The following is a 144,179-nucleotide window of genomic DNA, read 5'->3' on the forward strand; positions in this document are numbered from 1 at the left end:
AGTTGTATGGTGTTGATTCAAGAGTTGATTAAACACGGCCTCAGATACCTATGTCCCACTCCAGTGTTAAAAATCGACTATTTACCAAGTGTTACATGTCCAGAGTTGAGTTCATTCCCATTAACTCTCTCAGAGTAAAAAAGACATGGGAGGGGACTCAATATCACATTTCTCAGCATGCTCTGTTGCAGGTTGATTTTTTTGGAATTGTTTGTTTCCAATATCTATGTTTTTGCCTTGATTGACTAATCTTATACAACACAAAGATGAATAACATACATTTTTCTAAACTAATCTGATCTTTAAGTGGTAGGACTTATTGCATCTGTGTGGACTTATATACACTGAAGACTCTGGAAAAGTGTTACATTTAACAATCTCAGAATTTATTTTAGCACTGGAGAATTTGCTGTGTAGACATTGCCCTTAAATAGGATTAATAGAAAATATATATTTTTAACAAACTTCCTCTATAGTTGTCAATTCTTGCTTTAATTTAAGGGAGAAAGTGGCTTGAGATTCATGCATAATGTTTCTATCATACTTTTAAGCTCTCGGGTTACTTTTAAGAACTTTCCTTTATTTGGACTCAAGGGACGTTTGAGTGCTTTACTGATGTGGACGAAACAGCAGGTCATCCAGAGGTCACTATTTCAAGATGAAGATGCAGCGGGGAGTGACTAGAGCCAGCAAATACCTGCGCTCCAAACATACTGTTTCCATCTATGACCCAAATTGAGTCACTCACATAATTTGTATCCTGGAAATCTTCCTCTGAGATGGGGATCATCATTAGCTCACCTGCATACTGTAGGCCTGCCTACCTGTGGGCAGAATGCAACACATCATTACAGGGTTAGTTCCATACTCATCCTGACTCATGGAAAAATTTACCCAAGCCCAAAACCCTTTCAACACACACCGTACCTTATGGTACCTCAGGCTCACAGAAGGCTGGTGGGAGGAGCTATAGGAGGGCAGGCTCATTGTAATGGCTGGAATGGTATAAATGGAATGGTCTCAAACATCAAACACACAGAAACAACGTGTTTAACTCCGTTCCATTGATTCATTCCAGACATTACAATGAGCCCTCCTATAGCTCCTCCCACCAAGGTCCACTGCTCAGGCTAGATCTTCCTTTGTTTAGAGTGATATCAAGGAGCCATGTCATGTTAGATTAATCAAATCAATCAAATCAAATGTTATTTGTCACATGCGCCGAATACAACAGTTGTAGACTTTACAGTGAAATATTTACTTACAAGCACTTAACCAACAATGTATTTTTAAGAAAAATAAGTGTTAAGAAAGTAGTTTGATAGTAACAAATAACTAAAGAGCAGCAGTAAAATAGCAATAGTGAGGCTATATACAGGGGGTACCGGTACAGAGTCAGTGTGCGGAGCAATAGTTAGTTGAGGTAATATGTACATGTAGGTAGAGTTAAAATGACTACGCATAGATAATAAACAGAGTAGCAGCAACGTAAAAGCGGGTGGTGGCTATGCAAATAATCTGGGTAGCCATTTGATTAGCTGTTCAGGAATCTCAAGGCTTGGGGGAAGAAGCTGTTAAGAAGACTTTTGGACCTAGACTTAGCGCTCCGGTACCACTTGCTGTGCGGTAGCAGAGAGAACAGTCTATAACTAGGGTGGCTGGAGTCTTTGAAGATTTTTAGGGCCTTCCTCTGACACTTCCTGGTATAGAGGTCCTGGATGGCAGGAAGCTTGGCCCCAGTGATGTACTGGGCCATACGCACTACTCTCTGTAGTGCCTTGCAGTCGGAGGCCGAGCAGTTGCCATACCAGGCAGTGATGCAACCCGTCAGGATGCTCCCGATGGAGCAGCTGTTTAACTTTTAGAGGATCTGAGGACCCATGACAAATATTTTCTGTCTCCTGAGGGGGAATAGGCTTTGTTGTGCCCTCTTCACGACTGTCTTGGTGTGTTTGTACCATGATAGTTTGTTGGTGATGTGGACACCAAGGAACTTGAAGCTCTCAACATGCTCCACCACAGCCTCATCAATGAGAATGGGGCATGCTCGGTCTTCCTTTTCTTGTAGTCCACAATCATCTCCTTTGTCTTGATCACATTGAGGGAGAGGTTGTCGTCCTGGCACCACACGGCCAGGTCACTGACCTCTTCCCTATAGACTGTCTCATCGCTGTTGGTGATCAGGCCTACCACTGTTGTCATCGGCAGTCATGAGTAAACAGGTTGTACAGGAGGGGACTGAGAATGCATCCCTGAGGGGGCCCCGTGTTGAGGATCAGTGTAGTAGATGTGTAGTTACCTACCCTTACTATCTGGGGGCGACCCGTCTTATTCACATCGGCCACAAGGTCTTACTCACATCGGCTACAGAGAGCGTGATCACACAGTCGTCCAGAACAGCTGGTGTTCTCATGCATGTTTCAATGTTACTTGCCTCTGTCACGCCCTGGTCTTAGTATTTTGTGTTTTCTTTATTATTTTGGTCAGGCCAGGGTGTGACATGGGTTATTTATGTGGTGTGTTTTGTCTTGGGGTTTTTGTAGGTTATGGGATTGTGGTATAGTAGAGTTGTCTAGGTAAGTCTATGGTTGCCTGGAGTGGTTCTCAATCAGAGGCAGGTGTTTATCGTTGTCTCTGATTGGGAACCATATTTAGGCAGCCAGTGTTTCGTGGGTGATTGTTCCTGTCTCTGTTTGTGCCAAATATGGATGTTTCGGGTTTTCACATTTATTGTTTTTGTATACTGTTTGTATTTTTCATCTTTATTAAAGATGTTTACAAATAACCACGCTGCATTTTGGTCCTCTCTTACGACGGAAGAAAACCTTAACAGCCTCGAAGCGAGCAAAGAAGTAATTTAGCTTGTCTGGTAGGCTCATGTCACTGGGCAGCTCGCGGCTGTCCTTCCTTTTGTAGTCTGTAATAGTTTGCAAGCCCTGCATCATCTGACGGGCATCGGAGCCAGTGTAGTACGATTCGATCTTAGTCCTGTATTGTTGTTTTTGCCTGTTTGATGGCATAACGGGATTTCATATTAGCTTCCAAATTAGAGTCCCACTCCTTGAAAGCGGCAGCTCTAGCCTTTAGCTCAGTGCGGATGTTGCCTGTAATCCATGGCTTATGGTTGGGGTATGTACATACAGTCACTGTGGGGACGACGTCATCAATGCACTTATTGATGAAGCCAGTGACTGATGTGGTGTACTCCTGAATGCCATCGGAAGAATCTCGGAACATATTCCAGTCTGTGATAGCAAAACAGTCCTGTAGCTAAGCATCGGATTAATCTGACCACTTTTTTATTGACTGAGTCACTGGTGCTTTCTGCTTTAGTTTTTGCTTGTAATCAGAAATCAGGAGGATAGAATTATGGTCAGATTTGCCTAATGGAGGGCGAGGGAGAGCTTTGTACGCGTCTCTGTGTGTCGAGTAAAGGTGGTCTAGAGTTTTTTTCCTCCTGGTGCACACGTAACATGCTGGTAGAAATGAGGTCAAATGGATTTAAGTTTCCCTCCATTAAAGTCCCCGGACACTAGGAGCGCCACCTCTGGATGAGCATTTTCTTGTTGGCTTATGGACTAATACAGCTCGTTGAGTGCGGTCTTTGTGCCATTATCAGTGGTGGTAAATAGACAGCTACGAAGAATATAGATAAACTCTCTTAGTAAATAGTGTGGTCTACAGCTTATCATGAGATACTCTACCTCAGGAGAGCAAAACCTAGAGACTTCCTTAGATTTCGTCCACCAGCTGTTGTATCCTGCTGAAAAAGTGAAAAACCCGCCAGCTGTATGTTATTCATGTCGTTGTTCAGCCACGACTCGGTGAAACATAAGCTGTTACAATTTTTTATGTCCCGTTGGTAAGATATACGTGCTTGTTGTTCGTCTATTTTATTATCCAGTGATTTTAAATTGGCAGATTAGATTACCCACTCACCGTCGGATCCTTTCAAGGCACCCAGACCTACGTCCCCGATATCTCCATTTCTTTCTCCTGCGAATGATGAGGATGAGGGCCTTGTCTGGTGTCTGGAGTAAATCCTTTGCGTCTGACTCGTTAAATTAATAAACTATTCTTGCAGTACGGGATGAGTAATCGCTGTCCTGATATCTCAAAGCTCTTTTCGGTCATAAGAGACGGTGGCAGAAACATTATGTACAAAATAAGTTACAAATAACTTGAAAAAACACGCAATAGCACAATTGGTCAGGGGACTGTAAAACGGCAGCCATCTCCTCCGGTGCCATTATACCATGATCTCACCACTCCTGTGTCTGATTGGTTTAGCCCCTTACAAGGATAAGTGTTCTGATTGGACATGGAGCTGTTATTTATTTAAATTAAACATACAAAATGGATGTTCCCAATCACCCAAAACTCGTGATCTGCTCCTATTTTATCTTCCATCATCACATTCAGGCTCTGCACACGTTGATTCCATCCTCATTTCCATCGGAAGGAAGTAGTTTACACTGTTATTATGTGCATTTCAAAATAACTAGGAAACATTTTCAACATATATTTGCAACAAATAGGCCTTTACACAATACATCTATCTACTGGTACTTCGGTTTACTCTATAATGTGACACATAGACACAGGTGTGATTGTCCTCCTCCAGAATCGTTGTAAAGATAGAGGGCTTCTTTGTTTGACCTTCTGCTCGGTCATGCTGACAACAAAGGTTCTTTTGGGGACCTTCTAGGGGTTGGAGGTCCTGTTCCCATCCGCTAGGTGAGATAAGGAGCAGTCAGGCTATCAGCCTCACTACGGGTAATAACCATCTGTTGTCAGGCCTTATCAGGGTCCTTGGGGCCTGTCCGGGACTCTGAGCCATGAAAGAGCACCCCATGAGACACCCCCTCCCTATTCCTCTTGAACTCTCTCTCTCTTTCTCATATCTATATTTGCTGTGTAGTATAGTGTTGAGGTACCAAGGACATGCCTCATTTTATCATTCAGCCTCCATCTGAAAAGAAGAGCCTGTGTCAATGGGGCTGTTATTCACTATTTTATACAGGCGTTCATGTCATGATGTCAGAGCTTTCTCTCAGTTAGTTCAGATAGGCTAGAAGAAGTAGGCTACTTTGTCAGTAGTGATGTTGTATATTGAGCCATACTGTACCTGTAGCACCCTGGTAACTAAATCCAGTTGATCCCAATTATGTAATGTCATAAGCCTTGTCGTCACTCCCAGAAGGAGAATTCTTTGCAGACTTTTCCCACTCAGTGCAGTGTAAGGATACATGGAATACTACCCCATGCATGGATCGTCACTCCTCCATCATCACAAATAATATGCACCATTGTGCATCATTACTGTACATATGTAGTTGTCACGGACCAGCTCTTTCCAGCTATTGTTGGGAGGTATGTGTCCAGGGACTGACCACAGAGAAATATAAGCTCCCAGTAATCATGCCTGACAACTAATGTACACTGCTTTCACTATATTGTGTGTGTGTTTACTATTTGACTGGGGCCTGCCGCTTAGTGTTTGTGGGTTGTTATACTATATGTGTCTCACAGTCTATTGGTAGTACAGTAGTGACAGTTGGGTAAGTAGCTTGTAATACTGTGGCCTCGTCCAAATACCCATACTTGCGTCCTAAATAGTAGGATGTTTCAGTATGTGAAAAAAAAAAAGTTTGATAGTTTGTGACATTTCGAAAATCGAGTATACTTTAAATGCCCGGATGTCATACTCGTTTTGTTTTTGAGAAAAGCTGATAATTATACTGAACAAAAATATAAACGCAACACACAACAATTTCTAAGATTATCCTGAGTTACAGTTCATATGAGGAAATCAGTCAACTGAAATAAATTCATTAGGCCCTAATCTATGGATTTCACATGAGTGGGAATACAGATATTCATCTATTGGGCACAGATACCTTAAAAACAATGGGTCTCACAATGGGCTTCGGGATCTCGTCCCAGTATTTCTGTGCATTCAAATTGCCATTGATTAAAACGCAATTGTGTTTGTTGTCCATAGCTTATGCCTGCTCATACCATAGCCCCACTGCCACCATAAGGCACTCTGTTCACCACGTTGACATCAGCAAACCGCTCGCCGACACAACAGCATACGTGTGGTTTGAGGTTGTGAGGCCTGTTAGACGTGCTGCCAAATACTCTAAAACAACATTGTAGATGGCTTACGGTAGAAAAATGAACATACAATTATCTGACAACAGCTCTGGTGGACATTCCTGCAGTCAGCATGCCAATTGCACGCTCCATCAAAACTTGTGACATCTGTGGTATTGTGTTGTGTTAAGAAACGGCACATTTCAGAGTGGGCTTTTCTTGTCCCCACCACAAGGTGCACCTGTGTAATGATCATGCTCTTTAATCAGCTTCTTGATATGCTAAACCTGTCAGGTCTATGGATTATTTTGGCAAAGGGGAAACACTCACTAACAGGGATGTAAACAAATTTGTGAGAAACATTTGAGACAAATAAGCTTTTTGTGCTTATGGAACATTTCTGGGATCTTTTATTTCAGCTCATGAAACATTGGACCGACACTTTACATGTAGGGGTTTATAATTTTGTCCAGTGTATTTTACATGTATTTTATTTGTAGCTATTCATTTATCCATTTTCTACTGTCTCGTGCCCTTCATCTACCCTGATTTACATTTTTTTTGTCATTTAGCAGAAGCACTTGTCCAGAGCAACTTACAGTAGGTGAGTGCATACATTTTCATACTGGTTCCCTGTGGGAATCAAAACTACAACTCTGGCATTGCAAGTGACATGCTCTACCAACTGAGCCACACGGGACCATGGTGGTGGACACTTTCGACACCTTCTAGTCCAGGCCCTGACAAATTGAGGCTGTTCTGAGGGAAAAAGGGAATATTACAAGGTGTTCCTAATGTTTTGTACACTCAGTATATGTTTCAAATGTATGCATAGATAGGCAAAAATACTTGATCGATATAGTTAGCCAAGTGTACTGTATTTGTATTGATGGCAACAAACTCTTCCCACAATCTCTGATTCATAGCCTGTTGCTACTACAGAGGTGGCTCTGTAAGTCTGAAATTCAATTTGTCATGTCATACAGGATCAACTTCCTCAATGCAATTCATAGTTCCGCTTCCCTTCGTCGTAGTGGAGTAGCAGTGTTCTCTTGGGAAAAATACATGTCTCCGTTTGGGCCAAAAAGTGTAGGGACTGAAGGGCAACATACACTGAGAGGAACTCAGCTTTATTGAACTGCAGATCAGCAGTTCCGAACACTGCCAGAGACTAGGAATTCCAAATGGGTTGTGCGCGCAGGTTACACTAAATTAGAAGGGTTGACTCCAATGCTTCCCACAGTCGTGTCAAGTTGGCTGGTAGTGGATCTCTACTCCGAATAGTTTGTTCTATCTCATCCCACAGATCCTCAATTGGATTGAGATCTGGTGTAAGCTGACTTCACTGTTGTTTGTGGAACCATTCCTGGACAATCCTTGTGGCATGGGGCATTATCCTCCTGAAGAAATACATTTGCAGATGGATACACTGCTGCCCTGAAGGGATGCGACCGATTGGTAATGATGTTCAGATATCCTGTGGCATTCAAACATTGCTCCACTTTTATCAAGAGGCCCAATGTGTGCCATGAAAACACACCCCACACCATCACACCACCACCACCACCAGCCTGCAATGTTGACATGCGACATGATGGATACATGTACTTGTGTTTTTGTTCCTTTGCCCACTGCAATCGCACCTTCTTGTTTTTTGTTGAAAGAAGTGGAACTCTATAAGGTATTTGGCTACCATACCCCATTCGTGTCAAGGGACGACAAGTTATTTTATGGGTCGTTGGGCACCGATGTTATGCTGGACTGTCAGTTGATTAACTGTAGCCCATCTGTTGCTCTGCACAATTTGTGTCAGCCTCCTTTGTCCTTTGTGTGGTGGACCAGTCTTGAAACACACGGGAAACTGCTGAACGTGAAAAACAAAGCAATGTTGGAGTTCTTGACACACTCAAACCGATGCGCCTGCTACCTACTACCATACCCCGGTCAAAGGCACTGAAATCTTTTGTCTTGCCCGTTCACCCTCTGAATGGCACACATACACAATCCATGTCTCAAGGCTTAAAAATCTACACGGATTGAAGTGAATTTAACAGGTGGCATCAATAAGGAATCATAGCTTTCACCTGGATTCACCTGGTAAGTCTGTGTCAAGGAAGAGAATGTTTTGTACACTCATTGTATAGCGGGTGTTTGAGCGCATTTTGTATTTAATTCGGCAACAGCCGCCTAGATCCTGATTACAAGGAATTAAGTACAGCTTACAAAATTGCAGCCTTTAACTCTAAGTCATATGTCAGAGGTACACACTTAGAAAAAAGTTGCCATCTGGAACATAAAAGGGTTCTTCGGCTGTACCCATAGGAGAACCCTTTGAAGAACCCTTTTTGGTTCCAGGTAGAACCGTTTAGGTTGCAGGTGGAACCCTATTGGGTTCCATGTAGAAACCTTTCCACAGAGGGTTCTACATGGAACCCAAAAGGGTTCTACCTTCAACCAAAAAGGGTTCTCCTATGGGGATAGCTGAATAACCCTTAAGAGTGTAAGAATTGAGCGACATCATAGTGGAGCCTCAGCTCTGACCATGACTAGAGGAGTGACACACAGCATCCACATGGCATCACATCTGCTACACGTCAACATGAAGACCATTCATCTAGAGAACTCCTAAAACCACCACACTTGGCATTGGGCATGTCTCGAAACAGTCCTTTCCTACTCTACTGAAGGAAAAAAATATTGGATTGTAAAAGTGATTGAACCACTGCACACGTAAAGCAGCCGTTCCATTTGCCCATTCATCCTCCACTCCCATATCCCAAGTATTTCTGCATTGAAGCGACTCGTACACATCTTGGTCCAATCATAGAGTGTAAGCAATAGGGACTTTACTTGGTTTGTTTTCCAATCCTTGAGAGGAGTACCATTGTGAAAAAGAAGTCTATTGTAAAACGTATTCAACCCTTGACGGGGTACATCAGTGGGGAGACTTATTTACACTCGGACAGAGAGAATGGAATGGTTCAAGATGGATGTATCTATGCTCTTGATAAACCAGGGGACCACACTCCCTTTTGCCCAGAAGTTGCAGTGTATGGTGTTACCAGTCTACCACTAGTCCTTAAACTTTTGGATTGCTTTGAAATCAAACAAAACAATGCAACAGTAGACATGGATGTGTTTGGGTGTGTTTGGGTTTGGATTTGTTTGGGTTTGAATGCTTTGTGGTGTTAGCGTGTCAATGAAGAGCATCAAAGGCTCTGAGACACACACCTCTTCCAGTCACCTGCCTGAGCCTGTCCAAACATTGGCCAGTCAGCTTGAAAATTGGCCCCTTGGGGTGCTGTGGTTTGATCCAGCTCCTCTGGTGGTGTGATTGTCATCAAATTCAGGGCCAAGAAGTAGTTCAATCTCAGGTGGTCAGAAGTAGATTAAGGCCTGGATTCAATGCATATTGTTAAAATATCCAAGATTTAAATGTAAAGCCAATGTTTCTAGGTTCGTGGAGACTGCATTCACGGTAAATGCTGCATGTCGGCCCAATCTGAAATGATCTTTACATTTAAATTGCTCTATAATGCAGAGCTTCTGCTACAGGTTGAATCTAGCCCTTACTTTAGGAAACGCATACCTCTTCTGTTAGTCAGTTCGGTGCTATTGAAACATTCTGCTTCTATGAGTTTACAGAAGCTATTTACTGGTGAGTTGTGTTATTTGCCCAACACAAACTGCCTTAGGAATGTCCTCTTACTCAGGCAGTTTGGTACAGCTGAGACAGTACACAACGCTTACAGTTGAAGTCGGAAGTTCACATGCACCTTAGTCAAATACATTTAAACTCATTTTTTCACAATTCGTGAAATTTAATCCCAGTAAAAAGTCCCTGTCTTAGGTCAGTTAAGATCACCACTTTATTTTAAGAATGTGAAATGTTATAATAATAGTAGAGGATGATTTTTTCCAGCTTTTTTTTCTTTCATCACATTCCCAGTGGGTCAGAAGTTTACATACACTCAATTAGTATTTGGTAGCACTGCCTTTAAATTGTTTACTTGGGTCAAACGTTTCGGGTAGCCTTCCACAAGCTTCCCACAATAAATTGGGTGAATTTTGTCCCATTCCTCCTGACAGAGCTGGTGTAACTGAGTCAGGTTTGTAGGCCTCCTTGCTCACACACGCTTTTTCAGATCTGCCCACAAATGTTCTATTGGATTGAGGTCAGGGCTTTGTGAGGATCACTCCAATACCTTGACTTTGTGGTCCTTAAGCCATTTTGCCACAACTTTGAAAGTATGCTTGGGGTCATTGTCCATTTGGAAGACCCATTTGCAACCAAGCTTTAACTTCCTGACTGATGTCTTTAGATGTTGCTTCAATATATCCACATAATTTTCCATCCACATAATTTCCCTTCCTCATGCTGCCATCTATTTTGTGACGTGCACCAGTCCCTCCTGCAGCAGAGCACCCCCACAACATGATGCGGCCACCCCTGTGCTTTGCGGTTGGGATGGTGTTCTTCGGCTTGCAAGCCTCCCCCTTTTTCCTCCAAACATAACGATGGTCATTATTGCCAAACAGTTCTATTTTTATTTCATCAGACTGGAAGACATTTCTTCAAAAAGTACGATCTTTGTCCCAATGTGCAGTTGCAAACCATAGTCTGGCTTTTTTATGGCAGTTTTGGAGCTTGCAGAGCAGCCTTTCAGGTTATGTCGGTATAGGACACGTTTTACAGTGGATATAGATACTTTTGTACCTGTTTCCTCCAACATCTTCACAAGGTCCTTTGCTGTTGTTCTGGGATTGATTTGCACTTTTCGCACCAAACTACGTTCATCTCTACAAGACATAACGTGACTCCTTCCTGAGCGGTATGACGGCTACGTGGTCTCATGGTGTTTATACTTCTATAATAATCTGTCTGTAAACAATTGTTGGAAAAGTTACTTGTGTCATGAACAAAGTAGATGTCCTAACCGACTTGCTGGTGGAATGAGTACCCAATTGTCATACTTGAGTAAAAGTATAGATACCTTAATAGAAAGTTACTCAAGTGAAAGTGAAAGTCATCTAGTAAAATACTACTTTAGTAAAAGTCTAAAAGCATTTGGTTTTAAATATACTTAAGTATCAAAAGTAAAATTATAAATCATTTAAAAAATCCTTATAAAAAGCAAAGCAGGCAGCACCATTTTCTTGTTTTTAAAATGTATGGATAGCCAGGGACACACTCCAACACTCAGATATTATTTACAAATTATGCATTTGTGTTTAGTGAGTCACTCAGATCAGAGGCAGTAGGGATGACCACGTATTCTGTTGATAAGAGAGTGAATTTGACCATTTTCCTGTCCTGCTAACCATTCGAAATGTAACGAGTACCTTTGGTTGACAGGGAAAATGTATGGAGTAAAAAGTAAAAAAAAAAAATATTTAGGAATGTAGTGAAGTAAAAGTTGTCAAAAATATATATAGTAAATTAAAGTACAGATACCCCAAAAAACGACTTAAGTAGTACTTAAACATTGAGACATTTTTAAGCATTGAGAAATGGATTGTATATGTGTGCCATTCAGAGGATGAATGGGCAAAACAAAAAATGCAAGTACCTTTGAATGGTAGTAAGTGCAGGCACACCGATTTTTGTCAATAATGGTAACACTGCTAGGTTTTTCTAGCTCAACAGTTTCCCGTGTGTATCAGGAATGGTCCACCACCCAAAGGACATCCAGCCAACTTGACACAACTGTGGGAAGCAGTTGTGTCATCATTACATGTAGTGCAACAAGACCATTCATGGTCTGTAAAGATATGTTTTTATTGGGGATTTTCAAATAAATAATTTTCCATATTTTACTTCAGTTTTTATTGAACTTTTCTTTTTTGAGGTAAAAATGTGTTTGTTTTGAATATCTGTTGTCAGCTCCGTCAGAGCCTTAAACACCTTTCTTAAGAGTTTGAAATTGGGATCATTTGCTCCAAGCATAGACCGGACATGGAAATTAATAATATTGAAAGTATTTGGAAAATTCGAATAACAAATATTTTCCTTATATAATTCCACTAAATGTATATTTTAAACTCAAATAATGCAACAAAATCCATCCAAGTTTCCCTGCCGGAACATCCCGACTTTCAAGAATCTTTGAGCTTAAGACATATGGCTTATGACACGTTCATATGCTATCTGGGGTGCTTCGCCAGTTACCTTTTCTCTATCAGTGATCTGAGTCTGGAAAAAGAGAGACAGATGTCCAGGTTTTATCTAAATATTCTGGATAAGATGTGGTGTGTTACAGATGGAGTAGCATTATCAGTTTGGGAGAGGGGAGTACCCAGCAGAGAGAAGAGATGGTGTGTGACTGTGCAGCCATAACCACCCACAGAGATAAAAGGGGAATGATGGTGTCTGTCTGCAAGCAGAGTAGATAAAGAAAACAGGCTCCGTGACTCCTTTAGATGCCTGTAGTTTCTTAGAACTCATGATGAAGTATTGGGAGAATTTTTTTTTTTTATTAGCGGGGAAATTCCGTTTCATATTCATACATTCTTTATGTATCCACTGTTTATATTCCTCTTACTTCTATAGACTTAACGATAACAGCTTGGAGTTAATTTGGTAGTCTGTCATTTATACAACCATATTCCTCCTTCGCATGCAACCTGCAGGCATTGTTTGTACTTCTAGATGAAGGTAGGGTAGTATTTCACACACCATTCCCTGATGTAAAGTTTATATTACTTTGTGTTTTAGCCCAAGGTAATTGACATAAGTGGAATTGTTACACAGAGCCAAACATGTGAGCTATGATTTCTGATTGGGTTAGGTAAGGGAAGAGTATGCATCGCATTTTTGCGTGTGAACCTTTGGCACCTGTCCAGGTGTGAGAGCACGCAAAGCAAATAGGAACTGGTTACATAATGTGTAGGAATTTAATTGTGTTGTGCGTGTGCGTGCGTGTGTGTAAAAGAGGGAGGGGGGGGGGGGGGGTGTTTACAATGCCATAACATTACACTCCTGCATCTAGTCAGCCAGAGTGCTGGCACTGTGGAGAGTAAATGTTCTACAGTATATTCATTTTCCTCCTCTCTGGAGAAGATAAAGCCTGTGATAAGTAGTGTGAGTGTCCGGCGCAAATCTGATGCACCTCCATATTTTACCAGCAGAGAATGTCGATAGCTTGAGCCCAGCTCCGATAAAACGATCAACCCGGCCCAAACAATTACCACATATGAATGCTATAAATCCAATGCTATACATCCATCTAAATACCATAGCTATAAACCATAGCTTTTATTATCATTCACCCTCCAGGAAAATGGTGCAATGCTGCAATACATGTATTGTTTAGACTGGAAACTTGCTACTGCCATACTGCAGGTAGGCTCTAGGACAGGGTTTCCATAACTCGGTCCTTGGAACCCCAAGTGGTGCACTTTTTGTCCTTTCCCCCTAGCGCTACACAGCTCATTTAAAAAAGTAAACGCAAAAAAGTAAACGTGCACCCCTTGGGATCCCGAGGACCAAGTTTGGGAAATGCTGCTCTAGGAGGAGAGGAATGTAGCTACAGTATCAGCCCGATAACTGATGCCAAAACTACGGGAAACAACACATATTTTGTGGGAGTCCTTGGTCTATATGAGATGATGACTGCTGGCAATCTTTCTGTCACAGTTTCCCGAGGGGATGGGATTACATGTTGATAAAAACATGAAAGCTGTCATCTGGTGAACATAATATAGACAAGTGGAAAAGTCCATCTGGGAAACCAACAAAATAAAATCCTTGGAATCACCTTAAAAGCTCAATTTAACATGTATTTTTTACCTGTGATTTTAATAAAGCATTCTCTTTCTCAGGGTATCCCCCAAGGACAACCACCTTAATTCACCCTCCGATCGTGGCTGGAAAAATTGGCCAGTCAACCGCTGGCTGGAAACTGTTATATGAGGCTTCCCTTTTTTTATTGAGTGTTCTGTTTCACCATTGTTTCCCCTCCACTTGATGTGGTCCATTAGGGCAGCAGGACTCTCCCTCCCAAGGCCCTGGTCTGCAGCCTGTGCAGCTTACCAGTATTATGACACACTCGCTCGCTAAAATGTTTCAGTCACTTTCACCACTTCTTTCTTTATCTCATGCCACATAAATTGTAGCAATTAGTAAAGGAAGAACCATGATGTCAAGTGTGATTATCTGGGTTAAAATGGATTGCATTTAGATCTATGTGTCTGTAATGTATACATTGTGTTAAGTGATGTATTGCCACCCTCTAGTGGACAAAACGAAGAATGTGTTTCTCTGAAAACCTACAGTTCCCATAATGCATTTATTTATTGACAACATTTCTGCATTGAAGGCATGCATTTACAGTAGCTAGCTAGTAGCCCGCTTCAACTAGTCAAAGCTTTACTAACATTTACTTTCTGTGTAACCTGTTGATATAAGTAGCTGCAATGGACTGTAATGTCAAGTACTCCAAGATGGCGTAGCAGTCAGATGACTTTGTCTTGTCGTGTATATATATTTTTTCTTCACATATATTTCGTATATATTTCTCATACATTTTTAACCTCAACTCCAACATACTCTCCTGCAACCTGCCTCACCCAATGTGGTATGGATCTGCTATTTTCTTTACTTTAGAACCATAACCCCCAACAGAAGCTAGCCAGCTAACTAGCAGTCATCAGCTAACCTTTAGCCTGGAGTACTCCTGCCAGTCTGCACAGCGCGATTCAACTCAAAGCATACTGGACTCTTTTCCCCACATCTTCGGATTCCTACCGCAAGCTCTGAACCTATTCACCTGGATCATCGCAGCTTGCTAGCTGCTATCCGAGTGGCTACTCCTGCTAACGTCTCTGTCCCGAAGCAAGCACCAATTAGCCTGGAGCTAGCCTATGCTAGGCCCATCTCCCGGCTAGCCGAAGAGGCCCATCAGCCACTCCTTGGGCTACAATACCTATTTTGCCAATTGGCCTGGACCCCTGTTACTGCCGATACAGAGCCCCACCGATCCTTCACGACTGGTCTACCGACGTAATCCGCCTGAGGGGGTTTTCAACAGGCTCCTCCGTTGCGACGCCCACTGAATGCCCATCTGCTAGCCTACTAGCCATGGCCCAATAGCTGTCTAGAGCATATCAGACTGTTAGCTGAAGAGGTCCATCAGCCAATTTTCTTGGGCTACAATACCTATTTTGCTAATTGGCCTGGATCCTTTTACTACACGGAGCCCTGCCGATTCATCACGACTAGTCTGCTGACGTAAAAGCCCGAGGAGGCTCCTGGTTTAAATGGTGTCTCTAGAGACAAAACCTCTCTCATTGTCACTCAATGCCTAGGTTTACATCCACTGTATTCACATCCTACCATACCCTTGTCTGTACATTATGCCTTGAATCTATTCTTCGGTGCCCAGAAACCTTCTCCTTTTACTCTCTGTTCCGAACGCACTAGATGACCAGTTCTTATAGCCTTTAGCCTTACCCTTATCCTACTCCTCCTTTGTTCCTCTGGTGATGTAGAGGTTAATCCAGGCCCTGCAGTGCCTAGCTCCACTCCCATTCCCCAGGCGCTCTCATTTGTTGACTTCTGTAACCATAAAAGCCTTGGTTTCATGCATGTTAACATTAGAAGCCTCCACCCTAAGTTTGTTTTTTTCACTGCTTTAGCACATTCTGCCAACCTGGATGTCCTAGCCGTGTCTGAATCCTGGCTTAGGAAGACCACCAAATACCTTGAAATTTCCATCAATAACTATAACATTTTCCGACAAGTTAGAACTGCCAAAGGGGGCGAAGTTGCAATATACTGCAGAGATAGCCTGCAGAGTTCTGTCTTACTATCCAGGTCTGTGCCCAAAAAATGTGAGCTTCTACTTTTAAAAATCCAACTTTTCAGAAACAAGTCTCTCACCGTTGCCGCCTGCTATAGACCACCTTTTGCCCCCAGCTGTGCCATGGACACAATATGTGAATTGATTGCCCCCCATCTATCGTCAGAGCTCATACTGTTAGGTGACCTAAACTGGGACATGCTTAACCTCTTGCTTCTACTTGGGACGCTTGCGTCCCAACTAGAGCTCTGGAAATGCAAATGCGCTATGCTAAATGCTAATAGTATTAGTTAAAACTCAAAAGTTCATTAAAATACACATGCAGGGTATCAAATTAAAGCTACACTCGTTGTGAATCCAGGCAACAAGTCCGATTTTTAAAATGCTTTTCGGCGACAGCATGAGAAGCTATTATCTGATAGCATGCACCAATACACTACAACAGAAAAGCACAGCAGGGGACGTAAACAAAATAATTAGCATTTCGGCGTTACACAAACCGCACAATAAAATAGAAAACAGTCATTACCTTTCACCATCTTCTTTGTTGGCACTCCTAGATGTCCCATAAACACTATTGGGTCTTTATTTCGATTAAATCGGGCCATATAAAGCCAAGATATCGTTATATGTAGACTGTGAGATAAACGAAAAAAACAGCGATTTCACAACGTAACGTCATTTTTTAAAATTCAAAAAGTAGACGATAAACTTTCACAAAACACTTCGAAATACGTTTGTAATGCTACTTTAGGTATTAGTAAACGTTAATAAGCGATAAAAATCATCCGTAGGCGATGTAAATATCATTAGCTGTCGTCTTGGAAAAAATTTCAGGAGAGAGCTCTTCCGGAATGATCTGGGCGGAGACCAGAGGTAAGCGGTGCCCCTCTTTCGGTTCAACCAAGAATCAAAGATGATTAAATTCACAAGATACTCGACAACATGGGGATGCTGTGGGAGTTGAATGCTCGGTCTTATCTAATTCGGCTCACTGTTAACAATTGCTGGAAGTGGCGCAAGGATATTTATTTCCATTTTCTGTGATCAGGTTTTCCTGCGCTTTCCGATGTAACGCACGTTATGTAATAGCCACAGTCGTGATTTAACCAGTTTTAAAAACGTCAGAGGGTTCCCTATCCACACATTCTAACCATATGAACGTACTATATTCCTGGCATGAGTAGCAGGGCGCTGAAATGTTGCGCGATTTTTAACAAAATGTTCAAAAAAGTAGAGGGTCGACTGAAGAGGTTAACACCCCGGCCGTCCTACAATCTAAGCTAGATGCCCTCAATCTCACACAAATTATCAATGAACCTACCAGGTACAACCCCAGATCCGTAAACACGGGCACCCTCATAGATATCATCCAAACCAACCTGCCCTCCAAACACACCTCTGCTGTCTTCAACCAGGATCTCAGCAATCACTGCCTCATTGCCCGAGTCCGTAATGGGTCCGTGGTCAAACGACCACCCCTCATCACTGTCAAACGCTCCCTAAAGCACTTCAGCAAGCAGGCCTTTCTAATCGACCTAGCCCGGGTTAACCTGATTCTGTCAGTAGAGGATGCCTGGTTATTCTTTAAAAGAGCTTTCCTCGCCATCTTAAATAAGCATGCCCCATTTATTTATTTTTTAACCAGGAACAGATATAGCCCTGGGTTCACTCCAAATCTGACTGCCCTTGACCAGCACCAAAACATCCTGTGGCGTAATGCATTAGCATCGAATTGCCCACGCGATATGCAACTTTTCAGGGAAGTTAGGAACCAATATACACAGGCAGTTAGGAAAGCAACGTCTAGCTTTTTCAAACAGAAATTTGCATCCTGTAACACAAACTCCAAAAAGTCAACAGCCCTGCACCCCCCATAGCAACTTGCCCAAGCCTCCCCCTTTCTCCTTCACCCAAATCCAGATAGCAGATGTTCTGAAAGAGCTGCAAAATCTGGACCCCTACAAATCAGCCGGGCTAGACAATCTGGACCCTCTCTTTATAAAATGATCCGCCGTAATTGTTGCAACCCCTATGACTAGCCTGTTCAACCTTTCTTTTGTATCGTCTGAGATCCCCAAAGATTGGAAAGCTGCCGCGGTCATCCCCCTCTTCAAAGGGCGAGACACTCTAGACCCAAACTGTTACAGACTTATATCTATCCTACCCTGCCTTTCTAAGGTCTTCGAAAGCCAAGTTAACAAACAGATTACCAACCATTTCGAATCCCACTGTATCTTCTCCGCTATGCAATCTGGTTTCCGAGCTGGTTATGGGTGCACCTCAGCCACACTCAAGGTCCTAAAAGATATCATAACCGCCATCGACAAGAGACAATACTGTGCAGCTGTATTCATCGACCTTGTCAAGGCTTTCGACTCTGTCAATCACCATTCTTATCGGCAGACTCAACAGCCTTGGTTTCTGAAATGACTGCCTCGCCTGGTTCACCATCTTCTTCTCAGACAGAGTTCAGTGTGTCAAATTGGAGGGCCTATTGTCCGGACCTATGGGGGTGCCACAGGGTTCAATTCTCGGGCTGACTCTTTTCTCTGTATACATCAACGATGTCACTCTTGCTGCTGGTGATTCTCTGATCCACCTCTACGCAGACGACACCATTCTGTATACTTCTGGCCTTTCATTGGACACTGTGTTAATTAACCTCCAGATGAGCTTCAATGCCATACAACTCTCCTTCTGTGGCTTCCAACTGCTCTTAAATGCAAGTAAAGCTCTTCAACCGATCGCTGCCTGCACCTGCCCGCCCGTCCAGCATCACTACTCTGGACGGTTCTGACTTAGAATATGTGGACAACTACAAATACAGTGCCTTGTGAAAGTATTCGGCCCCCTTGAACTTTGCGACCTTTTGCCACATTTCACATTTTGCACGCCCAATTTTTCAGTTTATGATTTGTTAAAAAAGTTTGAAATATCCAATAAATGTCGTTCCACTTCATGATTGTGTCCCACTTGTTGATTCTTCACAAAAAAATACAGTTTTATATCTTTATGTTTGAAGCCTGAAATGTTGCAAAAGGTCGCAAAGTTCAAGGGGGCTGAATACTTTCGCAAGGCACTGTACCTAGGTGTCTGGTTAGATTGTATACTCTCCTTCCAGACTCACATTAAGCATCTCCAATCCCAAATTAAATCTAGAATCGGCTTCCTATATCACAACAAAGCATCCTTCACTCATGCTGCCAAACATACCCTCGTAAAACGGACTATCCTACCGATCCTTGACTTTGGCGATGTCATTTACAAAATAGCCTCCAAAACTCTACTCAGCAAATTGGATGCAGTCTATCACAGTGCCATCCATTTTGTCACCAAAGCCCCATATACTACCCACCACTGCGACCTGTATGCTCTCATTGGTTGGCCCTCGCTTCATATTCGTCGCCAAACCCACTGGCTCCAGGTCATCTATAAGTCTTTGCTAGGTAAAGCCCCGCCTTATCTCAGCTCACTGGTCACCATAGCAGCACGCGATCCAGCAGGTATTTTTCACTGGTCACCCCCAAAGCCAATTCCTCCTTTGGCCACCTTTCCTTCCAGTTCTCTGCTGCCAATGATTGGAACGAACTACAAAAAAATCACTGAAGCTGGAGACTCATATCTCCCTCTCTAACTTCAAGCACCAGTTGTCAGAGCAGCTCACTGATCACTGCACCTGTAAATAGTCCATCTTTGAATAGCCCATCCAACTACCTCATCCCCATACTGTTTTTTTTTGCTCATTTGCACCCCAGTATCTGTACTTGCACATCAATCGCTCCAGTGTATAATTGCTAAATTGTAATTATTTCACCACTATGGCCTATTTATTGCCTTACTTCCCTAATCTTACCTCATTTGCACACACTGTATATATACTTTTCTATTGTGTTATTTACTGTATGTTTGTTTATTCCATGTATAACTAACTGTTGTTGTTTGTGTCGCACTGCTTTGCTTTATCTTGGCCAGGTCGCAGTTGTAAATGAGAACTTGTTCTCAACTGACCTACCTGGTTAAATAAAGGTTAAATAAAAAAAAATAAAAAAATGGACTATAAAGGTATTAAGGTGATATTGCTTGACTCGTTGACACAGCGGGTGCCTAGCCCAATATTGGACTAAAGGAGCCTAACGTTACTCCTTAGTACAAGGACTTTACATAATCTGTTTAAATCGTCGAATTGGCTCTGGAAGCCAAAACAGCCAAATAGTCCATCTAAACAATTGCGGTACGGTTCTAGGAACATAAATTCCTTTACCTTCATATCAAATCAAAATAATTTAACAAATACAAAATACACACTTACTGTCTGGTGTGAAAGTAGGTTTAATTTCTTACATTTCCTTAAATGTATTTTCTTAACCCCAATTTGTTTTATATAATTTAGGTGTAGAATTACATATAGAATCCCTATTTATTTCATATTTCCGGTAAGAAGGTAAGACACAGATGCAGACAATGTCGAATTAACAATGGTTTAATAATCCACCCGGGGCATCCAAAAGACAGGTCAAAGCAGGCAGGGGTCAGTAAACTAGAGGTGGGGCAACGGTACCGGACGGCAGGCAGGCTCAGGGTAGGCAGAGGTCAATAATCCAGAGGTGGGGCAAAGGTACAGGTCGGCAGGCATGGTCAGGGCCAGGCAGAGTGGTCAGGCAGGCGGACTCAGAGTCAGGACAGGTAAGGGTCAAAACCAGGAGGGCGAGAAAAAGTGAGACTGGAAAAAGCAGGAGCTGAGAAACAAAAACGCTGGTTGACGTGACAAACAAGACGAACTAGCAACAGACAAACAGAGAACACAGGTATATTGACCGGGGTGCCGGCGGTCGAAGTCGGCGATGAGGGCTGGGCACAGAATGTATCGAGTGGGTTTCCTCATGGCCTTAATCCTCCCAGGTACTGGAAACTCCTGCCCCGTGGCCGAACACTCAAAATCAAATCAAATCCAATTTTATTTGTCACATACACATGGTTAGCAGATGTTAATGCGAGTGTAGCGAAATGCTTGTGCTTCTAGTTCCGACAATGCAGAAATAACCAACGAGTAATCTAACCTAACAATTTCACACCAACTACCTTATACACACAAGTGTAAAGGAATGAAGAATATGTACATAAAAATATATGAATATATATATGAATGAGTGATGGTACAGGACAGCATAGGCAAGATGCAGTAGATGGTATCGGGTACAGTATATACATATGAGATGAGTAATGTAGGCTATGTAAACATATAAAAGTGGCATTGTTTAAAGTGGCTAGTGATACATGTATTACATCAAGATGGCAAGATGCAGTAGATGGTATAGAGTACTGTATATACATATGAGATGAGTAATGTAGGGAATGTAAACATATGAAGTGGCAGGAAGCATCTCACCGTGTATGCCGAATGGCCATCGATGACATGGGGAGGAGGAGTGGGCCTGGAAACAGAAGACAAAGGGCTGTGAGACACGGGCTTAATCCTAGACACATGGAAAGTAAGGTGAATACGGAGGGTACGGGGTAATAAAAGATGAACAGCAGTGGGGCTAATGACTCTAGAGATGGGGAACGGGCCGATGAAATGGGGGGAAAGTTTACAGGACTCCACCCGGAGGGGCAGGTCCCGGGTGGAGAGCCATACCCTCTGCCCGAGCCGATAGCGTGGAGCAGGGGTCCTGTGGCGATCCGCTTGTCGCCTATAACTGGAAGTGGTCTTCAACAGAGCGGCCCAGGCTCCTTTCCAGGTACGGCGGTGGCTGAACATCTGGGCAGAGGGATTGCTGACTTCCTCCTCTTGCTCGGGGAAGAAAGGAGGCTGATATCCCAAGGAACACTCAAAGGGCGAGAGACCCGGATAGGTCCAGAACAACTTCCGAACCTCCCGGAAGACGTCCCGAGGCAGGTTTTACCGAATTCAGACAATGGGCATGGCAGAACGGACTCCAGCCCATGATAGCACCCATAGACCAGTTGATGAGAGGATTGTGTTGCTGGAGCCAGGAGAATCCCAAAACCACGGAAATCTGGGGGGACTTGATGAGCAGCAATTGAATGGTCTCGCTGTGATTCCCTGACACATGTAGGTTGATGGGAGTGGTGTTATAGGTGACCCTACCTATAGAGCGCCCTTACAGTTCTCTAACATCTATGGGAATAGAGAGGAGATGAGTGGGGATGTTCAGCTCGGAAGTCAGTGTGGCGTCCAAAAAGATCTCATCAGTCCTAGAGTCAATGAGGGGAGACCCAGGGAGATTTGGGCTGGTTTCCCCGCAGCAGAATGACATGAAAAGGGGTGCGAGTAAGGGAAGCAGAAAAGTTCTCCATATGGCCCACCAGAGTACTCGCTCCTAGCGGGGAGCCTGGTCTTTTACCGGGCAAGAGGATACAAAATGACCAAAAGTCTCGCAATACAGACAGCTCCTGGTGTTGATCCTGTGTTGCCGTTGCGTTGGCAACAGCCCAGCTCTGCCTAGTTGCATAGGCTCGGGAAACAGTGCCTCGGCAGTCTTCGGTGACTCTCGAGGAAGGTCAGGAAACCTTGGGTGCTCTGAGCAACTAGACCGTAGGGGACTTCCGGGATGACTCAGAGGCGAGGTGGAATACCTGGACATGCGAGCGAAATCGAATTTCCTGTCATCCATCATTCTCGCAATCGTCCATCAATGTGGATGGTCAAATAGATGAGGGATTCAAGATTGGTGGGTAACTCCAGAGCAGCAAGCTCGTTCTTAACCTCCTCCGAGATGCCGTGCAGGAACATGTTGAACAGTGTTTCCTGGTTCCACGCACTCTTCGCTGCTAACATGCGGAAATCCACCGCATAGTTGGCCACTCTGCGGACGTCCTGCCGGAGCTGGATTAGCTTCCGGGCAGCTTCTCGCCCGGAGAATCAAAAACCTTCCTCACCTCTCCCATGAACCCCTCCAGACTCACGCACATGGCCGGCTGTTGTTCCCATACAGCGGTAGCCCAGGTGAGAGCACTCCCAGCCATCAATCTGATGAGGTAGGCTCTCTTGGAGCGATCCGAGGGGAAGGAGGAGGGCTGAAACTCGAAAGTGAGGGCACACTGAGCTAAGAACGCCCGACAGGTGCTCGGCTTTCCAATAAAGCATTTCTGGGGAAGTAAACGGGGCACCTGGAAAGGTGGAGTGGCCAGTGGGGCGGCGCTGCTTACTACCTAGTTCCTGAGGAGTGGTGGGGTTACCACCGTGGCAGGCTGCCCCCCAGATAACCTGCGGAATTGCTCCGGCAGCATGTCCAACGCCCGGTCATGGCGCTCAGCCAACGTTTGGACCCCCTCCATAAGACCACGAAGCAATTCCTTGTGCCTACCAACGGAGGGTCCTTGGGAGGAGATGGCATTGCGCAGCTGGCCCGAGTCTGCTGGGTCAGTCATGGCCAGTTCGTACTATCAGGTATGAAGGTAAGACCCAGATGCAGACAGCGTCGAATTAACAATGGTTTAATAATCCAACAGGGGCAGGCAAAAGACAGGTCAAGGCAGGCAAGGGTCAGTAAACTAGAGGTGGGGCAATGGTACCGGACAAACAAGACCTGCGGAACGCCTACCATCTGGAGCGGATACGGGAGTGGGACGAGTGGTAGACTGCCTTCAACACGGCCAGCGGTCACTACGAATATCGGGTCATGCCATTTGGCTTTACCAACACCCCAGCAGTGTTCCAGGCCCTGGTCAATTACGTTCTCCGCGACATGTGTGGATGGCTCAGCGATGAGGAGCTACAAAAACACGACTGCAAGGTGTTCTTCTGTTGCAGGGCAGGTCGAAGTCTTGCGGTCATGCAGCTGCAATACTATGGAAAGTGGCTAACTTATGGGATTTTTCTTTATCATAACTTGCCCTTTCTATGACTGACATGTTTGATGTTAGCCAGTTACTTAGCTAGCTTGCTAATTTTGATGATACCATATCATTGACCAGAACTGATTATTACAACACGCACACATGGTTATTGGTTTCAATGGCTCATTGTGTAAGTATATCAGTCTTGAATGACAATGAGGTATGTACAGAATCAAGTTTTACGATCAAATAGGAAATTACCAACATAATCTAAACCTACAAGTTAAAAGGGACCTGCGTAGACTATTGTAATGGGAATTTTAATGTTTGTGTTTTTCTTATAACTCATTTCTGTGTTATATTCAAGTACTGTTCTAATAACCAATTGATGTGTTCATGAAAGTGACTGATTTAACGAATACTCACTTATCAGTATCTGCAATTTGGCGGTACGCCCAGACTTTGTTTTGAGAACGAACTAAAGATATCTCAGTTTCAAGGTCTTCTGAGGTATTGGTCAGTCACATGAATGAAACAAGATGGTAATGATGAATTAATTATGCTAAATCATGCAAATATAACTTGTCTGTGTATAGCCGTATATAAAACAACTTCTGGGACTGCCCAGGGAGAGCTCCTGATTGACATGTGTACTATGGTGCATTGAGTTGGTTGGAACCCCTCCAGCTTGCTGACAATTAACAATGATTCATTTAAGATTCACTTTGAGTGTCCCTGAATGAGAATTTCTACTAGAATTTGGTGTCAATGAACACTTACTTACCCCTAACCAATATAACTAATGAACGCTTAAAAGATTTTCTCCACCCTGGTAATGCATTTTGAAATAAGCCCATACCCTGTTAAATAGAACCAATGAATGTTGAACATGATTTTCTGTTAACTAAACTTAAAAGGAAACAATTTATTGTACTCCCGATGGAGTTTTCGTTGATATCCCAAATTATAACATTCTAAACCAATTCGTGAGTAGGCAAAATGGAGACTGCATCTGTTTCCCTGTTGTCTCAGGTGCCAGACTTATTATGGACAGAGCATGACATCTACTAGGGACTGAGACCGTCCCAACCCAGTTAATACATATTGATCCCTCCAAAAGCATTACATATCAATCTTAAAATAATAGACATTTAATAAATATTGAAGCAGAAAGTGAATATCCAACAGAGATTGGTAATAAAAATATAGAGTATATTTTTGAAGGTATACTCAGATTAAAATAATGCCTTCCAATATGGATAAAGTTATCATGTTTGTTACATTTTAAATCTTGCATTAGGGGAAAAGGCAGAACATTGTTTGAGAGTGATCGGTGTGTACTAGGAGTAGTAATTGAGAATGTTTTTTTTCTACTGGAAAGAGTAGAGGGGTTTTAGTTGAAGGAAACATATTATGGAGACAAGGGAAAGTAACAAAGTGAATGGTAATTGGCTTTCAGGTAGCAATCCAATAATGCAATACTTTTAGTAATTTGAAGGAGTAAAACAGAGGGATTGAGCATTGGGATTGATATTAAATTAGATGTTTCTCACTCTTCAAAGCCTGGTCCACTGCTCTCGTGTTTAAGTCATCTGTTGTTTGGGTTAGAGATAACCTTTCTGCGGAACAATAGATAGCCGCCAGTCCACACTGAACTCAAACAGGCTGTGAGAGACACAACGCGAAAGTTAGGGACAGTTTGTACTCAATTGTACGTCAATGCAACAGGTGTTACGGATACCAGTATCCTGTGTGTGTATCCTGTGTTCTTTTCTCCCCTTCTCCCCTCACAGGTGAAAATCATCACTCCCCAATCAGTCACCAATCCAATCATCAATCAGAAGACACACCTCCTCCTGTTTCCTACCCTATCACAGTTCCTTTCCCTTGGTTTAAAAACCCTGTCAGTTGTTTGCTCTAGAGCTCAATCTCTCTGTAAATGCCATGTCTGTAGGTCTCTGTGTTTCACGCTCTCTCTGTGTATTGACCTCTCTTTTGTTTGAACACCTCCATAGCACTTTGTCATCACATGTGAGTATTGTTTTGGTTATGGTGTTTGTTTGCTGGTGGGAAAAGGGGAAACCAAGACAAGTCGCCCATGGGCATACACTACCCGTAGGTAGACTTTGTTAAATACACTAGTTAGAACTGGGCGGACCACCCACTGTATTTTTGGTTAGTTAGCTGTTGTTAAAGTAGTCTAGCTTGGGGGTGTTTTTGAATACTTATTGTTTCTTTCCTTGGGTCCAGCTCAGCCCCTTTTCCTGCTCCCCCCATTACCGTGTGTTTATTAATAAACCCTGAGTTTGACGGTAGATTTCAGTAGTCGTGGTTATTTCGTTCTCACTTTGTCACAATTATAATTTGCATGAGTTATGTTACGGGTCTCATTACCATCCCCCCTAGACTGTCGGGCCAAAAGGGATTCGTAACACCGGTCAAAGAGATTACGATTACAAGAGTTGTTTAATTTAGAAGGGGCCCAATTCAGCTTTACAGGACACCGTATCATCTGATATGTCTGAAGTATAATTCTGTATACGCATGGGCTTATTGAGACTTCCTGCCCAAGATGCAGTAAACTCGATCAATGATTTTTAAAGGGACTGATTAAAATGTAGCATAGTGAACTAAGTACATGTTTATTTTCTTCCAGGACTGATGAAATGTTCGCTACCAAGTTTTATTTTTTCATGTTTATCAATGATTCTGTATCTCTCACACACATGCCATCACCCACACTCAACTCACCTGTTAATTAATATTTGTTAGTGGTTCATACTCTGTTTGATTTAGATGTGTGGGATCTTTTTATTTTGTTTTAGTGGGTTTTTCATGGTTTAGAAAGGATGCTGTACACCAATGAAAGATTCTATTGTCAAGAGTGTTGGCTGCACACATGTAAATTCTCTTGATTAGAATAAATGTACTGAAAAACACAATGTAAATCTGATACACAAAATGTTTGAAATATCTTTAAATGTCTGTGGTACAGGAAAACAAAAACTCACTTAATAGTGCGGACTGATCTCTGACCTCTGTTCTGACTTCCTGGTGAGGCCTGATCACGCTCACTAGAAAGACGGCAGACTTTTTTTATGGACTATGTAAAAACAAATTATGAAGAAGTTTATCATTTATCAATAGTCCTATGAGTGAGAGAGAGCTGTCTAGTCTATTTTCCCATTACCTTATGGGATTCAATTATTTCCTTTTGGAGTTTATCAAGAGCTCAAAATGAACAACATAGAATAAATTGAATTAACAGGCAGTTCTTTTGGAATGCGTGAATCACGATGTGAGTCATGTGTCCAAACGGGGAATTACCAGTCCCCTGGGGCCCTTTGGTAAATATGTTTTCTTCTCATGCATGCCTGTAAAAGAGAAATAAATGTTCGTAATGGATGACAGTTACTCCAAAATAATTTGACGTTTTCCCCACCCGAGTGATGTGTATTGTTGTTTTCTTCTCTTCTCTTTCCTTTGTTTTGTCCTGCTTCAATAACAAATCTCCCCAGATTGGGTCTGCTGGATGGTTGGGATTTCTCTCTAAGGATTAGCCCTCTGACTCCCTGGCCTGTAACTCTGCAGTGAGATCGCCTCGATGATCGGGAAGTATAGGCCAATTTTTTTGGGGGGGGGGGGTGGAATGGTTTCAACTTGGTGTTATTCTCTAAGACATTTGTCTTAGAAGTCTGGATTTCCTGAATTACAAATGCCCTAAACTGTTATGGTGTCTCCTCTCTAGGTTATGGCGAAGGTGACTGATGGTATCTAGATGCATGGAAGATAATTTGGCTGAGAACAGAACACTGAACCTCAACACCCCATCCAAACCGTCTGAAAATGGTGAAAATGGCGTTCAGACCTGAGTCCGAGCCAGCAACCTGTACACAGCACCCAGAAGCTAACAACTGCATTTTGTCTCATGCTTTTTCTCTCAGGAGTGTGACATGAGTCCTTGTAGAGTGAGCGAGAGAGATCCAGTCCAAACTTCTCTCATGCTGCTGGTGTACCGGTAGGAAAATGGACTAAGACATAATGGACTGTAAGGTGAGAGGGCCATTATCAAGGGCCATCCACTTTGAATATGTGCCATTTAAAAGGACAAACTGAAACTACCTGAAGAAGAACACAAAGAAATGCCAGGAAAGGAAGGATGAGTGCAGGGGAGTATGGGTGAGTGGGCATGTCGAAAGGAGTGGGTGTATGGAAAGCGAATCATTTAATTGGGCAGATTTGTTGCCATTCCGATTGGGCTGCACGACGAGTCGACCAGTGCACTCACCTGTGTTGTATCAATGTGCCTGCTGACTTGAAGTGCTTCCTACTGAGCAGAACAAAGCTGCAGCAGAGCCAGGAGCTGTGCGTGCCCAATTTTGACTGGAGTGTGGAGCGAGATTTTGGCCTTCCAATTTAGCTACTGTCATGGAGTTTGCTAAATATTATCATAAAGAAGCTGATAAAACACACAGTGCAAAATCAAGGTGACTTACAAAGATGAGGACCAAGAGACGGAGTGCGGTGATGCAGTGTCCACAACTAAAGAATCAATGTGGAATCTGAAAAGACACTTATCCAAAAAGCATGATGGTGTACTTACCATGTGCACATGCTAAAAGAAAGGAACGAGGTGGGTAGATAAAGAAGTGTATCATTGTAGCAAAGTATTTATAGACAAACATCTGATCTCTTCAAAGATGTTGTTCTATTATCTACAATAGGGCATAATCAAGGTGCCTTTCATTTTGACGGGGTTATTTTGTCTTAAAACCTTCAGGCCTACCTATTGACAAAAAAACGAAACAACTCTGCATCTCTGCCCAACCTGGCAAGAGTGGCCAAAAGGGTGCTTCACATTCCCAGTGGCTCTGAAAGTGTGGAGAGAATATTGTCTGCTGCTGGCCGACTCCCCAGGCACCATCGCATTTGCCTGAAGCAATAGACTGGCCAAACTCCTGTTTCTAAAAAATGAATTCAAAAGGCGCTAATAAGTCATTTTTGTTGAATTTGTATTTAATTCTAAGTAAGTCACAGCCTATATACACAATTTATAGACTATAATGATTTAATACAACAAAATGTTTTAATGCTGAGTGCTTTATGTCCCTACCAGCCTAATGTGTCGCACTTGCAAATGCTTCACAATGTATTTCTTTGTAGGGTATAGCCTTGAAATAACATAGCCTAAATAATAAATGTGCCTTCCTTCTTAGGCTCCCTGACTGGTTCCTGACCTATATAGAGTGTTTATATGCTGTTTAATATGACATGTAGCCTATTTGAAATTATGTTCGCATCTTACATTCACATTTTCATGTTTATTAAAATACTTTTCATTCAAATCCATATGGTTTAGTTTTAATATTTTAAAACCAATTGGTACATCCCGGTAGTCACAAAAATAGATGTGTGTTGGTTAAATTGTGATTTTAATGAATGGAGCGAATTTGGGGTGCCATTTTTATTTTCTGTGACCCGCAGAGCGCTTTTTAGTGGAGTGGTAGGAAAAGACATGGAGGGTAGGAGCCTGACGAGCTGGATTTCCAACCACTCAATCGCCCCAATGCTCTGACTCCGACCCTCCCATGCTCCAATTTGCGTGCTCTGTAGTATTCATTTTTGAGAAACACCCACAGTACACTACTCAATGGGAAGGACGTGAACTGCAACAACAACGTGACATAGTGACCTTTGCTCCAGCTTGACAAGAACTAGAGTCCAACAACAAAGTGGGGCTACCTAGTAGCCAATGTCAGAGAGACAGTCACAGTAAGCACACCAGAGGAGTCTGGTGGGAGGAGCTATAGGAGGACAGGCTCATTGTAAAGGCTGGAATAGAATTAATGGAACGGTATCAAACATGGAAACCAAGTTTGACTCGGTTCCATTAATTCCATTCCAGCCATTACAATGAGCCTGTCCTCTTATAGCTCTTCCCACCAGCCTCTACTGAATCACACACATGCATACAATGCATGAAGCAACAATACACCCACCATCAATACTTTTAATCCAAAATAAACAATTGTCAGTAATACTCAGACCAAACTCTCGAGGTATGGTAACTCAGAGTACGATAGTAAGAAACGGAAGAAAAGAAACTGTGAAATCAAAACCATCTAACCTTTCGACTGACAGTGGAGGCTGCTGAGGGAAGGACGGCTCACATTAATGGCTGGAAGGGAGCAAATGGAATGGCATCAAACACAATGAAACAATCTGTTTCTTGTATTTGATACCATTCCACTCCAGCCATTACCACGAGCCCATCCTCCCCAATTAATGAGCCACCAACCTCCTGTGATATACCCACTCCTTTCCATACACCCACTACTTTCCTTTCAAAACACCCACTCCTTTCCACAAACCCACTGCTTTCCTTTCGACACACCCACTCGCCCATACTCCGGTTGCCATATTGAGTACTACAGTATGAGTCATAATACCCATAAAACCTAGCGGTAAAACCTATGAATGGGTCCAATCGGTTTTTTTCACCATTCATTTTTCCATCTGTGATTTTAGAGCGACTTCATAAAAAGGTCTGTTTCATGTAGGGTTACCCTGGCCTGATGTTTTGATAACAATGCAGATCTCTCGGACAAGGTCACTTTTAGCAATCTATTCACCTGTAATCCCCCCATTGAAATGCTAATTAGCCGCTAATGTGGCTATCATACAGAACTACACATCCTGACTCAAGCTGAAGTCATCTCTCAAGGGATATTTCAAGGGATATTTCTCCAACTCATTGAGAGGTAGCAAGTAACCTAGCAAGTAGATATTATAGCCTTTTTAGTTTCTCCTGTAAATAATTGATATTGTGTATTAGTCATGTGTATTCTTGTTTACCATTTTTCTAAATACCTAGCTAGCTACCTTAGCATTTTCTAATTACTATAATTTTTTTGAATTACCCTCTGGCCTTTGTAGAAAACTAGCTAACGTTCGGTCTCTCCGTCGATCAGAAGCAAGGATGGCTCTGTGCTATGAACTGGATTGTAACCAATACCCTAATTTGTCATTTTCCGACCTCTGTAATCGAGAGGCACCACTGGAGTCGTGTGTGATAAGGTAAGCCCTGTTTGCTATCTGCTAACAAGCTATTTTGATTAGGTCAAAGATCTGTGGTTAGCTATGTGCTTATGAAAATTAGCTAGATACCCACTGACTGTAGTTAAGCGTACAACGCACATTACTTTCCTTAAAAGTTAAGTTCCTCGAAGTATACATCACGGACAAACTGAAACGGTCCACCCACATAGACAGTGTGGTGAAGAAGGCGCAACAACGCCTCTTCAAACTCAGGAGGCTGAAGAAATTTGGCTTGTCACCTAAAACCCTCACAAACTTTTACAGATGCACAATTGAGAGCATCCTGTCATGCTGCATCACCGCATGGTACAGCAATTGCACCGCCCACAACCGCAAGGATCTCCAGAGGGTGGTGCAGTCTGCACAACGCATCACCAGGGGCATACTACCTGCCCTCCAGGACACCTACAGCACCCGACGTCACAGGAAGGCCAAAAAGATCATCAAGGAGAACAACTACCCGAGCCACTGCCTGTTCACCCCGCTACCATCCAGAAGGAGAGGTCAGTACAGGTGCATCAAAGTTGGGACAGAGAAGCTGTTTTACGGTCTCTATCTCAAGGCCATCACTGTTACACAGCCATCACTAACACAGAGAGGCTGCAGCCTACATAAAGACTTGAAATCATTGGCAACTTTAATAAATGGATCACTAGTCACTTTAATAATGCCACTTGAATAATGTTTACATATCTTGCATTACTCATCTCATATGTATTTTATACCATCTATTGCATCTTGCTTATGCCGCTCTGTCATTGCATATTTATATGTATATATTCTTATTCCATTCCTTTACTTAGATTTGTGTGTATTAGGTAGTTTTTGTGGAATTGTTAGATATTGCTGCACTGTCGGAACTAGAAGCACAAGCATTTCGCTACACTCGCAATAACATCTGCTAACCATGTGTATGTAACCAATAAAATTTGATAAAATTTGATTCGAAGTAAAAAGAAAACCAGCATAGGCTAACATAATGACTGTTGTGATCTTTTTATTGTCAAGTCTTCAGTGAGTTAGCACTTACTTTTTTCACGTGGTGACATGTTAGCTCACGTTAGCCCATCAGGGAAGGGATATTTGTCTAGCTAGTTAACTTGTTATGGCTGCAATCCCGTCAACGGGGTAATTGTCATCAACAACCGCTGAATTGTATAGCGCCACATTCTATGAATATTACTAAAAATATGTATATTCATGAAATCACAAGTGCAATATAGGAAAACACAGCTTAGCCTTTTGTTAATCCACCTGTCGTATACTTTACAGTGAAAGCAATCCAAGCGTTTGTGTAAGGTTATCGATCGCTCGACAAAACATTATGTACACTTAGCATCAAGTAGCTTGGTCACGAATATCAGAAAAGCAATCAAATTAATTGTTTACCTTTGATGAGCTTCGGATGTTTTCACTCATAAGACTCCCAGTTACACAATAAATGTTCCTTTTGTTCCATAAAGATTATTTTTTATATCCAAAATGCCTCCGTTTGTTTGGCGCGTTATGTTCAGAAATCCACAGGAAAGAGCGGTCACGACAACGCAGACAAATTCCTTTTTTCAATTGACTAGCAAGCTCACAAGAACTTGTGGGCTAAAATATTTCCCCAAACAAAACACAGAAACAGTTTTGTTCCACGAGTGCATCTGTTGTACAGGACTAATCAAATGGCCTGTGAAGTCAGTTAGAAAGGTCAGCAGGGATAGAAATTAAGCTAGCCCAAGGCTAGTACTTTTCAGACTAGGCTAGTAGACAATGTGCCAAACTAGCCTTTAAAAACATCGCATGCCACAGATTTAGAACCACAGTGTAGAAATTGTGGTCTGCTGGCCAGTGCCCAAAATCCTGATGTTACATCCCTGCATGTCAGTCTCTTTTAAGGCTATCCCCCTATCACTGTTGGTCCTCCTCAGTGATCTCACAGCTGTCAGAAGTACAGTCATATAGCTCCTCGTCATACTTCACCTCTTTGGGCAAATAGTATTCCAGACAATTCTTCCATCCCAGCAGAAATGTCCCATCAACATAGTAGGATTTTTGATGAACAGATAGACCAAAGTCCAGTCTATTTTACCATTACTATAGTCAAGTCTGTGGGTTATGGTATTTTAATATAGATGTTACTATTTTAGTAATAATTTTAGCTGGCAAAAATGTTTGTTTTTTTGTCTTTCAGATGGGTGGACCGGAAATCCAGTGACAACACTCAAGTCTGTAGCTGCCATGGCAGAAGAAGAATATTGGGAAACAAGAATATTGACAGTTGATTGGGAAACAAGAACAAACAATGAGGCATGAGGATTGGGTGTTGAGGGACCACTTGTCACATTGTCCAAGGTGACAAAGCATTTTTATGATAAACAATGCATTTTCTATCCAGATAAAGATGTTTATACAGCATTGAAAAATACCCAGCACTGACCAAATGTCTCTTTGTTTTCCAGTCCAACAAGAGAACATCCCTCAGACCATCAGGTGCATGGATATCCTGTGGCAGTGTGATCCGAGCGCAAGCGTCCCATTGTAGAGACTACAGCAGATCAAGCCTGTGGACTGACAGGTCAGTTACTCAAATGTGATGCATCAATTAATTTGTAGATACTGTATATCTGTGCAGTGTTTGTATGGTTCTCATGACTTAAGATTGGGTGTCGACATCCTGTGTCAGTGTAAAGGACGTCACATTGCATGCTTAGCAAGTACCACTACCTCCCGATTCGGCCCATACCTGGCGTAAACTCGGGACCTCTGCTTCACCAACACACTTGCATCCTAGGCAATCGCGAAACCTCAAAAGCTAGCTTGTGAGCAATGTTCCCTCTAAACTGTGCATGCGTGGCCACACACCTCCTCCAGGACTGCCACACGCAGCGGTCTAAGGCACTGCATCTCAGTGCAAGAGGCATCACTACAGTCCCTGGTTTGAATCCAGGCTGTACCTCATCCGGCCGTGATTGGGAGTCCCATAGGGCGTCGCACAATTTGCCCAGCGCCGTTGTAAATAAGAATTTGTTCTTAAGTGACTTTCCTAGTTAAATAAATGTAAAAACCTTCACTGAGGTCAGAGGGCAGAGCTGTGCATATGTACATTTGTTGATAGTGTTTGCTAGTTAGCAAGTTATTAGCCCAGTTATAGATAAGCATAGGTAAGCAATGGGGAGTTATTGCTCTCTACAAGAGCACAAAATGTGTAGGCTACATTTCAAGCTTTTCTTTGAAAAGACAGTCAGGTAAAAAGCTTATGTCTTAATTAAAGAGGCAGTGTTATATTTTGAGACAGGCTTGAAAATGCAATATATGCAAATAAGCCAATCGGCAGAGGGCTAGCCTACATTGTCTAATTACCTGTATGGTAATAATAATAATCAGTGGCAGGTAGCCTAGTGGTTAGAGTTGGATTTGTAACCAAAAGGTTGCAAGATATAATCCCCAAACTGACAAGGTACAAATCTGTCATTCTGCCCCTGAACAAGGCAGTTAACCCACTGTTCCTAGGCCGTCATTGTAAATAAGAATTTGTTCTTAACTGACTTGCCTAGTTAAATAAAGGAAAAAAATATGTACCTTTTTGGTTTTTGTAAAGTGGTTTCTTGCATCATAAAACACAATGCAATTTACAGTCACCTATTTGGCCCGTGGTGTTACAGACCAAGTGAAAAAATAATTAATTAATGTCAAGCCCTTCATAATGTAAAAAAGTCTCATGCAATGTAGGCTTGCATTGAACACCACATATAGGCTACTGTAGGCTACATCATAGAAATCAAAAGCTATTTCTATGTGAAAATGTTACGGGATTTGCTCCTTGTTTTTTGTTGTTGGTATGCCTATATTGTGCTCAAATAGCCACAATAGCCTATTGGCTACTGTCTAAAAATGTAAGGGTACAGCCTCAGTGTTCACTGTAAACGAGCGCCGGAGGTGGCACAAGAATCTCACAGCATTCAAGTTTCTGATCACGAGACTTAAAATTTGCTCAGTGCTCCAAAAAAATTGGAGGGAACATTGCTAATGAGGTGACAGCAAGCAGAACACTTAAGGCTGCGGAATAAATTTCACACATCCCCATGTGCTACATTCACCCCTCAAACTCACTCAACAGCAACATTGAGCTGAGTGCAACTGTAGATCCAAGTAACTAGGCATCACTGTAAAGGACCACTTCCTCCCGATTCGGCACCATACCTGGTGCGAACTTGGGACCTCTGCCGTGAGCGCCCTCCTTAAGGGTCTTACCAGTCAGCACCACGTGAAAAGCTAGCTAATGAGACAACGCAAGCGCGGGACACTTAAGGCTGAGGAGTAAGTTTCATACATCACCATGTGCTACACCAGTGTGATTCGAGAGCGAGCGTCCAGTTGTGGAGACTACAGCACATTGAGCCTGTGGATGGACAGGTCAGTAACTCATCTATGAAACAATATTGACATGCGGAACATCAGGCTCACCCCACGAGAAGCAGTGCATGATCAATGCCACCCTCGGCAAGGAGATCTGCAGGAAGTGACGTACTCTCTCACTCTGGGGATAAGAAGTCATTTAAACATCAAAGATATACATTCCCACTGATGAAATGCAATGTGAATTGTGTTGTAATACTGAATGAAACTGAGCAGATGCACTCCGACCAGCCTTTGTAATTGAACTTAGGTTAACAACATTACTGTAGTTGGCTGCTTGGAGTAAAACTTGAATGTAATATAACCTATTCTAGGAGCCTATTGTTTGTGTATGATCTTTAATCATTGTTAACTTGTTTTTCAACCATGTCTGGGATGACTGGTGCCTTCAGAAAGTAAGACACACGGGGTAAGAAATAATTCGAACATCACATATATAAATTCCCACTGTGCCCATGATAAAGTTAATTACATTACTTGTGTTGGCTGCTTTGAGCAAAGACTCTATGTAATATAACCTATTCTGAGAGCCTAGTGTGTGTGTATGAACTATGTGGAATATTTTTGGACCACTGGCTTCCCTGAAAACAGGTACTGACAGGAAGAGCAATATGAGTCTGCCTCACTGCCTCTTCAATGGTAAGGTCCCTTGCACCATAGGGACACTTGACCTCTATCACTACTGTGGTGCCCAGCAGATGATCCGGAAAGGCACCCAGGATCCCAGACCCCGTGAACCAAAAGCCCTGACTCCTGCACATCCATCTCTGTAGCCATTTTGAATGCCTTGATGCCCTCCTCTTCGTTATCTGTGCCCCACTTTACAGATCTGAGGACCTTTTTTAGCAGCAACGGAGTAACGAACTTGGCCCTAACCACTGCTCCAAAATTGCTGGCCGTCAACCTCCCTCTCCTCATGGTGTGCCAGTTGGTGTTGGTGAGCTGTCCAACTGTTGCCTGCCGTATAGCCTCCTGCTGTTCCACCGACAGCGCCATGCCAGCCAGAAATGCCTGCATGCCCCAGGTGCCCGGGTACGGGTCCTCCACTGACTGCAACTGGTTGGGCACGGCTGGCTCCCTCCACTCGCATTCTATATCCGTACCGCTGATATTGTGAACCGCCAAATTAAGCTGCATGGCTGCACTTATGAGCTCCACGGAGGCCTTCGCATGTGGTAGAGAGAATCCCCTGGTCACCTATAGAGACCTGGCCAGAGGAATGATGTTAAGTGCTACATGCCTTTCAATGCATGACTTTAAACACCTAGAAATACATTTGTTGTAAGAAATGTGCTACATATATTAAGTTTGATTTGATTGAAGCCATTACAGATGTAGGATATTTAATAAACTGTCATTTTCATGAGGACAAGTGCAGTTTTTCCATAACCTTAATGAACCTAAATGACAACTTGTGATTTCAACACTTGATATATCATATGGGAAGGATCATATAAATCAAGACTGTGTGAATGCATGTACACCTCCGAATAAATAAATACTTTGCCTTTGAATATTTGTTTCTGGTCATGAAACTACTATACAGGCTGGATGTCTAAACAAAGTCAATTGTGGATGTCAATAGATTTTTAGATGAATTCTCATCAATGACAACATTCTAGAACTGAGTTATCACTCATTATAAACTGGGTAGTTCGAGCCCTGATTGGCTGACAGCCGTGGTATATCAGACCGTTTATTTTTACTGCTCGAATTACATTGGCAACCAGTTTATAATAGCAATAAGGCACCTCAGGGGTTTGTGGTATATTGCCAATATCCCACTTAGCAGTGGTGTATTGGCCATACCACACCACCTTGGGCCCTATTGCTTAATCGAAGTCTGGTATCCGGGGTAATCTGCTTGATGGTTATATCATTGATTAAGTGGCTCTTTCCTTGTAGAATGTGGACAGCTGTATAGAACACATTGTATTGCTAAGATGCTGAAACTTAACTTAATAGCTACACTCACCGACACAGTATAAACTTTAACCCTCATGCTGGTCCTGACCAAACCAGTAAAAATTCCTCACCATAGCTGCTCCTCTCCAGTGGCCAGACTTATAGTGGTCTTCTCCACATGACCAGACTTCTAGTGGTCTTCTCCCCCTTTTAATGATCTCATGCTCATCCCTGAAATAGACACCAAAGTCGACATACAGTACAATTATCTAGGCTAAGTAATACATAAATATTTGTTGATCTAGTCCTCTAACTAGCTAGCTAAAGTGTAGTCAGTGGCTAGCGAAGACCGAGAACGGGTACGGAAGAAGTTCAACACTTTATTCAATTCATTTCGATACAGGGCATGGATTCGTCACCGGTTGGGCACATTTCTGCTTGCGCAGGTGAACGGTTCTGTCGCTGACCTTGTCAACAAGAGATGACGTGCAGGAGCCTCGTAGTCTTCTCTGTTCCCAATTAACATTTTGGAGAGTAGAACTAGGGAAATATATTGATAAAACCACGTTGACCAAGAGAGAATTACACGTTTATCAAAACGTCACGCCAAGGTAATCCTGTTGCGGTGACCTTATTACCGCAACACCGGCGGTCATGAGTCATGAAGAGTCAACTTTCTCCGGGTAATTAGGCTTCTCCAAGCTCTGATGCAGTTTATGGTCATTAGTAGCCTACCAAACGTGCTAACTGCCTGGCACTCAGCACTCTATTGTCCCTCTAATCACATCAATGCAAATAGTTTCAAACAGTTCACGAGAGCCCATGAGGTCATGTTGCGCAACATTTCTATAGGCTATGCAATTGTGTGAGAAAACAGTGATGGCCTCTACTACATAGGAGGATTCCATCAGCTTTCTTTAGATTAGGCCTACTATATTTATTTCTCAACGTTCCTCATTTTAAGCACATTGCTTATCTTTACAACAGGAGTATAGCCAACCTGGCTGGCATGAAAAACCACTGGAAAAGCGTTCTCCATCTGCTATTTAAGTGCATAGATGACATGTATTTCCCCCTTGCCCCTGTTTCGAGACAGGTGCATGATAATGGTCCATTCTAAATCAAAACAAATTTCAGACATATATTATTTAGTATATGTAAAGACGAGATTAAATCAAGAATAGTCTGATGGGTGACAATATTAGCCTATCATTTGTGAAGGGGCAGCAGGTAGCCTAGTGGTTTGAGCATTGGGCCAGTAACCAAAAAGCTGCTAGATCGAATCCCCGAACTGATAAAGGTACAAATCTGTCATTCTGCCCTTGAACAAGGCAGTTCCTAGGTCATCATTGTAAATTAGAATTTGGTTTTAATTGACTAGCCTGGTTAAATAAAAAAATTAAATAAAAATATCACATACTTTTTCAAATCATAGTCACACACCTCATGTAGCCGAGCCCATAGGCCTATACGTTTTTATAAGGTTTGTATCACCTATTAAAATTGAGCACATTAACCTGCTTTACAAGGGGTTTAGAGCCTAACTGGCATACATAAGCAGCTTGTGTTTCAAGTTTGGGGAAAATAACTTTCCCCATAAAAAATTTGCGGTCACTTTTGATAATGGTGTTTTCCCACTAATGGAATATTCCCGCTTATAGCCTACTGCCATGTGCACATTGCTGTACTTATGTGAAGTGTCCCAGACTATGTTTTGAATATTTATTTCTCGCACAGAATAGGTTGACTTTTGTACTATGGGTGATAGTAGATTGATATAGGCTAGTGCTTTTGCTGTTCGTTATGCCTACTCATCTTGTTGGCTGATGAAAAGTAAATGTGGACAGTTCTTCCAATATCTTCAATATGCACCTTGGAGTTGGATAAGGACTAGAGGTCGACCGATTATGATTTTTCAATGCTGATACCGATACCGATTATTGGAGGACAAATTTTTTCCCCAATTTATTTGTAATAATGACAATTACAACAATACTGAATGAACACTTATTTTAACTTAATATAATACATCAATAAAATCAATTTAGCCTCAAATAAATAATGAAACATGTTCAATTTGGTTTAAATAATGCAAAAAAAAGTGTTGGAGAAGAAAGTAAAAGTGCAATATGTGCCATGTAAGAAAGCTAACGTTTAAGTTCCTTGCTCAGAACATGAGAACATATGAAAGCTGGTGGTTCCTTTTAAAATGAGTCTTCAATATTCCCAGGTAAGAAGTTTTAGGTTGTAGTTATTATAGGACTACTTCCCTCTATACCATTTGTATTTCATTAACCTTTGACTATTGGATGTTCTTATAGGCACTTTAGTATTGCCAGTGTAACAGTATAACTTCCGTTCCTCTCCTCGCTCCTCCCTGGGCTCGAACCAGCAACACAACGACAACAGCCACCTTCGAAGCAGCGTTACCCATGCAGAGCAAGGGGAACAACTACTCCAAGTCTCAGCGCGAGTGATGTTTGAAACACTATTAGCGCGCACCCCGCTAACTAGCTAGCCATTTCACATCGTTACACCAGCCTAATCTTGGGAGTTGATAGGCTTGAATTCATAAACAGCAGAGCTGCTGGCAAAACGCACAAAAGTGCTGTTTGAATGAATGCTTATGAGCCTGCTGGTGCCCACCATCGCTCAGTCAGACTGCTCTATCAAATCATAGACTTAATTATAACATAAATAACACACAGATATACGAGCCTTCGGTCATTAATATGGTCGAATCCGGAAACTATCATCTCGAAAACAAAACGTTTATTCTTTCAGTGAAATACGGAACCGTTCCATATTTTATCTAACAGGTGGCATCCATAAGTCTAAATATTCGTGTTACATTGCACAACCTTCAATGCTATGTCATAATTACGTAAAATTCTGGCAAATTAGTTCGCAATGAGCCAGGCGGCCAAAACTGTTGCATATACCCTGACTCTGCGTGCAATGAACGCAAGAGAAGTAACAATTTCACCTAGTTAATATTGCCGGCTAACCTGGATTTCTTTTAGCGAAATATGCAGGTTTAAAAATATATACTTCTGTGTATTGATTTTAAGAAAGGCATTGATATTTATGGTTAGGTACACGTTGGAGCAACTAGTCCTTTTTCGCGAATGCGCACTGCATCGATAATATGCAACGCAGGACACGCTAGATAAACTAGTAATATCATCAACCATGTGTAGTTATAACTAGTGATTATGATTGATTAAGTTTAAGGCTAACTAGCAACTCACCTTGGCTTCTTACTGCATTCGCGTAACAGGCGGGCTCTTCGTGTGGCAGGTGGTTTGAGCGTTGGACTAGTTAACCGCAAGGTTGCAAGATTGAATCCCTGAGCTGACAAGGTAAAAATCTGTCGTCCTGCCACTGAAAAAGGCAGTTAACCCACCATTCCTAGGCGGTCATTGAAAATAAGAAGAATGTGTTCTTAACCAACTTGCCTAGTTAAATAAAGATCAAATAAAGGTGTAAAAAATAAAATCTGCAAAATCGATCAATTGTTATGAAAACTTGAAATCGGCCCTAATTAATCAGCCATTCTGATTAATCGGTCGACCTCTAATAAGGACATGCGCAGTTGTGTCCCGATATGTCTATCTTCACTTGTAGCCTGTGAGAAAGACCCGATCATGATGGAGAGCATGCAGCACTCAGGGAGAAGAGCACAACAAACGAATGGATTTTTTTAGGGTGCATTACAACCTCAAAGGGGATGCCGTGGTGAAATTCGAGGCATTATCAAGTGCTTGTCAAATTGTGAATGCGAGACTAATGACGTGTGTTCAGCCTGCACAAAAAACAAAGCAGGGGGCCTCCCGATTGAGCAGTGGTCTAAAGCACTGCATTGCAGTGCTAGCTGTGCCACCAGAGATTCTAGGTTTGAGCCCAGGCTCTGTCGCAGCCGGCCGCGACCGGGAGGTCCATGGGGCGACGCACGATTGGCCCAGCGTCGTCCGGGTTACGGAGGGCTTGGCCGGCAGGGATATCCTTGTCTCATCGCACACTAGTGACTCCTGTGGCGGGCCGGGTGCAGCGCATGCTGACCAGGTCGCCAGGTGTACGGTGTTTCCTCCGACACATTGGTGCGGCTGGCTTCCGGGTTGGATGTGCAGTGTGGCTAGGTTGGGTTGTGTTTCGGAGAACTCATGGCTCTCAACCTTCACCTCTCCAGAGTCCGTACGGGAGTTGCAGCGATGAGACAAGACTGTAACTACTACCAATTGGATACCATGAAATTGGGGATAAAAAAGGGGTATAAAAAACAAAGCACAGCCTTGCAAGCGACCTTTTGCATCCTTAAAATGTATATAAAAAAACATATAGCCCAATGTTTGTAGACCAACTAAAGTTACATTAGTAACTCTAATTGAATCATCTAGATATAGGATGACCTATTTCTTTAACCGCTCAACACAGAATAGCCGCATGTGCGCACTCCCTCAAATAGTTTGTAGAATTTATTTTATTCAGCTTTGTTCAATTGTATTCTTAAAACTATAAAGTAATATAAATAATGCCATGGAATTCTGAATGAACTAGTGTAGCCCACAGCCGTTTGGCATAGCCACATTAGGACAACTCAGAGTACACTACTCTGTTCTTCTGAAACAGACTACATTTTCTTCATATCATGCTTCTTTAGACCTGTCCAAAATAAATCATGGATTTATTGTAAAGATGTGGGCTATATTACATGGATTTATTATACTGTAGATGTTCCAAAGGTCTGCTTCAGTGGCTTGTAGGCTGTGTGGAAGCCAGATGCTAAATGTGTATGTTAACAGTCACGGGTAGACAATTTTGTGACCGCCACAGCCCAAGTCTGATGAAGTTTGAACTCTTTGGCCTGAATGCCAAGCGTCACGTCTGGAGGAAACTAGGCACCACTCATCATCTGGCCAATACCATCCCTACGGTGAAGCATGGTGGTGGTAGCATCCTGCTGTGGGGATGTTTTTCAGGGGCTGGGAGACTTGTCAGGATCGAGGGAATGATGAATGGAGCAAAGTACAGAGATTCTTGAAAACCTGCTCCAGGTGCAGCGACGCTCCCCATCCAACCTGACAGAGCTTGCGAGGATCGGCAGAAAATAATGGGAGAAACTCCCCAAATACAGGTGTGCCAAGCTTGTACCGTTGTACCCAAGACTCAAGGCTGTAATCTCTGCCAAAAGGTGCTTCAACAAAGTACTGACTACATAGTTTTTATACTTATGTAAATGTGATTACGTTTTTATTTTTAACACATTTGCAAATTTAAAAATAAAATAAAAACTGTTTTTGCTTTGTTATTATGGGATATTGTGTGTAGATTGAGGGGGAAAACAAATTTTAATCAATGTTAGAATAAGGCTTTAATGTAACAAAATGTGGAAATAGTCAAGGGGTCTGAATACTTTCCAAATGTACTGTAAATGAAGATTGTTTCCAAAGGCCTGCATTAATGACATGGGTTTCTTGTAAAAAGGGAATTGTGAAAATCAAATCAGCTGCTTTTCGTTCATCTTCAATGTGGGTGAAAGGGTGTAATAATTGTGTTTACATACCAAATGACATGGCCTATTGCATTGTTCATTGTCTACTCTTAAAAAAAGGTATTATACATTTGACTACTTTATCTGTTGGGGAAAGTAGGTAGCAGTGGGCTGGTGGGAGGAGCGGCTCATTGTAAATGGCTGGAACGGAATCAAACCAATGGAAACACTTCATTCCATTGATTCCATTCCAGCCATTATAATGAGCCGTTCCTCCAACAGCTCCTCCCACCAGCATCTTCTGGTAGGTATAAGAAACAGGACACAAGAAGCTAAAGCCCTGTGAACAACATTGTCTCCTTCAAAGTGCTGGTTATGACAGGAACAACTTGAATGTGTATCGATTGTCATTCTGAAGAGTAATGTGTAGTTAGTCATTGACAAACCTTTTATTACCTTAGTCACAATCGACTGTCTCAGGCGCAATGTACACCATCACAATGTATTTTCTTAGAGGATTTCACTCTAAATATACTGATTTACAAAACAATATTGTGTATGTTAGACAGTTACTGCACAATATCTTTGTAACTTCTGAACATTTTTGGAAAGTTCTATCCATCCTTGACCCAAGTCTCAATTTAGCCATAACTTATGATTGGTCTCTACCTTTCTGGACAACAAGAGGGTAAACCTCAAGCACTTGGCCATTCTGGTGAGCAGTATGGCTTTGTAGTTCAGGTAATTGTGTAAGTTCTTTGCAATCATATTTTTTACTTTTACATGTGACAGATTATATTTGGAGATAAAGCGTTTAATACAAAATATAAGGCCTAATATCTGAACACTGCCAGTCACACGGGAGAAGACAAACTTCCTGTGCACAATATAGCACTGTCTGTGGCTGGTAGGTAGACTGAACAAACTTCACATTGAATTCACTTCACGTCCAATTTGATTTTGATGTTCATCGCCGCCAGCTCGGCAACAAAGTAGCGGAAGACGTATGGCACAGACACCGTATCGATGGAGTCACTCTTGCCGCAGAGGAGGCAGACAGTCTTGCGGTGGCGTGTGGCCGACCAGTAGGGTGGTGGTTTCTCCAGTAGAGGGGACAGTAGGCTACCACAGTCCACACACACCTGTGCCACAGAGCGATCAGAGCAGTTGAAGAGGCGGTCGTGGAGCAGGAAGGAGGTCCCGTGGGCCAGCAGGGCGTCGCGCTCCATCTCCCCGAAGCGGATGCCCCCCTGGATGTTCCTTCCGCCCACCGGCTGGTTGGTCACCTTGTCCCGCGCGCCAGTGGTCCTCACCTGGAACTTGTCGGAGACCATGTGACGCAGCCTCTGGTAGTAGACCACGCCGATGAAGATGTCCGCCTCTAGCTCCAGGCCGCTGAGGCCGCTGTAGAGGCGCTCGGTGCCATAGTGGTTGTAGCCGGCAGCGCGCAACATATCCCCAAAATGCTCCAGTGCCGAGTTCTCCTCGGAGAAAGTGAAGGGAGTGGCGTCGTGGCACAGGCCGTGGAGGGCGCCCGACTTGCCGGCCATGCTCTCGATGAGCATGCCGATGGTCATGCGGGAGGGGAAGCCGTGAGGGTTGAACAGAATGTCGGGGGTCATCCCGCTCTCTGTGAAGGGCATGTCCTCGGCAGGCCACAGGCGGCTCAGGATACCCTTCTGCCCGTGGCGGCTGGCGAACTTGTCCCCGATGGTGGGGTTACGGGGCACTCGCACAGTGATGCAGACGCGCTTGAAGCGGCCCGAGCCCACGTCATTGCTGCACACCTTGATGTTGTCTACTACACAGCTTTCTTGACTCCTACAAAAGCGAGGGAAAGACAGAAGGTTATAAAATTGCATTAGCCGCTGCATCTGGCCAACTCATCATCATAGAGTAGAGAAATAGTCAACACTATGGTATGACAATGGAAAGAACATTAGGCCAAACTGGATAACTCACTTGTAAAAGTTGACAAAGGTCTGTCCGGTGTTGAGGTTGATGTAGCTGTAGAAGGGGTCTCCATGTTGTAGCACTGCGCCGATGGAGGGCAGCCCATCAGCGTCCAGTTTGTCCATTACCTTGGTGTCACCGGGTTTGACCCCAAACACCAGGTTGTCCTCGCCCTTCATCTTCTGTGCCAGGTCCACCAGCTCAGTCTTGTAAACACAGCCATGACCAAAGCCCCTCTCCCATGACGACTTGTTCAGGATCTAGGCGCAAACGGAATTAAAATAGAACTCGTACAAATATATATACACACACACACACACACACACGTATTCTACACACACCTGGTACAGTGAAATCAGCCAATGGGTAAATAAAAAGTGAATTTATGTAGAGCTAGCTGTCTCACCATGGCGTCCTCCATATCGTAGCCAGTGTAGGAGATCACAGCGACAATGGCGTTGGTGCCGATGGGGTAGTTGTCCATGTTGTAGTGGTCGTACATGACAGGCCTGACCAGAGGGCTCTGAGGGGTCTGAAGGCGGTACAGCTTGTTGTCCGAGCGGTCCTGGAACGAGTGGAGGGGGAAGCCCATGGTCTGTTTACCTGTGGAGGAGAAAATGAGTTACACCAACATCTACAAGATCATTTTTAAAAAGTCAGGCATTCTAGAAGAATAAAGCACATTTTTTCACATGTAGTGTTCTCTATATAGGAATTAGCTGTAAAAAACTCACAAAAAGGTATCTAAGGGTATCTGAACTCAGAAAACACCAGAGATGCCTGCTTCTGAAAACTTGGTGCACCCTTACCCATCTGGCACTGGTACATGTTCCTGGGACTCTGGTTGTGGTCCGAGTAAGGGATGAAGTTAGCCACCACGCTCAGCATGCTGTGGAGGAAGAGCTCCTGGTGGGTGGTCACACCCGGCTCGATCTCATCCTCACTGATGCCCACGTTGATGTAGAGCTGCCAAACAGGAGAGAGAAGCTTAATTCACAAATGTTTCCGTGTACTCGAACAGAATAAGGTACTGTCTCGAACTGTCCACACAAGAAGCAATCACAGCATACTGTAGATTTGGGTGCATAAATGAGATTATAAACTGGGTAGTTCCAGCCCTGGATGCTGGTTGGCTAAACACCGAGGTACATCAGACCGTATACCACAGTTATGCCAAAACATTTCTTAAATGCTCTAATTAAATTTGTAACCAGCTTATAATAGCAATAAGGCACCTCAAGGTTTGTGGTATATTGCCAATATCCCAGGGTTAAGGGCTGTATCCAGGCTCTCCACGTTGCGTCCTGCATAAGGACAGCCCTTAGCTGTGGTATATTGGCCATACCACACCACCTTGGGCCTTATTGCTTAAAATAATTAAGTTAAGTCGGAAGGAGCGGCCACACCATACCACAAGCCTCTAAGGAATTTAAGGACTAAAACATATACAGTCCTTCAGAAAGTAGTCACAACCCTTTAAATTTTGGCACATTTTGTTGTGTTACAACCTGCATTTAAAATGGATTACATTTAGGTGTCAATAGCCTACAGAAATTTTTACAAATTAATTAAAAATGAAATAGCTGAAATGTCTTGAGTCAATAAGTATTCAACCCCTTTGTTATGACAAGCCTAAATAAGTTCAGGAGTAAAAATCTGCGTAACAAGTCACATAATAAGTTGCGTGGACTGCATGGCTTTTTGAATGACTACCTCAGCGCTGTACCCCACACATAAAATTATTTGTAAGGACCATCCGTCGAGCAGTGAATTTCAAATATTCAACAACAAAGACCAGGAAAGTTTTGCAACGCCTAGCAAAGGGCTCCTATTGGTAAATATATACAGTTCCTTCTGAAAAGTACAGACCCATTGACTTTTTCAAAATGGTAACTTAGCCTTATTTTAAAATGGATTAAAAAAAAGATATCATCCTCAGCAATCTACACACCATAATGACAAAGTGAAAACAGGTTTAGACATTTTACCAAATGTATTAAACATAGAAAACAGAAATACCGTTTTTACATATTGTACCAGTCAAAGGTTGACACCTACTTATTCAAGGGTTTTTATTTTTTACTCTTTTCTAAATTGTAGAATACAGGTGAAAATATCAAAACTATGAAATAACATGAAATCATGTAGTAACCAAAAAATACATTTTAGATTCTTCAAAGTAGCCACCCTTTGCACAATCCTGGCATTCTCTCAACCAGCTGCATGAGGAATGCTTTTCCAACAGTCTTGAAGGAGTTCTCACATATGCGGAGCACTTGTTGGCTGCTTTTACTTCACTCTGCGGTCCAACTCATCCCAAACCATCTCAGTTTGGTTGAGGTTGGGTGATTGTGGAGGCCAGGTCATCTGATGCAGCTGGAGATTCCCATCTCCCTCACTAGCTTTAAGAACCAGCTGTCAGAGCGGCTCACAGATCACTGCACCTGTTCATAGCCCATCTGTATACAGCCCATCTACCTCATTCCCATATTGTATTCATTTATTTTGCTCCTTTTGCACCACAGTATCTCTATTTGCACATCTACCATTCCAATGTTTAATTGCCATATTGTAATTACTTTGCCACCGTGGCCTATTTATTGCCTTAACTCCCTTATTTGACCTAATTTGCACTCACTGTATATAGACTGTTTTTCTACTGTATTATTGACTATGTTTTGTTCATTCTATGTGTAACTGTGTGTTGTTGTATGTGTCGAACTGCTATGCTTTATCTTGGCCAGGCCGCAGTTGCAAATGAGAACTTGTTCACAACTAGCCTACCTGGTTAAATAAAGGTGAATCATTTTTTTTTTTTAAATGCAGCACTTCATCACTCTCCTCGGTCAAATAGCCATTACACAGCATGGAGGTGGGGTTTGGGTCATTGTCCATTAAAAAAAAACAAATGAAAGTGGGACTAAGTGCAACTCAGATTGGATGTCGCGGCAGAATGCTGTGGTAGCCATGCTGGTGAAATGGTCCTTGAATTCTAAATAAAATAAGACAGTGTGGGCTGTATCTCAAATTTGTACTAATCAGACCAAAAGGACAGATTTCCACTGGTCTAATGTCTATTGCACGTGTTTCTTAGCCCAAGCAAGTCACTTCATATTGGTGTCCTTTAGTAGTGGTTTCTCTGCAGCAATTCGACCATGAAGACCTGATTCACGCAGTCTTCTCTGAACAGTTGAATTTGAGATGTGTAAGTTACTTGAATTCTGTGAAGCAGTTAACTCCAATGAACTTATCCTCTGCAGCAGAGGTAACTCTGGGTCTTCCTTTCCTGTGGTGGTCCTCATGAAAGCCAATTTATTCCAATTTCATCATAGCGCCTGATGGTTTTTGTGACTGCACTTATAGAAACTTTCAAAGGTCTTCACATTTTTGGGGATTGACTGACCTTCATGTCTTAAAGTAATGGACTGTCATTTCTCTTTGCTTATTTGTGCTGTTCTTGCCATAATACAGACGTGGGCTTTTATCAAATAGGGCTATCTTCTGTACACCATCCCTACCTTGTCACAACACAATTGATTGGCTCAAAACGCATTAAGGAAAGAACTTCCACAAATGACCTTTGAACAAGGCACACCTGTTAATTGAAATAAATTCCAGGTGACTACCTCATGAAGCAGGTTGAGAGAATGCCAAGAGTGTGCAAAGTGTGGCTACTTTGAAGAAACTCAAAATATATTTGGATTTGTTTAACACTTTTTTTGGTTACTACATAATGCTATACGAGTTATTTCATAGTTTTGATTTCTTCACTATTATTCTACAATGTAAAAAATAGTAAAAATAAAGAAAAACCCTTGAATGAGTAGGTGTGTACAAACTTGACAGGTACTGTAAGTATTCAGACACATTTGCTATGAGAATCGAAATTACAGAAAACGTTTGACCTCTGTCATTGCCAACAAAGGGTATATAACAAAGTATTGACCAAATACTTATTTTCCACCATAATTTGCAAATTAATTAAAAATCCTACAATGTGATTTTCTGGATTTTTTTTTCTCATTTTGTCTGTCATAGTTGAAGTGCTATGATGAAAATTACAGACCTCTCTCATATTTTTAAGTGGGAGAACTTGCACAATTGGTGGCTGACTAAATACTTTTTTGCCCACTGTAGCTGTGCAGCAATGCTCCCCATTCAACCTGATAGGGCTTCCCAACCCTCTTCCTGGAGATCTACAGTCCTGTGGGTTTTCAGTCCAACCCTAATTTAACACATCTGATTCTACTTATTAGCTGCTCAACAACACCCAAACACTGGGAGACAAATGCACCTTTCAGCAGGACAATAACCTAAAACACAAGGCCAAATATACACTGGACTTGCTTACCAAGACAACATTAATGTTCCTGAGTGGACTAGTTACAGTTTTGCCTTAAATCCATTTGAAAATCTATGGCAAGATTTGAAAATGTCTGTCTAAAATTGATCTACCACCAACTTCATAGAGATTGAAGAACTTAAAAAAAGAACAAATGTGCAAATATTGTACAATCCAGGTGTGCAAAGCTCTAAGACAGACTTACCCAGAAAGCTGATTCAATACATGTTAGGTGATTCTAACATGTATTGACTCAGGGGTGTGAATACTTAAGTAAATGTGATTTCTGTATTTCATTTAATACATTTATAACAACATATTTTCACTTTGTCATTGTGGGGTATTGTGTGTAGTAGATGGGTGAAATATATTTTTTTTTATTACAACAAAATGTGTAATAAGTCAAGTGGTATGAATACTTTCTGAAGCCACGGTCAGACTAACCATCTACAAGTAACTAGGTACTGACATGACACTACCAACCAAACTCAAGAAACAACTTCCAACAATTACTGTAATGACTGTCCTAGAGTTGACAAAACAAAGAATCACTGACAAGACCCTCAGCTTGAAAACTAGTTTGATCTAGCATCCCTCCTTGATCCAGAGGCTATGATTAGTAACTAGGGGGTTTACTAAGGATGCCCAGGAGGAATGGAGATATTTTAAGCAGCTTGCGACTGTAGTACCTGTTCAAAGGTGCCGATCAGTTCCTGCTGGCCCAGGGCCAGGTTGTGGACAGGCCGCACCATGCGGCAGGGGGTGGTGAAGAGGTACAGGCCTGGGTACATGCTGGCCTTGCTGGTCTGGGGAACCAGAACTATCTCAGTCCAGGGAGGGATCTTCTTCTCCTTCAACACCTGCAAGAGAATGGCATGAACTAGAATGAGTAAGAGGCAGAAAAACCTAACTAGCTGCCACTATTCATGTGTGATGAATTATCTATTACATAAGTGAGTGATGATCAAACCCATGTTATAACTGCAGATGGTTGGGAGATGCCCTGCCTTACCTTGAACCTGCGGAGGGAGTCTGCGAGGAAGGGGGCCAGATCAGTCTCTACCCAACCCACCATGGCACCATCCAGGAGCACAGGATAGCAGTCAGTGTAGGCCCTGCCAGGAGAACCATCCACAGGAGTCACACCTGGAGGAGAACGATGGGACAACACAACCACATATAAATGACGGAGCATTTTCACGTCGACACACAGTATGTACGAATAAACCTTGTGAACCAATAGGTTCCAGCTGCATGCTAATCGCAGTGAGTGACGTAACCTTGGATATCCTGTCACGTTGAATCCCAGCCCTTTGTGTTTCACTTTGGACACATGTTCAGTGTTTGTCATGTACAACTACCCCATTGGAACCAACAGCATCGTCTCTGATCTCCAACACGGGCTACGTCATCATGGAGGACGCCATAGTGAGGCAGCTAGCTACACATTCACAATTCCCAGGTTTGTCTGTACTCACCGAGGGAGCAGAGCAGGGCAGGGAGGGTGGTGGTGGGCAGGGCCGGGGCTATGATTTCACAGTGGGCCGTCATGTGGTTCATGAGGCCGCAGGGCTCTCCGTCGGGGGTGTGCACGGGGCACAGGAAGCCCCAGGACTCGGGCAGCAGACGACGTACGGAGGTGGTCCTCATCTTGGCAAAGGCTGCCCCTCTGTGCACGCAGCGGAAGTGGGACAGGTAGCGGATGAAGTTGAGCTTGTCGGCCACCACACACAGTCCCGTGTTCTGGAGCATGCCCAGACCTGACGGCAGGAGGGAAGAGGAACAGAATCTCAGGACCAGCATGTGTTTCTAGGTAACTTACACACGTCATGTATATCTGCATAACTCCAAGTAAAATAGAGAAAAATTGAGAAAAATAGAACAGTGGATACGTTGTAATGACAAATAAGTAGAATGTTTTGTATCACAGCATACCCGTCTTTGAAGTGAGATTCCCAGTGGCTAGCAGATACTCAAAGGGATGGGTAACATCAGAGCCCATGTTGAACATCTTCACCAGATTATCAGAGCTCACCCCACCAGTCAGCCTATGGGCCCTCTTGTCCATAGACAGTTTCACAGACACCATCCAGGCAGCCATCTTCTCCTATTATCACATTGCAAATGGTTAAAACACATCCGACAGAGGAATTATATGACCTGGAGGACAACTAGAGTGTGATTTTAATACCAAGGCCTTACAGTCAGGTTTCACCGCTAGCATTCTGGCCTGACATTGTTGTGGTGTTTTTACATTACCCATGCCAAACACGACAACTTCTGTTGCCCACAATGTTGTAGTATCTTGACAATAAATTGCTTTTGATTCACCAATACGTCAGATCCAGAACTGTTCATCATTTGTCAGTAGTCCAGCGCAGGGCTGTCCTGATGTCTGAACTGACCTTGAGAAACATTAGGTAGAGCCGTCCTGGCGTGAGCACCTCCTGACACATCAGACTGTCCGGGTTCTCCTCCATGCACTCCTGCTTGGCAAACGAGAATAGCTTCCGCGTCATCAGACACAGCAGGTAGAACTTCTCCACGTCCGACCTCAGGTGGATACAGATGCACTGGCTGAACAGAGAGAGATACGACACATTCCATAAAGAGTGTGTGTGTGTGTGTGTGTGTGTGTGTTGGTAGAGCATGGTGCTTGCAACGTCAGGATAGTTGGTTAGATTCCAAGGATTACCCATACACCAAAAAATTAAAATATACCCACTCATGACTAAGTCATCATAATAAGTATCTGCTATAGGCATTCACTACATGGCAAAAAGTATGTCGACACCCCTTAAAATGTGTGTATTCGGCTATTTCAGCTACACCAGTGGCGGACAGGTGTATAAAAATCGAGCACACCGCCATGCAATCTCCATAGACCAACATTGGAGGTAGAATGGCCTGTACTGAAGAGCTCAGTGACTTTCAACGTGGCACCGTCACAGGATGGCACCTTTCCAACAATTCAGTTCACCAAATTTCTGCCCTGCTAGAGCTGACCCGGTCAATGTCTTTAGAATGCAATTAAAAATGAAAAGCTGAAATATCTTGAGTCAATAAGAATTCAACCCCTTTGTTATGGCAAGCCTAAATAAGTTAAATAGTAAACATTTGCTTAACAAGTCACATAAGTTGCATGGACTGCATTACTTTTTGAATGACTACCTCATCTCTGTACCCCACACATACAGATAATTGTAAGGTCCCTCAGTCGAGCCGTGAATTTCAAACACAGATTCAACTGTAAAGACCAGGGAGGTTTTCCAATGCCTCGCAAAGAAGTGCACCTATTGGTAGATGGGAAAAAAAAAAAAAAAAAAAGCAGACATTGAATATCACTTTGAGCATGGTGAAGTTTTTAATAACACACAGAAACACTTACTCTAGCAGGTAGTTGGCACACTGTTCATGGGTGTACCACTCTGGCAGGTTCATCTTGACCCGGAAGCGCTCGCCCAGGTAGTTGAGCACCTTGCTGCGGGTGATGCAGCCCTCCTCCATGACGAGTCGCAGCATCTCAGACACACAGCTCTTGTAGAAGGAGTTCGCCTCACGACCTTTGATCAGCTCCTGGTAAATCTGGAAGTCTGTGAAGTCCACTAGAGCCTGGCCAAAACAGAAAGGCAATGTGGTTAAAATGTTAAATATATACTGTAATTTCATACAGCATAGGCCATATGTCCCAATTCTCATAACATTCTTATGTGTTGCGTGCATAAAAACCTAGTGGACAGACTAATGTCACATGCAAGGTCCTATTCCAAATATCACTGCTCCATCTCACCTTTAGTGCAAAGCCCAGGGGGAGGAAGAAGAGCTCTTTCTGGTATATGAAGTTGAGCATCACAGTCCCATTGTCCAGGTAATGCAGGTTCATATTGATAGCGGTGTGCTCCTCCTTCACACAGTGCATTGAGACACCTGGGGAGACAAGCTAAAGCTATTCTTTGTCTATGTCTGCATCAAGGCGATAGGACTGCGATAATCAAATGTTAGGCTACTTATAGTAGGCCATGGGACTCAACTGCTCCAACAATGCAATGTTCGGCTTGTACATTAACACCCTCTACATTCTGTACATTAACTGCCTTGCGTACCATACTGAGTGTATCCCTGGCCTCTGTTCTTCCACTTCGGCCTTGACATAGCGATAGGGTAGTTCCTCCTTGGCATGATCAGCATGCGAATAACCTTCTCGTTCCCATTCACAATAAAATAACCACCCATTTCCTGTTTCAATGAGGATGGAGAGAAAGAGAGATTGAATCTAAAGAAATGTAAAGACTCATTGCAAACTGTAAAATGTAAGTGTAAAAGCAGAAAAATGTGCCTTGATTTTTGCATCAAAGCATAAATGATCAGATTGACTGGTTCCCACAGATCAGGGTTTTCTGTTGTGAAAATGTAGCGCAGGACATTTGACAGGCAGCATTTTAATTTACCGGACATGTATGCATTGGGTACATAACCTGATTTGGGTGGCCACCCAGGGAGCGTGAGACGTTAAAGTTTGGGGAATGAATTTCACCATAAAAATGCACCATTTAATAAAGCATTCCATGTATCATCGCATTTGCAGGCCTACTATTCATAATGTGATAAGTAGACGGAATAGTCATAATTTAGGCTAATAATAACTCAGCTTTCTTTGGATGGAAAAAAACAGCAACCTATGAGCCTACTATCCCCATAGAAGAAAAACGTTTACATATTCTATTGGTCAGCTTGCCTAGAAGGAAATATCCCAAACAGACTCAGGGGCGATATATATCAAATTCACACAACCAGTAGGCAACGCTACATGAAAAAAATACAATGTTAAAAAGCAATATATCTGATGCATCAGATCAGAACGTTTAGTTTAAAAATGTTGATAAACTATTACTTCTTAACATCAGCAGCGCAGTAATGCATTTGGCTACTGGACAATGAAAGATAGTTGAAAACCAATAGAAAATGAGAATTAGGCTACTGGTTTCAATGGCATATGGAAGTCTATGAAATAACTGCCTTCACGTATTTGGTCAGATTTTTCCTAGGCTACTTTAAAGCAAGGTAAAACATGCCTCATAATATGTACTAAAACGTTAACGTTTCAAACAATTAAGTAGCTATAGGTTTTCAAAATGCATACTGCCTCCAGCTCATTGCGAAGTGGTGTGTGACACACTGATGAAGCCTGCCTTCTGTTGACTATGCATTTGAATGGCGAATGGAGAGGCCGCTTCAATTACCAGTTGAGAAATAAAAATATTAGCTATTTTTAACACACGAGTGCATTTAGAATCGTTGCACAATGACTGGGCGTGTAAAAGTGCTGCCTGACAGATTTTCCGCTCAAAGGCTCTGTATCTGTATGCCGTGCCCATGTGATAAGATAACTAATATGCACACATGGCAATTTAATTCCACGGATTTATGCAAATTAACTCATAGACCGACAAGCATGACCGGTCAAATGTATTTACATAAACTGGTATTTCTATCAATGAATAGGCTAAAAAGCCTTATTTCGCAATGGGATTTTTTTCTTTCTTCTCCCAGACAATTGGCCGATGGCAATTTTATTTAACTGCTTTATTTTTTTACGCCCAAAAGCCAGCTATTACCGGCTAAAGGAAACCCTGCCACAGCACGGGTAGGAAGCGTGCCATTCTCCTACCTCAGCCTCCTCATGGTGCTCAATGAGCTCTTTGGGAGGGAGCCCATGTAGGTTACACAGCCTAGACTTCACCATGATGGGCAACTGGCCCAGAGACTGCTTGATGATGCCTTTGGGAACCCCATTCACGGACCAGCTGACATCTGCCTGTGAAGAATCACAGCACAAAACTTAAATTCATCACAATGGGCAAGTCTTGTGATAGATTGTAGAAAGACCTAGTCTTGACCGTCATATACAGTACAATCCATATGGTACAGGTGTTAGGTTTGCAGGTAAAGCTTACCACAAGCTTCCCCCGGTAGGAGCAGCGTCTCCCTCTGCACTCTGCTGGGAACACCCTCAGGTCCCGGCAGATGCTTCCTTTGCCCACCACTGGTTTAAAGATGGTGGCCTCCACAAATGCCAGGCTGATCCGGTCATTTTTAAACATAAACTCCAAGGGACGGATGGCCTGAAAAGGAGAAAAGGAACAAACATTTTTACATGAACTCTCCAAACCCATGGTTTTGCATGACAGATATCAACTACAACCAGGATGCTGCATAGTTACAGATGAACTCACATTATCTGGTGTAACAACCCAAAAATGTTGGTATCCATTACTGTGAATTACAGGTTAGGTACGGTTGTGTAGCACATCATTTTCAACCAACCTTGACCGTGTCAATTTCAAATCTCTCATTGATTGAAACAGGTGGGTCTTCCCCAAAGTGCCGCATGTCATGACACCCCTGTCTTAATTAATGACAAGATTTGAAATAGACAAGATGGCGGTGTACAAGTTGTTGGATTAACAAAATGGCGCCAGAAGAAATGGCAGTTTTACGGTCTCCTAACCAATTGTCCTATTATGTGGGGGTTTTTCGCGTTATTTTCAACTTATTTTGTACGTAATGTTTCTGCAACCGTATCTTACGGCAAAAAATAGCTTCTGGATATCAGGACAGCGATCACTCACCTAGGATTAGACAAAGATTTTTCTACAACAAAGACGACGCACAAGACATTCTCCAAACACCCCAAAGGACCGACAACCCCGTTATTTGCAAGAGGAAGCGACGCAGGTACAGAGGACAAAGAGCCGGATGCCGGGTCAGGACCCGGAAAAGGCGACTGGGAAAGCTGCCGTTACCATCAATACTACTCGCCAACGTGCAATCATTGGACAATAAATTAGACGAGGTACAATCACGAATATCCTACCAACGGGACATGAAAAACTGTAATATCCTATGTTTCACGGAATCGTGGCTGGATGACGACATGGATATTCAGCTAGCGGGATATACTCTCCACTGGCAAGATAGAACAGCAAACATTTACATTACATTTACATTTAAGTCATTTAGCAGACGCTCTTATCCAGAGCGACTTGGTGCGTTCACCTTAAGACATCCAGTGGAACAGCCACTTTACAATAGTGCATCTAAATCTTTTAAGGGGGTGAGAAGGATTACTTTATCCTATCCTAGGTATTCCTGAAAGAGGTGGGGTTTCAGGTGTCTCCGGAAGGTGGTGATTGACTCCGCTGTCCTGGCGTCGTGAGGGAGTTTGTTCCACCATTGGGGGGCCAGAGCAGCGAACAGTTTTGACTGGGCTGCGCGGGAACTGTACTTCCTCAGTGGTAGGGAGGCGAGCAGGCCAGAGGTGGATGAACGCAGTGCCCTTGTTTGGGTGTAGGGCCTGATCAGAGCCTGGAGGTACTGAGGTGCCGTTCCCCTCACAGCTCCGTAGGCAAGCACCATGGTCTTGTAGCGGATGCGAGCTTCAACTGGAAGCCAGTGGAGAGAGCGGAGGAGCGGGGTGACGTGAGAGAACTTGGGAAGGTTGAACACCAGATGGGCTGCGGCGTTCTGGATGAGTTGTAGGGGTTTAATGGCACAGGCAGGGAGCCCAGCCAACAGCGAGTTGCAGTAATCCAGACGGGAGATGACAAGTGCCTGGATTAGGACCTGCGCTGCTTCCTGTGTGAGGCAGGGTCGTACTCTGCGGATGTTGTAGAGCATGAACCTACAAGAACGGGCCACCGCCTTGATGTTAGTTGAGAACGACAGGGTGTTGTCCAGGATCACGCCAAGGTTCTTAGCGCTCTGGGAGGAGGACACAATGGAGTTGTCAACCGTGATGGCGAGATCATGGAACGGGCAGTCCTTCCCGGGAGGAAGAGCAGCTCCGTCTTGCCGAGGTTCAGCTTGAGGTGGTGATCCGTCATCCACACTGATATGTCTGCCAGACATGCAGAGATGCGATTTGCCACCTGGTCATCAGAAGGGGGAAAGGAGAAGATTAATTGTGTGTCGTCTGCATAGCAATGATAGGAGAGACCATGTGAGGTTATGACAGAGCCAAGTGACTTGGTGTATAGCGAGAATAGGAGAGGGCCTAGAACAGAGCCCTGGGGGACGCCAGTGGTGAGAGCGCGTGGTGAGGAGACAGATTCTCGCCACGCCACCTGGTAGGAGCAACCTGTCAGGTAGGACGCAATCCAAGCGTGGGCCGCGCCGGAGATGCCCAACTCGGAGAGGGTGGAGAGGAGGATCTGATGATCAAACTCAGGTAAGATGAGGGGTGTCTAGAGAGTTTTCAGCTATACTTTTCGTGGCTGTTTATTTACCACCAGGCAGATGCTGGCACTAAGACCGCACTCAGTGAGCTGTATAAGGAAATAAACAAACAGGAAACCACTCACCCAGAGGCGCTCCTAGTGGCCAGAGACTTTAATACAGGGAAACTTAAATCAGTTCTACCAACATGTTAAATGTGCAACCAGAGGTGTAAAAAAATTCTAGATCACCTGTACTCCACACACAGAGACGCGTACAAAGCATTTCCTCGCCCTCCATTTGGTAAATCCAACCACAACTCTATCCTCCTGATTCCTGCTTACAAGCTAAAATTAAAGCAGGAAGCACCAGTGACTCGGTCTATAAGAAAACAAAAGTGGTCAGGTGAAGCAGATGCTAAACTACAGGACTGTTTTGCTATCACAGACTGGAACATGTTCCGGGATTCCTCCGATGGCATTGAGGAGTACACCACATCAATCACTGGCTTAATCAATAAGTGCATCGAGGACGTCGTACCCAAAGTGACTGTGCGTACATACCCAAACCAGAAGCCATGGATTACAGGCAACATTCGCACTGAGCTAAAGGGTAGAGCTGCCGCTTTCAATGTGTGGGACTCTAACCCAGAAGCTTACAAGAAATCCAGCTATGCCCTTCGACAAACCATCAAACAGGCAAAGCGTCAATACAGGGCTAAGATTGAATCATCAGGGCTAAGATTGAATCATCATACTACACCGGCACCAACGCTCGTCGGATGTGGCAGGGCTTGCAAACTATTACAGACTACAAAGGGAAGCACAGCTGCAAGCTGCCCAGTGACACGAGCCTACCAGATGAGCTCAATCACTTCTTTGCTGGCTTCGAGGCAAGCAAGACTGAGGCATGCATGAGAGCATTTAGCTGTTCTGGACGACTGTGTGATCACGCTCTCCGTAGCCGACGTGAATAATATCTTTAAACAGGTCAACATACACAAGGCTGCGGGGCCAGAGGGATTACCAGGACCTGTGCTCCGGGCATGTGCTGACCAACTGTCAGGTGTCTTCACTGACATTTTCAGCATGTCCCTGATTGAGTCTGTAATACCAACATGTTTCAAGCAGACCACCATAGTCCCTGTGCCCAGGAACACAAAGGCAACCTGCCTAAATGACTACAGACCCGTAGCACTCATGTCCGAAGCCATAAAGTGCTTTGAAAGGTTGGTAATGGCTCACATCAACACCATTATCCCAGAAACCCTAGACCCATTCCAATTTACATACCGCCTAAACAGATCCACAGGTGATGCAAGCTCTATTGCACTCCACACTGCCCTTTCCCACCTGGACAAAAGGAACAATTATGTGAGAATGCTATTCCTTGACTCAGCATTCAACACCATAGTACCCTCAAAGTGCATCACTAAGCTAAGGATCCTGGGACTATACACCTCCCTCTGCAACTGGATTCTGGACTTCCTGACGGGCCGCGCCCAGGGGGTGAGGGTAGGTAGCAACACATCCGCAACGCTGATACTCAACACTGGAGCACCACAGGGGTGGGAGCTCAGTCCCCTCCTGTACTCCCTGTTCACCCACGACTGCATGACCAAGCACGACTCAAACACCATCATTAAGTTTGCAGACGACAACAGTGGTAGGCCTGATCACAGACAATGACGAGACAGCATATAGGGAGGAGGTCAGAGACCTGGCCGTGTGGTTCCAGAATAACAACCTATCCCTCACCATAACCAAACTAAGGACTAGAGGAAAAGGAGGACTGAGCACGCCCCCATTCTCATCGACGGGGCTGTAGTGGGGCAGGTTGAGAGCTTCAAGTTCCACGTCAACAAACTAGAATGGTCCAAACACACCAAGACAGTCGTGAAGAGGGCACGACAAAGCCCATTCCCCCTCAGGAAACAAAACAAAAAATTGGCATGGGTCCTGAGATCCTCAAAAGGTTCTACAGCTGCAATGCCAAGAGCATGGCAGATGACTGGTTGCATCACTGCCTGGTACGGCCATTGCTCGGCCTCTGACCGCAAGGCACTACAGAGGGTAGTGCATACAGACAAGTACATCACTGGGGCTAAGCTGCCTGCCATCCAGGACCTCTAGGCGGTGTCAGAGGAAGGTCCAAAAATGTGTCAAAGACCCCAGCCACAGACTGTTCTCTCTACTACCGCATGGCAAGCGGTACCGGAGTGCCAAGTCCAGGACAAAAAGGCTTCTCAACAGTTTTTACCACCAAGCCATAAGACTCCTGAACGAGTATTCAAATGGCTACCCGGACTATTTGCATTGTCCCCCCCCCCCAAACCCTCTTCTTACGCTGCTGCTACTCTCTGTTTATCATATATGCATAGTCACTTTAACTATACATTCATGTACATACTACCTCAACTGGGCCGACCAACCAGTGCTCCCGCACAGTGGCTACCCCGGCTATCTGCATTGTGTCCCACCACCCGCCAACCCCTCTTTAACGCTACTGCTACGCTCTGTTTATCATATATGCATAGTCACTTTAACCATATCTACATGTACATACTACCTCAATTAGCCCGACTAACCGGTGCCTGTATATAGCCTGTCTTTTTACTTCTTATCTATTATTAACCTAATACCTTTTTTTGCACTATTGGTTAAAGCCTGTAAGCATTTCACTGTAAGGTTGTTGTATTCGGCTCACGTGACAAATAAACTTTGATTTGATTACTTCATGGAGCAAAATATTGATTTCTTTCAATAATGGAGCATTTTCAAAATCCTAAACGCACCACTTGCAAGTGGACACAAGACATTAAAAAGATACGTTTGGCCAACATTGTGGCTTGGGGAGGCACGGCTGACACAGCACTGACTGTCCCACGTGAAAGTTCGCCTACCTGTACAGCACGACACAGTCCTTCTGAAACTGCTTGGTCAAACGACTCAATATGAGCCTTCGTTAGGTCCTGAACAGCCGCATGTTGTTTTTCCTTCGGTATGCCGTAGCCTGCTTCTGTTAAATGTTTAAGGCTTGGACTTGTCAGTAAACTACTCCACTTACTCGCAAAATCCATGCTTATTCTTGTTTACCACATGCGCATAGTTACACAGGAAGCACAATCGTTGTAATAGGAAGTGAGTGAAAGGTCAATTCCTTTAAAGGGACAGCATCCAATTTTCAGAGCTATCAAACAAAATCAAAACCGTCTTGTTAAATGTAATTGTATTAGTTTGGTTGACTATTCATAGAAGTGAGAAAAAGGAATTACCAAACAGCATCTAAAGTGTAATGCTATGTCGAAATCATTTTCAGCATCAAAGATCATGTCCACTGTAACCAAACAGCTAGAGGTCTATAGATATCAGATCTCAGTTGCTCTATGTATTGATTGTGGCCGTGTTCGAGAGCATCAAAACCGTGATAAATGGGTCAATTGTGACTGACTGACAACGGGTGTGTTCTCTTTCCAGCCGTCGCCTGCCAGATCTTACAATGCCTGGATAGGTATTTTACATAAGCCAACCACATCATGTTATAGACATCTGTCAGTCTGACGTGGCACACAACCATTGGTTGATGCATCCAACATCTGATCAGGGGAACTTGACCAACACGTCTGTCATTAACTGACAAATTGCTAACATTTGTGGTTAGCCGATACTTAAAACACCTATCCAGGCATTGTAAGATTTGGCAAAGGAACGCACCAACAGAGTAGTTATTTACGATGCAAGGACATTTGGAGATCTGTCAATCTCGACTCGCCTTTAAAGTCGGCTGCAATGTCGAACTCGCCCTTTGTGTTGGTCGATTGCAGTCATCATGCCTGCCATTCAGTTGGATAAAGTCAATGGTGGCAATCATTTACAACATCTATATGATTTTCTTTCATGTCATATCTAGTGTAAATCCCTGGGTCTTATCAGTTTATGCCACAAGAGAAGTCAGGAGACTCAGATCAAGGATACATTTTATTCTCCATGATAATGTGACAGTTTTCATGCAAAAGTTTGATAAACATTAGCTAAAAGAAACAGGCATTCATCTGACTAAATACAGTTAAATCATTTTGACTGGGGGAGAGGTTAACATTTCAATGTGCCAATGTTGGTGTGTCAACCGATTTATTTATTCTTGGCTGCCTTGGTTTAGTGAAAATGTTTGATAATGATTGATTTAAAGTTGCAATCTAACTTCTTTGTCTCCCATGGCCATGATACACTCAAATGAAGATACAGATTGTACTTTAAAGGACTTGAAATACATCAAACCCACAGATTTCATAGCTGGGGAAGTAATACTGAGGGGGGATTGATTTTAGACATACAAACAAGTTCTCATTGATAAGAAATAAGAATTCATAACCTACCAAGCAGGTAATAAAAAATGGGAAACGTTCAGTGCAAAGAAACTCTGCATGAGTACAACCAGACATTACAAAAGATTGAACAATTAAAACAGTCACACAGACACATATGCCAAATAGCAATAGGCAAATTCACATCTTTACAATCAAACAAATGAAAGGTGCATTTATATGCAGGAGGTATATTGCTTCTTCCAAACATCAAGAGGCAATTCCCACTAAGGCACCCCTTCCCTTTGATGGAAAGACATTTCCCCAATTTGTATGATAATACTGATCATTTCCTTTGGTTGTTTTCCCAAGCAATGTGTTGAATAATACAGTTGGTCTTTTTTATTTTGCAAAACAATCTAGAAACCAACACCTTTTTTTTGTGCCCCTCTGATATACAAACTAACCGAACATTTAACCACAAATAGATTATAATTCATAAACATTGTATGCTTTGACCATGTGAATATCAAACAGATACTATTCAAGCAGTCATTCACACCATACTTCATTAAAAAAAAAAAAAGACAGTGATTAAATGTCTCAATGTTGTCCCTTAAGTAGTGTTTCACTCAAAACACGTTGAAGCATTTCCTCAACTAAAAATATTCGAAAATGTGTGATATTGAAGAAAGGAGTTGGTGGTTAAGGGACTAACTCATACTTAAAACAAAGTTTAACATAGGACAAAGTAACTTAATCTATGGGATAACTGGGTGATAATGCTACAAAGCATCTGTAAACTGAATGTGGTCGGGTGTTCTACATTGAATATCACAGTGTAAACACAGAAACAGACAAGGGCAGGGAAAACAACTTTCTAGCAGGCAGGTATCACAAGTTCACTTAACATCATGGAAGCTGTGTTAAAAACCTAACTGACTGTGTTCAGTCTTAAACTACTTAAAAATAAATACACTTAAATCTGGGATCCGCCCCAGGCGCATTTTGTTATCGTTTTGAAGAAAGGAGCATCCAGCATCGTGGTAAAAAATAAAAAAAACTCAGTACTGCTGTTCTATCGCGCATGCAATGATGTCCGAGGGGGGGAAAAAAACATTGCGATCTTACAACAGACGAACAAATGGACGTGGCCTTTTCACTGCTATGGATTGCCGCTTAATTTCTTTTTTTTTTAAACTTGCATTGACATTAAGTCAATTCTGGGGTTGAAGCTATTACGTTTAATTCAAGTTCACTACATGTTTTAAATAAACAAGCAAAAACTAACAAGAAACACATTTTCTTTGAGCAAGCGTCACCAACACACACTAAACAAACATTTCTGCAAAAGCAATTGGTGCAGAACTACGCAAAACTAGGCAAATCTATTTCAAAACATCTGGTGTCAAAATGCAATGCAGTTCTTGACAAACAGGTGCGTCTCATGGACCTATTGGGAAGGTAAAAAGTATAGAGACCATTTTAAAGGAAGTGCTTGGCTAAGAACTCTCAGTATTCGAGGCAAAAGGGGAGAGTAGGCCTACTTGCATTAGGAGGTAAGACACTGACATGCATCCACACCAACATGCAGTCCCTCTTAAGATGACAAACAAACTGATTTACAGCTGTATCGGAGGTCCCCTGTGCGTAACTGTGTACAGTGTACGTGGATTCGTAAATTCCTTGTCAATATATTACATCTGTATATGTTTATCATCTATATTATGTTTGTTGATTATGTTTACTGTGGCAGCACCATTTCACCGAATCAAATTCCAAGTAGGCCTATATGTAAATGTACTTGGGAGAATAAAAGTGACTGATTCTAACAGTTTTACTGGCAGAACCACAGAAGGTTCAAAATAGTTTGAAATGTTAGAAAGTTGCAAATCTAGTCTCAGTTGGACAGGGAAGGTTTATCTCTAGTCATTCAACAAATACTCTGTTGACAGAAATATAAGTAATCTGTCTATGAATCTTCTCTTATACAAGGGGGGAATTAACAACACTGACTAAATTAACTTGGGAAAAAAAGGTCTCAAATCGAAGACCTAAAAAAACTACACGGCATGCGCAGAATAATAGCTATCAAATAGCTATAAGACAATTTACATAGCAATAAAATAGAAACTGGATGCCTCCTATTTTTTGCTTTAATACTTTTTTAAACTGCAGTACACAAAACTCTCCGGGGCTTTGTGAATAACCATGATATGAAACAAAGATGTAGGAATGCTAACTTTTGTGGATAAACCCAAAGATGTACAAACCGAGAAAAAATAAATAAAAGTCTACATCGCACATACACTTGCCTGACCGACAATACACTGGCTCACGTAACACACAGTAGCAGAAATGCTATGCTAATTCATCAGGTTGCATCTTTAAGTGGGTATGGGTGGAGATGTAAGGCACTAGTCTGTATAATAAGTAAAGCATCCCCTCCATCTTCAGAGGTCATCCATACACAGTCTAGGGGAGCCTCAGTGGCAGCACTGGAACACAAGGGCTTCTCTCATTGCTCTGGGACCCCCAAACCGGTCATCAGTCTGTCGCCCATTCATCATCATCACCCAAACATTCACCAAGTCTCCACATTCATATTCTGCATGTCTGCCCAGGCTTTCCTCTGAAATGCCCTTCCATTGTGGTGTATGAGAGAAGACAATCTGGTATCACATACGAGAAGGTCCCACATTCAATCTTCAGTCAATCACAAGGGCAAACCACTTTGAGACTTGCCAAACAAGAACCAATGAGGTGGCAAGCTTCCAGACCTGTGGGACCTCTCAGAAAAGCCTAGAAGTGAGGAGCGGAGGGTGGAACTTCTGAAGCGGGGGGACACTTACAATCGGGTGAATGGGCCCACGTGGAGAGGTCCTCTCAGTTTCGGAGAGGAACAAGAGGATGAGGTGAGAGCAGAAAATGAGGGGGAGGAGGAGTAGGGAGCAGGGGAGGAGGAAGATGATCGTGGTTCGGAATCGTTGTTCAGTGTGAAGACAGTGGAGATGGCCACGTCCACGATACCTTGGCATAGCTCCGGGTAGAGTTTCCTAGAAGAGGGAGAGTTAACAGCGCAATTAATAAGATGCCATGCCAGTTAAATCAGTCAGATTATATAGGGAGGAATTAATGATCAAGAGTCCAGAAACTTTATCTAGCATGGAAAATCAATTCAAAGGACAATTTTACACTCAAGCACATTCAGATTCACCGGGAAGTCAGAGATCTTAAAATAAAACATCCATTAAATCCTAACATGAAAAGTTATTAAAGCACTCTAAGCCTTGAACAATGGAAAACATTTTCAAAGGAATTAACATTTCAGCCCAAACCTCTTGGCGTGAATGAACAAACAACTGCCGGTCAGTCTGAGTAGAGCACACACCATGCACAGGTCTCAAATCATTTAAATCAACAAAGATTCTATGAATAAAATGTCATGAATGAGAGGATGACCCAACCGAGTGCAGGCAAGAGGAAGAGGATAAACAGGACAATATAAGAGACACAGTTTTATAGCCTATTACTACCTGCTACGTTTTTATGACCACTGGGAGAAGAATATAAAATAGGACTGACTGTGCGCAGGCCGGAGCTCCATTGATCTCTATCAGCCACACCTTGAAGCTCTCATCCACCATGAAGTCAAAGCCGAAGAGCTGGAAGCTCTGATAGGACAAGTGCTTAGTGCTGATGGCAGGTTCAATGCATGTCAGACAGCTCCTAGGAGACCAGACAGAACAACCATTGTCAGGAGTCTAAGTAGAGTATAGCCTAGCTGTGAAGCAAATACCTATAAATAACTACTTGTAGAACTTCGCAATGTTAAGGGAAAGGCCATGTTTAAGGTCATTGAACAAAACTGTATTTTTCCATCTCCTTCAACAGAGTAAAAAAACAGCACTGGAGGAGAAGTAGCTACCTTATAATCTGCTTTATCTGAGGTAAAATGTTGGTCTCCAGCACTATGTTGTGGGTGCTCAGCAGGTACTGCCGGAACTCGTCGAAGAACATCTCGTTGCCCTCCTCGTAGCGGCCATAGTTCTGCGAGTGCTCTTTCTGGATGCAGTGGTTGGTCAGGTGGCTGGTCACGTCCTGGAAGTTGGAGCTGTCGTAGGGCTCCGAGGCCGTCCGCAGCACACCCTCCCGGTAAAGGTAGATGTTGTACTGATGGTCCACGAGCACCCAGCTCCTAAGAACACAACAGCAAACCCGCAGAGTCAGATTACTGGGAAAAACACCAGCGATAACATTTCTTATTTTGCTGTTCCTCAGACAGCTTGAATTGTGTATTAGAAGCCTATATAGTCTTTGTTGGTAATAAATGTGTAATAAACACACTAGATGTGCTATCACTCAAAGGTATTAGTATCAGCTGCTTACCTGATGTCAAATTTACGGTTGCCAGGTTGCAACAGTAGTGGTCTTTCTAGGTACTTCTGAATGACATGAACCTGCCCTTGATTATCAATGAACTCCAGCAATTGATTTGCATCGTGGGATATCAAAATCCCAGCACCTGGAACAAGAAAACCAACCCAAGCCTCATCTTTGTATACAATCCTTGGAATAGATATTTTGCCAACAAAGTGTTTGTAACTCCCTGGGTAGTCAAAGGAAACTTTGAAAAATATGAAGCATTAGCTTAAAAAGAGAGCTTCTTTAGGCAGCAATACTATAATACACCACCCCCATAATACCAAATGACTACAGAATGTAGCAGTACTAGCTGTTAGTAGAAATATGAGCCTCTAGACATGATGACTGTTTGGTACCTTTTGCTCCAGCAGATGACTTGGCGATCCACACTGTTCCCTCTCCGCTTTCCTTCCTTGAGTGATAAGAGGCCAGGAAAACTTCTCTTTCATCCGTCTTGGGGTTACTTTTCAGGTGGCTTATGCCATTCTTTGCAGGCGCAATGGGAGTGTTGAGGTTAGTAGGATAGATGATATACGATTCAGGCAACCAGTTGCCGGGATCTGGAAGCTCCGGGCTAGTCTTGATTAACCTGCACAATGCAAAGTAAGCGGATATTGATGATATTTACAGTATCAGCAGGATTTATTGAAAATTACAGCATCAAAGTGAAAATGATTACACTGGAACCTTTTCAACTCGTCAAGGTTTGAAAATGCCTACTTGACTAAAGATGCTTTGCGGCACAACTTGTCTGCTCCTCTGTAATAATTCACCAGTTGCATCAGTCCAGGCTCATGACCTGTGGAGGAGAAACAAATGCATGCAGAAAAAAAGGATGAAAGTGATTACAATAGGGCGGTGTAAACAAGAATTTGTTTAGGTCCTTCTCCGAGGTCAAACACGGCATTTCAGTGTGTCCAATATAGCCTACTTGTGGCATTCAGTGACCAAGGATGCATGTGGATACAGTGATATCACCAAAATATGGTTATAATTTTGTAACAAAGTAGCAATAGACAATAAGCTCCAGGATAGTCAAGGCCAAACTCTTGATCATAAACTGAGACAGGGGTGGGCCACAAATGAATAATTCTGGAAAATGATCAGTGGTTTAAGGGATTAACTTTCTTTTTACTTTTGCATAATGTAGAGGTCTTGGTTTGACTCCCAAGGAGACTGGGCGCATTGCAGTGAGTGTCAGATTAGCACTTGTGATGTGTATCAGCCTATGGGCCTCCATCAGAGGTCTACATCAGCGGTTTCATGCGACACAATTCATGGGTTTAGCTCGAGGGCGAGAACAAGAATACTGACACTGCAACAAAACGCATTCAATGCAATGTAAGACCATTTACTGCGTATGCCAAAAGTGTTAACTCTTACCAAGCCGTCCAAATGGCAGTCTGTTCCGTTCGCCCAACATCAAATTGAATCGGGGATTATCCTTTTTCAGTCTCTTCCATTGTCCAGTAGCGACGAGAATTTTGGAAACTTCAGCATAAATAGTACTGTTGTCGTCTCGGGCGACAAATGTATACATGGGTGAATTCATAATACCACAATATTATATGTGCAACAAAAAAACGAATTGTTTTCAAGCTCCGATGTAGCTAGTTGATTTAGCAGACTGGCTGGCAAGCGCTATCTCGCGGGCGGCTGTAGCATGATGAGGCAGCCATGTCCAGATTCTGAAAAAAATGAATGTCTTTCACGATGACAAAAGTCCTACTACATGTTGCATTACTCTGGTCTACATTTCACTCATGTTGCCCTAGATTAGGGTGTGACTACTTGGTCACACGTCCGGTCGAGAACCTATCTGGTGTGCTAACGAGCTAGCTTAGCTGTCAAAGCAGTATATTGCTGTCGATTACTCTGGTAGCTGGATATTTTTCTTCAGCATTTTTTGTTTGACTGGTTAACTATGTAAACTGCTACTTTGCTAAGATTTCAGCTGTTCAATTTGAGGACAAAACGACCAAACAGAAGAGATCCATAATGTTCTGTTGCAGATCAACGGTCCTTTTATTCTTGGCCCACAGCTGTCATCCATCATCTGTCGTCACATGGAACGTGGATAAACATGACCTGCAATGGATTGTGGTTGATGTAGTCTTTCTATTCTGGTACCTCACTTGAGGTTATCAGATTAAATACCTTCTGTAGAGCAAAAAGCAATAAGGTAACATTTAATTTCTATTTCAATTTGTGTATAACGAAAATATTGATGTAATTGTATATCCCAGAAAGCATATAATATATTTTAAAGGGTAAGGGCAGAGATTTAAGGGCCAGCTGTTCTTTCCATAATATGGATTTAGTCTTTTACCAAATAGGGCTGTCTTCTGTATACCACCCCTACCTTGTCACAACACAACTGATTGGCTCAAACGCATTAAGAAGAAAATAAATTCCACAAATTAACTTTTAACAAGGTTAATTGAAATGCATTATAGGTGTCTACCTCATGAAGCTGGTTGAGAGAATCCCAAGAGTTTGCATAGTTGTCATCAAGGCAAAGGGTGACTACCCTGAAGAACCTCAAATATAAAATATATTTTGATTTGTTTAACACTTTTTTGCTTACTACATGATTCCACTTGTATTATTTCATAGTTTTGATGTCTTCACTATTATTCTACAATGTAGAAAATAGTAAAAATAAAGAAAAACCTTTGAATGAGTAGGTGTGTCCAAACTTTTGACTGGTACCGTATATAGACTTGACTGACTAGACTGGACTGGAGTATACTTGACTGGACTAATTGGCCTGGACTGACTGAACTTGAACTGAACTTATTGGACTGGATTTTCTGGACTTGCCAAGACTATCCCTAATTAAACTGAACATATTTTAATTTCCAAAGTACAGTAGCAGTTTTCTGGTATTAGCTATATCTTCACCACCAGATGGCGGCATGCACTTGATTTGAGAGGGGAGGGCTCAGGGTTAGGCCCAGTTCGAATTGTACCCTAGACTATAGTGCCTTACCTCCCTTACACAAGTGTTCACAGGAGGTGTAAACATAAGTCCCATCTAGCCCTACGTATAGCTACATAGATCCCTGCATGATTGAGAAACGAGTGTTGCGTAGGAGTGACATCACCTGACGTATGCCAAGCTTATGGTTGTGTTGCAGCAATTCGAACCAGTGACCTTTACTGGCCCAGTACCTTTACTGGCCCAGTAGTCTTAACCGCTAGGCTACCTGCCTCAGCAGGAACAAATCACAGATAGCAGCTGTGTTGGTGGCAGCTGCAGAGATGTACTTTGGTGTACAAGATTTTACTGCAGAAGAGTTACAAGCTGTGTTGAGTGTCCTGTCCTCCCAGGCTGCCGGCCTGGTGTAGGATCAGTTCGGGCCAAGTAGTGGAATAGTGGTGAGGTTTTTTAATGGGTGTAGGGTTAGTTGGTAGGTCAATTTCTTTACGAAGCGTAATGAACTCACAGTCCAGAAGAGTAGCTGGAAACACACTGCTATGGCAGTGGATGATGCCCAACAGTCTGTGGATGTCAGTCAGTTGATGATCCTGAATATTAATTGTGAAGAAGGTTGATTTTGTTGCGTTTATTGCTCTAGTGATTATTTGTACAGGACAATTGAACAAAAAATCAAAGAAACTGGAAATCACTGTGAAAGTGTCTAAAAGGTTCTTTGATCTCCAAGATTTCACAGCTGAAACATTGCAGTCAATACTGTGTTTTTTTATTTGATTTATTTCACCTTTATTTAACCAGGTAGGCTAGTTGAGAACAAGTTCTCCTTTACAACTACGACCTGGCCAATATAAAGCAAAGCAGTTTGACACATACAACAACACAGAGTTACACATGGAATAAACAAACATACAGTCAGTCAGGAAAGAAGTATGTATATATACAGTGTGTGCAAATGAGGTAAGATAAGGGAGGTAAGGCAATAAATAGGCCATAGTGGCGATGTAATTACGATATAGCAATTAATCACTGGAGTGATAGATGTGCAGAAGATGAATGTGCAAGTACTGGGGTGCAAAGGAGCAAAATAAATAAATAACAGTATGGGGATGAGGTAGTTGGATGAGCTATTTACAGGTGGGCTATGTACAGGTGTAATGATCTGTGAGCTGCTCTAACAGCTGGTGCTTGAAGTTAGAGAGGGAGATAAGACTCTCCAGCTTCAGTGATTTTTGCAGTTTGTTCCAGTCATTGGCAGCAGAGAACTGGAAGGAGAGGCGGCCAAAGTAGGAATTGGCTTTGGGGTTGACCAGTGAAATATACCTGCTGGAGCGCGTGCTGTGGGTGGGTGCTGCTATGGTGACCAGTGAACTGAGATAAGTCCGGGCTTTACCTAGCAAAGACTTGAAAATGACCTGGAGCCAGTGGGTTTGGCGACAAGTATGAAGCGAGGGCCAGCCAACGAGAACATACAGGTCGCAGTGGTAGGTAGTATATGGGGCTTTGGTGACAAAATGGATGGCACTGTGATAGACTACATCCAATTTGTTTAGTAGAGTGTTGGAGGCTATTTTGTAAATTACTTCGCCGATGTTGAGGATCGGTAGGATAGTCAGTTTTACAAGGGTATGTTTGGCAGCATGAGTGAAGGATGATTTGTAGCGAAATAGGAAGCCAATTCTATATTTAATTTAGAGCCTGTGTAGGGATCTAAGTACATTTTAGTAAGTGAAAGATTACATTGATTTTTGTTTAGCTTTATTTATATATTATTATTTTTATATTTTATTTTCGTTAAAGTATTTTACCCCACCCAGTTGGTGGTGGCAATACACCTTTTTGGATGGAGTCTGCCAATAAAACCATGTAAAACCTAGTTTTATTTATATCTAACTAGGCAAGTCAGTTAAGAACAAATTCTTATTTACAATGACGGCCTACAACGGTCAAACCCAGACGATGGGTCAATTGTGCGCCGCCCTATGGGACTCCCAATCACAGCCAGTTGGGATACAGCCTGGATTCAAACCAGGGCATCTGTAGTGACACCTCTAGCCCTGAGATGCAGTGCCTTAGACTGCTGTGCCACTCAGGACCCCCATGGTATATTGGGGGGAGTCATCACTGGGGTTCCAATATCTCTGTCCATAGATGATGTTAAAGAAAATTTGAAGGGAGGCAGAGTGATTGAGTCCTAAAGGTTGATCAGTAGGAAAGAGGGTCAAAGAAGTGAAAGCTTATCAGGGATGCTGAGGTTTGAGGAAGTTTTCCTGGAAAAGTACATATAGGATTCCTTAGTTTCAATGTTAGAGAATTTGTCCCATATGCACTGCAATGTTTTAGATGCCAAAGAATGGGACATGTAGCTGCTCATTGTAAAGGAAAGAAAATATGTGCCATGATTACGGGGAATGTTGAAGCAATGTGAAGGTTAAGTGCTGTAATTGTGGGGGAGAACTCAGTGTAGCATTTGGTGGATGACAGGTGCAGAGAGATGCTAGAGCGGCTCAGAGATATAGGATCAGTCATGATGTATTATATGCAGAGGCTGTAAGACAGATTGGTAGAACTACAGCGCGGACTGATGGAGCTTATAAGGATGTTCCTGTAGTAAGTGGACCTACTGTTGTGGCTGGTGCTTCTGATGGTCCTGGCATGGTTCCGAAATCTTGCGTTCATGAACGTGCGGTGCCAATGTTGACTTCATAGCTTTTATTGGTAAGGTTATCAATAAGATTTGGGTTGTGGAAAGCAGAAATGCCAGGTTGAAGGTTATTGTGGAGACGGCAAAAGTGATATTGGGGGTAACAGATGTTACTGTTGATATGGCTGTTGACATGCTGAACAAGGGTGGAGTTTTTCAGCATGATTTAGATCAAGTTTAATGGGGTTAGGGGGTTGGGGAGTTGGTAGGGATTTATTTGGTTTAGAAATGTATTTTCATGGCAGTATGTGTGGTGCAGTGGTCTAAGGCACTGCATCTCAGTGCAAGAGGTGTCAACTACAGTCCCTGATTTGAATCCAAACTGTATCACATCCGGCCATGATTGGGAGTCCGATAGGGCGGCACACAATTAGCCCAGCATTGTCTGGGTTTGGCCGTCATTGTAAATAAATAAAAATTAAACTGACTTCCATAGTTAAATAAAGGTTCAATAAAAATAGATATTTTTAAAAAATAGTATAGAATTGGGCAGAATTACATTCCAGCACAATAGATGGCAGCATGCACTTTAAAGTTTGTTTGCGGTCCGCCATGATATCATTGAAGAAGAAGAAGAAGACATAAAAATCATTTTAAAAATGAAGAAGAAGAAAGGTCACCTGACCTCCCAAAAAATAACATTGGGGTGATTTCAAAGAGTTGGCGCGTGAATCATTTTTTGTACTTCCAGCTGCGAATGTGATATTGATATAACAACTTTTCCGTGGTGCAAAAAGTTATGCTCTCTATTTTCCAAGCTACAACTGTTTGTTACTTCTCTGTGGTAAGTCGAGATATGTCGAACACGACAGTTACAGTAGGTTAGTAGCTAAGTCAACTGGCTAACTTGGATCTTGCTATCTTAGCCGGTACTACAGTAGTTTAGCCGGTACTGCAGTAGTTAGCTAAACAGTCTAGGAACAGTGAGCTAACTAACGTTAGCCAACAATGGAGCCCCGTTTCCATGGCATAGCTCGAATTTGGCGCTGGTTCGGGGGAAACCCGGGCTAGCGTATCCCTCTTTCCTGAGAAAATGAGCATCCTAAATGTAAATTGTGTTCCAAGTCGTTTTGTTTCAGTCGCGCAGCATTTATCAAGGCTTTGTTATGAGAATATGCGCAGCGTGAGTGAGAAATGACAACAGTAATTTAGGGGAAACAGCTAGCTGGCTTCTGCCACAGGCTGGAGCCAATGCTAAGGGGTACATATTTGACACTACGTTATCTTTCACTTATCGGTATATTCATCATCACAATATGTCATAGCTGGCTATGTAAGTTTAGCTACTTGTAAGTCTAGACATTACTTATATTGAATAAGTGTTATAATGTGGTGATGTCTTTTTTTTAAAGACTTATAAAATGTGTTGTTGTTTGCTTGGCTGCTTCTTGTGTCATGCATTTTTAATGACTCCTGTCCCCCATTCCTCAAACAGGCGGGAGCACGCCAGGCATGAGTGGTGCACACCTGGGCGAGTGGCAGAGGAGATCCTTTGACATTTCATCTGGCACCTGCACACCTGAACAGACGGCAGACGCCTATCGGGTGCACATCCTTGCCATACAATATGCATGGGCGAGCGCCCAGCTCTCTCAGGCCGGCACGGGCTCCCTGCTCAGGACCTACTCGGAGCGCTATGCTGCAGTGCTGGACTCAGAAGAACCTCGCACGGGGCTTAACAACTATGCAGAGAGTGTACTGAACCTGGCTTGCAGTCAGAGGAACCACAGAGACAAATGGGAATCGTCCCTGACAACTGCGGGTGTGCTGGAGCTGCCTTGCGTGCGGAAGATGCTTCGGGCTGGGACGGGGTGGAAAGTCCCTTGTGGCACCTGCAGATGTTAACATCTTCGTTGGACAAGAGAACAGAGGCAGCGCCCTGTCTCTTCCTTCCACTGGACTCGAAGCTGCAGAGACTCCATTCAAAGCATTGGGACCCCCATCATGGCCCAAGCCTGAGGGCAACAGCACTTTTAGCATTTTGCATAGTGCTACAGCAGAAAGACCAAGAGGCGCTCAGGGAGTCCCCAGCTACCCCCTTCCTCTGCTGGCCCCTCAGCATGGGCTCAGTCTCTGTTTTGCCAGCACTGCTCAGCTCCACCACAACCAAACCCAGCCCCTGCAGGTCACCAGTCTGTCTTAAACTCTAACACCTCCAAGAGGAAGATGTTTTACAACTCTGGTGGAGAGAATGGCAGAGGGGGGGCATCTGGAGGACAGGCAAGGCAAGACCCATGCTGTGGTGGCACAAACTTCAAAACGGCAAGGGAGCAGTTTATTGTTGATCAGCAGAAAAAACACCCCCACCAGTCCCAGAGAGCCCAGCAGCCCCCTGTGATGGCAGCTGCCATCGGGGGTGCCACTAAGAAGTCACTGGGGGCCAACAGACCACAGGGGACATTTCCCAAATTTGTGTCCCCCATGTCGAGGCCAGAGGACAAAAGAGTGTGTTGTCGGTAGCAGCAATGCTCAGGAGACTCAGCCAGTAGACGAGCACCTGAAAAACTTTGAGCCCAAGATCATCAAGCTTATCAGTGAAATTATGGACGATGGACCGCCCGTAGCCTGGGACGACATCGCTGGCCTGGAGTTTGCAAAGGCCACGATCAAGGAGATTGTGGTGTGGCCTATGCTCCGGCCTGACATCTTCACTGGCCTCCGTGGTCCACCCAAAGGCATCCTCCTATTCGGGCCCTGGGCACAGGAAAAACTCTGATCGGGAAGTGCATTGCTTGCCAGTCAGGGGCCACCTTCTTCAGCATCAGTGCCTCGTCTCTCACCTCGAAGTGGGTGGGGGAGGGAGAGAAGATGGTTAGAGCACTCTTCGCCATCGTCCGCTGCCATCAGCCAGCTGTTATCTTCATCAACGAGATCGACTCTTCTGTCCCAGCTTACGGACGGTGAGCACGACTCATCCCGACGGATAAAGTTCCTGGTTCAGCTGGACGGGGCAGCCACCTCAGCCGACGACCGCGTCCTGGTGGTGGGGGCCACCAACCGCCCTCAGGAGATATACGAAGCGGCCCGGCGCCGCCTTGCCAAGCGTCTGTACATCCCCCTCCCCGAGGCAGCTGCCCGACGGCAGATAGTCTCTCACTTCATGGCCCGTGAGAAGAGCCAGCTGGGAGAGGACGAGCTGGAGACCGTGGTCACAGGGACGGAGGGTTTTTCTGTTTCGGGAGGCAGCGCTTGGCCCCATCCGGCGCATCCAGCTCCGTGACATTGCCACCATCACCCCCGACCAGGTGCGGCCCATCCTCCACTGTGACTTCCAGGAGGCCCTGAGGACAGTAAGGCCCAGCGTCTCAGCCAAAGACCTGGAGCTCTATGAGGGGTGGAACAAGACTTTTGGTTGTGGTCGTTGATCTGGGCAGCAGTATAGACTCACATTTACCAATATCAGCCTATATTTAACATTTACTGCTGTTGGGGATATATTTAATTTGTTTTGTTCAGTAAATTACCTTTCATTTAAATGTTAGTTTTCCTGCAACAGACTACCATAAGATGAGGCTTTTTAAAATAATCTTTCTGAGTGTTAACTTGATTTTTCACTTACTGATCCATGGCACAGTATATCTATTCACAAATATATGTTATTAGTTTTTTTACACTTGGATTCACTAAATAAGATTTTGGTGTAAGTAATATGTTGTTAATAAACTTGCTGAATTTTTTTGGTAATGCATTGCTAACAGCTTTTCCTTTTGTACACAGAGCGGAAATGTGGCAAAGCGTTTTTCTGAGGGTGGGTTATGGGGCCATGTGGCCATATGTTCCCTTTTCACTCCATTTGCTACCTGTTTATCCAAAGTAGATGAATATAGGCCTACATCAGCTATCAGTTTCTCATCAACTCGGGTTGTTTAAGGTCCAATGCAGCTGTTTTTATCTCTATCAAGTAATTTCTGGGTAAAAATGAAGTACCTTACTGTGATTTGTTTTCAATTAAAATGGTAAAAAAAGAAATAAAAATAGCAATTTCTAAAGTAATAATTTAGCTAGGACTGTCAGGGAGTGGTCTGAGTGGGGAGGGGAAAACTAGCTGTTATTGGCAGAGAGGTTTGAAACTCTTATTGGTCTATTTACTATGTTTTATATATATCCACACTAAGGGGTTGGCGTAATACTGTGAAGATGATGATAATGCCCTTTTAGTGTAAAGGCTGTTTGAGAAGACCGCCTGAAATTTGAGCCTGGTTTGGTGGAGTTTAAGATAAGATAAAGGTACACTATGCAGAAATCGCCTCGCCATTTGCTGGTTGTAAAAATTCTAATACTTTGCCTAATTCCAGTTTGTGACAAAACAAGTACAGTGTAGAGAATTGTTGTGCCATCTAAACCGCTGTGACAATATTTTTGGTTTTGGAAAAAATATTTATTTTCAGCTGTTTTAAAGCTGGTGTACAAAACTGAAAGTAAAAGACGAAGAAATGAAACTTAATAATGAGAGGCATAGAAATGTAGCACAGAACAGATCTACCGCTTCTTAGACTTTCAATTAGAATGACAAATCTATAACGCATATTTCTATGTGAGTCTGGTCGGTCGCCCAAAAAGTTTTAATAGATGAATAACAAAGAGTGTTTCAAACCTCTCTACCAATAACAGCTAGTTTTCAGGTTACTGATCCCTCCCATTAGTCTCATGCAACTAGGCTTCTCACTCAGACAACTCCCAGACAGACCTAGCTAAATTCTTGCTTAAGAAATTGGTCTTTGCTAAGAAGCCTTTTTTTTCTCCTTTTTTGACCATTTTCATTGTAAAAAAAAAAAAGATAACCGTAAGGGGCCTTTAACTAATGGATGTGCCAACCATGGCTGGGGAAGTTGGTTAATGCTGAGAGTATCCTGGTCTCATGTTAAGGCTTGCCCACAGATCTGCCTTGTATTGCCTCTCTTCCTGCCACAGTGACTATGTGCTATTAAACTGGTACTTGACAAAACAGGAAAACTCATTTAATGTTTGTGTAAGAATCCATATTTGAATTATCCCAAAACAGGTACTTTTGGTATCCTGCTGACCTCACAAAGCTATTTAGTCAGGTTTCACCAAATGCAAGACTGTCCTCTCCTAAAAGCCACAGCTTTTTTCCTTCTCTGCCAATTTTGGTCCTCCAGATGCACAAGGAGTCAACAGAGATTTTGAATGTAGTTGATCTCCTTTTCAGTTGAACGCCTTTCTGGACATAGACTGCCACTGGTCGAGGAGTAGACGATTATAGATTGTGCACACATGAAATGAAATTGTAATGTAATTTTCATGAAACAATCTTTGAAAAACTGGAAGACCATGAAAAAAGTATTTCATGTATTTTTCATCTTTTTGTCAAGTCGCTGATTAATATTTCAGAGTTCTGGGGCTGGCTTCAGTGTTGAAACTTTGTAAAATTAGCCAGCAATGCAAGTACTGAGCATATCCCAGAGGGCTGGTGGAAGCTTGTCAGAACAGCGGGGCTCCCCGCAGCTGGACCGGGCCAGATGCACAGAATTCCTCAGGCGCTGGCAGATCCAGCCACTTGACACCAAGAATAATGTCATCTTCTAACGTCATGTATCTTTAACACCTTATGTTATATGTCTAGGAATGTTGGGTTGAGTTTTGGCTTTGAATTGAAGTTGAACAGTACTAGGCTACAAAGGAAAATTATCCCTGTCAAGAGGATATAAGATGATACACTGGAGATAAACATGTCTTGTGTATTATTTTAGTTGCTGACTGCCAAATAGGCCCATACATCCATGTTTCACAGTATTATGCCCTTTTATTTGTCCCAGTTTGAGCTATGATCACGGTCGCCCACGGTCTGCGCATGTAGTCTAAACCCGTGAGGACCAGTATGACATTTGCAGTCCATGGATAAACGCTTTTCCAACAATTCCTAAGATTAACAGATATGACTTGTGGGCATGTTAAATTCTGATGCTTTTTCCATGATCTTTTACTCTGGACATAATCTGGCATGGTCAAATAGGATCCTCCCTAATGGAATAGTTCACTGATTCTTAAATGGTAGAGTAGGCCTATTTCAGTAAACTGTCCGAAAGGGGAAGTGACATTTGGGATTCTGGCAGGGGGGGAGTGTGTTGGCCAGATTATCCCTTTTATGCAAATGTCCTCCCTCCCCTGTTAGGTCCCAGTGAAGCGTGGAGGGAGCCTCGTCGCTGCCCACAGCTGCTTCCCATTTCTGCAGAATCACATAGTAGCCATCTGGAAGGACACCGTTGTCGCTGCACAGCCCTGATGAGCTCCTCTGCTGGGCCTCGCCTCTCTCTCCAGGAAGCTAGGCCTGGTCCTCTGAGCCCTGGCCCTAGCCTCATGCTCCACTGCCTCATCCTCAGTGTGCTAGCTAGCTAGTTGTCCACTCTCTTGTTCTGTGTCCCCCCTTGGTCATGTATTTCACTCTTCTAGGTTATCTCTGTGCTATATGTAGCATTCACCCACATCTTCTCTCTGGCCTGGCATTCCTTTCTCTGGTCCTCTGTGTGTTAGCACCCCCCCCCAACCCCGCAGTCATTCTGTCTGGTTCTGGGTGTTAGCATCCCCTCCCCCCCCAACCCCGGCAGTCATTCTGTCTGGTTCTGTGTGTTAGCATCCCCTCCCCCAACCCGGCAGTCATTCTGTCTGGTTCTGGGTGTTAGCATCCCCTCCCCCCGGCAGTCGTTCTGTCTGGTTCTGTGTGTTAGCATCCCCTCCCCCAACCCGGCAGTCATTCTGTCTGGTTCTGGGTGTTAGCATCCCCCCCCCTGTCTGGTTCGGTCATTCTGTCTGGTTCTGTGTGTTAGCATCCCCTCCCCCAACCCGGCAGTCATTCTGTCTGGTTCTGGGTGTTAGCATCCCCTCCCCCGGCAGTCGTTCTGTCTGGTTCTGTGTGTTAGCCTCCCCCCGGCGGTCATTCTGTCTGGTTCTGGGTGTTAGCATCCCCTCCCCCAACCCCGGCAGTCATTCTGTCTGGTTCTGTGTGTTAGCATCCCCCCCGGCAGTCATTCTGTCTGGTTCTGTGTGTAAGCACTCTTTTCTCTCAGGTGATCATGTCCAGTGTTCAGTGCCCTGCCTTGTAGATATTTTCCTGAACTCTGAGCCTTACTCCTCTATTGCTAGATCTTTTTGAACTACAGTAAATTACCTAATCAAATCCTCTGTCCTTCAAGCCCTAGTGTACCGCTGCTTGGTGTTCATGTGGTTTCATTATATCATTCATCTATTTCTATTTTAACCTGATAGTCAGGACCCTTTAGCAAGCCCATGTTGGAGTTAAAAGTCATGAAAAGTATCTTACGCGTAGTTTAAATACAATAAGCATTCATGTATTCAGCATTAATTCAAGTTGGCTGCAATGTTTTTGCGTTGAAAAAATATATATATTTTCACCCCGGGAATATGAATGTCAATCATTCAGTCTTTTTTTCCGTGACAAGTAGCGGCTACATTTTGAATGACTGGCACGTTGTGAACTTACCGATTTAGAAACGTTTGAGAAAGTGCAATTACATTTCATATTTCTATAAATGTATTTATCCATTTGGTTATCATGGCAGTAATGAAAGTATTGAGAGGTTTGCTCACTCAAGTGTTTCGGGTCATGTACTGCACGTTTTGCCTAGTTTTGCCTATAGGCTATTCTCAATGAGTGAAATGTACAGAGCAAACACAGTTCTCTATTCCACGGTATATTGTCAGATCAATATTATTTGCTTTAAATGTATCAGATTTAATTTTACCTTTATTTAACCAGGCAAGTCAGTTAAGAACAAATTCTTATTTTCAATGACAGCCTGGGAACAGTGGGTTTAACTGCCTGTTCAGGGGCAGAACGACAGATTTGTACCTTGTCAGCTCGGGGATTCGAACTTAAAACCTTTCGGTTACTAGTCCAACGCTCTAACCACTAGGCTACCCTGCCGCCCCAGATGTTGCACCCTGATGATTCTGAATTGCTTTTAATAACTACAATTAATTTTCATTCAAATATCCACGTGTAGAAATGGAATAGTGTGAAATGTTTGCTATGGACATGAGTCCAGCGGGAAAATACAGTGCATCCTCTATTTTACCTGCCACTGGTGAATCTTACTATGAAAAAATAAATAAAAATCAGTATTATTTTGGGGTATGTAAAATATCCTTTATTGATATTTGCAAGCATGATATACAGTATGAGTAAAGTTACTTTAAAAGTTCAGTTCAAATTGAGAGTAACATTTTCTCTGCCAGGTCAAAAGCTGGGACAAAACTGAATACCATCCATACTTTATATCAAACAAAAATATATTTCAGTAAATAACACTCGATATAAATTACAAAAAGAAACACATGCATGTGTACACAGCATAAATAATGCATAAAAAACTTTATACCACGGCATTGTTGAATTCTCATTTCTGATTGGCTTGAAGGGCATTCTAGAGCGTGCATTATTTAAGCAATAAGTCCAGAGGGGGTGTGGTACAGTATATGGCCAATATACCACGGCTAAGGGCTGTTCTTAAGCACGATGCAACACTGGGTGCCTGGATACAGCCCTTAGCCGTGGTACAGTATATTGGCCATATACCACAAACCCCCGAGGTGCTTTATTGCTATTATAAACTGGTTACCAACGTAATGAGAGCAGTAAATATACATGTTTTGTCATACCCGTGGTATACAGACTGATATACCACAGCTGTCAGCCAATCAACATTCGAACCACCCAGTTTATAATTGCCTTTATAAACTGTGTGGTTCGAGCCCTGAATGCTCATTGGCTGAAAGCCATGGTACATCACGGGTATGACCAAATATTTATTTTCACTGTTCTAATTATGTTGGTAAGCAGTTTGTAATAGCAATAAGGCACCTCGGGGGTTGTGGTATATTGACCATATATAACACCCCCTCGGGCGTGTTTTTTTGTTGTTATTGGTTAAATAATGCACGGTATATTACATATACAGCTTATGGATGTAGTTCATTCTATAGTTCATTCTTGCATGTTTTGTTTGAGCTCATTTTGAAAGCAAAAGTCAAATTGAAAACAATGTTGGTATTGTTGAATTCCCAATTTTCATAATAGCAAGCTAGTACTGATGGTTTGGTTAGCTAAACAGGCATGGGCTCCTGGGTGGCACAGGGGTCTAATTACAGACACCCTGGTTCAAATCCAGGCTGTATCACAACCGGCCATGATTTTGAGTTCCATAGGGCGGTGCACGATTGGCCCAGCGTCGTCTGGGTTTGGTCGGTGTAGGCAGTCATTGTAAATAAGAATTGGTTCTTAACTGACTTGCCTGGTTACATTTTAAAAGTCTGTTTGTTTAGTTACCACATCAACTGCTGTAGTTATAGTAAAATCTACAGTGAATGTCGAAACACATTTCTACCTGCAAAGTAACACATGTCTTGTGTCAAATGTGCTAAATTACAGCCATGGTATAAAAGAGATATTCAACTTGGTGCTCTATGCGTTCTCTGGATAATAATGCAACTCAGTGGAAGGTTTAGTTCCACTCCTCTGCCGTGTTGTGGAACACACCTTCCACATCTTTCATTATTTTCCATAGAACGCATAGCCTCTTGTTGATTATCCCTTACGTAAATGTCAAGCAATACCTTGCCATTTAAAAACCAACTTTATTTTATGATTGTATTCTTTAGAATAAAATATACAGATATTTCTCCAGGTAGGCTATCAGATATTTCTCCAGGTAGGCTATCAGATATTTCTCCAGGTAGGCTATCAGGTATTTCTCCAGGTAGGCTATCAGAAAACAGACATTTATTTAATGTAGACTTAAAACTATACCGTATGTGACACATGATACTTACTGCTGAAGCACAATAATTTTTTAAGTTGTTTGTTTTGTTCACTGAACAGTTATTTTACCACCTTTTATTTTCTAAAAAGCAGATGGATGAATCGTTTCCCTTTTCCTCCTGAACATGTGAAGTTAACATAAACTAGTCTTGTTCTTTGTTTTTCAAACATGCAATTTCTTGACAATGTATAAAAATCGCCACTTTCATATAGCAAGTGTGTGTGGGGGTATGTCTGTGTGAGCGTGTGTGTGTTCGTGTGGTAGTGTGTGTTCAGTGGGCCACTCAGTAGCAATGCTCCCCTCGGGTCATGTGTGAGGAAAACTCGTATCGGTCCTGACTGCGGTGGCCACAGAGGTTACACTCAAAGGGGTCTCGGAAGCCGTGGCAGCCCATGTGGATGGTGTACATCACGTGGTCTAGGAAGAGGATGCGGCAGTGTTCACAGCAATATGCCCTCAACTGCTCCCCCTCTCCACTCAGCACCTTGAACCCCTCTGAGGCCATCTCGATGCTGGCCCGCATGGCCTCGTACTGCCGCTGCTGTTCCTCCTTTGCCAGGGGCAACACGCCATTACGCACCACAGGCATGATGTGGTTGTTCAGGTAGATGAGGCCCGATGCCCCGCCACCTGCCCTCTCTTCATTGTTGCTCTCCGTGTCAGTGGAATCCTGGCCACTGTGGTTGGGGGAGCCGTCCTTCTCGCTGGAGGCTGATTTGGACTTGGCGAGCAGCAGCAAATTCTCAGCTGCGCTGTCCTTGGCTGACAGGCCGTGGCCCCCCGCCCCTTGTCCCTCTGGAGGCAGCTTGTGGAGGGGGTACATGGAGCCAATGACCCCCACTTCAGAGGAGGTTGGGGAGGTCTGGATGAGAGGTCGCAGGGACTCGGCACCCAGGTAGCTGATGGCGCTGTTGATGGCCTGGTCGATGACATGAGGCTGCATCAGTTCCCCGGGGTTGCCCTCGAAGGAGAGGTCGGAGAGACGCTTCCCACCTGAGGATTAGAAAGGGAAAACAGATGAATTACCAATGTTACAATTCAAATAGAAAATCCTCAGATCCCTTATATCAAACACTAATGTTTCTCTGTAGTTCTACAGGTCAAAGTTTTTATTGTTTTTTTATATATTTTTTAGCTTTATCTAACTAGGCAAGTCAGTTAAGAACAAATTCTTATTTTCAATGACAGCCTAGGAACAGTGGGTTAACTGCCTTGTTCAGGGACAGAACAACCTTGTCAGCTTGGGGATTTGATCTTGCAACCTTGCGGTTACTAGTCCAATGCTCTAATCACTAGGCTACCTGCCGCCCCAAAATGGATTGGTCACAATTTTACTCATATTGATTGGTGATTCTCCTTATTTCGAGTTTTCCATTCTTTACATTGTTCTCCTTAGTGTCTCATGGCTGATTACTTTGTTTTACTTGTTGTAATTTTTTACATGTTTTGTCAGCATATTTTTATTAATATATTTACTTAATTTAATTTGAGTAAGAGTCATCTTCAAATAAATGTATAATACACAAAGCGTTAAAGTTTAATTCAATGGAAATATTATGATTGATCAACTTAAATAAAGCTCAAACATTGTTCTAATGATAACAGATTCCAGGCACAAGGGTGATCATGCTGAATATGTGTTGTTTTATTAAATAGCATATTCTGCAGCGCAATCGTGGCAAATCAGAATGCATCAAACTGAAATACGCAATTCTCACATTTGGAACCGAAGTCGTGTGCTTTGCAGTTAAAGCAAGGTTTGTTGGTATACAAAGGAAGCACACTTTATCCCTTACCTACAAACTTCTGTGGCATAGTGCTCTTACGTTTGGCTACATTATTAGCTAGTCTTTCTAGCACCAAGACTCTCTCAGATCCCGTCTGGCTTAAGTCTTCCCTCTGCTCATTCTGGTTGCTTTCTTCCTTTACTACTGGAAAGCAAGACAGAAAAGTAGGTTTCAGAATCAAAGTAGTCAAATCTGACCCGATCAACTGTAGGATTATTGTATAACAGGGTATCTTGCTAATATTGGCTTAAGCATCCCTGAAAGTTGATTTCTTACAGGGCACAATGATGAGGATGCTTTTATTGAGAGACAGTTGGTGTACAGTGCCTTCAGAAAGTATCTATCCCCCTTCACTTATTCTACATTTTATTGTGTTACAGCCTGAATTCAAAATTGATTATAGCGATTGTTTTTGATCTCACCCATCTACACAGAGTAACCCATAATGACAAAGTGATTTTTTTGCGAATATATTGAAAATTAAATACAGAAATATCAAATTTACATACAGTTGAAGTCGGAAGTTTTCATACACTTAGTTTGGAGCAAGTAAAACTTGTTTTTCAACCACTCCACAAATTTCTTGTTAACGAACTATAGTTTGGGCAAGTCAGTTAGGACATATACTTTGTGCATGACACAAGTAATTTTTCCCAAAATTCTTTACAGACATATTATGTATTTCAAGGCCTACTGACAAACTCAGTGCCTCTTTGCTTAACATCATGGGGAAATCAAAAGAAATCAGCTAAAACCTCAGAAAAAATTGTAGACCTCCACAAGTCTGGTTCATCCTTGTGAGCAATTTCCAAATGCCTGAAGGGACCATGTTCATCTGTACAAATAATAGTCTGCAAGGAAAACACCATGGGACCACGCAGCCGTCATACCGCTCAGGAAGGAGACGCGTTTTGTCTCCTAGAGATGAATGTAATTCGGTGCGAAAAGTGCAAATCAATCCCAGAACAACAGCAAAGGACCCTGTGAAGATGCTGGAGGAAACAGGTACAAAAGTATCTATATCCACAGTAAAACGAGTCCTATATCGACATAACCTTAAAGGCCGCTCGGCAAGGAAGAAGCCACTGCTCCAAAACCGCCATAAAAACACCAGACTACAGTTTGAAACTGCACATGGGGACAAAGATCGTACTTTTTGGAGAAATGTCCTCTGGTCTGATAAAACAAAAATAGAACTGTTTGGCCATAATGACCATTGTTATGTTTGGAGGGGAAAGGGGGATGCTTGCAAGCCGAAGAACACCATCCCAACCGTGAAGCACGGGGGTGGCAGCATCCAGTTGTGGGGGTGCTTTGCTGCAGGAGGGACTGATGCACTTCACAAAATAGATGGCATCATGACAGAAAATTATGTGGATGTATTGAAGCAACATCTCAAGACATCAGTCAGGAAGTTAAAGCTTGGTCGCAAATGGGTCTTCCAAATGGACAATGACCCCAAGCATACTTCCAAAGTTGTGGCTAAATAGCTTAAGGACAACAAAGTCAAGGTATTGGAGTGGCCATCACAAAGCCCTGACCTCAATCCTATAGAAGATTTGTGGGCAGAACTGAAAAAGCGTGTACGAGCAAGGAGGCCTACAAACCTGACTCAGTTACACTAGCTCTGTCGGGAGGAATGGGCCAAAATTCACCCAACTTATTGTGGGAAGCTTGTGGAAGACTACCCGAAAAGTTTGACCCAAGTTAAAAAATGTAAAGGTAATGCTTCCAAATACTCATTGAGTGTATGTACATTTCTGACCCACTGGGAATGTGATGAAAGAAATAAAACCTGAAATAAATCATTCTTTCTACTATTATTCTGACATTTCATATTCTTAAAATAAAGTTGTGATCCTAACTGACCTAAGACAGGGAATTTTTACTAGGATTAAATGTCAGGAATTGCGAAAAACTGAGTTCAAATGTATTTGGCTAAGGTGTATGTAAACTTCCGACTTCAACTGTAAGTATTCACACCCTTGAGTCGACACATGTTAGAATCACATTTGGCAGCAATTACAGATTTGAGTCTTTCTGGGTCAGACTCTAAGAGCTTTGCACACCTGGTTCCTACAATATTTACAACTTAGAAAAATTCTTAAAGCTCTCTCAAGTTGGTTGTTGATCATTGCTAGACAGACATTTTCAAGTCTTGCTGTAGATTTTCAAGACGATTTAAGTCAAAACTGTAACTAGGTCACTCAGGAATATTCAATGTCACCTTTAACAACTCCAGTGTATATTTGGCCTTGCGTTTTAGGTCATTGTCCTGCTGAAAGGTGAATTTGTCTCCCAGTGTCTGTTGGAAAGCAGACTAATCCAGGTTTTCCTCTGGGATTTTGCCTGTGCTTATTGGTTTATTTTCATCCTTAAAACCTCCCTTGCAGATGACAAGCATACCCATAACCTGATGCAGCCACCACAATGCTTGAACATTTGAAGAGTGATACTCAGTGATATAATGTGTTGGATTTGCCCCAAATATAAAGCGTTGTATATTTAGGACATAAAGTTGATTTCTCTGTCACATTTTTTTGTTTTACTTTAGTGCTTTATTGCAAACAAAATGCATGTTTTGGAGTATTTTTATTTTGTACAGCCTTCCATCTTTTCACTCTGTCATTTAGGTTAGTATTGTGGTGTAACTACAATGTTGTTAGTCCATCCTCTGTTTTCTCCTATCAAATCAAATTTTATTGGTCGCATGCACATATCTAGCAGATGTTATTGCGGGTGTAGCAAAATCGTGTGTTCCTAGATCCAAAAGTTCAGTAATATCTAATACACAACAATACACACAAATCTAAAAAGTAAGAGTATAAATATATATATAGTACCAGTCAAAAGTTTGGATACACCTACTCATTCCAGGGTTGAGCTGCTCTTGCCATAATATGGACTTGTTCATTTACCAAATAGGGCTATCTTCTGTATACCACCCATACCTTGTCACAACACAACTGATGAATTCCAAAAATGAACTTTTAACAAATCACACCTGTTAATTGAAATGCATTCCAGGTGACTACCTCATGAAGCTAGTTTAGAGAATGCCAAGAGTGTGCAAAGCTGTCATCAAGGCAAAGGGTGGCCACTTTGAAGAATCTAAAATCTATATTTAGGTTTGTTTAACACTTTTTTGGTTAGTACATGATTCCATATGTGTCATTTTATAGTTTTGATGTCTTCACTATTATTCTACAATGTATCAAATAGTAAAAAATAAAGAAAACCCCCAGAATGAGTAAGTGTGTCCAAACTTTTGACTGGTACTGTATATACTGAATACATTTATTGCATTCGGAAAGTATTCAGACCCCTTATGCTTATGTTATGCTTCAGCTTCATCTAAAATTGATTAAATAAATAAAAATCCTCATCAATCTACACACAATACCCCATAATGACAAAGGACATACCCCACAACAAAAAACGGGATTATCACATTTACATAAATATTCAGAACCTTTACTCAGTACTTTGTAGAATAACTTTTGGCAGCGATTACAGCCTCGGGTTTCCTTGGTTATGACACTTCAAGCTTGACACTCCTGTATTTGTCTCTGTACCGGTGCCCCCTGTATATATTGTTCTTTTTTTACTGCTCCTCTTCAATTACTTGTTACTTTTATCTCTTATTCTTGTCCGTATTTTTTGAAACTGCACTGTCGTTTAGGGGCTCGTAATTAAGCATGTCACTGTAATACCTGTTGTTTTCGGTGCATGTGACTAATACAATTTGATTTGGGGAGTTTCACCCATTCTTCTCTTCAGATCCTCTCAAGCTCTGTCAGGTTGGATGGGGAGGGTTGCTGCCTAGCTATTTTCAGTTCTCTCCAGAGATGTTCGATTGGGTTCAAGTCCGCTACCGCTGAAAAACATCCCCACAGCATGATGCTGCCACCACCATGCTTCACCGTAGGGATGGTGCCAAGTTTACTCCAGATATGACGCTTGGCATTCAGGTCAAAGAGTTCAATCTTGGTTTCACCAGACCAGAGCATCTTGTTTCTCATGGTATGGGAGTCCTTTAGGTGCTTTTTTGGGAAACTCCAAACCGGCCCGTCATGTGCCTTTTTACTGAGGAGTAGCTTCCATCTATTCAATCTACCATAAAGGCCTGATTGGTGGAGTGCTGCAGAGATGGTTGTCCTTCTGGAAGGTTCTCCCTTCTCCACAGAAGAACTTTGTCAGAGTAACCATCAGGTTCTTGGTCAACTACCTGACCAAGGCCCTTCTCCCCCAATTGCTCAGTTTGGCCGTGCGGCCAGCTCTAGGAAGAGTCTGGTGGTTCCAAACTTCTTCCATTTAAGAATGATGGATGCCACTGTGTTCTTGGGACCTTCAATACTACAGAAATGTTTTGGTACCCTTCCCTAGATCTGTGCCTTGACACAATCCTGTCTCAGAGCTCTACAGACAATTCCTTCGAACCTCATGGCTTGGTTTTTGTTCTGACATGCATTGTCAAATGTGGGACCTTATATAGACAGGTGTGTGTTCCTTTCCAAATCATGTCCAATCAATTGAATTGACCACAGGTGGACTCCAATCAAGTTGTAGAAACATCTCAAGGATGTTGGGACCATTGGCCCTGAGCGGTTTCCTTCTTCCCCAGCAACTGAGCTAGGAAGAATGCCTGCGACTGGGTGTATTGATACACCTTCCAAATGATTGGCTCAAGACATTTCAGCTTTTCATTTTTTAAATTAATTTGTAAACATTTCTAAAATGTCCACTTTGACATGATGGGGTATTGTGTGTAGGCCTGTGACACAAAATCTCAATTTAATCCATTTTAAATTCAGGCTGTAAAACAACAAAATGTGAAAAAATTCAAGGAGTGTGAATACTTTCTGAAGGCACACACTGACTAAGCAAAGGAGAGTGATAAACCTGTCTGATAATTTCCTCCTATAATAATACAAACCCCTGTTCTCTCGGCCCACTTCCTAATGTTGTCAGATCAGTAGGTTACATGTACATCCACCTTCAATGGATCATTTGTATAAGAGGTATTTTAACGTGAGCAAAAGCCACATTCTCTCACTATATTTAATCTTAAGCCGTGTTCCACATTCAGGAAATTATTATTAGATTTAAGCAGAACTGTCCATTCATTTTTATTTATTTTTACAAAAACACGAACTGAAAAGATTACAAGGGAAAAGACGTCAGACTCTTATTTATGGTTCGTTGATTCACAGAATGAAGTAGTAAAACCTAAAGATCCGGGATCCAAGAAAATGTATTCTTTACTGAATTCTTTTTTTTTTAATTCCCCCTTTTAGAATAACTGGGTTATGAGTCAACAGAAACAGCCAAAAGCCCTTGTCCAATGCATTATGGAAGCCTTACTGATAGAGATACAGCATTTATCGTGCAGATACATGTCATAAAATGTTGTCCTGACCTGCTAGGAGCATTGTTCTAATTGCAACATTGTTGGTTCATTAACGTTTGCTACCAGAGAGAGTCCTGAGTCAACTACAGTGCACAGTAGGTCAACAGCGTGGGCGGAGGTGAGAGACAGACACTAACCTGTATAGATGCTGTTCTGCAGCCCCATACACTGGAGGTAGTTGTGGCACCGCTCCTTGTGTTCCTCCAGAGAGCTACGCTGCTTGTAGCTCCGCCCACAGTAGGCACACTTGTGGGGCTTTCCAACTGTAAGATGTGACATTGCTAGAGCGGTGAGCACTGGCAGCAATGCATTGAGAGCGGTGTTCAAGTGCATGTGAGCGGTTCCATAGTACTGTCCATATTGTGGAGTGGTGTGTACTGTGTGTTGTATTTTGAGTTATGACGGGGTTGTTTTTCATTCCCCAATACACCCAGGCACATGTTTCATTCACATGATAAATGTTATGGTTTTACAATCATTTCTTTGCAGATGACAGATATGTCTCCCACTCCACAATAAGACAAGATATCCATCTCACAGAGTACACTGTAGGTGTTCTCTCACAATTCCACCTGGTAATTACCATGGCCGTGTTAATTTGGCCCTAAATAGAAGAAAACTGACTGAAACAGGGAGGGACTACATTGACTTGTCCAATAAGAGAAATTCATTTTCTGTTGCAAAATGGTTTTAAAAATGCATGCCCTAATGAACACAGCCCATTTCCACAGCACACTGACCACTACTCCTACCCTCCTAACTCACCAGAGTGGGTGCGCAGGTGACCGCTGAGGGCATCTCTCCTGCGACAGGCGTAGTTGCACAGGTGACACTTGAAGGGCTTCTCTCCTGAGTGGAGCTTGATGTGGCGCAGCAGGTTGCCTTTCTGGGTGAAAGAAGCACCACACTGGCTGCACTGGAACGGACGTTCTCCTGAGGACAAGAAACACCACACAGCACGCTGTGAGGGCCCTCACACAGGTACAGCTGCCACTCATCTACAGTATCAACACTTTAAATGTAATTGGCAGATTGCAAATGAGTGTTTGGATATTTTTCACTAACAAGCACACTTTTGTAATCTCACAAACACACAACTGGAGTATAGGCATCTGTAAGTTACTGTATGTAGGTGCTAACATTAAATAGGAACATTTTCAGCAAAATCTTGTGTTGTGAGCTCAGACACAAAATTACAATAATATAGCAAATGAGTATTTTATTTGTAAGAGTCGGCCTATATGAATGGAATTCTATTTGTTTTAGATAAACGAGGGTTAATGCAGAGTGTTGACAGTGTAAGGTGAATGTACGAATGGGCTTTCTTTTTTGTCATCCTACAGCATGAGATGGACCAATTTGTAGTTTGTATCAGTTTATCAACCATTGGGAGTTTCTAGTTTGCTTTGAGATACACCAATGTCAGCTCATCTCAACGCGAACAGATACTCCTCAGACAATAATAGGCTAGGTATAAAGCCATTGTCTGAATTTTGCTACGTGGATGCAGGAACTAAAGCATCCCAAATAGCGCCACTGTGGATGTGAATTCGGGGTCACTGTACTAAAAGAATCCCGAGTACTTGAACACAGTGGATGATGGAGGAACTCGGAGCACAACCCAATCAACCAGCCTAGGAGGGTTTGAAAGCGGAGTGACACTCCATTTCTCCGTGCTCTCCCTGGCCCTGCACCTCAGAGCCGAGTACCACTCTGATCGAACAAGAGCCTTTCAGACTAAGGCTGCCAGTTTCGTAATGCACCAGTGCCTGGGTCAATTTGATCTGAAAATCTAATTTTTTCCCTCTCTTCTTTGGCTCTAAAATAAGAGCGGCCCATCACAATGCAAATTCAAGCTAATTTGAATAAAGCGAAGGAAACACTTTGTGTTGAGAGCCAGTCTTCCTGATCAGTGGTTCTGGAATAAACCAATATCCATCCTCTCCGTGTGTTGTGGCATTCTGTGAGAAGGTTTTAATATGGCTTTTTTTTTTTCTCAAAAGGCCCCCATAAAATAAGACTCACCAGTGAAGCAGCAAAAATATAGAAAAAAGGAAACTCATTAAAAATGCATTTCAGGAGCAGACTCACCACAGAATATTTCTATTTAAATAGGAGGCACTTCATTATATATTTTATTATACGTTCTTTTGCATTTACATTTAGTCTAGTGTTCCTTTCTTCCATTTTGGGTTTCATTAGTTTCTAAAGCTTGGCAGTTAAGTGCCTTTTTAAAAAGTGTTCCCCCCCACTGGTTTGGGTTCATTTCAATAGAATATCAATTTTGAATTTTGAAAAAGTTGTAATACTTGGATAATTGCCATTTTGTGGAGATTCCTTTTCATTGCTGCTGATATCCTGTTTTTCAACTGTGATTTAAGGTCATGTTTAGGGACTATATTCATCTTACTTTTTTATTTTATCACACAACAAATAGACCGGCCACCCAAAAGTCACCCAAAAGTCACCCATACAGAATATCTAGATACTACACATGACACATGACATACTTAACTAATACTTCCATATTTTACTCTAAAACTCCTGTTGCCAACATTACAGACCAATATATTGACTATAGCACAGTAACTATGTGAAAATACACCTCTGAAACCCATTTGACCACTACAAACCAACGAAAGCTCTATATTATCCACATCAACTAAATGGAATTGATCTCCTCATGTTAAGCTCTTCCATCATCAATTAACTCCTATTGGTTAAGCAATAACTTTTACCAAACAAGTATTCAACTGCTTCATTGCACCTCACTTACTGAGAAAGTACATGGTAACAGTTAGCACCTCCAGGTCCTTATCTTACAGAATTCAACACAATTGGTGGATACCTAGCACTGTAGCATGGTATCCTACTTAGTGGTGCTTAGCTCTCCAATATACAAAAACATACTTATTAGGTGATAAGCATGTCATTCATTTCTGTAAAATAGTGTGAAAACCCAATGACTTGTGTTGTAGCCTTTGCTTTGCGGACAACTTTGGAGTAAAACTTTGACAGAACACTGACAGAATCCATCTCAGCTTCTCCACTCCACATACACATGATCTCTCTCTGTAAGCCTACCTACCAGTGAGCGTGGGTGCAAAGTAAGGGCGATGGGTATCGCAGATGGCTTACCAGTGTGGCTTCGCTTGTGCACCATCAGCACATTGGGGCCAATGCAAACTATCCCACAGATATCACACTTGAGCTTCCCGTTGGGCAGGCGAATACCCCCGGCCGAGGAGTAGGGGCCCTTGCTGTCGGGGCCGCCTGCATGGGAACCGTTCAGTTTGGCCCCCGAGGCATCGAGCACGCGCAAGTCTTCCGCACACTCCTCCTCCTCCTCCTCGCCATTCATCATCATGTCAAAGGCGAGCCCATTCTCCTCGTCACTGCGAGCCTCAACTTTAATGTTACAGGCTGGAAAAGAGGGCAGTGGGCCACTGTTTAGAATAGGAGCATGTTTCTGGGGGACTATAGCCTACATTACTGTGTAGAAATATGAGTACATTACTATGTTGCTATTGGAGTACATGTATATCTTTGACTGTCTATGGGTCAATATGTGACTATTAGTTTAAGGGCATGTGTCGGTTTCTCCCTCTACTTGAATGGTTGTTTTAGTCTATGAATATGTATCTGTGATGGTATGCCTCACCTCCAATGACCTTACTGATAGCAAAAGTTCATTGCAGAGTGAGAGCATGTAAATCAGCACTTTCTGTGCAGCTATCCTCAATTCAACTTGATTGGCTGAGCACACTAGGGTAAAACCTTAAAACAAATTTGGTGAACTCATGCAGTGGGTTCTTGTGATCAGTGCTCCAGATCAAACATAACAGATGGATAATATATATGTATATCTATATATATATAACATTTTATTTGTACTTTTTGCTAAAGGAAATAGGGAAACTCATACTGCATCTCTCATCATCACACACTGTGAAAATGACAGCAAGATAAACAGGAAACAGAGACACAGGAAGTTGTGTGAAACGAGGGACGGCAGCGGTGTAAACTAGTCCAACAAACTACGGTAAACAAACACACACACACTAACACTCGCACACCAAACAAGTAAGGGAGAAATAATAAATGTAAAAATTGTCAGTGATAATCCAAAAACGCTTGCATTCTAAGTGTAACACCATCAATTTTTGGTTTATAGATATAACCCACTGGGCACAGACGTCAGTTCAACATCTAGTTTTGATTTACATTTGGTTTAATTGTCAACTAATATGAATTCACCGTGAAATCAACAAAGAAATTCACCATGTCATTGGATTTAGGTTAAAAGTTGGGTGAAAAAAAGATGAAATGCCCTTACGCTGCTAACGTCTTTGCGAATTCAATTCCTTTCCCACATTGATTCAATATCCTCACGTTCAATTTGTTGTTGAAATGATGTAGAAACAACATTGATTCAACCAGTTTTTTTGTCCAGTGGGAACTGTTCTTTTCACTAACTTTGTAACCAGACTATGGCATGACAATCCATTTGCACAAACATTTTGTTTAACCATCATTTAATCAACATCTATCATCTCAATAAGCACAACTATAAAAAGTAGCGGCTGTAAAGCAAATGTGACGACAGGCATCTGATTGAGTATTGGAGGGATATCAGGTCAAGTGACTGGTTCCTCAATTTGTTGGACTTTACTTTTAACCACTTAAAGCCTCGACAATCCCTCAACTATTAGCCTGTGATTTGCATGTCATGTTGGTTGATTTCCTCATGTGTCTAACTTGTTTGTACACCCGAAGAGGAAGGAGTGGAAATAATGAAATATAGGAATCTATAGGGAAAAAGGAGAAGCTTCAGACACAGGGCCTACCTAACTGAAATACCAATCATTATGGTGAAGTGACAGAAAGGGAAGCACAGACAAGGAATTGTAAAAACAGTGTAACTGAAACCGTCTTTTGTGGGGACTCTTGTTTTCACTGACACTCCTAGGGAACAAGCTCCCGTAATGCATGATTCATCCAGTGAGATAGGAAAGGCAACTTGGGTGAACTCTTTTGGACTTTTTTTTGTTGCTCTCAGATGATACTTCAGTATTAACTGAATACCATCTTGGTGATACTGGATAAAATCAGCCTTTGGTATACAGTACTACGCTAACTACTCAAATAATACACGTAAGCACCACCTTGGTGATAGTGGACAGACCAAAGACCAAAATAACATTAGAATTAGTTACGTTATGCTAACTGCTGAAATACTCTAGGTCCAGGGCAGCCTTGTGAGAAAAAAAACTGCTCCTCCCTCACCACACAACATTTTGTCTGTTTGAGTGTTGCGACTTTTCTTTGCGAGTGGACACATAGACCACGACATGTCTTTCTGTCGAGCAGGCGAGATGAAGGAAACACAAACCATATGCTTATAGAAATCGCACACCCGGCACAAAGGAAGTTAGCTAGATGAAAGCAGAAAAGGCACAGATTACTACTGACATAGAGAGAACACCTGATAACTGATAACCTTAAAGAGCATATTATCACTAACCACAGGTGCTGAGTTAAGGCCTGCATCTCCCCAAGCATGTTAGACCTACTGGTCAGCCAGAATCATAGACCTGAGGATTACTGGGTTGTTTGGCTACAACATGAACACAACCATTTTTCTTTTTAAACGTCTATGTGATTACGGTAATGAGAGAGAAAAAAGATTTCACTCACAGAAAGTGCTCTTGTTGCAGTGGTGTTACCCTTTAGAGACTTTCTGTTGCCTTTTGGTTCGATATTATTCATAGTAAAAAAACGCATCGTTCATTCGACTTAAATGTCTGGCGTTGAAATCGAGAGTCGGATCTAAGTGATTCACTGTTGTTGGTTTATTGCTCTACCTCTTTGTTTGGTCCTTTCCTGTGAGATTTGACACTTGCTTCCCAAAACGAGTAAATCAGGATGTGTGACAAGCATGATATAAAGTACAAGCCCTTCTTCCCATCTCCAATTTAGTCACAACTTCCCCATATGTCCCTGAGAAGTTGCAGCACAGCAGCAGTCGTTCCCTCGGCCTTGCCGATGTCAACGCTGTCTAGCTCAGCCATGAGGAGGTGGGTTAAAGAGGGGCCAGAATGACAACATGAGGGTTGGTGTAGACCACTGAAACTGAAGTATCTTTCCAGAGACCTTCTGTGACAAAACCCTAGGCTTATTTACTTTGCTTGGAAGTAAAAAAATAAAATAAATAAAATTTTAACTAAAAACATCATTTTCAACATTGTAGGCTACCATATACTTAGTGACAGCTCCAGTGTCATTGATTGGACTCACAGGTACAAAAGAGACCACCCACTGCAACGCACAATCTACTCTGACAGAACTAGCAACAACAAAAAAAGGAAACACAGGTAACTGATAACAAGCCATTGATGATGGCTCAGTTATGCAGTGTGGAAGTTCAAAAGAGCCTGTTGGAGGTTCCTGCAACGGAGCTGCTTTTCTCAGTGTCTGATGAAAATAGCCCAGTGTGTGCTAACTCCGCTGTGGGACCAACCACATGTGTGTAAATCCACGTAGACGCCATACTGAACACAATTCCATTGGGTGTGTCGGTTTCGATAAGGAGCCCCAAAAACAAAGTGTACTTTTCCCCACTCTTTCGAAACTCTAACCTAGTATTTTCGGGAACTCAAAAGCTTACCACTTCAGTCTGAAATAGACAGGATTGTAGTGAAGACTGGATAGCCCTAATTACTCATACCTACTGAAAGAGAAATTGTGTCACCGGACAGGCATACTGTGACATGTCATTTGCGACCCCGATTCAAGAAACTAGGTGTCTGTGATTTTCAGACAATTTCATTCAGTAAGGCAACTTTTTTGTGACAATGTGTCTTGTCCTTCCCACACAAGGGAAATCCTTTTGGGGCTTTTTGAATCGTATGATGAAGACTGTGTAGGATGAAACTAGAGAAGCTGTGTAGGACAAACCTACAGTATGTTAGCATTGGAAAGTGAATGGAAAACTGCAACAAACAACCTGGCTTTGAGGTCTTGAGCTTCCGTTATAGTTGCAGCCTCCTTGTCTCAGTTACACAGTCCTGCTTGCGTCCTGCACTTCAGGCCAATAGCCTTTGTACCACATGATCCTAACAGATAATAATAACTCCCTGATGCATTTGGGGTTTATCAGAGAGCCAGTGATGCATTGCATAGATACAGCATAACAGCCACTTCCTCTCACAGTGGTGATTAGATCTTTAGGGAGTGCAGAGCAACACATACTCAAAAACACTTACACTCACCCACACTCAAAGACAAACATTTACAAACAAACAAACACATACACACACGCACATACGCGCACGCACACACACACACACACACACACACACACACACGCACGCACGCACGCACGCACACACACACGCACACACACACACACACACACACACACACACACACACACACACACACACACACACACACACACACACACACACACACACACACACACACACACACACACAGTGTTTGTCTATGTTTCTGCAGACCTCTCTCCTGATTCAGGACCTCTTCCTGTGTTTCAAAATACTATAAGACCAGATAAAGAGGTTAGGAATCATACAACACACCCTTAAAAAACTAACTCGCCAAAGAAGACACTATAACATTTTATTTCTGATGGAATATGGAATAATGTCTGTAACCACATTCCCAAATTGATTGACAATTGTCATTCATTTTTCTTAGGTATGTAAAAAATGTTGACTGTCTGACTGAAATCCCTATGGCATGGTCCCCATTGTGCATCAGTGAATATTTTTGTCATTTGAGCAGTTTTCCCTAGTTATGTCAAATCTGGCGAGTGAAATTACTAATCATAGGCTCAACCACAAAGACAGTCATATGGAGAAAGAACAGCCTGACTGGACTGAACCTATGGCCTCCTCTTCCAGCGCTAGCTCAACTGCAAACTTGCACAAAGCCCTAAAAAAGGAGCATTTAGTATAGTCCATGTAATGCTTCAGAAAGTCAATCAATTGGTGGCTCATGGATAAACCTTGGAACTGCAGCTGCAGGAGGTGAAAGCCTCAAAATATTTTACGATGATTTCACCTCAATGCTGACAGACGTTGTCACAGTGACTAAGTGACTTTTGACGAGGATAAATGTGCACTTCATGGTCAGCAGGGCAGTTACAATAGATTCCTGGCGCATGTCGTAAACTACGGCACGCTGGCGAGGGTTGGAGTTCCTTACGTGTGCTGCTGAGTTAAACGCTTGACAGTTGAAGTGAAAGTGGTGAGTGTGTTTGCAGGTGCGCTGGCTGTGTGGCGGTGAGATGCACTGGTGATGTGCAATGCTGATCTCCGATCTTGGCTCTGCTCCTGAAGTCTTTATCTCCTGGAGTGTTGAAACTGCCTGATGGCAAGTTCTTCTTAGGAAACTCTTGCACATCCTATTTCAGTTTCCTCTGCTCCGACATGTTGTTTCTGACTAAATGCAGCCTCGGCGCACAAGGGTAAACTACACCACACAGCTATCTGGAGCTAATATGAAAGGAATGTTCCATTTTTACACCACAAATTATAGTAACACTTATCGTGTACCCCAGTTATCACAACCACTAACACGTCCCATAAACCTACCATAGATATTGGTTGTATGAGATGCTGTACTTTTACGTATACAACATGATATGGGGGGGGGTTCACAGATGTTCTCATGAAGCAAAAAAATGGAATTCCAGAACTTCATCTGGTAAATGCTGCCTGGTGTCCCCTGACATGCCAGTCATGTCCCGAGTTTCAATTAACTTGTAGATCAGATAATGGTATTCCCTGGCTTAATTTAGTTACATCCTCATATCAAGGCCACATTAGCCATTCCTTAAGGTTTTGCACATCATGTGACGGATGAGAGAAATGTCCAACCGTTCCTGCCAATGACCTAAATGCATCAAGACTACATGTTCAAAAGGACTAAGCTCGATTAAGCGCTAGATTGCAACTAATGAGTGGAACTAAGGGATTTGTTGTTCGTGTGCTAACTACTGGTTGGGATACCGTTACACAATTGTTATTTTACTAACACAAAATAGTTACGTTACCGACACATTTGTTTTTATGAAATGTAGTTTTGGTTTCTTTTACCGTTAAAAAAAATAAGGGGGTGGAACTTTTGCTGTTGTATATCTAGTGCAGGCAGCTGTAACAGGCATGTAATTATTGTAGATGTATTCATCATATGGCATTTATTAATATATTATGATAATTGCTCTTTTTAAATCATTTTATTTTCATTATGAGGAGTATGGACCATACTACTGCTTTTGTCCTTGTGACGGTATACATATTTCTGAAGTTCCTATGGAAACTGCTAGGTTTTGGGGCACACGGGTGAAGGTTTGATGGCTATACTGGTCTAGGTGTAATAACTGGTTATTGGCCTACTGATGTGGGAGTGGCTCATTTAAACATATGTGGCACAGACTTATAGGAACTGTCACTCACCCATGCCTCCTTTGTCACCCCTATTGTTGTGCTGCAAATTGGAGCTGGCAGACAGGTCCTCTGGGACGGGCATGGCCTCGTCTTGGTCCTCAGACACATCATTGGGAGGGGGGCTGTCCCTGCCTGCATGGGTAAACACCAGAAAACACCCATTAGTCACCAGAACATGGTTCGTTATTGCTCATATGGTAGAACCGTAATCATCTATAATCCATTATATGTGCTGTGAATTGTGCCACTCGGCTTGGGCTCTGTGCAACTCACTCTGAGGTCTGAAAACAGTGGCTTTTACCTGGCGTCTGAGACATCTCCTGTGCCTCCTCCGTCTCCATTCGGTGCAGGTACTCTAATGGGATAGAGAGAGACAGAGATGTAGATGTGTTTAAATTGTATCAACGGCACAGCAGGGCTGAAAAAGACAACATTATAAAAAGCCACAACTGACGAAAGCTATGACCTCTCTCTTTACAACTCTGTCACCCTGGCAAGATCCCTTTTGTCACACCGAAAGACACACCGCTGTCCCATTACATTACGACGAATTACAGACATTTTCATTACATGTCTGACAGAGAGGATGGGCTGGGAGAGTGGCTTGGCCCTGCATGACGGGCTATGGTGATGAGGAGCTTTCAGACCACATTTGTTATTTATTGTTAATTTCCTGCCACCTAATCATCCAAAAACGCATACCGACTGCCGCAAAATTAAGCAGAAAATTCAGTGGCCCAAGGTCACTGAGGATACGGCTGTTTGTCGTGCCCAGCTGATCGACGCCCATGTTCACTCTAATTTACTGAGCATGCACCGCTGAGCGCGCCACTACCCGAGCAAAGACGTGTGCGAGAGGTGCAACCATCAGAAACAAAGAGAGAGGAGAGAGAGAAAGATAATAAAGAGAGGGACCCCGAGAGAGAGATAGAGACAGAGATGGAGAGAGGGGGGGATACAGAGATAGAGAGGGGAGGGAAGCAAGACAGACAGGGAGTGTATCAGAGAGCGAAAGTAAAGAGAGAGAACCAGGGGACAGAGAGAGATAGAGGAAGGAGAAGGCCAAGGGGCACCAAAGTAAGTTTCTTTCGCACAAGAGGAGGGAATTTAGTGAAGAAGAGCACATCCCCTGGCCAGGGGCCTGCTGCATATCTGAGGAGTCACCAGTGCGCGTGGCCCCATTAATAATGCATCCGCCTCAAGCCTGCAGCAGATGGGCACAACAGCCTCAGCCTCGGCTCCGCCACTTCAAGAAGGTCCTTGGTGGAGCCGCTTTCCCGGCCCAGCCAGCCACACAGGGAGAAGTGAAGCTCCCTAAAATAGCGAAGCGAGCCCGAGGGAGAAGGGGAACCTAGGCCTTCCTGTTTTACTGACAGATGGCTCCACACATTTGGAACAAATAGTGGGAAGCCACCAAGCAGCCCCTGCTGCGGTCGCAACGCCCAATGTTCAGCGGACAGGCGAGTCAAGTCAGAGGTTCGACAACCCACGAACACCCAGGACCCAAGTGGGGGAGGTGGTGGTGGGTTGGGGAGGGGGTAGGAAGGGCAGAGGTCATTGGTGCAGAAGATGCTGGCGCAGCGAGCACAGTGGGTGTTAGATGCTGGTGTGTCGATACAGGACTAGGAGGCCCTGCCGGCACCATCATTCTTTAGCATCTGGAGTTTGGAGGTCGGGAGGGGGTGGTATTCTCATGTGCCTTTTTTTCTGGGCGGATGGTGCGAAGGGAAATACTGATCGTGTTGGTGGGGGACTTTCACAGAAGTGAGAAATGCATTCCCATGTTTAACCACAACACAGTTGTTAAGGCATTCAGGAAGCTGTATATTCACCCAAAGTAAAACTGTTATTACTTTTAGTTATGCTAGATTAGTTATGCTTTTAGTTATGCTAGATTAGTTATTACTTTTAGTTATGCTAGATTAGTTATGCTTTTAGTTATGCTAGATTAGTTATTACTTTTAGTTATGCTAGATGTATTTTATTTTATTTGTTTTATCATCGTTTTGTTTCCTGGTTCATTATAAACCACAGGTGTTTGTAACAAAACCCAATTAGTTGGATATCTTAATGATATGTTATGTTGTAGTTCATTTCTTGTTGACAATTCTCAATATATTTTGTGTTTTGTGGATGGTTTCATTCAGACATTATTTCAGAATGACACCACCTTAGTCAAATATGACAAAACAAGGCACTAAGGGCAACACCTGCTTTCTGAAAGTGCCTCACAAAGGGCAGGAAGAGTCATGGCAGTGGGTCTGAGTGCGCTCAGTAAGGGGAGGAGAGGCAGGATGAGGGCTGTGGGTTCACAACACCCCCAGTCCTAACTCAAGGGTGTGTGTGTGTGTGTGTGTGTGTGTGTGTGTGTGTGTGTGTGTGTGTGTGTGTGTGTGTGTGTGTGTGTGTGTGTGATGGATGGCGGGTGGGGTGGAAGGGCTGTGCAGAGCAGGGTGCGAACACACGACAGGGAGCAGGGTGGAGACTGAAACAGTCAAACCGTTAAACAGCCAAAGTGCACAACAACAGCAAACTTTGGATACTGGGAGGAAGTAAAAACCGACTGACAGGATTTTATAATGTAAACTATAATTTGGCAACACATATTTCTCCTTAAATGTCAGGAATATCAACATAAAACATATGTGAATAATATGGGATCTATATGAATGAATAAAACAGTCATATGAAAATCAATTCAATCTGAGGGGTGATATAGAACATTAGGCTAAGTTTCTAATAACTTTTTTTTAAAGTAAAGTCAAACAAGAATTATATCATATCAGGTATCATTATTGAAATGTTTTTTTCCCCCTCAAACTATTATAAGTATATGCTGCTTCTGTGAGAAGTGTGATTAAAGACGTTACTCGAAAATCATAATTTGTTTCTCCAGAAAATCATTCATTTGGACAACAAATTAAGAACAGTGACTGTTGTTGCTAATTTATCCCCCCAAAATAATGTAATCAGCTTGATTCATTTCATATATTTTGATACTGAGATGTAAAAATGAATATGAATTACTTTTTGTGTATTGAGACCCACCTCATTCATTCCAGTGTGAAACAAAACAGTATTTGTGCCACAACTCACTCATGCCTTAGCAACGACCCACCTGTGGGTCCCAAACCACCATTTGGGGAACCATGCCCTACTACATTATACCACGTAACATAACACTCAAAACAGTCATCGTTTCCATTTTTTTTAATCTGAAAATTATAGAGAGAATACTCATTAGCAATTAATGAAACGTGCAGGCATAAATTGAAAGATGATAATCGTACTAAGCTGATGTTTTGGCACCTATTGTGGGTTAGAGTGGCTACAGTATAGGGGCATTGAAAGGAGTTTCCTTATTGTCCTCATTTGCATCTGACACACTTCATTACACCGGTATTCAGTGAGAATCATTTTAATAACAGCCTTTCTTTCTCTGTCTCCTTCCTCAGTATGCTAATAACAAGGATGCTGATGTGTCCACAAACGTGTATTTGCAGCATTCCAACCGTCCTCAATAGGAAGAAGCAGATACATCAAATGTCATTGTGCTATGGGTTGGGTTGCAATTCATTGCTTAATTTACCAATAGTAATTGAAATATATCATGTTTTTTTTTCTTGAAGGTGAGTCCATTTGGACAGGTTGCTGTGTTTTTAATTTTGGATTCGTTTTTAAAATGAACGTTTCATTCAAAAAAATAACTCATCACATTCCTACCATAATAAGGCCATCGCCCAAGTTTTCACATTGTTTTCTCATCTTTTCCGTTGAACAGAAACCTTTGAGGTGGCAGTGGTTTGCTTGAAAAGAGCAAACCTTGCTATCAAATTGAAATGCAGGTGTTTGGCTGCCCTATAAAAAAAAAATAAGGTGAGTAGCCTAACCTTGTCAATGTCAATACTGAATGAGGAGGTAGGCTATGCTGCCCTATAAAGGCAAAACGCAGTAACTACGAATTTGGTCATAAATGTTGAGTTGTTCAGAAATGGCCAAGGGTGTTTTCTGATTCATGTGGTGTATAGTTTCCTGACACAAGAACAAGTCAGCTGATTAAAATATATCATGGAACTGCTGTCTGTCTAGACATAAAAAGATTTTGAAATCAGATTTGCATTAAAAAATCAATAAAAAACGTAGTTACTGCGTTTGGCCTTTGTAGGGCAGTTTGGACTGTCAATAAAATGGAAATACTATTGTTAACAAATTAAAATCAAGTTAAAACCAAGATCAACATTGCTTTTGACGTTTTGTGAGGACAATCTAGACAATGCAGTAATGAAAATATGATATCTTATTATTCCATATTAACCAAATTAATTAGCCGACTTGAGTAGGATTTTTCATTGTTTATGGTTATAGTTCCACATAACAATAATAACATATCATACGTGTTGAAGCTTGTAAAATGTTGTCCCAGCGCACAAATGTGTGAGGAAAGTATTGTGGAGTTGTTTCCCCATTATTTCTCTTACAATTAATATTCTATGGTGTTCTTGTTGAATGTCAGTTTCACAACATGTTAACAGTAGGCTATACTTGAGCCCTGCCCACCAATACTATCAACACACATGTCAGGTTCGGATCAGATCAACCAATAATTCAGACCGTCTTGGGTATCTTGAAAAGGAATTTTGAAGTGTGTGTCTTTTTCATGTAACTTTGAAAAGGGCATAGAAACAGATTACGTTTTTCAAGACTCTCGGCAACGCAGTTATAGCCTATTTCCTGTCGCTTTCATTGAGGACTGTTCAGATCAATTTTATACATGCTATTTAAATTGACTTGGTTTCATTTGTAATAATGGAAAGTGGACTTCTGAAATAAGAACTCCAGCTTGAATGTCATGATGTAAAATGGTTGGTAGATTTCAGATATTCATTCTGGATGCAGTTGCAACAGGTGGCAATCTGGCACGAAAAGTGAAACGAGTCTATAGAAAACTTTGAAACCAAGGAAATGTATTTTTTTTGTTTTTATGTTTAGGCTAATTCTAATAGGCTTAATTGTCAATGGCAAGACATATAGCCTACTGCTTCGATATGGTTAAGATAATTGTGAGCAATTCCTGTGATCTCCTAAATTTTGTTTGGGAAAGGAGGAAAATATTCCATTATCCCATTATTTTCCAAAGAAAATACATTCGATATTAATTATAATGCGTATCAAAATTGTATAACATTCATGTAACATTAAAATGTTCCTTAATTTAGTCAACTCAGTTACATTCACCACTCGCGTCACAGGATTTCAGACGCTCACACTCACGCACCTGCCCCAGACGTCAGGACAATGTTTTCCAATCTGTTTAACATAGTTCTTTTTTTTAAAAGAGTAACGATATTTCATTTCTTACCATTTAGAAATACGAATAAACACTTTAAATGACATTGAACTTAACAAGAATCGTGAAAGTTACTCTACCTGCTATTCCTTGAGTTTGCAATATGAAGTTCTTCCAACTCCCCCCCGCTCCATGTGTAGAAGTTCGAAGCGCTGCGGCAGCCCCATGGAACTCTGCCCTCGGTCCCTCCCCTCTCCACTGTACTTCCTCTTTCCAGCCTAACATTTCTATGTTTCTGTGCTCGACTGAAGCATTTTGCTTGCTTTTATCCAGAGGCCGAGTCTGCTCGGGGAGTCGATGCAGCAGCCCTTGGCACTTGCTTTGTGTCCTGCAAATAAAAGCTGACACCCAGTAGACCATTACTGGCAGCCATGCATGAGATGGGATGAGGCGCACCAGGCTGGGCGCACAGGAGACTGGACGATTCATTGTTTATTTATTTACTTCGTAGAGACGGATGGGGACTCCTCACTTGCATTGGCAGCGCCCCTTCAGTCACCTGTTCTGGCATGCTATAATAGCCACAGTGCGATTAAAATAACAAACTGTGTTGGTTTCCCGATTATATTCGAACAACTGTTGTGGCTGCTTACATTGACAACAGCCGACTATCATTGTAGAAAGTTGCATCCTTCCTTTTGCTTATGTATCAACAAATGAAAAAGTCTCAGTCTCATATACTTACCTATACTTGTATACTATTTGAACACTTATTTCATTATTTAAAAAATGCATAATTGAATGACATTTCGGAAACGTAAGCTAATAGGCCTATAGGCCCATATGCCTAAAAAGGCTATCACCCAAGTTTTCACCTTGTTTACATCCTTTCAGTAGGACAGATGCCTTTGAGGTAAAATAGGGAAAAGAGAGAAAAGGGAGCTCTGTCTAGATCAGGCGATGAGTTTGAGGACAACGATCTGTTCTAGAAGTGTCGTTTGACATGATTTATTTCCAAGCAGCACTGCCATTGGAATAACGGGAAGAAAAGTAACGTGCGAAAACACCTAATTACAATTTAAACAGACTCTTAAAGACAAGCATCCCATTGACGCAATGATACTGTGTCTCTGTAAATCAGCTGCATCCTTGTTGAGGGATACCTCGGCATGTCCCTCCACAGGCAGACTGTGCACAAGGGTGAATGAATTCTTGAAGTATTGCCTCTATAATTGCATTGTTTTGTTTCTAGTGCATTGAATTCATATTCTGCCAACATAGGGCCCATGAACTTTTGTTCTTTTTCTCAGAATTCATAGTAGTTTGTCAAATGTATATATATTTTTTAAACTAACATGTTCAGAACATTGGTTTATTACAAATTATTCAAAGCCAAATCTTTTGTGGATTAATAATTATAAAAATAATGAGTAATATACCTCTTATTTTATTCAAACAAGTGGGCTCATTTTGTCTGCCATGTTTTGTCATTATAATACCTTAAATTACGTTTCGGGGACAGGGAATCTTTGCTGCAAGTATGCTAGGAGAAAAGCGACAGTTGTTCCCCATTATCCCATTATTTTCTGACCTTTCTGAGTGGTATTATCTGTGGAGATGCAGCGTGTTCTGGATAGCTGAGTCACCTACAGTGGAAGGCAGCCCTTATCTACAAAACAGCATAACATTCACAGGCAGTTGGTCTGGTCATGGTGCAAAAGAGGAACTTTTCACAGGAGTGTGTGTTTTTTGGTCTGCTGTTTCCACATGTCAGTATGGATTACAACAGTCTCCAAAAGAGTTATCTTGATCCAGCCTCTATAAAAGTATCTTCAGCTACAGTACAGGTCAAGTAAGGAACTTACTGTGAGTGAGAAGCCAATGTTAATAGTTGTGTCATGGCGTTAAAGGCCCCCCCCCCATAGCCCAACTCCTGACCTGAGGCCAGACAGAGGGAATCCTGGATCAGAGGCGTGACCCATGACAACGCACGCTCCAATCATAACCAGCAGAGGAGCATGGTCTTCCCAGCCGTAGAGATACCACCCTCTCCCAGTGACACAGCAGATCTTCTCACTCAACGTGTGTGGGGCTTACACCAGGACACAAGGACACAGTCTATTTTAAAGAGAGGTTGAATCACAATGTTTGCAGGTGGTACAGTTTTGTTTTTGAACACCACTATTTTTGAAACTTTCAGTAACATTAATAAAGCCAACAGGTTTAATGCGTTATGATGGGGTTATAATGCATTGTAAAGACTTTGAATAAGCATGTGTATTTAAACCAAATGTTTTGATCCTGTCTGGATAAAAGCCCTTTTCAGTCAGTTAAACATTTTCTACACCTTATGTGTCACGCGGGACTAGGTGGGTGAGGAAGGAGTCAGGCGCAGAGAGTTCCACTGGGGAAAAAAGTGCTCTTTCATAAGGCACACAAAATTAGACAAGCCCAACAACACAGGGCCCGGACAGTAAAAGTGACCACCCAAAACACAGGGTGCCAAGTCCAGAAAAGACACACCTCTACCTAAAACGCACACACGTAACATAAAGACAAAACAAAAGGAACTAAGGTCAGAACGTGACAATATGATTTTTTCTTGCGCTGATGGTCAGTGGCCTGGAACATAATTACAAAAAAAATGTTTAGACTGGAAATTGACCGCAACAAGCCCAAACAGTTATAATATTTCACTAAAACACAATCATCTCAAACCTTGCTTACATTTGTATACAATCACATATACAGTATCTCTCTAGTATCCATGGGAAAATATTTACAAATGAAAATCACTTGGATCTGATTTGTTGGTGTACAACGATGTAAAAAATATATATATATTTTTTTGCTCAGAAAACTTGGGGGGCCAAATAAAATCACCCAAGGGCCAAATTTGGACAATGTGCTGCCAAATGGGAAACTCTGATTCATAGCAATGTTTTATTTCACACAGTGGCTTTCATTAACATACATGATCATCATAGACCAGACGACATACACCAAACACAATCCTACACTGCTTTAGGTTCTTCAACATTTTGTAAAGCATTTTGCTGTAATTAAACATCATTACCTGGATTGCCTCATAATAACAGCATCTCTATGTGGCCAACAGACTAATGAACAAAATATTCAGCCTGTTTCTTATTTCATGGATCTTTAAACAGTATTCACAGTTTATAATCTGGAAGCACGAACAGCATGTAGCCCTTAATTGGTTTCAACACCTTAATAAGTCAAAGATGTTCAAGACCGGTAATCAAATTAAATAGTCACATGTATCTAAAACGTCAATTGGAAAGTGAAAAACTCTTTATTTCAGAGTAAATTAAATTCCCCTCGGCACACTAAAGCATCACTTTCCTTATGGTAATTATCTGCTGGAATGGATGTGTCACTAGAAGGAGTCAGGCAAGCTTGACATTTAGCCTCTGTATAGAGAAATGAAGACAAAAAAAATGTACATGAGGTTAGAGAAATGAATCTCCTGGCTAGGCAGGCATTGAGGAGATCCTGAATGATAGTGGGTGATTCAGTCATTGTGTTTTGTAACCCTGTTTTGAAAAGGGGACCAATAATGAGATTCAGTCCATTGGCAACCTTGTGGGAAAGGAATGTTGTTTTTATATCTAAAGCACAAATATCAATATGCTCCTTGGCAATGAAGAGGCGTGTTGATATACATTTTTTGTAATCTCAATTTTGGAGAGCTTTTATTATCTCAGCACACAGCCTCTCAAGCATGCCTGGGTATATGAAGCCTTAGGAAAGTTGTATTGTCTGCTGCTAAACTGCTACTATGGCGGTTGGTAACAAACTGCACAGTAAAAAACTGGGGGTGAAAACAGAGTCTAAACTCATTTAAACTTTTCATTTAAAAAACATTACATTTCTAGCTGTGAAATTGGGATTGGAAAGCGGTTCTATCAAATACAAGTAAGACAGACTGATACTTGTGACATTGAGCTATATTGATTAGTCAAAGACGCCTGGTCCCAGGTCTGTTTGTGACAATGACCATAAGAGTTGGCAAGACAAACAGATCTGGGACCAGGCTAGTCAGAGACATCTGAATCCCGCAGTCAAAGACAGGAACAGAGCAGAACCCTACGGTTGAACGGTGGTTAACCCATGTCAATTACTGTCCAGCAGACAGGCCCACACCCAGAGTGGCACAGCTATTAACTAACATCAAGCACAGAAGACTGCACAGAGGAAGACTTTTGTTTTCGCTGTCTCAGTGATCTCTGGTGGACAGACTAGGTAAAAATTCTGGTACCTTAATCGAGCATCTGACCAAATTCCGCAAGATCTTAGTTCTGGGTTAACCAAGATTAGTGTCTCAGTAACAAGTATACACAAGGGTGAATGGGGAATGTTGAATGAAAAGTCTATACAGACAAAAAGTGCTTGAGGTTGGTCAAGCGGTTAAGGCCCCACCCGTCTTCACACTAAGATACATGCGCTACCTCAGTGTGAGCATGATATAGACCAGTGTTTCCCAACCCTGGTCCTCGAGTAACCCCAACAGTACACATTTTTATTGTAACCCCGGACAAGCACACCTGATTCAACATGTCAACTAATCATCAAGCCCTCAATGAGTTGGGTGTTTGTCAAGGCCTACAACAAAACGGTGTACTGTTGGGGGTGCTTGAGGACCAGGGTTTGGAAACACTATCTCAGTGAGAATGAAAGTCTTTCCTGGTTGAGGGTTGAGGAGAAATGGACTACTTCCCCTGGAATATTTTTGAAAAACATTTGTGTGTTGAAAATCCCTAACCACTTGTATAATCTATTTGCATACAATTCAAACAGACATACCCCATCAGACATGACATCATGGAATGCTCGGCCGCCAGAGGTTACTCAGGCAAAAAGGAAGTTTGTCTTTAAAAAAACACAGCACTTGTATCATAGCACCTCTCCTATTTCTTAACATCTAATACTGTATGAATATGTTTATATGAATAGTGTATAAGACATTTGTTGTTGTTCTGTCTTGATGCCTTGACAATATACATTACACTGAGTATACCAAACATCAGGGCATGGACTCTACAAGGTGTCGAAAGCGCTCCACAGGGATGCTGGACCATGTTTACTCCAAGGCTTCCCACAGTTGTGTCCAGTTGGCTGGATAACCTTTGGGTGGTTGACCATTCTTGATACACACGGGAAACTGTGTGTGTTGCAGTTCTTGTCACACTCAAACCGGTGAGCCTGGCACCTACTACCATACCCCATTGAAAGGCACTTAAATCTTGGGTCAGAAACTCGGGCATCATCCTAAAGCCACGACTTCTCCGACCTGAAGGACACCGATGTCAAGATTTTCCCCAGTCTGATCTTGTTTGTTTTCGTTTTGTCTGTGGCATACTGCATCATTTTATAAACATTACGTGCTAAATAGTACGTAGTACAATTAGTACACAGTATGCAGTTTAAGTAAGGAGTAGGCAAGCCAGATTTCGGACACAGTCTGTATGTCACTATGATGAAGGGTAACAGAACAGTTAATTGCATTGAGGAAGTTGGTCCGGTACGACACGACCAATCAATTTCAGACTTACAATGCCACCTCTGTAGTAGCAACAGGCTATGAATCAGAGATTGTGGGAAGAGTTTATAGCCATTCCTACAGTACATGTGGCTAGCCATATTGGTCAAGTGTTTTTGCCTACCTACGCATACATTTGAAACATACACTGAGTGTAACAAAACATTAGGACCACCTTCCTAATATTGAGCTGTACCCCCTTTTGCCCTCAGAACAGCCTCAATTCGTCAGGACATGGACTGCAAGTTGTCGAAAGTGTTCCAAAGGGAAGCTGGCCCATGTTGACTCCCATGCTTCCCACAGTTGTATCAAGTTGGCTGGATGTCATTTGGGTGGTGGACCATTCAAATCACATTTTTATTTGTCACATGTGCTGAATACAACAGTGAAATGCTTACTTACAAGCCCGTAACCAACAATGCAGTTAAAAAAGTGTAAGAAAGTATTTACTAACATAAACTGAAGTAATAAATCAAATTTTAAAAAAGAAAATAAGAAAATAGAAAAATAAAAAAATAATTAAAGAGCAACAATAAAATAACAGCAGCGAGGCTATATGGAGGGAGTACCGGTACAGAGTCATTGTGGAGGCTATATGGAGGGGGTACCGGTACAGAGTCATTGTGGAGGCTATATGGAGGGGGTACCGGTACAGAGTCATTGTGCGGGGGCACAGGTTAGTCGAGGTAATTGAGGTAATATGTACATGTAGATAGAGGTAAAGTGACTATGCATAGATAATAAACAGAGAGTAGCAGCAGGGTAAAAATGGAGGTGGGGGTGGGGGGGGGTCAATAAAAATAGTACGTGTGGCGTTTTGATTAGCTGTTCAGGAGTCTTATGGCTTGGGGGTAGAATCTGTTAAGAAGCCTTTAGACTTGGTGCTTTGGTATCACTTGCCATGCGGTAGCAGAGAGCACAGTCTCTGACTAGGGTGGCTAGAGTCTTTGACAATTTTTAAGGGGTTCCTCTGACACTGCCTGGTATAGAGGTCCTGGATGGCAGGAAGCTTGGCCCAAGTGATGTACTGGGCTGTACGCACTACCCTCTTTGGACCATGATATTTCGTTGGTGATGTGGACACCAAGGAACTTGAAGTTCTCAACCTGCTCCACTACAGCCATGTAGAAAGGGGGGATGTAGTCCACGATCAACTCCTTTGTCTTGATAATGTTGAGGGGAGGGGGGGGGGTTGTTATGCTGGCACCACACTGCCAGGTCTTATTGTTGTCGGTGATCAGGCCTATCACTGTTTTGTCGTCGGCAAACTTAATGATGGTGTTGGAGTCGTGTTTGGCCATGCATTGATGGGTGAACAGGGTGTACAGGAGGGGACTGAGCACGCACCCCTGAGGGGCCCCCGTGTTGAGGATCAGCGTGCCAGATGTGTTGTTACCTACCCTTTCCACCTGGGGTTTCGGCCCATCAGGAAGTCCAGGATTCAGTTGCAGAGGGAGGTGTTGAGTCACAGGGTCCTTAGCTTAGTGATGAGCTTTGAGGGCACTATGGTGTTGAACGCTGAGCTGTAGTCAATGAATAGCATTCTCACGTAGGTTTTCCTTTTGTCCAGGTGGAAAAGGGCAGTGTGGAGTGAGATTGAGTCATCTGTGGATCTGTTGGGGCGGTATGCAAATTGGAGTGGGTCTAGTATTTCTGGGATAGTGGTGTTGATGTGAGCCATGACCAGCCATTCAAAGCACTTCATGGCTACAGATGTGAGCGCTACGGGTCGGCAGTAATTTAGGGAGGTTACCTTGGTGTTCTTGGGTACAGGGACTATGGTGGTCTGCTTGAAACATGTTGGTATTACAGACTCGGTCAGGGACAGGTTGAAAATGTCAGTGAAGACACTTGCCAGTTGGTCAGCGCATCCTCGGAGTACATGTCCTGGTAATCCGTCTGGTCCTGCTGCCTTGTGAATGTGGACCTGTTTAAAGGTCTTACTCACATCGGCTGCGGAGCTCTTGATCACACAGTCGTCCGGAAGAGCTGGTGCTGTCATGCATGCTTCAGTGTTGCTTGCCTCGAAGTGAGCCTAGAAGTAATTTAGCTCGTCTGGTAGGCTCTTTTCATGCGGCTGTGCTTCCTTTTGTAGTCTGTAATAGTTTACAAGCCCTGCCACATCCGACGAGTGTCTGTGTGTGTAGTACGATTAAATCTTAGTCCTGCATTTTGCATTTATCAAGGCACAAGGCGAGACCCAAATGCAGATGGTTGGAGTCTTACAATGTTTATTAATCCAAAGGGGTAGGCAAGAGAATGGTTGTGGACAGGCAAAAGGTCAAAATCAGATCAGAGTCCAGGAGTTACAGAGTGGGAGACAGGCTCGTGGTCAAGGCAGGCAGAATGGTCAGGCGGGTACAAAGTCCAGAAACAGGCCAGGGTCAAAACCGGGAGGACTAGAAAAAGGAGAATGCAAAAAGCAGGAGAAAGGGAAAAAAACTGGTTGATTTGGAAACATAGAAGACAAACTGGCACAGAGAGACAGGAAACACAGGGATAAATACACTGGGGAAAATAAGCGACACCTGGAGGGGGTGGAGACAATCAAAAGGACAGGTGAAACAGATCAGGGCATGACAGTATTGAGGCTCTGCCTGTTTTATGGTTCGTCGGAGGGCATAGCGGGATTTCTTATAAGCATCTGGGTTAGAGTCCTGCTCCTTGAAAGCGGTAGCTCTAGCCTTTAGCTCAGTGCGGATGTTGCCTGTAATCCATGGTTTCTGGTTGGGGTACCTACAGTCACTGTCGGGACGATGTCATCGATGCACTTATTGATGTCAGTGACTGATGTGTTGTACTCCTCAATACCATCGGAAGAATCCTGGAACATATTCCAGTCTGTGCTAGCAAAGCACTCCTGTAGCTTAGAATCTGCGACATCTGACCACTTCCCTATTGACCGAGTCACTGGTACTTCCTGCTTTAGTTTTTGCTTATAAGCAGGAATTCGGGGCATAGAATTCTGGTCAGGGGGCGAGGGAGAGCTTTGTACGCGTCTCTGTGTGTGGAGTAAAGGGGGTCTAGAGTTGTTTTTCCTCTGGTTGCACATATAACATGTTGGTAGAAATCAGGTAAAACGGATTTAAGTTTCCCTTTATTAAAGTCCCTGAACACTAGGAGCACTATGGATCAAAATGTTCTTGTTTGCTTATGGCCTATACAGTTTGTTGAGTGCGGTCTTAGTGCCAGCATCAGTTTGTGGCGGTAAATAGACAGCACTGTAAAATATAGAAGAAAACTCTCTTGGTAAATAGTGTGGTCTACAGCTTATCATGAGATACTCTACCTCAGGCGAGCAAAACCTTGAGACTTCCTTAATTAGATTTAGTGCACCAGCAGTTATTTACAAATAGACACAGACCGCCAAACCTTGTCTTAACGGAGGCAGCTGTTCTATGTTGCCGATGTACGAAAAACCCAGCCAGCTGTATGTTATCCATGTCTGTGTCGGTGAAACATGTCATGTCGGTGAAACAAAAGATATTACAGTTTTTAATGTCCCGTTGGTAGGTTAGTCTTGATCGGAGCTCATCCATTTTAACATCCAATGATTGCACGTTGGCTAATAGGACTGATGGTAGAGGTGGATTACCCACTCGCCGTCAGATCCTTACAAGGCACACTGACCTACGTCCCCGATATCTCCGTCTCTTCTTCATGCGAATGATGAGGGCCCTGTCCGGTGTCTGAAGTAAATAATTTGCGTCCGACTCGTTAAAGAAAAAATCTTCATCCAGTACGAGTAATCGCTGTCCTGATTTCCAGAAGCTCTTTTCAGGCATAAGAGACAGTGACAGAAAATTATGTACAAAATAAGTTACAAATAACGCTTAAAAAACACACAATAGCACAATTGGTTAGGAGCCCGTAAAACGGCAGCCATCTCCCCGGCGCCATTCTTGATACACACAGGAAACTGTTGAGCCTGAGAAACCCAGCAGCGTTGCAGTTCTTAACACAAACCATTGCCCCCTGGCACCTACTACCATACCCCTTTTAAAGGCACTTAAATGTTTCGTCTTGCCCATTTACTCTCTGAATGGCACACATACACAATCCATTTCTCAATTGTCTTAAGTATTTTAAATCCTTCCTTAACCTGACTCCTCCCCTTCATCTACACTGATTGAAGTGGATTTCACAAGTGACATCAGTAAGGGATCATAGGGTTCACCTGGATTCACCTGGTCAGTCTATGTCATGGAAAGAGTAGGGGTTCCTATTGTTTTGTACAATCAATGTATGAATCCTTAAAATATTGAAATGTTTTATTTAATGTAATATTATCTTATGTTGTTCTTGTCTATAACTATTTTACTCTGTCATGTATTTTATGTTTTGTGTGGACACCAGGAAGAGTAGCTGCTGCATGTACAACAGCTAACGGGGATCTAAATCAAAAACTATCCTTGTGTACTGTTTGATTATTGAATTGAAAAATATTTTCATTTATTATGGCGCATAACCATGGGTGGTATTGAGGCAGAACATGTGGAAACTGAGTAAAATCATTTTGACATGTAAAAGTGTGTTGTTTTTTATGGTGAGTTCTCAAATTTTTTAGGGGTGCGTTCCCAGTGATTCTCTTCAAAACCTTCCTACAATTTCTTCTACCCCTGTGCAACAGACTGCTTTGGATGATTTGTACTACTTTGGAGACGTAACAACATGCACATTCGAGTCACTCTCACTAAGTCAAATCCTGGCAAGACGATTTTAAACGCAGAAACATACGGTAGACAATGGAGAAGAGACAGGAAAGGAGCACATCCCAGTTTCCTGTCAACACATGAACCTGCACCAGCACTCTGTCTCTTTTTCATCTTACTGCAGATCTAAGCACGCACTTCAAAAATAACCCCTATCCTTGTATCACTCTTAACCGAATAAGTGGTATGCCTGCATGATGTACCTACAGTACAAGTCATCACTTTTGGGGATGTCATTGTAGACGACACACTTCCTAAAGAACTGAGTCTTGGTTAGTGCTCTCACTATATATCTATATCAAGAGGTGTGAAAGGAAGGCCCGGAAAATGGTTAAAGACTCCAGCTACCCAAGCCGTTCTCTCTGCTTCCGCACTGCAAGTGGTGCATCAAATCTGACACCAACAGACTCCTGAACAGTTTTCATCCCCAAGCCATAAGACTGCTAAATAGCTAACAAAATGGTTATACAGACTATCTGAATTCTCTTGCATTTCAAAGATGATTTAAAAAAAATAAACACGTGTTTTTTCCTTTGTATTATCTTTTACCAGATCTAATGTGTTATATTCTCCTACAATACTTTTACTTTCCCACAAACTTCAAAGTGTTTCCTTTCAAATGATATCAAGAATATGCATATCCTTGCTTCAGGTGCTGAGCTACAGGCAGTTAGATTTGGGTATGTCATTTTAGGCGAAAATTGAAAAAAAGGGTCAGATCCTTATTACGATGAGGGAGGAATATAATTTTCATTAATTAACATGACCTTGTTTCTATTACAGCATATTGGATGACTGTCATTCATATTCCATACACCCAGCTCAATGTAATATTGATAGGTTTAGGCTACTACAATTTTTCCCTGTACCCATTATGAGCTTTCTACAACCTAGCCTATGAATTAAAGTTTACAATGTAGGTGCACAGGTCAAGAGAATTTTGAGTAATCAAGGTGACAGACAGTGACACATTCAGTACCGCCTTGCACACTCTTGCCTGCATCTAGCTGATCTAGAGTGTAATCCTTAGTCCAGCAGTTGCAAATGAGAGTTTCTATTGGACAAATTCAGGTATTTTTATCCCTGTTTCAATCCGTTTGTTTCCGTTTAAGAAGCATTTTTCAAACAGAATTGGCGCATCCAATGGTAGATAAGTAAGTGAAAGTGAAAATAAATATACTACGAAATAGGAATCTCTCTCTCTTTCTCAACATGTCAGTTCTTGCTGCAAAAGCTCTGATAAGTTGAAGGATGTCCTCTGGAAGTTGTCATAATTATTGTGTCAGTTTATGGAAGGGGGTGTGAACCATCAGACTCCAAGGTTTTGTATTGAAGTCAATGTACCCAGAGGAGAACAGAAGCTAACTCTCCTCCGGCTATACCATGGTGCTACCCTACAGAGTGCCGCTGAGGCTACTGTAGACATTCATTGCAAAACAATTATTTGGTGACGTGAATATATTTAGTATACTTTTATCTAAAAAGGATAAATATTTCACTATTTTTATTTTTATGAAATTCACTGAGGAGGATGATCCTCCCCCTCCTCCTCTGAGGAGCCTCCACTGATATCCACAGTTTCCCTGCACATTGTACATATGGTATTGGAACTGATCCTGTATGTAGCTTCTTACTTTTTAGTGTTCTTCTTATTTCTTATTTTTATTTATTGTGTGTTTTTGTTCTACCTTATGTTATTTTTAATACTACATTGACATTTATTACTGAGTTGTTGAGTTAAGAGCTTGCAAGAAAGGCATTTCACTGTACTTGTGCACGTGACATTAACGTTTTTTCCCAATTCTGAGTAGCTGTGTTGACTGTATTCTCTGGGTGCCTCTTCCCGATAGCTAAACAATTGTACCTTCTGCACATGTGCTAGTTAGGCTGCCCAGAGGTGGAACAGGCTACCATGGCAAATTTCAATGAGGTGTTAATCAATGATTCAGTGTTGTATGATCATTGCGAAGGGAAACAACAGTTGCATGTTGTTTATGGTTAAAACGCAGATTGTTTTGCCGAAATGCAATGTGTAGACATGGCTAGGCTACATGTTACATGTGATGTTGTCATGATGTAAGCTAAATGCATCTGGTTTCACCCCACAATTAGGATAAGGAAATTGCAACAACAAAAAAATCTTCCTATTCCTCTCTCCCTCGCTCTTATTTTTCAGACAGGCAGACAGACAGACACAGGCATTCACACACATACGCATTCACACAGATACGCATTCACACACATACACATTCACACACACACACACACACACACACACACACACACACACACACACATTTACATTTACATTTACATTTAAGTCATTTAGCAGACGCTCTTATCCAGAGCGACTTACAAACACACACACACACACATGCACACGCACACACACACGCACACGCACACGCACACACGCACACGCACACACACACACAGGAATTTAAGAGGACAATGATAGCAAAAAGCTCACAGCCCTGAATTCACAAAACCACTCATCTAAATCAGGGATATTATGCCAATGAGGCCTCTCATTATTCTCCAACTCAGCCAGAATCAGTCATTTACATCACATCATTATAGATCTATTCACACATACAGATTGGATGGCATAAAAGAGCCACTGACACCTTCCAAACTTTCTCATATGCTTTGTTTAATATTTCTCATGTGATCTTGAGGAAGCATTAGATAGGAAACACTGGTTGTGTGGGGTGCATAAATGGGTTTCGTGGAGGCACAGTGGTCACTGTTCTGGACAGGGGTGCAGTGCGAGCATGAGCGGGAGGATTCCGTCGATCCTGAGTGGTCCTGTGAAACACATCAACACCGAGGCAGTTAGTTTTAGAGCATAAATAATATAAACAGCAGAATGCTAACACATACTCCCTTAACTGTGACTCTTTCTGACCATACAAAATAAAATGTTGCACAATTCAAGAGATAATCAATTGTTATGATGAACGGGAAGCAAAACTTCACATGGAGTTCATCTTAAGTTTACAGTCCTCACTTCACCAACATTGGACATTGACGTCTCAGGCGTAAGGTCAACCCTGTGACCTGAACTGAACTCTAGCGTGGTAAAACTATTCCTTTGTAATTCCTTTTCCCCCAAAATAATATTGAACATCCAATAGTCAAATCAGTGTAAAAAGCAGGTGAGTTGGTTCTGCTCTTTTACACTTTATCATGTAGTTTTCATGAATGCATTTATGTTTTGTGAAGGCAACTACTGTACATTTTGAAAATGCATTTACTGTTTGGCAAAAAGCCACAGAGTTCTGTGTTTTGAGTACAAAAAAATCGACAACATTGTTCACTTGTACGCAATTGAGCAAAACTGTAAAAAATAATTGGAGGGGAAAAGCACATCAGAACAACAGTATTAGGCCAGAGTCCAGAGGCCTCTGAATGTTGGCGTTGATAATCAGTCATCTGATAACTTTTTGTGGGAAAAAGATGGGAGGCCAGCTTAATCAGTAGAGGAAACAGATCTCACAGGGTGTCGGGCACCAGGAAAATGGATCTGGGTTGTGAAAAACCACCATTACCACGAGCTGCTCTGGATTCAACCATCTGGAGAGAGGTGCTCCAAAAGCCGGTAAAATTCGCTCAACTGGGGCCCAACTAGGAAACAGGTTTTACATCCTCGACAACACACAAGACTCCCTGACTTTGGGGGGATGGTTTTCCTCTTCTTATTTGTAATTGTAGCCCAAAGTGTGCAATACATGTTCCATTTGATACTTCTATATAGGTTCCAATCCTAATCATTATTTGTATTCAGGCCTTCTTCTTTTGTCATTTGAGTACAGTTTAAGCTTGTGTACCTGAGTTTCATGTTGATTTCCACATACAAAGTGCATACATGTTTTGGTCACTATGAAAAAAGTTTGAAAGTATGTTTAAATATTAAAAAACGCTTAAACGTTAAACTTGGATACGTTTGGCAGTATGATGAATGGTTCTTTCTTCCTGATTTTTCTCCCAGACTTCCTTCTTTTCGTGGTGTGGTTCTGCTCCCTCTGTGCTAATGTCAACCATTGTTTTTCCTGTGTCACAACTGTCGTTGTTAGTCTTTTAGGCGACACTGTCATGTGCTAGCCACCAACTGTATTTCCAAAAGCGACACAAATGCTGACAAGTGTTAACTTGTACAGTTGATCTAACAGAAACATGGGAAGCAAAACTTCACATCGAGTTCATCTGAACAATGGACTATGAATTTTCCTGAAAGACTAATATAGACATTTGAGAAAGCCACTTTTGTTTAGGAAATGTTGCAATCGTAGGTTTGCAAAACTCCCGGTAATTGACCATAGTTACAGGAATTGTCAGAAATTATGGTAATTAGCAGGCTACTTTGTAAATCTATGGGAATATATAGGCTACATCATTTTTCTAGATCCTTGATATCCTTTGGTATATTATGGACTGCCAATAAAAACCATAGGTTTTCAATGGGGTTCAAGTCTGGAGAAGGCAAAATTGCCAGTGCAATTTTAGATTTTGTGGTCAATTAACCATTTCGTTGTGGATTTTGATGTGTGCATGGGGTTATTGTCTTGCTGGATGATCCTCTTGTTGCCAAGCTTCAGCCTCCTGGCAAACACAACCAAGTTTTTGGCTAAAATGTTCTGGTAATGGGTAACGTTCACCAGTGGAAACAAAATAGCCCCAAAACCTCAAAGCTCCACCATATTTTACAGTAGGCATGGGGTTCTTTTCTGTATATGATTCCTCTTTTCGACGCCAAACCCACTACTGGTGAGCTCTACAGTGCCTTGCAAAAGTATTCATATTTTTCCTATTTTGTTGCATTACAACCTGTAATTTAAATGTATTTTTATTTGGATTTCATGTAATGGACACAAACAAAATAATCCAAATTGGTGAAGTGAAATGAAAAAAAAACTTTTACAAACCCCCCCCCCCCCGGAAAAATGGTTTCTATAGGTATATTGGGGACACATCAAATGGATAGTGCAAGATTCTTGCAATTAAGCCATTTTTCTGCATAGCCAGAGTCAGATGAACTTGTGCATACCATTTGTAATGTCTCTGCGTGCAGTTTGAAGAAAGTTGGAGGTAGTTTTGATCGGCAATGCTAACTAGCATTAGCACAATGACTGGAAGTCTATGGGTACCGCTAGCATGCTCTGGATAAGTAGAACAATGGCTTAATTGCCAGAATCTCGCACTCTCCCTTAAACCACGGGTCAAACTCATTCCACGGAGGGCCGAGTGTCTGCGTGTTTTTGCTCATCCCCTTGTACTTGAATGATGAATTAAGGTCACGAGTTACTAAATAACTCCTCTCACCTGGTTGTCTAGGTCTTAATTGAAAGGAAAAAACAAAAAGACGCAGAGACTTGGCCCTAAAAACATCCAGATTGTGTTCTGGCAACATTACTATGAAAGCTATAAAAACACCATGAGAACCTTTGGAAAACGTTTATAACATTCTGAAATCCAAACTCTGCTTTGTGCTAATTGCTATGGTATGACAAGACTTGGAAAACTTGAGACAATATACAAATTCTCCATTAGATAAAGAAGTAGCCATGTAGGATCCAATCTTGTGGATTCCAAAAAACTGTGTGATACGACTGGCAGCTAGCTGCTTAGATCCAGTGGCATATATTCATGGATGACAAGAGAAGCCAGGCTTCCCACAAAAATTGACAAAAAAAAATATTCATAATAATAATGTATTTTTCGTCTCTCTCTCTGTTTCATAATTTATCTTCAATTCGCAAGAAGTTGAATGTATCACAAGAGAAAGCATCCGAGAGAGTGAAACAGCGCCCCTCTGTCTCCCTACTGTACCTGTAGGCCATCTATCTGATGCAGTCTGGTCCAAACGAGTATGACATTGTTGCCACCCATAGCATTGAAGACAAAGTAAGCCAGCGAGCATCTGGCCTCCATTAACAAAACAAGCATAAAAAATGTGCCAATCAGCACTGAGCTGATTGGTCCTGGCACACTAACACAAAAGTGTCAAGGGAAGCCAGATCGGATTTGGCATCACTCCTATCAAATCCCATTGAGAGCATACGTCAGTGACAGAAACAGTTGAATTGTTGCATCTCGTTGTGCTGTTGTCCTCCGGTGGTTAGCTAGCCAGCTAGCTAAAATTGTCCCTTTCCTAAATTAGCCATGGATGGAGATAGGGATTTGGACATGTGGTTTTACTTAATTCTCCGTACTGGCAAATGATTATAACAATGATTCTGATCCAACCATTAATTCATACATTGTTGTGTCCCTGGCCTGAGAGGATGGAAGTTCAATATGTAGCTAGATGTAGAGGGCTCATGTTAAATAGCTAACGTTGCCCATGAATGGAAGTTAGGCTAGCGAGCAAGCGTTTTAGCCAGGTAGCCTAGGACAACAAATAATTAAAGCATGTACTGTATGACAGAGTGATAGACTGTTTCGTTAACATGAAAAACATGAAAGAGAGAAGGATGGCATTGGTGTTTCTCTACAAGTAGGGTGAGTCAACATGTTTTCTACTTTCCTGAACACACACACACACACACACACACACACACACACACACACACACGGTATCTTTTAGTTGTCACTGTTGTTGAAATGTTGAAGTTGAAATGGTACTGGAATAGTGGAGGCAGCTGCTGTCTGTTACTGTACATGCAATATGCTTTGTGGACTTCATTCGCAGAGGGTGCTATCCGGTTTTGTGATAAAACAAAGGTGTGGTTGAATTTACTCTTATATATATCACAGTTGCAAGGCATATGAATTAACAGGTTATAGAGCAAACAACGCAATTATCACCACACACAGGTTGTAATATGGCTTTTTTCAGATTAAAAGGAAGGCAGTAAACTCTATTTGAGACATCATTTCCACAGTTCACTAACAAACATAAATGTAACTTATTTTCATTTCACGTTTGTCGTTTTTACTTTGGAACTAATTTGGAATCACACCTGCCAGAATAACCTAGGGCAGTTAGTCATTTATTTCAAGCAGAAAATGTATAGATTCTTTGCAGGATTATTATTGAAATAAAAACATAATTTTCTGTTACTTGCTGTGGTTCTGAACTGATGCAGCTCAAGGGGAAAACACGATATTAATTTGTGCAATAAAGGTACCATAGGTCCCTCACAAGCTGGTTGTACACTCCTATGAACGTTCATTTTGTTTTCAAGGAATTGTCAGTGCAATCCCGAGCAAATCCATGGATGCCCTGGGGTTTACAGTCATAGTCATAGCCTGAGGCACATTATGTTATTGAGTTTAGGATGCCCTCTAATGGATTATAATGGTAAGCCTTGTCCAATGTGAATGGGGGGAAAAATACACTTGTTTCACATACACTGAGTATACTAAACATTAGGAACACTTTCCTAATACTGAGTTGCACTCCCCTCTACACGGTGTTGAAAGCTGACCCACGTTGCAGTTCTTGACACAAACCGGTACGCCTGGTACCCACTACCATACCCCAGTCAAAGGCACTTCAATCTTTTGTCTTGCCCATTCACCCTCTGAATGGCACACATACACAATCTATGTCTCAATTGTCTCAAGGGATGGTGGGGCGGCTGGGACAAAAATGCTAGAAAATCAAGTTTTGTACATTTGCACATTATTCATGTATCGCATGTAGCCCACTGTAGGTGTATGCACCTGTAAATAGCTCATCTGTAAATAGCCCATCCAATCTTCCTCATCCCCATACTGTATTTATTTATTTATCTTGCTCCTTTGCACCCCAGTATCTCAACTTGCACATTCATCTTCTGCACATCCTACCATTCCAGTGTTTAATTGCTATATTGTAATTACTTTGCCACCATGGCCTATTTATTGCCTTATCATGGCCTATTTATTGCCTCTTATCCTACCTCATTTGCACATGCTGTATATAGATTTGTCTACTGTATTATTGATTGTATGCTTGTTTATTCCATGTGTAACTCTGTGTTGTTGTATGTGTCAAACTGCTTTGCCTTATCTTGGCCAGGTCGCAGTTGCAAAAGAGAACTTGTTCTCAACTAGCCTACCTGGTTAAATAAAGGTGAAAAAATATATACTGTATATATATTGCACAGTGTGGTGTATAATGATCAATGAAGGTACATCATGAAGATACATACTGTGCTGTGGGAGTGTATGGGAGCTAGGAGGTCTGCTGCATAGCCAGGGGAAGTCATTTCCCGTTGTAACTATGCTGTACATGTTCTTGGGACCCGCCTCATCACAGCAATGAAGTAAAGAGGACCCACACCAAAGCAAGCCCAGTCACACTAAGATACACATTCTCTATTCCATAGACGCACTGATTTAGCCTACACATGAACCTAAAAACAAACTGAAAATTATACACACTACTGTTCAAAAGTTTGCGGTCACTTAGAAATGTCCTTGTTTTTGAAAGAAAAGCACATGTTTTTGTCCGTTAAAATAACATCAAATTGATCAGTAATACAGTGTAGACATTGTTAATGTTGGAAATGACTATTGTAGCTGGAAACGGCAGATTTTTTATGGAATATCTACATAGGCGTACAGAGGCCCATTATCAGCAACCATCACTCCTGTGTTCCAATGGCACGTTGTGTTAGCTAATCCAAGTTTATCATTTTAAAAAGTTAATTGATCATTAGAAAACCCTTTTTCAATTATGTTAGCACAGCTGAAAACGGTTGTTCTGATTAAAGAAGCAATAAAACTGGCCTTCTTTAGACCAGTTGGGTATCTGGAGCATCAGCATTTGTGGGTTCGATTACAGGCTCAAAATGGCCAGAAACAAAGAACTTTCTCCTGAAACTCATCAGTCTATTCTTGTTCTGAGAAATGAAGGCTATTCCATGCGAGAAATTGCCAAGAAACTGAAGATCTCGCACAACGCTGTGTACTACTCCCTACACAGAACTGCGAAAACTGGCTCTAACCAGAATAGAAAGAGGAGTGGGAGGCCCCGGTGCACAACTGAGCAAGAGGACAAGTACATTAGAGTGTCTAGTTTGAGAAACAGACGCCTCACAAGTCCTCAACTCATCACATATTCTGCTGCTACTGTTTATTGTCTATCCTGTTGCGGTTTCATTTAATACCTAGTTACACTCACCAGACAGTTTATTAGGTACACCACCCCGTTCCAAGAAAATAGATCGCTCCTACAGACGTAGCCGCGGCTTGCTACATAAAGCAGGCGGACTGGCATCGAGGCATTCAGATACTGTTTGATTGAACGTTAGAATGTCAAAATAAGAGGCCTAAACAACTTTGAGCACGGCATGATCGTCGGTGTCTTGCGCGTCGGATCCCGTATCGAAGAAACGGCCACCCTTCTGGGCTTTTCACACACAACAGTGTCCAAGGTTCACTGAGAATGGTTTGACAAACAAAAAACATCCAGTGAGCGGCAGTCCTGTGGGCGAAAACAGTTTATTGATGAGAGAAGTCTAAGGAGAATGGCAAGAATTGTGCAAGCTAACAGGCTGGCCACAAACAGACAAATAACGGCGTAGTACAACAGTGGTGTGCAAAACGGCACCTCGGAATGCACAACTCGTCAATCCTTGTCACGGATGGGCTATTCCATACTACATGGAGTGTCTCGGGATAAAATGAAATGCTTTGAGACCAGGTTGCATAGCGACATTATAGGCTATTAAAGTGTGGGAAACTGTAAGCCTATTTGGCATAAGCTACAGTGAAATGTTGAATGTACATATAATAAAATCTTAATAACAAAAATAAATACATTTGAGAAATCCTGGGTAGGTAATAGGTAGGTAATTACCAGCCTTATAAATGTACTTCACATTTAGCCTTACATTTCTTTAAATTCAAATTTTATGTCCAGGTGTTGTTTTCTGACAGGTCGCAAGTCCCTATGATGGCCTGACTGGGGGTGTCTGGGGCCTTTCTCTGGAACCAGGGGCGACCTATAACCCGAGAGGGAATATAAGGGATATCTATAAATCGTTGTCTTCCTTAAGTTGCCAAATCCACCTCAGCCCCTGCACATCAGCCCAATTTGTTCCACTAATTGGTCTTTTGATCAGCAATCACATCAGATCTTTTCACATTAGATCTTTTTCAGAGCTGATCTGATTGGTCAGATTTGTGAGGGGAAAAAAAGATCAGAGTTGGGCTGCCTGGGTAAACGCAGCCATAGATGCCCATCGCATGAATCAATCAGCAAGACCTCATCTTGTAAAGGTGCCAAGAGAGCATTGTCGGCAGATGGCTGGGCCAGTGGGTTGAATTTCAGGAATGTACTACCCGGTTTTTCTAGTAAGCTGTTAAAGTCATATCGTCCCTCTGCATCCATCTCGCACCAGCTTAGTTTACATTTGATCGCACAAGTCTGATCTGGTGCGAGTCCGCAGAGGATGGCGCAGATGGAGCGCACACTCCAGGCATCGATCAAGTCAGACACCGAGTGACAGACCGACAGAAAACATGAATTAGTCCCACATTCGCTTGAGTCACAGAGCCTTTGTTGGTTAACTATGACAAAGTCAAGGCAGGTATGACTGTTCTGCGTCTCTTGTTTCCTGGAGACTGGTATTGTTGGTTGCTGGGGTCAAATTACTGACTTGGAAAGATGAGCAGCCTTTCAAGTTTTTAATGAAGTCGAGGATAAAAAATCAAATGTAACCTTTATTTAACTAGGCACGTCAGTTAAGAACAAATTCTTATTTACAATGACTGCCTACTGGGAAACAGTAGGTTAACTGCCTTGTTCAGGGGCAGAACAACCGATTTTTACCTTGTCAGCTCAGGGTTTCAATCCAGCAACCTTGTGGTAACTGGCCCAACTCTCTAACCACTAGGCTACCTGATTTAATCAGAGAGAGATAATAATAATAAGATACAATTGATTTAAATAGTATAATAGTGTAGCTATAAAACACTTAAAGTGAATTTATAGGTATGGTTTTTAGGCCTACAGTGGATTGGCCTTCAGGGCTGGTTCGAGTGGTGTGTGACATTGAACAAAAAGTATCTATGCGAAGGAAAAGACCTCCCCTGTAATTTGTAGGAAATTCTAAATAAGAAAATGTGTTCAGAACCAGGCCTGTACTACATGTGATCACATCCGTGTGTCTGCACACTGCACACTCTTTGACTTTGTGCATTACGTTCAGCAATACTTAGAAATGATCACTAGATGGAGTCAGGAGCCTGACAGTTACACAACGGCCTACAATTAGGACTTGTGGACATGTGATACTACCAAAGCCCTTTTCTTGGACAAAACAACTATGGATGGGGACAATACTATAATACAGTTGAAGTAGTTGCATGTTGAGTATTCAATCAAAGATAGTGCTGACAGTTTGACACAAGAGACTATATATGAAATAGCTGACTTTTAATTTGAAGAAAGAAAATGATGTCAGTTGAATACACAAGGATAGCTCATTTGTGAAGGACTTGATCTGGTAATGTTGTTGTGCTGCCTACAAAGAGCTGGTTCATTGTGTGCAGTGGAGCAAAAATACATCGGATACATCACATACCATTTCAGGTTTGTGTAAATAAATTGAAACTCTTCAATATTAAATAGTATCTTATAAATGATATGGTCATCTCAATCACTATTGTTTATTGTGGCCAAATGTAGGCCTATTGATGCTCTTGCGAGATAATTCATTGTAATCTAGGCTGTCATAGTGATGATGGATGGTTTTTACTCAGACTGGATTTAGCTAATGTAAACACCCAAAGAACAGTACATGTTAAAAGTGCTGTGATTAAAATAAATAGCCTCATTAGAGTTATTCTGATAACCGGTGCTGTGAAAATGACACTGCCTGTCTCTAACAGTGGGGTTCACTCAAGGGTGTCAAAAATAGCCTCATTAGAGTTATTCTGATAACCGGTGCTGTGAAAATGACACTGCCTGTCTCTAACAGTGGGGTTCACTCAAGGGTGTCAAAAATAGCCTCATTAGAGTTATTCTGATAACCGGTGCTGTGAAAATGACACTGCCTGTCTCTAACAGTGGGGTTCACTCAAGGGTGTCAAAAATAGCCTCATTAGAGTTATTCTGATAACCGGTGCTGTGAAAATGACACTGCCTGTCTCTAACAGTGGGGTTCACTCAAGGGTGTCAAAAATAGCCTCATTAGAGTTATTCTGATAACCGGTGCTAACAGTGGGGTTCACTCAAGGGTGAAAATGACACTGCCTGTCTCTAACAGTGGGGTTCACTGGGGTTCACTCAAGGGTGTCAAAAATAGCCTCATTAGAGTTATTCTGATAAGCCTCATTAGAGTGCTGTGAAAATGACACTGCCTGTCTCTAACAGTGGGGTTCACTCAAGGGTGTCAAAAATAGCCTCATTAGAGTTATTCTGATAACCGGTGCTGTGAAAATGACACTGCCTGTCTCGAACAGTGTGGTTCACTCAAGGGTGTCTCAAATGACGTGTGTGACTTAAAAAATACTGAATAGGCCAACCTTAATAATACTAAAACCCTTTCCCAGGTCGATATACATAGTAGTATGTCTTTAAAGGGGAAATCTGTAATTGCTACATACATTTCAGGATTTTATTTTTTGTTGTTGGTATAATGGGTATGATGACATATACCCAATATGACTGCTTAGTTCAACAGTCGTACTCCACCAGAACCCAAAATGTAAGCTTGTTTTACTCCCATTGTTTGTAAACGACTATAATGTAAACAAACACTGTGTAGCCCAAAAACATGGTTAAAACTATAATTGTGATATCATGGATGGTCAGTCCTTTCATCCATAGATCTGTCTACGAATTTGAGAGTGATTACAATTCTCCAGTCTCATTCCTCAGCTGTTTGATCAAAATGGCGGGGTGTCTTATGTATCCCATAGTGCCCCTTTAAGGTCAGGTACATTATATCTGCCCTGGCATAGAATAATATTGAAGATTAGTGCAATGTCCATTCCTCCCGAGGTCAAATACTTAATTTCACCCACAGCCCTATTTATAACTTCACAGTCAACATTTCTCTTACATGTTACTCCGTCATTTATTTCAATGAATACATTTTTTATTCCAGTTTTGGGGCAAGAAAAGCTGGTAATGAATTGAAACCCTCCCCCTGCCACAGGATGAAAGTCCTTTTGGTAGGGACATGGGTATTTCTGGAGTGAGAAATAGTTTCCTTTGGAGCAGTCAGAGTCCTATGTTATTAGTCAAATTGTCTGCCTCTCTCTCTCCTCCTCTGCAGTCTCGCAAATGATTTAAATCTCACATTTATCTCATGGTGCCGGGCCTAAACACTACCACGCAGCGTTGACTACTCTGAACAGGCTGCATTCATCTGGAAGGAAATACAGCTTTGGAATTTGAAGATGTTATGACGCAGAGGGTCATTAAAACAAAGTCATGATTTCAGTGTTTTTGTCATAGGCAACGTGTGTGGGGTTGATTCTCCTCCTGGGCAGGGATTATTTTCAGCCAGCAGACAACTGGCTGAAGACTGATGTTGACACAGAATGACATCTACAGATCAGGCAATCCTGATCTTGATGCTTGGGTGGACTCCTAGCCATGGCCGGTTGTGACACAGTCTGGGATCGAACTCCGGGCTGTAGTGACGCCACAACACTGAGATGCAGGCCTTAAACGCTGCGCCACTCAGGAGGCCCAAGCTCAGTGACTTTCAACGTGGCACCGTCGTAGGATGCCATCTTACCAACAAGTCAGTTCGTAAAATGTCTACCCTGCTAAAGCTGCCCCGGTCAATGGTAAGTGCCATTATTGTGAAGTGGAAACGTCTAGGAGCAACAACAGCTCAGCCGCGAAGTGGTGGGCTACACAACCTCACAGAACGCGACCGCCGAGTCTGTTGTTTGTTGCAACACTCAATACCGAGTTCCATACTGCCTCTGGAAGCAACGTCAGCACAAGAACTGTTCGTCGGGAGCTTAATGAAATGGGTTTCCGTGGCCGAGCAGCCGCACACAAGCCTAAGATAATCACGCGTAATGCCAAGCATCAGCTGGAATGGTGTTAACTCGCCGCCATTGGACTTTGCAGTAATGGAAATGCGTTCTCTGGATTGATGAATCACTCTTCACCATCTGGCAGTCCGACAGACGGATTTGGGTTTGTCGGACGCCAGGAGAAGGCTACCTGCCCCAATGCATAGTGGCAACTCTAAAGTTTGGTGGAGGAATAATGTTCTGAGGCTGTTTTTCACTGTTCGGGCTAGGTCCCTTAGTTCCAGGGAAGGGAAATCTTAACGCTACAACATACAATGACATTCTAGGCAATTCTGTGCTTCCATCTGTGTGGCAACAGTTTGGGGAAGGCCCTTTCCTGTTTCAGCATGACAATGCCCCTGTGCACAAAGCAAGGTCCATACAGAAATTATTTGTCGAGATCAGTTTGGAAGAACTTGCCTGGTCTGCACAAAGCCCTGACCACAACCCCACCGAACACCTATGGGATTAATTGGAACGACTGAGAGCCAGGCCTAATCGACCAAAATCAGTGCCCGACCTCACTAATGCTCTTGTGGCTGAATGGAAGCATGTTCCCGCAGCAATGTTCCAACATCTAGTGGAAATTCTTCCCAGAATAGCTCTTGGGCTGTATCCATCAAACTGTAAAGATGCAGTGAATTGATCACTAGCCATGTACACTACCAGTCAAAAGTTTTAGAACACCTACTCATTCAAGGGTTTTTCTTTATTTTACTATTTTCTACATTGTAGGATTAATAATGAAGACATCAAAACAATGAAATAACACATATGGAATCATGTAGTTACCAAAAAAGTGTTAAACAAATATTTGAGATTCTTCAAATAGCTACAGTTCTCCTTGATTACATCATTGCACACTCTTGGCATTCTCTCAACCAGCTTCACCTGGAATGCTTTTCCAACATTCTTGAAAGAGTTCCCACATATGCTGAGCACTTGGCCGATTTCCTTCACACTGAGGTCCAACTCATCCCAAACCATCTCAATTTAGTTGGGGTGAGGGGATTGTGGAGGCTAGGTCATCTGATTGTGGAGGCTAGGTCATCTGATACAGCACTCCATCACTCTCCTTCTTGGTAAAATAGACCTTACACAGCCTGGAGGTGTGTTGAGTCACTGTCCTGTTGAAAAACAAATGATAATCCCACTAAGACCAAACCAGATGGGATGGTTTATCGCTGTAGAATAATGTGGTAGTCATTCTAGTTAGGTGTGCCTTGAATTCTAAATAAATCACAGACAGTGTCACCAGAAAAGCACCCCCACCCCATAACACATCCTCCTCCATAAGGTGGGAAATATACATGCGGAGATAATCCGTTCACCAACACCACATCTCACAAAGACACGGAGGTTGGAATCAAATATCTCCAATTTGGACTCCAGACCAAAGGACAAATTTCCACCAGACGAATGCCCAATGCCTGTGTTTCTTGGCCCAAGCAACTCTCTTCTTCTTATTGGTGTCCTTTAGTAGTGTTTTCTTTGCAGCATTTCGACCATGAATGCCTGATACACACAGTCTCCTCTGAACAGTTGATGTTGAGATGTGTCTGTCACTCGAACTCTGTGAAGCATTTATTTGGGCTGCAATATCTGAGGCTGGTAACTCTACTGAACTTATCCTCTGCACCAGAGGTAACTCTGGGTCTTCCATTCCTGTGGCGGTCCTCATGAGAGCCAGTTTCATCATAGCGCTTGATGGTTTTTGTGACTGCTCTAGAAGAAACTTTAAAAGTTCTTGAAATTTTCTGGATTGACTGACTTTCATGTCTTAAAGTAATGATGGACTGTCATTTCTCTTTGCTTATTTGAGCTGTTCTTGCCATAATATGGACTGGTCTTTTACCAAATAGGGCTATCTTCTGTATACCCCCCCCTCCCACACACACCTTGTCAAAACACAACTGATTAGCTCAAATGCATTAAGAAGGAAAGAAATTCCAGAAATTCACTTTTAAGAAGACACACCTGTTAATTGAAAATCATTCCAGGTGACTTACCTAGAACTTTTGGACAATCATTTGGAAATCCTTTCAGCCTCCTGAGGGGGAAGAGGCATTGTCCTCTTCACAACTGTGTGTGTGTGTGGACCATGATAGATCCTTAGTGATGTGGACACCAAGGAACTTGAAGCTCTCGACCTGCTCCACTTCAGCTCCGTCCATGTGAATCGTAGCGTGCACGGCTCTCCATTTCCTGGGAGGAAAAGCAGCCAACATGTGCTCAGCATATGTGGGAACTCCTTCAAGTCTTTTGGAAAAGCATTCCAGGTGAAGCTGGTTGAGAGAATGTCAAGAGTGTACAAAGCTGTCATCAAGGCAAAAGGTGGCTACATTGAAGAATCACAAATATTAAATATATTTTGATTTGTTTAACACTTTTTTGGTTACTTCATGAATCTATATGTGTTATTTCTTAGTTTTGAAGTTTTCACTATTATTCTACAACATAGAAAATAGTAAAAATAAAGAAAAACCCTTCAATGAGTAGGTGTTCTAATTGGACCGGTAGTGTATTAGCATTGACTCAGGCTAACGTGGATGTTGCAGATTATGTCTCATGCTGTGTACAGTACCTCTAACCGTTTGGAAAAATACTAACAGAATGCTGAGATGAAAAATCCCATGAGCACCATGGGCAGTCATGTCCTTTGAGAGTGGCCAAGGGCTTTTTGTGCTACTGATTTCCTGCCCTCAGTCGCTCCTGCTCTATACTTGTCACACTTAGTTAGTTCAATGAAGTCATGAATATGCCTCTGTACATTATAATTTGTAGATTTTTCATCCCCCTACCTCCTTCATGAAAAAATGTTTCATGAAGGAGGTGGGGGATGAAAAATCTCAAAATTACAATGCTTTAAATTCAGAACTTTTCACACACACTCTGTCCCCGAGACCACCCTCTAAGGCGCTATGATGACGTTGCATGAGCATGATGGTTAATGTTCACATTCCCCAAGGCTGAATATAATTGAAAATCATCATATAGCAATGTCACACCCAGTGAAGCTGTCATTGACTAGAAAACATATAGCACATACAGATGAGGAATTCCTGAGTAGTTAGAAGTCATGACAGCCCCCTTTTCAAACACAGTTAGGAAAATAAGTAACCTACCTACCCAAACATAGGTGAACCTTGCTGGAGAAAATTGAGGAGTAACCTCATGAAGCTTCTCCCGTTCATTCTCATCACTCATTCAGTCTTCACTAAACATACTGCTAATTAAAGCTTGTTGTGGGTGTCCAAAATAACCTGGATTATGCAACTGAAGCATGTTGCTCCAAAGAACAATGCACATATACTGTACATAAGCACTGTTCAAAGTCATCAGCAGAAAATCCAACATATTGGTTGATGTTGAGGCATTGTTTTAGTAATAGAACAGTAATAACTGCATATGTATAACTTTTTAGGTCAATGGTCTATGACTGAAAAATGTAATTACATTTTTTGGCAAGCGCCTGATATTTACACCCATTTGAACTTAAATAAAATGTGTTTTAAATATGTAGACCATGAACCAGCATTACAAGGCTTCAGAACATATTACGCATAAATTATTCCTCGGAAACAAATGACATTCAGATGGTTTCTCATAGGAGGCAATAAGACACAATATGAAACAATCTACCCAAAGGAACAGGAGACACTACCCAAGGAATTTCAGATTTTCCGGTATATTATTTTCAGAGTAGTCTTTTCCAGAGGTGAGGCAGCTGAAAGAAACAACTCTGGATGTGTCTATGCTCTCCGTCTTTTGAGCAATAATACAGCTCTGTTTTTGAATTAAGCGAGTAAGAGTTTGAACTGAGGGTAATGGACTTTCTCTGTTGCTCAGAGAAACAGGCTTGTCTCCAGAGTCCTCTGGTTCCATTATTAAACCACCACTATTGCATAGCCAAGCTGTTTTCACTCCCACTGAACAAAGTGGAATTACCAGCTTTTGAAACTTAAAGGGTCGACTGCCCCTAAAAAAACAACTAATCACTTTGAAATTGGCCCATGTGGCATTGATGTGAGTCAGAAACATTTATTGACTACAAAGTGTAAATAGGATAATTTTGGTCATAAAGTCAGTCTAGTCTAAAGTGGAGTTTGGAACATCAGTGAACTAGAAAGTTAGGTTTGGAATTGGACACTTATGTCCATAAATCATGCCCCCTTGTGCCAAGCTCCACTTGCAAATTGCCCCTCCACCCACTTCGCTTAAATGGGGCTCTTTTGTTTCATCGCCCACAACACGTTCAAATGATCACAGGCATTAAACAGATTGGCCAAACCGCCACAGCCAACATTCTATGGTTTGCATGCCCTGCCAAATGACCCTCGTATGCTGTCGAAATAGATGCTTGGGGTTTGTCAGTCCACAAGTCTGCACCAGTGTCACGATTTTCATCCTCTTCATCTGAAGAGGAGAGGCGAGAAGGATCGGAGGACCAATGTGCGGCGTGGTAAGTGTCCATGGTTCTTTTAATAAGAAATACTCAACATGAAACAGATACAAAAACCGTGTGGTGAAACAAACACAGACACGGAAACAATCACCCACAAAATACCCAAAGAACATGGCTGCCTAAATATGGTTCCCAATCAGAGACAACGATAAACACCTGCCTCTGATTGCCTCTGATTGAGAACCAATCTAGGCAACCATAGACAAACACCTAGAATGAACACAACCCAATAAATCAACAAAAAACCCTATACAGTACAAACACCCTAGATGAGACAAAAACCATACATCACCCATGTCACACCCTGGCGTAACCAAAATATTAAAGAAAACAAAGATAACTAAGGCCAGGATCTAACATGGAAGGATCTAACACGTCCTCCACCGGTACCCAGCATCTCTCCTCCGGCCCGTACCCCTCCCAGTCCACGAGGTACTGAAGGCCCCTTGCCCGACGTCTCGAATCCAGAATGGATCGAACAGAGTACGCCGGGACCCCCTTGATGTCTAGAGGAGGTGGAGGAACATCACGCACTTCAGCCTCGTGGAGCGGGCCAGCCAATACCGGCCTGGGGAGAGACACATGGAACGAGGGGTTAATACGGTAATTAGTGGGCAGTTGTAACCTATAACATACCTCGTTCACTCTCCTCAGGACTTTAAACGGCCCCACAAACCGTGGACCCAGCTTCCGGCAGAGCAGGTGGAGGGTGCAGGTTTCGGGTCGAGGGCCAGACCCTGTCCCTGGTGCGAACACCGGGGCCTCACTGCGGCAACGGTCTGCGCCAATTTTCTGGCGCCTTATGGCGCGCTGAAGGTGGACGTGGGCTGCCTCCCAGGTTTCCTGAGCACGCCGAAACCAATTGTGCCCAGGAAACCGGTCTGGCTCTGATGCCACGGAGCCAGGCATACCCTAATACACATTGAAAAGGAGTAAGGTTAGTGGAGGAGTGACGTTGCGAGTTCTGGGCCATCTCTGCCCAGGGCACGAACTTCGCCCACTCCCCCGGCCGATCCTGGCAATAAGACAGCAGAAACCTACCCACATCCTGGTTAACTCTCTCCACCTGCCCATTACTCTCGGGGTGAAAACCTGAGGTAAGACTAACCGAGATCCCCAGACGTTCCATGAACGCCTTCCAGACCCTTGATGTGAACTGGGGACCCCGATCAGACATTATATCCTCAGGCACCCCATAGTCCCAGAAAACGTGTGTAAACAGGGCCTCTGCAGTTTGTAAGGCCATAGGGAGACCGGGCAAAGGAAGGAGACGACAGGACTTCGAAAACCAATCCCACAACGACCAGGATCGTGGTGTAACCCTGTGAAGGTGGAAGATCAGTCAAAAAATCCACCGACAGGTGCGACCACGGCCGTTGAGGAACGGGTAGAGGTTGTAGCTTACCTCTGGGCAGGTGTCTAGGAGCCTTGCACTGGGCGCACACCGAGCAGGAGGAAACATACATCCTCACGTCCTTAGCTAAAGTGGGCCACCAGTACCTCCGTACAGTACCTCCGCTCCTCTGTGTCATACAGCCGAGACAATGCGTCTGCCTTAACGTTCTGGGAGCCTGGTCTGTAAGAAAAAGAGTAAACACAAAACGAGTGAAAAACATGGCCCACCTTGCCTGGCGAGGATTCAGTCTCTTTGCCTGCCGGATGTACTCCAGATTGCGGTGGTCAGTCCAGATGAGAAAAGGGTGTTTAGCCCCCTCAAGCCAATGCCTCCACACCTTCAAGGCTTTTAAGACAGCTAACAGCTCCCGGTCCCCCATATCATAGTTTCGCTCTGCAGGGCTGAGCTTCTTTGAAAAGAAAGCACAGGGGCGAAGCTTCAGTACCCGAACCACTGATCCTATCCCAGTTTTGGATGCGTCCACCTCCACTATGAATGGTAAAGAGGGATCCGGATGAGCCAGCACAGGCACCGAGGTAAACAGAGTCTTCAGGTGTCCAAAAGCTCTGTTCACCTCAGCCGACCACTGCAAGCGCACCGGGCCCTCGTAATTGGCAAACCCTAAAAAACGCTGCACCTCCTTTACCGTGGTTGGAGTCGGCCAATTACGCACAGCTGCAATGCGGTTGCTCTCCATCTCCACTCCTGAAGTGGAAATCCGATGCCCTAGGAAGGAGATGGATTGTTGGAAGAACAAGCATTTCTCAGCCTTGACATATAGATCATGCTCCAACAGGCGACCAAGCACCCTGCGCACCGGGCGCGTGTAGCGGAATATCATCATATACATGTGAGACTTCAATGGAGTGTCAATGGAGTCTTTTAATAATTGACCACGTAACATGCTCCATAACACTAAAATGTACAGACATTAACAAACATGGGTACGAGGACCCGACGTGCACCTATACAACATAAAACTACACTGACAATAAAACAATCTCTGACAAAGACATGAGGGGAAACAGAGGGTTAAATACACAACAGGTATTGAAAACAGGTGTGTGGGAAGACAAGACAAAACCAATGGAAAATTAAAAATGGATCAATGATGGCTAGAAGACCGGTGACGTCGACCGCCAAGCACCGCCCGAACAAGGAGAGGCAACGACTTCGGCAGAAGTTGTGACAGTTACTCATATGTGAAAAGAACACGTGAAAAGAACACATGTGAAAAGACACGCATGTGAAAAAAAATCACATGTGAAAAATGTAATACAAATCCCAGGTCAGACACGTGGTTTTCGGATACGTGTGACGTTTCACATCCATTTTCCACATGTGAACAAATGTCACGTCTGAAGTCTCACATGGATTTTTCAAATGACTCAGACACATAGTCGTTTCCCCAAATTATACATTTCCCGTGTGCTTTTGTAACTGCTGGGATTCGAACCTGGGTCTCCCATGGGAGAAGCCAAAATCTTGACAATTTTGACCAAGAGTGCCAATATTACTTTTTAAGTCGCAGGCGGGGCTACTTCATCGCCGAGTCATGTCCACTACACTGTCATATGTGCATTTTCACATTTTAAGGTCCACTAGGGCTGTCAAACAAATTTGCTCAAATGGAGCTGCAATTTAAGAATATTAATGGTTAGCGAACTCAGGTAAATTGAAAAACACACTTTCTTCAACAGGTTAATATTAGCCCTGTAAGAGTTCATCAGTTAACCCAAGTCCCCCAAAAAATGGCATTGTCTGAAAGTGTTCAAAACACACACAGAAATACATAATCTATGCAGCTAAAAACAACCATGCGATGTCAAAACAAATTGACTGAGAGTTTAAACAGGAGAAACAAGGAGACACGGATAACTCGCTTCTCTGTTCTTTTCGCTGGGCTTTGTCCAACGGTCACTCATCAATGGAAGAAGAAGAGCGGGGTAATTCCTGCATTAGTAACACTCTGAACGGATGGCTCAGAAATAATCAAATAATAAGAAATAAGAAATAAGAAAAAATGTAGGCACTTGAATTATTATACTCAGCACAGGAGGTTAGTGGCACCTTAATTGGGGAGAATGGACTCATGTTAATGGCTGAAGTGGAATAAGAGGAATGGTATCAAATACATTAAACACATTGATGCCATTCCATTCACGCCGTTCCAGACATTAATATGAGCCGTCCTCCCCTCAGCGGCCTCCGGTGATACTCAGATAGGCTAAGTTGCCTTTTTACAAAATGCCATTGCAGAAGTTGCAATTCCATATGTGGAAACATTGCTACTCCACATTTTCACATGTGGAGTTTTCTTACATGTGAAACTGCAATTACATTTTCACATTTGAATGGTTTTCACACAAAAGTTAGATATTCACATGTGGACTATTCTTAAATGTGAACCGCAAAATAGATTTTCACGTGGTCGATTTTCACATGTGAACTTGCAATTACACATGTGAGATTTTCACATGTGAATTTGCAATGTGAAGTGGAAGCATGTTTTTAATCTCACATGTGAAAAGGTGGTAAACACACAATTTAATAATTGTGAAAATATGGCTTCATGTGAAATTTAAGCTCAACATGTGAAAATGCTATGTGTTTTTTTTCTGTAAGGGCACTCTCTGAACCCATAATTGCTGTCAGGTATCTGGATGCTTGATATGCTTTAGGATAGACTAAAAATGGACCAAAAATGTGTCAAGAGTTGTATTTCATTCTGACACACCCGTGTTGTTCACAACCTGGGAACCCGTGGGAGGCTACAACAGAATATGGGCCATTGATTATACTGTAGGCCAAGTAATATATGCACTGTGTGCACTGACAGTGCATATCAAGCGTTAGATTATGAATTACAATACGGGGGCCATATAAAAGGAAAAATCCCCTAGATGAATGGTGTGTTGCAAATACAAAACACTTGGTATTCGGTCGAGCAAAGAGAAGGGCTGCTTTCTTTACTGTCTGACTGTCTGACAGCTAGTTATGCATACGTGCCTATCAAAACAATGCTCTCCATAATTCAACCCCCTGGAACGCATCCAGTAATCAGGTCACACCGGAGTTAGCTACCTCTCTCTGGAGAAGATCGTGTTGTGGTGTTGTCTTTAGTAGATGTTTAGTCCCTATCTTATCATTCACCCATCTGGACTGAAAACAAGCCATGATGGATAGAGTTAGATTGAATCCCCAATATCCATTAGGCAGGTACTTTTGGGAGAAGGGGAGACAGCGTGCTCATTAGCGATTGATGTTGATATGGGTGAGGTAAAGCATTGCCTGTTTCTGATACCACAGCTTACACATGGACCCTTTTCAACCAATCATGGTGACTGTGACTCCACGATATAAGAAATAACTTATCTAACTCCTATCTCAGCTATGGTAGGTAGGGTATGTTACTGAGATGTTGGCTTTCAAAAAAACAATTCACCCCTGTGACTGTGTCCCCCTCATCTTAAGGTAACCCCAGCCACGAATGTGACATTGAAAGTGTGGCTGATGTCAGAAGACGAGATATAAAACCGCATCTATAAAGGACCATTTCAGGCCAGTCAGACTCTCTTGAGCTCAGCATTCAATCATGAAACGATTCACTTAAATTGATCAAGGAGGGCCATAATCACAAGGGAGTGTCACTGTACAAGTTCTGTGATTGTGTTGCTGCAGGACCAGTGTGGAATTTCTAGAGCTGGATTGAATGGATTTGAACGGATCTGGTTGTCTGTCTGGTGAAATGAATGTACAGTGGGCTATACTGCGTGTAGAACACGACTGACAAACGCAAAGACATAATAGTTGTTCTCTCTTTACATAAAGCTGAACTGACTGAATCACTGCAACTTTAGGCATGAAGCCTGTGTTCATCGCTTAATGAATCAGTATTGATATTGATAATGACAGTCACAAATGACAGAAAACAGCACACCCCAATGGACTCACAAACAACCCGCATTCCTTTGATTCAGACTGAAATGGTATAAAGGTAGATTTGTATGTGGAAGTGAACTCAGCCAGAAGCAGAAATCCTATCAAATGGCTGGCCTATACAGGACAACATGAAAGCATGCCTTTCAGCTCCCATGCAAGGTACAGGTCACGATTGGATGAAGATGGGAAATGGTCAACAATATTGCTTTCCAATGTCATGCATAGAAAGAAAGGAGACTCATAGAATTATTTTAAAAAATTAAAAGTATTTCAACACAAACATTGGTTACAAATATCTGCTGTGAGCACATTCAGAATGCAGCAACGTTACATCCTATTCTCTGAGAACTGACAAGCTGCATGAGACACACTCCTAACATATTAGCCAACAAAATACTTAAACTCTTCTTGGCACGCAGGCAGCAGCAAGGACATGCACTAGCCTACGCCTGGGCTGTTTTCAAACCTCCAGTACAGTATTAAGCTTAACTCTGCATTTCTTCCCTGATTTATCCACTGGGGACAATGATTAATAAAATATAATACAATTATATAATAAATATAATACAATTGTATTGGTCGCGTACACATGTTTTGCAGATATTACACATGTTTTGCTAGACCTATGATATCATACCTAATTCAAACACACATTGCCATATTTATGCTGCACATAGGTTGTGCGGTTGTACATGTGACCCATATCAGAATTTGTGCATGCACACTGATGTAGCCTCTGAAGTAACACACACATGCAATGCTCATTTCCTGCTATTGTTCCTTAAAAAGGCATGTCATGTGCATAAAAAAAACTATTTCAGAGCAAAAAAAATCTGATCTGAGTGTCCAGTCAGAGGTCACATATGGAGGATCGGGTTTGTATCAGGAATGAGATATCCACATATGGAGGTGGTATACATCGGAAGTCAAAAGAACAGATTCCATGTGTTTTTGTTGTTGTTGTTGTTGCTGTTTACACATTAGGGAAAAGATCGGATACGTTTCTGATGTGCAAATAATTGACAAAAGATCTGAATTGGGCTGCCTGTGCAAACGCAGCCTAACATCTCTTGAATTTTTGAGGAGCTCACAGGCTCAATTCTAATCAATTATTGGCCTAAGAACTGATTTGATTGGTTAAAAGACCAATTAGTGGAAAAATAATCTGAATTGGGCAGCCGGTATTTAAAAAAAATATATATTTCACCTTTATTTAACCAGGTAGGCTAGTTGAGACAAGTTCTCATTTACAACTGCGACCTGGCCAAGATAAAGCATAGCAGTGTGAACAGACAACACAGAGTTACACATGCAGTAAACAATTAACAAGTCAATAACACAGTAGAAAAAAAGAGAGTCTATATACATTGTGTGCAAAAGGCATGAGGAGGTAGGCGAATAATTACAATTTTGCAGATTAACACTGGAGTGATAAATAATCAGATGGTCATGTACAGGTAGAGATACTGGTGTGCAAAAGAGCAGAAGAGTAAGTAAATATAAACAGTATGGGGATGAGGTAGGTAAATTGGGTGGGCTATTTACCGATAGACTATGTACAGCTGCAGCGATCGGTTAGCTGCTCAGATAGCAGATGTTTGAAGTTGGTGAGGGAGATAAAAGTCTCCAACTTCAGGGATTTTTGTAATTCGTTCCAGTCACAGGCAGCAGAGAACTGGAACAAAAGGCGGCCAAATGAGGTGTTGGCTTTAGGGATGATCAGTGAGATACACCTGCTGGAGCGCGTGCTACGGGTGGGTGTTGCCATCGTGACCAGTGAACTGCGATACGGCGGAGCTTTACCTAGCACGGACTTGTAGATGACCTGGAGCCAGTGGGTCTGGCGACGAATATGTAGTGAGGGCCAGCCGACTAGAGCATAGAGGTCGCAGTGGGGGGTGGTATAAGGTGCTTTAGTAACAAAACGGATGGCACTGTGATAAACTGCATCCAGTTTGCTGAGTAGAGTATTGGAAGCTATTTTGTAGATGACATCGCCGAAGTCGAGGATCGGTAGGATAGTCAGTTTTACTAGGGTAAGTTTGGCGGCGTGAGTGAAGGAGGCTTTGTTGCGGAATAGAAAGCCGACTCTAGATTTGATTTTAGATTGGAAATGTTTGATATGAGTCTGGAAGGAGAGTTTACAGTCTAGCCAGACACCTAGGTACTTTTTAAATGTTTTTAATTTAATTTTTTATTTTACCCCTTTTTCTTCCCAATTTCATGGTACCCAATTGTTGTAGTAGCTACTATCTTGTCTCATCGCTACAACTCCCATACTGGCTCGGGAGAGACGAAGGTTGAAAGTCATGCGTCCTCCGATACACAACCCAACCAAGCCGCACTGCTTCTTAACAAAGCGTGCATCCAACCCGGAAGCCAGCCGCACCAATGTGTCGGAGGAAACACCGTGTACCTGGCCACCTCGGTTAGCGCGCACTGCGCCCGGCCCGCCACAGGAGTCGCTGGTGCGCGATGAGGCAAGGATATCCCTACCGGCCAAGCCTTCCCTAACCCGGACAGCGCTAGGCGTCACCCCACGGACCTCCCGGTCACGGCCGGTTACGACAGAGCCTGGGTGCGAACCCAGGGACTCTGATGGCACAGCTGGCGCTGCAGTACAGCGCCCTTACCACTGCACCACCCGGGACACCTAGGTACTTATAGATGTCCACATACTCTAGGTCGGAACCATCCAGGGTGGTGATGCTAGTCGGGCGTGCGGGTGCAGGCAGCGAACGGTTGAAAAGCATGCATTTGGTTTTACTAGCGTTTAAGAGCAGTTGGAGGCCACGGAAGGAGTGTTGTATGGCATTGAAGCTCGTTTGGAGGTTAGATAGCACAGTGTCCAAGGAAGGGCCGGAAGTATACAGAATGGTGTCGTCTGAGTAGAGGTGGATCAGGGAATCGCCCGCAGCAAGAGCAACATCATTGATATATACAGAGAAAAGAGTCGGCCCGAGAATTGACCCTGTGGCACCCCCATAGAGACTGCCAGAGCACCGAACAACATGCCCTCCAATTTGACACACTGAACTCTGTCTGCAAAGTAGTTGGTGAACCAGGCAAGGCAGTCATTAGAAAAACCGAGGCTACTGAGTCTGCCGATAAGAATATAGTGATTGACAGAGTCGAAAGCCTTGGCCAGGTCGATGAAGACGGCTGCACAGTACTGTCTTTTATCGATGGCGGTTATGATATCGTTTAGTACCTTGAGCGTGGCTGAGGTGCACCCGTGACCGGCTCGGAAACCAGATTGCACAGCGGAGAAGGTACGGTGGGATTCGAGATGGTCAGTGACCTATTTGTTGACTTGACTTTCGAAGAACTTAGATAGGCAGGGCAGGATGGATATAGGTCTGTAACAGTTTGGGTCCAGGGTGTCTCCCCCTTTGAAGAGGGGGATGACTGCGGCAGCTTTCCAATCCTTGGGGATCTCAGACGATATGAAAGAGAGGTTGAACAGGCTGGTAATAGGGGTTGCGACAATGGTGGCGGATAGTTTCAGAAATAGAGGGTCCAGATTGTCAAGCCCAGCTGATTTGTACGGGTCCAGGTTTTGCAGCTCTTTCAGAACATCTGCTATCTGGATTTGGGTAAAGGAGAACCTGGAGAGGCTTGGTGAGTAGCTGTGGGGGGGGAGCTGTTGGCCGAGGTTGGAGTAGCCAGGAGGAAGGCATGGCCAGCCGTTGAGAAATGCTTGTTGAAGTTTTCGATAATCATGAATTTATCGGTGGTGACAGTGTTACCTAGCCTCAGTGCAGTGGGCAGCTGGGAGGAGGTGCTCTTGTTCTCCATGGACTTTACAGTGTCCCAGAACCTTTTGGAGTTAGAGCTACAAGATGCAAATTTCTGCCTGAAGAAGCTGGCTTTTGCGTTCCTGACTGACTGCGTGTATTGGTTCCTGACTTCCCTGAACAGTTGCGTATCGCGGGGACTATTCGATGCTATTGCAGTCCGCCACAGGATGTTTTTGTGCTGGTCGAGGATAGTCAGGTCTGGAGTGAACCAAGGGCTATATCTGTTCTTAGTTCTGCATTTTTTGAACGGAGCATGCTTATCTAAAATGGTGAGGAAGTTACTTTTAAAGAATGACCAGGCATCCTCAACTGACAGGATGAGGTCAATATCCTTCCAGGATACCCGGGTCAGGTCGATTAGAAAGGCCTGCTCGCAGAAGTGTTTTAGGGAGCGTTTGACAGTGATGAGGGGTGGTCGTTTGACTGCGGATTCGTAGCGGATACAGGCAATGAGGCAGTGATCGCTGAGATCCTGGTTGAAGACAGAGGAGGTGTATTTGGAGGGCCAGTTGGTCAGGATGACGTCTATGAGGGTGCCCTTGTTTACAGATTTAGGGTTGTACCTGGTGGGTTCCTTGACGATTTGTGTGAGATTGAGGGCATCTAGCTTAGATTGTAGGACTGCCGGGGTGTTAAGCATATCCCAGTTTAGGTCACCTAACAGAACAAACTCTGAAGCTAGATGGGGGCGATCAATTCACAAATGGTGTCCAGGGTACAGCTGGGAGCTGAGGGGGGTCGGTAGCAGGCGGCAACAGTGAGAGACTTATTTCTGGAGAGAATAATTTTTTAAATTAGTAGTTTGAACTGTTTGGGTATGGACCTGGAAAGTATGACATTATCTCTGCAGTAGACTGCAACTCCTCCCCCTTTGGCAGTTCTATCTTGATGGAAAATGTTATAGTTGGGTATGAAGGCAGCCTTTGAATGCTGACTTGTACCTTTTATATAGATTAGCCACATTGGCATCCACATGTAAATGGTATTTATCACGACTTGTCTATTCCACACCAGTATGGATATTGTAATTCATTTTCAGGTGTAGGATCTTAATTTGATCGCCCCGTCGCAGGAGCGAATTCTACATTTTAAGCTTGTAGTGTATTTGCGGTTTAAAAAAGCTTCTAAAGCTTGTCATTTCCACTTTGAAATTTAAGAATTTCAACCCCTACAAGATGTCCGTTCATTATAACCCACATAACGATTGACATTTCCTGGTCCTGCAGGATTATTATCCTACATTATCCTACAGGATTAAGATCCTACATCTGTAGGTAGACATTTTTAACACATTATTATTCCCCGGAGATAGCCCAGCAATGTCCTTCTAATAAAATGGAAATAATGCCAGATGCTAATCTCAGATGGTATACTGTCATTGTCTTACGTCAGGTGGTGTCACTCCTAGGCGGCTCTCGTCCCGCTGGCGATTATTTGCTCTATCTGACATAAGAGAATGGGTTTAGTGTCTCAGATACTGGTATACTACTTATGATGCCTTCATAATATGAACACTTGACTACACAAATGGTCCTTCGACCCTTACAGGCACTCTTTTCAAAGTCCATGGTTGATTGCCATAAATGAATAATGAATTGCATCACTTAATAGGAATAAAGGCAGGCTCACTGATATGAACATTGTCCGGAGCTATAGGGATTAATTGCCGAGAGGACCAGGATAATGTCTTGTGTTTTTCCCAGACATATGTCTCCAATTAATGTACTCTTTTTGAAGGCAGACTCGGCAGTCTGTAAACACAATACTTTGGGAATTTCCTTTCAAAGTAGATGACTCATTTAGTCTCTCTTGAAGTATGTAGAAGTTCGAGATGGTTCTAATCTTGTTTTTTCAATTTAAAACTTCATGCCAGACCACAACTTTGAATCAACTTTGACATTTTGAATAGATGACTGGTGAAAAGAATGACGGTATCTAAAAAGCAATATTTCACTAATAATCTATCCACCATCATCAGAGATAGAATATAAAGTCTCTACACACATTCATTACAACACACAGCAGGCTTCTCCTCTGTTTTGGGAATTACGTCTTTTTTGGAGCGAATCTTGTATTTTTCTCCATTGCTAACTGAGAGATTGAGAGAGAGACGGGAAGATAGCAAGAGTCCCTTTGAGACCAAGTTCTCTTTTGCAAGGGAGTCCTGCATCTTACTGTTACACAACAAATTACACATACACTCTGTTTACAGGCCTCCTGGGCCATATACAGCGTTCCTCATTGAGTTCCCTGAATTCCTATCGGACCTTGTAGTCATAGCAGATAATATTCTAATCTTTGGTGACTTTAATATTCACATGGAAAAGTCCACAGACCCACTCCAAAAGGCTTTCGGAGCCATCATCGACTCAGTGGGTTTTGTCCAACATGTCTCTGGACCCACTCACTGTCACAGTCATACTCTGGACCTAGTTTTGTCCCATGGAATAAATGTTGTGGATCTTTTGTGGATCTTAATGTTTTCCTCATAATCCTGGACTATCGGACCACCATTTTATTACGTTTGCAATTGCAACAAATAATCTGCTCAGACCCCAACCAAGGAACATCAAAAGTCATGCTATAAATTCACAGACAACACAAAGATTCCTTGATGTCCTTCCAGATTCCCTCTGTCTACCCAAGGATGCCAGAGGACAAAAATCAGTTAACCACCTAACTGAGGAACTCAATTTAACCTTGCGTAATACCCTAGATGCAGTTCCACCCCTAAAAACTAAAAACATTTCTCATAAGAAACTAGCTCCCTGGTACACAGAAAATACCCGAGCTCTGAAGCAAGCTTCCAGAAAATTGGAACGGAAATGGTGCCACACCAAACTGGAAGTCTTCCAACTAGCTTGGAAAGACAGTACCGTGCAGTACCGAAGAGCCCTTACTGCTGCTCGATCATCCTATTTTTCTAACTTAATTGAGGAAAATAAGAACAATCCGAAATTCCTTTTTGATACTGTCGCAAAGCTAACTAAAAAGCAGCATTCCCCAAGAGAGGATGGCTTTGACTTCAGCAGTGATAAATTCATTAACTTCTTTGAGGAAAAGATCATGATTATTAGAAAGCAAATTACGGACT

General features: G+C 42.6%; 3 protein-coding genes and 1 pseudogene across 3 annotated transcripts; 1 reads left to right on the forward strand and 3 right to left on the reverse strand.

The window, feature by feature from the left end:
• Positions 1–43,025: 43,025 nt before the first annotated feature.
• Positions 43,026–60,267, reverse strand: LOC115135285 (DNA-directed RNA polymerase I subunit RPA2). The gene is made up of 15 exons (XM_029669801.2): positions 60,012–60,267; positions 54,850–55,017; positions 54,564–54,710; positions 52,999–53,131; positions 52,686–52,822; positions 52,284–52,507; positions 51,301–51,472; positions 50,831–51,002; positions 50,374–50,655; positions 49,908–50,041; positions 49,585–49,755; positions 45,363–45,519; positions 44,960–45,156; positions 44,563–44,813; positions 43,026–44,421 (listed from the first exon to the last, which is right to left on the reverse strand). The coding sequence occupies exons 1-15, from the start codon at positions 60,186–60,188 to the stop codon at positions 43,539–43,541; spliced, it is 3,405 nt and encodes a 1,134-aa protein (XP_029525661.1). The 5' UTR covers positions 60,189–60,267; the 3' UTR covers positions 43,026–43,538.
• Positions 60,268–61,073: 806 nt separating this feature from the next.
• LOC115135286 (tubulin--tyrosine ligase-like) lies at positions 61,074–67,898 on the reverse strand. The gene is made up of 7 exons (XM_029669802.2): positions 67,221–67,898; positions 66,558–66,636; positions 66,194–66,426; positions 65,802–65,937; positions 65,341–65,610; positions 64,998–65,141; positions 61,074–64,468 (listed from the first exon to the last, which is right to left on the reverse strand). The coding sequence occupies exons 1-7, from the start codon at positions 67,387–67,389 to the stop codon at positions 64,261–64,263; spliced, it is 1,239 nt and encodes a 412-aa protein (XP_029525662.1). The 5' UTR covers positions 67,390–67,898; the 3' UTR covers positions 61,074–64,260.
• Positions 67,899–72,194: 4,296 nt separating this feature from the next.
• On the forward strand, positions 72,195–76,436 carry LOC115135287 (fidgetin-like protein 1; annotated as a pseudogene).
• Positions 76,437–79,579: 3,143 nt separating this feature from the next.
• On the reverse strand, positions 79,580–103,681 carry LOC115135288 (DNA-binding protein Ikaros). Its single transcript, XM_029669803.2, is given in 10 exon segments — positions 79,580–82,269; positions 83,073–83,207; positions 88,611–88,736; positions 89,239–89,406; positions 91,612–91,896; positions 97,956–98,078; positions 98,248–98,301; positions 103,374–103,562; positions 103,565–103,612; positions 103,615–103,681. Coding segments are annotated over 10 exon segments (1,890 nt in total). The 5' UTR covers positions 103,667–103,681; the 3' UTR covers positions 79,580–81,559.
• Positions 103,682–144,179: the final 40,498 nt, after the last annotated feature.

Source organism: Oncorhynchus nerka, linkage group LG10 (genome assembly GCF_034236695.1).
Source record: "Oncorhynchus nerka isolate Pitt River linkage group LG10, Oner_Uvic_2.0, whole genome shotgun sequence".
NCBI classification, from domain to species: domain Eukaryota; kingdom Metazoa; phylum Chordata; class Actinopteri; order Salmoniformes; family Salmonidae; genus Oncorhynchus; species Oncorhynchus nerka.

Coding starts and splice junctions, on each gene's coding strand:
- LOC115135285 (XM_029669801.2), bottom strand. CDS start 60,188: ATGGATTTTGCGAGTAAGTGGAGTAGTTTACTGACAAGTCCAAGCCTT. Junction 52,823..52,998: donor CCAGGGATACACTCAGTATG/GTACGCAAGGCA, acceptor TTGTCTCCCCAG/GTGTCTCAATGCACTGTGTG. Junction 51,473..52,283: donor TGTGCCAACTACCTGCTAGA/GTAAGTGTTTCT, acceptor CTCTCTGTTCAG/CCAGTGCATCTGTATCCACC.
- LOC115135286 (XM_029669802.2), bottom strand. CDS start 67,389: ATGAATTCACCCATGTATACATTTGTCGCCCGAGACGACAACAGTACT. Junction 66,427..66,557: donor CGCAAAGCATCTTTAGTCAA/GTAGGCATTTTC, acceptor TGCATTGTGCAG/GTTAATCAAGACTAGCCCGG. Junction 65,938..66,193: donor GTCATCTGCTGGAGCAAAAG/GTACCAAACAGT, acceptor TTCTTGTTCCAG/GTGCTGGGATTTTGATATCC.